A 121896-nucleotide genomic window follows, 5' to 3' on the forward strand; every position below is an offset into this window, starting at 1 on the left:
TGGGGTCCGGTCATCACGCTTCCCAGGGCTCCGGTCTTTGGCGACGCATGTGTCAACCGCACCGGGTTCCCGGTCCGAACTCGGACGGCTCTGGAGCTGTCTGTCCCTAGAACCTGTGCTCCGGTCTTGGGTGAGGCGTGTGCAAGTCGCAGCGAGGTCCGGAGCCGACTTCGGGCGCTTTGAGGACTGTGATTTCCCCGGGGCACTGGATTCTGTCCTCCGGTGGCGGGGGTGCCAGTTGTCCCGTGTTCCGGGGGTCCGAACTCGGGCTGCGTGACGCACGGCCATCCCGCGGCCCTGGACGCTGTTCTTGGGCGACGCATGTGCCAAGCGCACCGGGTTCCCGGTCCGACCTCGGGCGGCGCGGGGCTGGCTGATCCTATAATCTGGGCTCCGGTCTTTGCGATGCGTGTGCTGGACGCACCGGAGACCGTGTGTGACTTCGGGCGGTTCGGGGACGGCGATCCCGAGGCCCGTGTGTCCGGCCTCCGGCGGCGCTGGTGCCGGCTGTCCCGTGGGTCAGAAGTCGGGCGACGTGGGTGCCTGCCGAGCCGTGAAGCGGGAGGCTGCTGCCCACCGGCTCGGGGTCTGGCCGTCCCGGAATCCAGCAGGTTCGGTCTCTTGCGGAGCTGCGAAAGGCCGTCCTGCCCTCCCGGGTAGCTCCTGCCGGAGGCGCGGGATGCGACCGTCCCGAGGTCCTGGGCTGCGGTCCTGGGCGACGCGTGTGCTAGCCGCAGCGGGGTCCGGGTCCGACTTTGGCTTTGTCAGGGATGGTGGTCCCGGGCTCCAGGTGTCCGGCCTCGGGCGGCGCGGTCGGCTGTCCCGTGTCCCGGGAATCAGAACTCGGGCGGGTTGGGGGCCAACTGTGCCGTGAAGCGGGAGGCTGCTGTCTGCCGGCTCGGGGTCTGGCCGTGCCGGAGACAGGGGGTTCGGTCCCGTGCGAAGCTGCGGCCGGCCGACCAGCGCTCCCCGTTTCTCTATCCCAGGGCACGGGATCTGACCCTCGCAAGCCTCTGGGCTCCGTTGTCGGGAGACGCTTGTGCTAGTCGCACCGGTGTGGCCGGCCGTCCCGATTCTCTGGGATCCGGTCTTGGGCGACGCTTGGGAGCCCAGAAGCTCTTGGGAGCCCAGCTGCTAGGGACAGCCGGCCCCGCGCCGCCTGAGGCGGGACACCTGGACAGCGGGACCGCCGTCCCCGAGAAGCCGAGGTCGGCCCCGGACCCCGCTGAGTCTAGCACAAGACCGGTGCCCAGGGTTTCGGGACGGCCGGCCACCGAACCGCACGGGACCGAAAGCCCGCTCTCTGGGAAGCCGGCGGACGCCAGCCCCCCGCTTCACTGCACGGCCGGCCCCCATGCCCCCTGAATTCGGATCCCCGGGACACACGATAGCCGGCCCCCGCTATCCGACAGCCCCTGAATCGCCGTCCCCGAACCGTCCGATGTCGGACCCGGTACCCGGTGCTGCTTGCAAATGCGTCGCACAAGACCGGAGCACAGGGGCTCAGAAGAGCCAGCTCCCGCCCTGACGGAGGCCGGACTCCCGGGCTATGTCCACGTCTCTTCAATACTTTTAAGGATCGGGTCTCTTACCACTTCCCCGGGCAGCCTGTTCTAATAGCAAAGCACCCCTTCCATGAAGAAATGCTTATTCAGTATCGAGCTAGCCAGTGCTGGTAAACAGAGGTGTTTCTCCCTAGGGGTAGGGCTTGGCATTTCCCTCTCCTGAACTTCAAAAGGTTCCTGCCTGCCCCTATCTGCAGCCTGTCAAGGTTCCTCTGAACGCGCAGCCCCCCATACAAGCGCCTTTTCCACAGAAGCCACCGACCACCCGCCGCCTCGCCCCCTCCCAATTCGGCCTGCCCCAGGGCGCCACCGACCACCAACCTCCTTGCAGCACCACGCCTCAGCATCCCGAGCTATCTCGACAGCTTCCACCCATCGGGAGGTCCCAGTTGTAATAAATGACCGAGTCCCAAATAGGCTTACAATTAATGTTTATGATTTATTAAAGGAATAGAGGTAAGCAAACAGCGCTGGGTGCGCCAGGAGTCTCTGCTCCACCAAGACACACACACTTTTATTCCCACAACCTTGATGCCCTTACCCTGAAATCCTTATTCCCCTTAAACCTAACAACTCTAACCACAACCCTAACCCTTATTATCAACCCCCTAACGCTAATGACACTGACCTTAATCCAAACCCCAAACTGCCCCTAACCCCAGACAACCAACAACGAAACACACACACACAAAGATGGAAACTACAAAAAAGGCAAAACCCACGATACAGGCCCCAAATCACAAATACGCAACCAAAATGCTAAAGAAAAGCCCCAGATGCAGGCCCCAAATGCTACTGCTAGGCCTCAAAAGCTCAAGATGCATCCCAAAGCAAAAATGCAGACCCCAAACGTTACAGAAAAGCCCCCAAACCCAGGCTGCACAAGTCTACAAGCAGGCCCCAACCACACCCAGATGCAGACCCCAACTGCCCACAAGCAGCTCCTACCCCCCCCCCCCCCCCCAAGAACTGGACTCCACCCAGACACTGGCCCAAGACCCGGGCCCGCCCCCCGCCACCCCCCCTACCCTCCCCCCCGACACAGGTGTACAAGCAGCTCACAACCCGCCCCTTCAGAGACCGGTCCCACTCCCCCACCCCCCCCAAGACATGGGATGTGGAGGTGTACAACCAACTCCCAACTCCCTCCCCCTCAAAGGGAGGCCCCAAAGACCCCCAAATGGAGGCTCCTAGAGTGAACAAGCACCTCCCAACTCCCCCAGGCACAGGCCCACCCCCCCCCCCAAACACAGGCCACAAAGGTGTATAAACAGCCCAGACCCCCCTCCAAGACCATGGCCCCTATAGTGTACAAGCAGCTCCCAACCACCCACAGATGCAGGCCCCAACCCTTCTCAAAAGGGAAGCACCTGGAATGCATGAGTAACTCCCAACCCCCCTAAACATAGGTCCAAAAGTGCACAAGCAGCTCCCAACCCCCCTCAAATACAGACCCCAAAAGTGTACAAGTAGCTCCCCCCACAGAGACAGGACCCAAAGGTGTACAACCAGTTCCCAACACCCCTGAGACACAGGCCCCAACCCCCCCCCAGACACAGCGACCCAAATTCTACAAGCAGCTCCCAACCCCTGCCAGGCAGGCCCCTACCCTATACAAGCAGCTCCCAACCCTCCCCCCCCCCCCCCCCGAGGGAGGCCCCCAAGCCCCCCACAAACACAGGACCCTACAGTGTACAGGCAGCTCCCAGCCACCCCCAGATGCTGGCCCCAAAGTTGTACAAACAGCTCCCAGCCATCCTGCAGAAACAGATTCCTACATTGTACAAGCAGTTCCCAGCCCGCTAGACATAGGCCCTGACCCCCCACAGATGCAGGCCCCAAAGGTGTACAAGCAGCTCCCACCCCTCCCCCAGACGCAGGTCCCAAGCCCCCCCCCCAAACACAGGCCCCTACAACTAGCACCCAACCCCCTACCCCCGATGCCAGGCCCAAAGGTGTAGAAGCAGCTCCAAACCTCCTCCCTCAACCCAGGCTCCAACAGTGTACAAGCACCTCCCAACCAACCCTACCCTTCCCCCCCCCCCCCTCCCCGCCCCTGACACAGGCTCCAAAGGAATACAAAGAGCTCCCACCCCTCCCCCAGATGCTGGTCTCAACCCCCCCCCCCCCCAGAAGCAGGCCCCAAAGGTGTACAGTTAGCTCCCAACCCCTTCAATGCTGGCCCCAAGGGTCTACAAGCAGCTCCCCCCCCAGACACAGACCCCAAAAGCCTAATCACAGGCCCTGAACTCTAGAGGCAGGCTCCAAAACCCAGGACAAAGCCCCACTGGTTCGAGACAGGGCCCAAATCCCAGACACAGGCCCCAAACGCTAAACATATGCCAAAAAAAGTATTAGTGCTGGTGCCAAATGTTACAGACAGGCCCCAAAGCCCGAGATGCTCAAGGCTGAGACGTAACTTGGCTTTCTGAATTACTGGAAAGCAGCTTTCATTCTCAGATAATTGTGTGCAGGCTAGATAGGATGGGGTTTCAGGCACCTCTTCACCTGAGGAAACACACTGCCATCAGGCAACGCTGTGCCAGACAAGCTTGTTCTGCTAGAACACCCTACTCAGATGCACTGTGCCATTCAAGTGAACTGCTTTCATGCAAATATAAGGACTGATGTTACAACCCACCTTGCCTGTGGCACCTGATGAACAGAAGAGTAAGCCACCGCAGCGCTTCAAAACCATCCCTGCACGTGCCGGTCCTTGTCTCTCTCTGGCCTTATCTCATATCCTTATCCACTTCTGTGGAGAGCCTGCCACGGCACCTGCAAAGCAAGACGGACAGTTTCATAGTCACCTTGTGCTACTTGGTCGTTCTGCTCCAACCCAGCTCATGACCAGCCCCTCTTCTTACACAGCTCTTCAGAGTGCAGTTTGCTCCTTTGAGCCTGTGCGAGACACCTGTGAAAGAAAAAGAAACGCATAGGCCGATGCAGCATCCAAAGACACAGCACAACTAGGTAAGTTACTCTCATCTGCTCCCTTACCTCTGCCGCTTACCAGCCCCCGAGGCAGATGCTTCAATCTACCCTCTTCAAACAGCTCCAACACCTCTAAAAGACAAAGAGGGGATGCTTAGAGGAACAGTGAGACCTACAACACAACAACTGCTACATCTGTTCCTCACTCACCTTGTCAGAGGCAGCTCTGCGTGTGACGTCCCAGGTTGTACACTGCGTTACCTAACACTTACCGTAACCCTTACCCTAACCCTTCTCACCCTTACCATTACCCAAATCCTTACCTTTACTTTTTCCTCACCCTTACTCTTTCCTTTAACCATAACCTTACCCTTACCCTATTCCTTACTCCAACCCTTCCCTTTACCTTCCCCTTCCTCTTACACTTAACCTAACCCTTACCCTTCCGCTTCCCCTAAAACATATCCTAACACTTTCCCTTACCCTTACACTTACCCTAACCCTTACTATTACCCTTACAATTACTCTTGCCCTAATCCTTGCTTGCAACCTTACACTTATCCTAACCCTTACCCGTACCCTTACTCAAACCCTTACTCTAACCCTTAACCTGACCCGTACCCGTACCCTTACCCTTACCCTTACCCTTACCCTTACCCTTACCCTTACCCTTATCCATATCCTTACTCTTACCCTTACCCTAACCCTTACCCTTACACTTACCGTTACCATTAACCTTACCCTTACCCTAACACTTACCCTTACCCTACCCCTTACACTTATCCTTATCCATAAAACTTATCCTTAAACTAACACTTAACCTTAACCTAACCCTAACCCTAAATCTTACCCCAACCCTTATGCTGACCCTTACATTAACCCTAACCCTTACCCTAAACCTTACTCTTACTCTTAACCTTAACCTTACTTTTAACCTTAACCTAATACTTACCGTTTCTTATCCGTCACCCTAACCCTAAAATTAACCCTAACCATTACCCTAACACGTACCCTTACACTAAACCTAACCCAAAACCTTACTCTATCCCTTACCCTGACCCGTAGCCTTACGCTTACCCTTACGCTTACACTTACCCTAAACCTTACACTTACCATATAACATACGCTAACACATACTTGTACCCTTAACCTTACCGTTACCCTTACACTTACCCTTACTCTATCCGTTACCCTTATGCTTATCCTTAACATAAACCTTACGCTTAACCTTACCCTTACCATAAGCCATACAACAGCAGTTACGCTTACACTTACCCTAGCAATTACTTGTACAATTACCCTTACCCTTACCCTTAACCTTACCCTTAACATAAGCCTCAACCTTAAACCTTACAGTAAACCTTACCCTTTCTGCTACACTTACCCTTAGCCTAAATTAACCCTTACACTTACCCTTTGCCTAACCCTCACCCTTACCATTACCCATACCCTTATTCTTACCCTTACCCTAACCCTTACCTTTACACTTACGGTTACCATTAACCTTACCCTTACCCTAACACTTATCCTTAACCTAACCCTTACTTTAAACCTTACCCCAACCCTTACCCTGACCCTTACATTAACCCTAACTCTTACCCTAAACCTTACACTTTCTCTTAACCTTAACCTTACCCTTAACATTAACCTAATACTTACGCATACGATTTCCTGACTTTAACCCTAAAACTAACCCTAACCATTACCCTAACACTTAACCTTACCCTAACCCTAACCCTAACCCTTACTCTAACCCTTACCCTGACCCGTACCCTTACACTTACCCTTACCCTTATACTTACCCTAATTCTTAAACATACCATAACCCATACCCTAACACATATTTGTACCCTTAACCTTACCGTTACCCTTAACCTTACCCTTACCCTTACTCTATCCGTTACCCTTACGCTTACCCTTAACATAAACTTTACCCTTGACCTTACCCTTACCATAAGCCATACAATAACACTTACATGTACACTTACGCTTACACTTACCCTAGCAATTACTCGTACAATTACCCTTACCCTTACCCTTAACCTAAGCCTAAACCTGAAACCTTACAGTAAACCTTACCCTTTCTGCTACACTTACCCTTAGCCTAAATCTAAACCTTACACTTACCCTTACTGTAACCCTCACCATTACCATTACCAATACCGTTATTCTTACCCTAACCCTTATCCTTACACTTACTGTTACCTTTAACATTACCCTTGTCCTAACACTTACACTTATCCTAATCCATACCCTTACCCTTACCCTAATCCTTACCCTTAACCTAACCCTAACCCTAAACCTTACCCCAGCCCTTACCCTAACCCTAACCCTAACCCTAACCCGAACCTGAACCCAAACCCGAAACCTAACCCGAACCCGAACCCGAACCCTAACCCCAACCCTAACCCTAACCCAAACCCAAACCCTAAACCTAACCCGAACCCGAACCCGAACCCTAACCCTAACCCTAAACCAACCCTAACCCTAATCCTAACCCTAACCCAACCCTAACCCTAACCCTAACCCTAACCCTAACCCTAACCTGAACTCGAACCCTAACCCTAACCCTAACCCTAACCTGAACTCGAACCCTAACCCTAACCCTAAACCAACCCTAACCCCTAATCCGAACCCTCACCCTAACCCTAACCCTAACCTGAACCCGAATCCGAACCCTAACCCAAACCCTTAACTGACCCTAAAACTAACCCTAACCCTAAACTGAACCCGAATCCGAACCCTCACCCTAACCCTAAACCAACCCTAACCCTAACCCTAACCCTAACCCTAAAACTAACCCTAACCCTAAATCTTACCCCAGCCCTTACCCTGACCCTTACATTAACCCTAACCCTTACTCTAAAACTTACACTTAACTTTAACCTTAGCTGTAACCTAATACTTACTCTTACGTTTCCCTCACCCTAACCCTAAAATTAACCCTAAACATTACCCTAACACTTATCCTTACCCTAAACCTTACTCTAACCCTTACAATGACCCGTACCCTTACACATACCCTTACCCTTACTCTTATTCTACCCTTACCTTTACCATAGCCCATACCCTAACACATACTTCTACCCTTAACCTTACTGTTACCCTTACTCTATCTGTTACTCTTACGCTTACCCTTAACATAAACCTTACTCTTAACCTTACCCTTACCATAAGCCATAGAACAACACTTACATGTTCACTTACGTTTACACTTATACTAGCAATTACTCGTACAATTACCCTTACCCTTACCCTTACCCTTACCCTTACCCTTACCCTTACCCTTACCCTTACCCTTACCCTTACCCTTACCCTTACCAAACCATTACCCTTACCCTTAACCTAACCCTCAACCTTACTCTTATCCTAACACTTACCCTTACTGTAACCCTTACCCTTTCTGCTACACTTACCCTTTGCCTAATTCTAAACCTTACCCTAACCCTCACCCTTGCCCTTATCATTATGCTTACTTTAACCCTTAACCTAAACCTTACCCCAACCCTTACCCTGACCCTTACATTAATCCTAGCCTTAACTTAAACCTTACACTTACTCTTAACCTTAACCTTAGCTGTAACCTAATACTTACTCTTACGTTTCCCTCACCCTAACCCTAAAATTAACCCTAACCATTACCCTAACACTTACCCTTACCCTAACCCTTACAATGACCTGTACCCTTACACATACCCTTGCCCTTACTCTTAACCTAACCCTTACCCTTATCATAACCCATAGCCTAACACATACTTCTACATGTACCCTTACCCTTACCCTTAACCTAAGCCTAAACGTTAACCTTAACCTTATCGTAACACTTACACTTACCGTAACCATTTCCCTTTCTGCTACACTTACCCTTAGCCTAAATCTAAACCTTACACTTACCCATACCCTAACCCTCAACCTTACCATTACCCATACCCTTACTCTTACCCTTACCCTATCCCTTACACTTATCCTTATATATACAACTTACCCTTTCCCTAACCCTTACCCTTAACCTAACCCTAAACCTTACCTGAACCCTTACCCTGACCCTTACATTAACCCTTACTCTTACCCTAAACCTTACACTTACTCTTAACATTAACCTTACCCTTAACCTTAACCTAATCCTTACCCTTACCCTCACCATAATCCTAAAATTAACCCTAAACATTACCCCAACACTTACCCCTACCCTAACCCCAACCCAAACCCGAACCCTAAACCTAACCCGAACCCGAACCCGAACCCTAACCCTAAACCAACCCTAACCCTAATCCTAACCCTAACCCAACCCTAACCCTAAACCAACACTAACCCTAATTCTAACCCTAATTCTAACCCTAACCCTAACCTGAACCCTAACCCGAACCCGAACACTAACCCTCACCCTAACCCTAACCCTAACCTGAACCCTAACCCGAACACTAACCCTATCCCTAACCCTAACCTGAACCCTAACCTGAACCCTAACCCTAAACTGAACCCTAAACTGAACCCGAATCCGAAACCTCACCCTAACCCTAACCTTAACCTGAACCCGAACCCTAACCCTAACCCTAAACCAACCCTAACCCCTAATCCGAACCCTCACCCTAACCCTAACCCTAACCTGAACCCGAATCCGAACCCTAACCCTAACCCTAACCCTAACCCTAACCCTTAACTGACCCTAAAACTAACCCTAACCCTAAACTGAACCCGAATCTGAACCCTCAACCTAACCCTAAACCAACCCTAACCCTAAAACTAACCCTAACCCTAAACTGAACCGGAATCCGAACCCTAACCCTAACCTTAAACCAACCCTAACCCTAACCCTAACCTGAACCCTAACCCTAACCCTAACCTGAACCCTAACCCTAACCTGAACCCTAACCCTAAGACCCTAACCCTAAGACCCTAACCCTAAACCTAACCCTAACCCTAACCCTAACACTAACCCAACCCTAACCCTAAACCAACCCTAACCCTAATCCTAACCGTATCCTAACTCTAAACCTAACCCTAACCCTAACACTAACCCAACCCTAACCCTAACCCTAATCCAAACCCTAACCCTAACCCGAACCCAACCCTAACCCAACCCTAACCCTTACCCTAACCGGAACCTGAACCCTAACCCTAACCCTGTAGGCTGTGGTCTTTATCAGCACTGGCATATTTACCTACCTGAAGTCCCCCTCCATCTCCTTCCCATCCATGGATCTTGTTGTGGCAGTTCTGTACTCAGTGGTACCTCCAGTAGTGAATGCCCTCATCTACAGCATGAGGAACCAGGAGCTCAAGGATGCAGTAAAGAAACTCTTTGGAAACCTGCTTTTTTGGAATCAAAAATGACTGTGAGTTCCCTGATTATTTCAGGAACTGCAAAGGAAAAATAATTGTTCCATTTCTCTAAAATATTTTCTTCAAATTATTTCTTTTGATTTAAATAATGTTATCCTTAACCTGCTACCTGATTTTTTTTATTTAAAATACCCAATCTTCTAATTACCTAAAGAAGCAGGCTTACCATGTAGAGAAACACACAGAAAAAGAAAAACTAAAACAAAAACAAACATCAGAACCACATTATCAGTTACCATCTCTTCCCATCTCCTCTGGAGCTGGGGGAGCAGCCCCAGCACGCAGGAGGGGCTCTGGACCAGGAGCCCTGTTGTCACATGGAGGTTGGATCAGGGCTGCTGCTTCCCTGGAGCCAGGGCCATGGCCAGCAGCAGAACGTGGCCTTTTCAGTGCTACTCTCTTTTGGTCTCCACATTTTTTTCCTTTTATTTGGATAAGCCATCAGATCTCGTGTACCTTGGTGACAGTCCTGTTGTCTCTACAGTGGCATCCCTGGGGCTGCAGGAAGCAGCAAGTACAGTGCAGCCCTGGGTCACAGCTGGCCTCCCTGCTAGCACCACAGTAACAAGAGGGCCTTGCTCAGGGCAAACCCAGAAGCCCAGACGCCTCTTCCAAAGCTGCTGCCAGGAACACAGCCAAGGGGCTGAGATCATCTTAGATCATTTTCAGCATCCACATTTTTTTCTCATGAATCAAGACTCCACGCTTTCATTTTACCCAGAACAAGCAGTAATAAACTGGGTATGTTTTGACTCATGATTGGAAACTAAGTCTGCGTTTATATTCACTACTTTTTATCAGCCTGTTCTTTTTAATAACATGCATCTGTTTTTGGGCTGCTGCTGATGTTCGCTATCAACACCCCCTCCTTAGCCAGCTTAGAGAGACAGCTTCCAGCCAATTTCAGCCTGAGCCTGGAGGATGAGTTTCTCTACGATGAATTCATGGAAGCTGTGCCCAGTGCCCACTACTCAGTCTCAGCTGGCTGCAGCACAGCTCCTCAGCTCCTGAGCAAGGACAGTTTAAGCAGTCATCACCACCATTAGGCATGTTTCATTTTGCAGCAGCAGGACATCAGATTCACCAGTGGGTGGGGGCACGTTATGTTGACAGTTATTTGGAACTTCCCTGCATTTCTTTTGTGGCTCATTTTCTAGTTTCTTTCACTCGTCAAGAGAAAGTTTGAAATGAACTCTAGGTAAATATACTTGTTTTTTGAGCTAGAGACACAACAGAGTTTTCCGGTGTTCATGAAGGATGAAGTTCCCCCACACAGAGAGCAGACTCAAAGCCTTCATGTGGGTTACATACCATTTGTGTGGCAGAAATTGAGCCCAGGTACAGCTGAGAGGGTCAGCTTTGTGCTGGCTTTCTGCAAAGTTGTGGGTCTTATGCACTGAGCCTTTTTAGAGGAACCTCACAGAATCACAAAATCGTAGAATAGCCTGTTGTAAGGGTCCCACAAGGATCACTGGGTCCAACTCCTGGCTCCACACAGGAACACCCAAAAATCAGACCTCTGATCATAGCTGAGAAAAAAACATATGTATGAGAATGTTGTCCAAGCACTTCCTGAACTCTGGTAGGCTCAGTGCCATGACCACATCCCTGGGGAGCCTGTCTCAGTGCCCAACCACCCTCTGGGTGCAGAACCTTTCCCTAACATCCAGCCTGACCCTCCCCTGTCCCAGCTCCATGCCATTCCCTTAGGTCCTGTCGCTGTCCCCAGAGAGCAGAACTCTGCACCTGCCCCTCTGCTCCCCTCAGGCCACCATGAGGTCTCCCCTCAGCCTGCTCTGCTCAGGGCTGAACAATGTGACCTCATACATCTTCCCATCTAGACCTTTCACTTCCTTTGGTCATTCTTTAAGATTTTTATGTTCTCCTTACATTGTGGTGCCCAAAACTACTCACAGTGCTTGAGGTGAGGCCACACCAGTGCAGAGCAGGGGGTACACAATTGTTTAGTCTGGACTCCCCCCTCGTGAACCCACTTTGTCTGAGACTAATGACTGCATTATCTTTCAGGAATTTTTCAATAACTCCCAGAAAAATCTTCTCCATAATAACCCCCACTCATACAGAATAGTGCATTCAAAAATTCTTGGTAAAAGGCAAGATAACTATTTAATGCTAGCAATTTAGGTAGTCCTGGCAAATTGGGTGAAACCCTGCAGTGAATTTTTAGATGTATTTCCTAGGCTTGTCTCCGTTCCTAAGCTTTCACAGATTTTGGAGCCAATCTTCTCTTTCTGGGGCATCTCCACAGCAGAACCTCTCAGGTGATTCAGGCCATGGGAACATGAGCCAGGAAGGCCCCTGGGCACCATGAGGATCAGTTTTACCAAATGAGTGTGAGAAGTGCTACCCTCTTTTAAGTTGAACCATGAACGACTACCACTGCTCTACCCCTGTGAAGGACAGGCCCTAGGCTACTTTCTTAGGCACTTGTCCTGAGGAAGTGCCTTATACTGTGAGAGGCCCAGTTCCTCTGCCGCCCCTCCCCGTGGGTTTCAGTGGGCAGCCACCAGCTTTGTTGTTTATCTGTCTCCGCTGACGCATTTTGCTTATCACTGCAGAACCTGCCTGCCGCGCTAAAGCCGCCGCGACCACAAGGCCCAGCATAGCATGCACAGTCATTTCCTTCCTGCATCCCCTGCAGCAAAGGGGAGCCATGGCTGCCTGCTTACATGGGGCCAGCACAGGCCCCATGCAACCACCCTTGCACCCCTGGAGCTCTGCCCCAAACCTGGCCGGGGTGCCAGTCCTTGCTGGCCATGTGTGTGTGTGCTGCAGGGGTGCCTTCCAGCCTGCCAGCTGGTTGTTTTTTACGCTGCTCCCCTCCTACGCCGCAGCCTGTTGGGGCCACCTGTTTCTTTCATATCCTTGTCCTGTTTTCATGCACCGATACAAGGGAGGAGACTGGTGGAGGTTTGGCAGCCCTTAAGTCTTCTCTCTTTCTCTTTCATGCCTGGGAAGGGATAGAGGAATGGCTCTCAGTGTGGTCAATGCTTCGTGAGTATGCCAGTTGTAATACACAATAAATGTTTGTTCATTGTCTTTTGTATTATAAAACAAGGAGTTCGTTTGAGGAGCAGGAGTTGCAAAAGCTCCCTGCTGAAGTAAGATGTATAATACTTGGCTAGACACTATGAAAATTCTTTTGCTTAATGTAACAAAAAAGAGAACCCCCTCCCCTTCTCTCCTTCTGCATCTCAGTTGCCTCTTTTGTTCAAAGACACTGCTGCAAAGTTCATGTAACCATCTCCTGATAAGTTGCTAAACTAGTGTATCAACATCCTGCATTCCTGTCTCACGCTGGGCCAACATGACCAAATAAAAAAAAAGAAGTTGAACCACAACGCGGAGGAAGACTACGGCCTTCATCTTCACGACCACCAGAGGGACAGAGACGACCCCCTAGCAACAGTGCGCGCAGTCGCAGAATATACCAGGATGTGCTGCGTAATCCCAGAATTACCAAGATATAAAAAGGGACCCTGGCGGGGGTGAGGTGCGCGCCGTTGGTGGAGCCGAGACTCCCCGGCCGCCCAGCGCTGTTTTGCTTGTTGTTGCTTACTCAATAAATTCCTTTCTGTTATTAATGCAATGCTCTCTGAAAATTAATTAAGGGGGCAACTTATAACAAATTTGGTGCCGTGACTCGGATGAAGGCAATCTGATTGAAAGACCTTCGGAGGGGGCGCCCCGCTGATTTCAGCGGCCTTCGCTAGGACTGCTTTCATTCAAATCCTTCACCGACGAACCCTAAATTCGGCAGCAAGCAAATAAAGCCGGCAACCCCTAGTAATCTTTGTGCACGAAGACCGAACGAAGACTCAGGAGTGAGTAAGTATAGGCCGGTGATCCGTTCGGTTGGGGTTGGGTATCCTGGAGCGTGTCGCTGTGAGACGTCCAATTGCGGACGAAGCGAGTGCGGACCCCTCGGTAGTGCGGTTCCCACATCCCGCGAGGGACTGGGCCACGAAAAGGGGGAAGCAATTTGTGTGTGTGTGTGAAGGCGCTCCAGAAGATGGGACAGAAGAAGAGTAAGCCTTCTGGTCCCATGGGCGGGGTAACGTCTGATGTTAGGTTACCCCGGGATTAATGATTAAAAATTGGGAGGATTCCCCTTTTAGGCGGGGAAGGAATAAAGTAAAAATGATACATTATTGTGTTGAAGTTTGGGGTGGTAAACAGATTTGAGGAGACCACCTTTACTGGCCTGTATTTGGGTCCTTTGAAGATTGGGTTTGCCAGGCCCTAAATATTTATGTAAACTCAAAAGAACCTTTTAGTTTGGAAGAAAGTGAATATGCACATTTGTGGATCAGCTCGGAAACTCGAGCCAATTTATATCCTCTAAAAGATAAAGGAGGGGATGGGAGGCACAAGATAAACCGAGAATTAGAGATTCCAGCCCCACTGCCTCCCTATATTCCACCACCCCCACCTGCAGCCCCTCCAACTCCCGGGCTTCCTAATCTGCAACCCCGGGGAGACTCTGATAGCAACTCTGATTCTAGCACTCAGGGACCAGTGACTAGGAATATGTGGCAGTCCCCATTAACTCCGGGGACGTCTGAGATTTTAAGAAAGAGACAGGAGGAGGGTAAGTGATATTTAATGGCAACTGGCATAATGTTTGCAGCTGCTGAGGAATAATTCTAACTGGAATAATAACTGTACATTGTATATTGTATATATAAAAGCCCGGGCATTTTTGTTAAGGTGTTCTTTTATACATATGTTAATATGTAAATATAAGAACTGCCATTGAGGTGTATGTCTAAGGGAACAAAATTTGCCCAGGCATATTATCGGCTCATCAGGTTTAAATGTCCCCAGTGTAATTGTCTACAGGCAGTTAATTTACAGTGGTCTGATTTTACTTGTGTATCTCTATATATTGTGGATTTTGGAGGGATTGGGATTGACTAGTAAAGAGCTTCTAGGAAAACGGTGGAATATTAACCACTGTAGATTACAATAGGAAAAGTTCAAAGCAAAGAAATCCCGAGGAAAAGCCTCCTAGGATGTATACTAACACATTGGAGGGATATAGTGGGGTGAGAGGGTACAGAAAGTAAAAGAACTCTTATCAAATATTGTAATCAGTGGTGGCCACTTTATAAACTAGAGGATGGAGTGGAGTGGCCCCAAAATGGAACTACTAATTATAACACCATATTGCAGTCAATGTTTTTGTGGAGAGAAGGAAAACAGGATGAAATGTTGTATATTGATGTTGTTTCAGCATCTTGGAGGGAAAAGGTATGGAATTAAGTTGGCCCCTGACTGAGCCTTTGATGTCGGCATTAGAAAAGTAAAGGCTAGAGAAAGATAAAGGAAGTGTTAAAAGGTTTGTGGAAAGTGTTAAAGGTATTTGAAGTTGAATGAGCAGGAAAAGGTGATGTAGGTATTATCTAAGTAACAGTCTAGAAGTTTTGGTATATTTGCATATTTGTTGTGGTGTTTGTTCAGTTTCCCAAGCATCAGGGAGGGGGGAACAGCCTGCTCCACCAGGGGCCTCTCCAGCGGCCGCAGGGGGGCTTCGGCTCCAGCGCCTGGAGCGCCTCCTCCCCCTCCTTCTGCACTGACTTTGGTGTCTTCGGGGGGGTTTCTCGCTCTCCCAGCTGCTGTTGAGCAGCAGGTTTTTGTTTGTTTGTTTGTTTGTTTTCGTGGATGTGCTCTCACAGAGGCACAGACTATGTTGCTATGGCTTGGCTCTGGGCAGCAGTGGGCCCCTTTAGGGCCAGATGAAATTGTCCCTTATCTACCACGGGGAGGTTTCTGTTTTTGTTTTGTTTTGTTTTTCACGGGGGCTGCCACTGCAGTTTCCCACCCCCACACCCCTCACACACCCTCAAACCTTGCCATCAAACCCAATACACTGGAGCAGCTAAGTCATTACTGACTTGTAAAGTATCAGGGATTAAATTAACTAATGAAACCCTAAATGTGATGGGGGTAGAAGGGAGTGGGATAACAGTGCCACTTTTGGGGAATACCAAGCTGAGACCAGGGGATAAAATGATCACTGGGCAATTATTGTATGTATCCAAGGCGGAAACTAACTTGTTGGGAAGGGATTTGATGATTAAATTGGGCATTCAACTAGTAAATTGTTAGACTGGAATAACAGTGTTATTAATGGAGTGCTCTCAGGCCCTGAGAGCAAACGTATATTCACCTCTGACTGGAAAGACCCTGAAATGGGGGCGGAAGCAACAATATAGGTGGACAATTTTACCTCAGGGGTTTAAAGGGCCACCTATCTATTTGGATAAATTCTAAAAAAGATTTTGGAGCAATTACAACCTCCCAAGGAGGTATTAATGTTATAAATATGTGGATCATTTTAAGGAAAATCGATACTCCCTGATGGGAGAGAAATGCTGAATAAAGTGATAATGAGGCAAATATTAACTGTTTTACATCAGAAGAGTCATTGGGAGGTGCAAGCAATGTGTGATGTTGTTCTAAGAAAGCATGTCTGTGTAGGAATATATACTTTAGGGAAGCACACATGCAGAGGATGTACTACTATATGTCAAAGGGTAAATAAAAAGGTCTTCTGTAACCTATCTAGAGGGGGACGGGAGCCAGGGCTTTGACCTTTCCAAAGTATACAGGTAGATTTTACTGAGTTACTTGTTTGTCCTAATCGACCACGTGACTGAATGGGTGTAAAGCTTTACTGCAAGGATTAAAGCAGGCCTTAGAGATTGAGTGGGATTTTCACAGCCCCTGGCACCCCTCCTCTTCTGGAAAGGTAGAGCAAATGAATGGTGAAATTAAGAAACAACTAACAAAACTTGTGCTGGAAACTAAGGCTTCTTGGGTAAAATGCTTACCTCTTGCACTGTTACACATATGGACACAGCCCAGAACTGGTATAGGAATTTCTCCTTTTGAAATGCTATATGGTATGCCCTATGACTCGGAATTGCCACTTGATCACTCTCAATTCTAATTAAGACTTGGAAAGAGACTTCTTTAACACCACGATGGGGAAGGCCCCTATGTTGTTTTGCTTACCACAGAAACGGCTATTCGAACTGCGGAGAAAGGATGGACGCATGCCGGCCGAGTGAAAGGACCAATCCGGGAACGTAAATGGGAGGCAGCTCCAGGCCCTGACGACTTGAAGCTGACGCTAAGACGGACTCGATAAGTATTGTGTATTATCTGTGTATCGTGGGAAGGGGAGGAGGCCCTGTTTCGAAGGCTCCCTAGTAGGTTCCCCTGAAGAACACTGCTGCTGCCAAGAAGAACCGATACCTTGTAGTTCGCTACAACCGAACTGACAAGCGAGGCAGAGAAGTGAAAACGGTGGGGGACTGAGGGGCCGACAATTTAGATGGGCTCCGACCACCTCCTACAATACATGGGAGTCAGTATCATCGTTTTGGTCAGCTATGGGTCTGCGCATCCCCACCAGCCTTTTAAACGGAGCTTAATCAGATGGGAGGATCAATTCATCATCCAGCAAACAACAACAGCGGGTGCTCCCAGTTTCCGCATCACATTATGTGACCTGGTGTCAGTGCAGCCATGCTTTAACCTATCAGGATTTTATTTCTGCCCAAGTTCTAACCCAGGAAAGGGGTACTGTAATTATCCAAACGCATATTATTGTGCATACTGGGGGTGTGAAACCATTGCTACGGACTGGACACTCGGGGCTGGTCGGAATAAATTCTTACAAGTGGGATATGGGCCGCAAGGTTGTAACTGACAAGTGAATCCCCGTTACAGGTGGCAAGGGCATGGTATAGGGTATACAGGAACCTTCCATGGAAATAAAGAAATTTGCAAGGTTCTATATATAAATATAACAAACTTGGACGATACTAACTGGGTACTAGGAAAATGTCAGATTTTACGAACACAGAACAGATAGGGGAGGACTCATACCAGTAAAAAGGAGGATGCTGATAGGCCCCAGGCAGTAGGAACAAATGAGGTATTGTCAGAAAATGTCCAGGGAATCCAGCCTGTGGAAAATACTACAGTGCCAACCCTCGGCAGCCCTACAAGCTCAGGTAAAGCTGAGAATGATAACATAGTTGAGAATAACATATGGGGGGGGGTCATGAATGCCAGCTACCAATTATTAAACAAAACAAGCCCAAATGTAACAAAACACTGTTGATTATGTTTTAGTATAAGGCCTTCATATTATGATGCTATCAGGGATCCTGAGGAGCCCACCCGCACAAACAAGAACAGCCCTCTACAATGCAGTTGGGGAAAAGACATAAGGGTAACACTAACACAAGTCACTGGAGGTGGTAGGTGTGTGGGCACGGTTCCTAGTGGGAAGTGTCATCTATGTAATACCATGGAGAATGGAAAACAATCAACCGAGTGGCTAATCCCAGCCAACAACGCTAGGTGGGTTTGTTCATGAGTGGGCGTAACTCTTTGTCTATCACTAAAACTCTTTAATGCGTCTCGTGATTTTTGTATACAGGTGATAATTATACCAAGGATTCTATACCACCCTGAGGATTGTATGTATACCCAGCACACAGTGGCAAGTTATCATCTGGAAAGACTGGAACCATTCACGGCTCTAACTTTGGCCACCCTAATAATCCTGGGAGGAGCTAGAGTGGGGACCAGGGTAGCCTCTTTGGTTAAACAAAATCAAGAATTTACTTCCTTACATGTTGCTGTGGACGAGGACCTGACCCAAACTGAACAATCCATCTCGGCCCTGGAAAATCTATCAGGTCACTTCAGAGGTAGTGTTACAAAATCGTAGGGGATTAGATTTGGTATTTTTCAACAGGACGTGCTGTTTGCAGCCCTGAAAGAGGAATGCTGTGTATGCTGATCATACTGGAGTGGTAAGAGATACAATGGCAAGACCCAGGGAAGGGTTGGAAAAAAGGAAACAGGAGAATGAAGCTCGACAGAGCTGGTACGAATCTTGGTTTAATTATTCACCTTGGCTTACTACTTTATTATCAACAATAGCAGGACCTTTGTTGTTATTAATAATAGCACTAACTTTTGGACCATGTATTTTTAATAAATTGATTGCGATTGTAAAGGGACGTTTAGAAGCGGCACATCTAATGCTCATACATGCCAAATACGAGCCAATAAGTACCAACGAAGGAATCGAGGAAACATTAGTTCTTAATAGCCAGGCATTGCAGAGCTTCCATGAACAAAATGAGTAACTAAAAGAAAAAGGAGGGATTGTAATACACAATAAATGTTTGTTCATTGTCTTTTGTATTATAAAACAAGGAGTTCCGTTTGAGGAGCAGGAGTTGCAAAAGCTCCCTGCTGAAGTAAGATGTATAATACTTGGCTAGACACTATGAAAATTCTTTTGCTTAATGTAACAAAAAAGAGAACCCCCTCCCCTTCTCTCCTTCTGCATCTCAGTTGCCTCTTTTGTTCAAAGACACTGCTGCAAAGTTCATGTAACCATCTCCTGATAAGTTGCTAAACTAGTGTATCAACATCCTGCATTCCTGTCTCACGCTGGGCCAACATGACCAAATAAAAAAAAAGAAGTTGAACCACAACGCGGAGGAAGACTACGGCCTTCATCTTCACGACCACCAGAGGGACAGAGACGACCCCCTAGCAACAGTGCGCGCAGTCGCAGAATATACCAGGATGTGCTGCGTAATCCCAGAATTACCAAGATATAAAAAGGGACCCTGGCGGGGGTGAGGTGCGCGCCGTTGGTGGAGCCGAGACTCCCCGGCCGCCCAGCGCTGTTTTGCTTGTTGTTGCTTACTCAATAAATTCCTTTCTGTTATTAATGCAATGCTCTCTGAAAATTAATTAAGGGGGCAACTTATAACACCAGTGATGGGGAATCCGGAGCTCTGAAGAGACCAGGGCATCAGAGCTGATTTATGAACAAGGCCAGGCCTGAATGCAGTAATACCCTGCCTCTGGCAGGCTATGCCAGAGGCTCAGACACCATAACAAACCTCCTGGGCCTCAGGTTCGTCTCCCACCCTGAGATCCCCCAGTGCTGCAGGGGTCTTCAGCCTGCTCCTGCCACACCGGGCCTCCCCTTGCAAGCTCCTCAGCTGGGATGGCAGCCCACAGAGGTGCAGGCTGTGCCTCACAGGCTGGTTTAGGTTACATCTATTGATCACCTAGTTGTGGTTAGGTGAGATCCATATTGTGTCCTGCTGGGATCATAAATGCCGGGGCTTTCTCTCCATACATAGCAATGGCCAGTCCTTCAGGCCATGGTCCGTACCATGAGCATATCTCAATTCATGTACTAAGTGCAATTTCTTTACAAAATTTACCAGGGATTCAGCAAAAGCATCTATTATTTAATTTATTTTTTGTTTAAGGCTAAGATGAAGAGATTTACTTTTTATCAGGCAGGGAAGTGAAGCATGTTTCTAAAGCAACTGCAAGCAACTCATTGCATCCTCCTACTCGTCTAACATTTCTTCCTACTCCTCTAGCTTTCACTGCCAAGACTGCTTAAGACTTCACTGTGGTTAGCACATCCTGGACTTTGCAGCAGGGAAGCTCAGATGCAGCTGGTACCCTGGAACATTTAGAGCATACACATGAGGGGGCAGACTTCTGGTGCTTTGGCAAATCCAGGTCCAACATCTACCTCTCACAGAGATCTCACGGATCTCAGCATCTCACATCTGTCTTCTTTATGTAACCTCTCACCCAAATTATATCCAGGCTGACAGTAAAACTCACAGATATAAGCCAGGAAAAATATGAATCAACATTTATTGACGATATGTACAGAAGAGGTACAACAGTTACGATCTTACAATTGGTCACTTTTAAGAGGGGGAAGGAGTATCAGGAGCAGGCAGTGCACAGTCCCACAGCATGTGATTCACACTGAAACATCGTAGGAGGACTCACCGAGAAGGATACTTCCCATGCTTTAAGGCCTAATTTTGATCTTTTTCCACTTACGGGGGATGAACATACATATTTATGAGAACCAGGCTCAGGTTCCCTGGGCATGATCCAGATTTTTTTTTCTTGCTGTCTCAAAATCTTTCAGAACCACCTTCAGTTTTTGCCCACAAAAAAAAAGTAATTTTCTTACAGATTATAGCCCTGATTTCAGAATAATTTTGCCACTGAATACGTATGTCTGTTTTATTATCTATTTTATGATAAGACATACTTCTTGTATATAACAGGCATCCTGGACATCAACTACAGTAGCTTGAGAAGCACTTAGCTTTACACTTAATTTCCAGTAGCTATCAATATCCTCTTCTAACAATGTCAGAAGCCCATGAGTCTGTGCATTTTCCTTACAGTCTGTTCCTACCAAGGGGACACAGCAGGGGCTGGTGCTCCAGAGAGGACAGGCAGACCCTTGCTGCCCGCAGCATGCAGCATGCTGCGCAAGTAGCAGACAGGGTATCCAGCATAAGGCAGCTAGATTGATTTCCCCCTTGCTCATTGTGCTAATTTAAGCAGTGACTTACTGAACTTCTGGTGGTAGAGTCCCATCGCATCAGACAAACAAGACATAAAACAAAACATAAACTAATCATTCTGTGCGTGCATTAATTTTTAGTGTCATAACAAATGTACTCATGAGGAACACATCTATGCTGGCATCACTTTCGCTCACTGCCAGGGACGCACACCCATGCAGGTACTAGCACGTACCATGCTGGTTAGAGACCTGAAAACTAAAACCAATGTATTTACAGTAACTTGACTGAATACATTATTCTGAATGTTATCAGAACAGGATAGCGCATGATTGAAAGATAAAGCAGTTACTAAACTACGTAATTGACTCAGTTGAATGGCCAGAAGGAAAACAAACTCAGACAAAAGAACAAAATCCAAAAGTAGAACAGGATTTTAAAAGATGGCCTAATTTTATGCTATGGTTCAATACACACCAACGAGTAAAATTAAATTAAAGCACCACTACCCATACTGTATACACCATTTCACTGAAATTACACATTGATCTACACTGTGTACAGAGAGGCACTGGACATCATGCTTCAACAAAATGTCAAAACTGGTATAAATAAGGTTTTACAAATATTAGTGACTCACTTAACTCTATTCTACCTGCAGTTCCTATTAAGATAATACCTGGTAAAACTGATTTAAAATACAAGAAAGAGATTAAAATACAAGGGTACATCAACACACTTCCTACATGTATATCTACCAGAAATTTAGTCTCCAAAACCTCAGCACAATAACACACACCACAGATTTCTGAATAGGTGAAGAGATGCCCAGTTATCAGTCACACTGGGATAGCAATATTTGCTGTTCAATATTTTATTCATTTTTAATAACGATCAAGGAACTTGTTGACCATAAGGGAACCTTTCTGTGATGTAGGTGTTATTAATATTTATATTAAGTCATGTTTATTCCTCTCCAAACAGTACTTTGTTCATTAAATAAAATTATTGTAGCCATGGCCTTAATGCCAACAGGTATTTGCCTAATGGGAACAGACGACCATAAAAGAGAAGCAACCTTTACTTGTCCTGGTCAAAAAAATAGTGTTTGATCTCTTTAAAATACATAAGAATGCAGGAGGTATTTGTACAGATGCTACCCAATTGCAGTGGTCCCATGGTGGTTCTGTTGGTCCCCTTTCAAGAAGGCAAAGTTTGGTGGCCAAGTCATGAAGTCTTTCTGCAGGCTAAACTCAAGTACATTACATTATAGGAAGATGGACTAGGTAACTGACAACCTATGTTTTGCCTACCCAGATCTCCAATTTTCTTTCATCAGCAGTCTGAGTGAGTCAATTACACATGATCAGGTCCTAAGAAAGAACTGCAAGACTTGGCAAAGGTAATACCAGGAAAAATGACAAAAATGAGGGGCAATTGCCCAAGACAGTCAATCTAGAAGATTGTTCAGGTTATTATAACATTGTTCTGTAATGAACTGCAGCATTTCAATTTAATATCAAACAAGATCGGGGGAAAAAATGAGGGAGGCACCCCTTCTGCAGTGTACCGTAACGGGGGTCCTGATGTAGGCATGAGGAACTGCAGAGCCTGCATCAGGTTTAGGGAAGAGCCACAGCCTCTGTGTCTGCCAGGAAGAAAGATTAATGGCTTTGGAAAGAATACGGATTTAATACATTGTTTGGGGTAAATTGTGAACAAGAACATAACACTTTAAAAAGTAACATGGTGAAGCTGAACACTTTGTTTACAGCTGGCTGCCTTCTCTGGCAGTTCAGCGTTGTAATTCCTCCTCTCCCCCCAAAATAAAATAAATAAATAAATAAATCCTTATTTTACAGGTATTCAGATAAATATTTGGGAAAATATTTTTCCTTAAAAGTCATTGATAGCATTGGAGAAAAGAAAATCACTCTGTTCAGAGAGGGCTTTCTGGCGGGAGCAGGAGCCTCCACACAATGTTATGCAGGAATGCAAGCAGAGTGATTGCCGAGGTGAACTGGCCCAGTGGACCATAAACCTACTCTAATGACTAGTATGAAAAATATCTTATTATTATCGTGTCCTTAGAAGTCACAGTAACAAAAACAAGGATAGTCTTCTGGCTCATAACAGACTAATATTACAGTACATTTTTTTATAAAGTGCCCTTATTTACCCTTCTGTAAATGAACTCAAATGCAGCAATAAAAATAGATGAATGGAACTAATGAAAAGAGAAACAGTTATACCATTAAGTCTCCAGAAAAGCATTTCTCTGAGCCTGATGCTAAAGCTCAGAGCTTTCTTAAACTTATTTAAAGAAGTGGATGTCAGAGGTGAGTTTTTTTTTTTTTTTTTTAGGGATTTGTGCGATTGCTGCTGTGTTGCTACAACAAGTCTGCAACAACACAAGAGGTGAGGAAGCAAAGAAAAATGAGGCAGTTGCCAGAACAAATTTGTTCAAGCACTGCTGCTGCAGCTTCTCAGATGAGCAGTCTGCTCTTCTGAGTGTTGACTACCAGAATTGCAATGAACCTGGTAGTGCTGGAAAACAAATCAGAAATCCATATTACTCACATCTTACTCACACATCTTAGAGTGGCACAATGTTTGTAATTCCACGTGCTTTGAGAAAGAAATGGAGGTTAGCTGTATCTCACGGACAGAACAGAAAAAGAAAAAAAAAAAAAAGAAATAAAAACTTAATGACAGCAATCCTTATTTTTGTGTTGAGTTTTAAATTCATTGCTGGATTTGTACAGCATAGAAACAACTAGGCCAAACAACAAGAAGCATCTTGGCAAAAACCTTGAGGGTGTGAGAATCACCTTCATTTTAAGCAGCAGACAAAGACTACTGACTCAGACAGGATTTTGAAACACCTTATTACTTAGCAGAGACAGGAAGAGATCTGACCTTTCCTGACACTTTCGTGACTCCCCTGGATTTCAGTGGGACTTTCGTGTAGCCAGAGCATTGCTGGCCCAGGCTTCACTACAGCAAACATAGCTTTTCAAAGATGTAATGAGTTTCTCACTGATTCAAACGGAGGGCATGCATATCAGCATGGTTCACATGGCTTGTCCCCTACCTATCTGAAGCATCTTCCTGTGTAAGAACCACATGTGCATCTTACAGTGGCACAGCCTTTGTTTTCTGAGGGAAGCAGTGAAGAAGAAAACTCAGTAGGAAAGTGCTCCACCTCTTCTTTAGCTTCAGCATGCAGTGTGCTTTAGTTTCAATGAACAGGTAACACGAGAATGCCGACCTAGCTTCAGCAGTGAATGCACAAAGTAAATACATATGTACTTAATTAGTCATGCAGTTAACTGAGTCTTTGCCTGGTTTAGACTTTTCCATGTGCCAGAGTGCTTCCAATAATGTAAAGGGCAAAGGGTATCACAGCTGCACAGACAACGGTGGGGGGACAGGCAGAGCAGCACATGAGGTGAACATAAGAAAGAAACGTTAATTCCTCCAGGAACTGCACAGAAAGCAAATCGCTTTCTACTCTGCTTTTCCTTTAACTTTGCCACCCCAGTCCTGGAAACAAGCACAAAATGTTTGCCACATGCAAATGAATGCAGCAACATTCCTAGTGAAACTAAAAAGAGACTAGTCAGTGAACAGCCCTGCCTGCTGAAACGTGAACTTGTATTAGCTGAAGTGGCCAGGCCCTGGGTTAGTTTCTGTTTATTTAGTTAAGTAGCAACCCGGCCTCATGTGGAATGAGAAAATCGAGAAATGCAAGCCAAGAGTGAGTTACATTTTCCCAGTGAAATTGAAAGCTTTTTGATGGTTGAATACAGTGATGTGCTGGAGTAACAGTATATTAAATATTCAGCCAGGCTAAAAGCAGAGGCGTTTACCAAAAACAACATTTCTCGTTCTCCCACATCCACATTTAAGTCGAGAAATGCCTCCGTAATTATCTTTTGAAACTTCCCTGAGTTACTGTATCTACAGGATTACCATTTGAAAATCACAGTCTGCTATTTCAGTCCTATCAAAAGGCCCAAATATATTTTCTGTTGTGTGGGTGGAGTTTTTCTAGCATCTCATTCCTTCCTCCCCTAGTCTCCATCTGAAGAATCACTCTCCAAAGGACAGCACGTCCCAGGCGGGTAAGCGTATCATAAGTGTTTCTCAATATATAATTTTGTGCAGGTGCAATTGTTATCCAAAATGTGGACAAAAATCACAGGATGTTGCCATGGGGTGGTGACACGGTACTGCCATAGGAAACACAAGGCCATGTAACTATAGGAAGTGTAAGATTGTTGCCATGCCAAGCATGGAGTTCTGTTGCCATGGAAACCACAGTTTTGTGTTGCCATGGCAACCATGGGGTTGTGTTGCCATGGCAACCATGGGGTCCTGTTTCCATACTAGCCATGGGGTTGTGTTGCCATGGTAACTATGTGGTTGTGTTGCCATGGCAACAATGGTGTGTTACCCTGGTGTGGTGACACCTTAGTGCCATAGGCAACACAAGGCCATGTTACTATAGGAAGTATAGGATTGTTGCCATGGCAACCATGGGGATGTGTTGCCATGGCAACCATGGGGTTTTGTTGCCATGGTAACAATGGGGTTGTGTTGCCATGGCAACCATGGGGTTGTTTTGCAATGGGAATCATGGGGTTGTGCTATATGGTGGTGACACTGTAGTGCCATAGGCAACACAAGGCCATGTTACTATAGGAAGTGTAAGATTGTTGCCATCGCAACCATGGGGTTGTGTTTCCATGGTAGCCATGTGGTTGTGTTGCCATGGCGACCATGGGGTGTTGCCATGGGGTGGTTGCACCTTAGTGCCATAGGCAAAACAAGGCCATGTTACTAGAGGAAGTGTAAGATTGTTGCCATGGCAACCATGGGGATCTCTTGCCGTGGCAACCATGGGGTTGTGTTGCTATGGTAACCATATGTTTGTGTTGCCATGGTAACCATGGGGTTGTGTGGCAATGGTAACCATGGTTTTGTGTTGCCATTTTAACCATAGGGTTGTGTTGCCATGGCATCCATTGAGTTCTGTTGCCATGGCAACCATGGGTTTTTGTGTTACCATGGCAATTATTGGTTTGTGTTTCCATGGCAACCATGGGGTTCTGCTGCCATGGTAACCATGGGGTTCTGTTGCCATGGCAACCATGGGGTTGTGTTCCCATGGTAACCATGCGGTTGTGTTGCCATGGCAACCATGGGGTTCTGTTGCCAACGCAACCATGAGGTTGCGTTGCCATGGCAACCATGGGGTGTTTCATGGGGTGGTGACACCATAGTGCCATAGGCAACACAGGACCATATTACTACAGGAAGTGTAGGATTGTTGCCATGCCAACCATGGGGTTCTGTTGCCATGGCAACCATGGGGTTCTGTTGCCATGGCAACAATGGGGTTCTGTTGCCATGGTAACCATGGGGTTCTGTTGCTACGGCAAACATAGGGTGTTGCAATGGGGTGGTGACACCATAGTGCCATAGGCAACACAAGCCCATTTTACTATATCAAGTGTAAGATTGTTACAATGGTAACCTTGGGGTTCTGTTGCAATGGCAACCATGGTTTTGTGTTGCGATTTTAACCATGGGGTTGTGTTGCCATGGCAACCATGGGTTGTATTGCCATGGGTTGGTGAAACCGTAGTGCCATAGGTAACACAAGGCCATGTTATGATAGGTAGTGTAAGATTGTTGTCATGGCAACCATGTTGTTCTGTTTCCATGGTAACGATGGGGTACTGTTGCCATGGCAACCATGGGGTTGTGTTGCCAAGGCAAACATGGGGTTCTGTTGCCATGGCAACCATGGTTTTGTGTTGCCATGGCAATTATTGGGTTGTGTTGCAATGGCAAGCATGGGGTTCTCTTGCCATGGCAACCATGGTTTTGTGTTGCCATAGCAACCATGGGGTTGTGTTGCCATGGCAACCATGTTGCTCTGTTGCCATGGAAACCATGGGGTTTTGTTGCCATGGTAACCATGGGGTGTTGCAATGGGGTGGTGACACCGTAGTGCCTTAGGGAACACAAAGCCATGTTACTATAGGAAGTGTAGGATTGTTGCCATGGCAACTATGGGGTTGTGCTGCCATGGCAAACATGGGGTAGTTTTGCCATGGGAATCGTGGGGTTGTGCCATATGGTGGTGACACCATAGTGCCATAGGCAACACAAGCCCATGTTACTATATGAAGTGTAAGATTGTTACCATGGTAACTTTGGGGTTCTATTGCCATGGTAACCATGTTTTTGTGTTGCCATGGCAATTATTGGATTGTGTTGCCATGGCAAATATGGGGTTCTGTTGCCATGGCAACCATGGTTTTGTGTTTCCATGGCAATTATTGGGTTGTGTTGCAATGGCAAGCATGGGGTTCTCTTGCCATGGCAACCATGGTTTTGTGTTGCCATGGCAACCATGGGGTTGTGTTGCCATGGCAACCATGTTGCTCTGTTGCCATGGCAACAATGGGGTTCTGTTGCCATGGTAACCATGTTTTTCTGTTGCCATGGCAATTATTGGGTTGTGTTGCCATGGCAACCATGGGGTTGTGTTGCCATGGTAACCATGTTTTTGTGTTGCCATGGAAATCATGTATTTGTGTTGTCATGGAACCATGGGGTTCTGTTGCCATGGTAAACGTGGGGTTGTGTTGCCATGCCAACATTAGGGTTGTGATTGCCATGGCAACCATGGGGTGTTGCCATGTGGTGTTGACACGGTAGTGCCATAGGGAACACAAGGCTATGTTACTATAGGAAGTGTAGGATTGTTGCCATGGCAACAATGGAATTGTGTTGCCATGGTAACCATGGGGTTGTGTCCATGGTAACCATGGGTTCTGTTGCCATAGGCAACCATGTTTTTTTTTGCCATGGCAACCATGGGGTTGTGTTGCCATGGCAACAATGGGGTTGTGTTGCCATGGCAACCACGTGGTTGTTTTCCCATGGGAATCATGGGGTTGTGCCATATGGTGGTGACACCATAGTGCCATAGGCAACACAAGCACATGTTACTATATTAAGTGTAAGATTGTTAACATGTTAACTTTGGGGTTCTGTTGCAATGGCAACCGTGGTTTTGTGTTGCCATTTCAACCATGGGGTTGTGTTGCCATGGCAACCATTGGGTTGTGTTGCCATAGCAACCATGGATTGTATTGCCATGGCAACTATGGGCTGTTGCCACGGGTTGGTGAAACCGTAGTGCCATAGGTAACACAAGGCCATATCGTAACAAGGTTACGATAAGTAGTGTAAGATTGTTGTCATGGCAACCATGTTGTTCTGTTGCCATGGTAACGATGGGGTACTGTTGCCATGGCAACCATGGGGTTCTGTTGTCATGGTAACCATGTTTTTGTGTTGCCATGGCAATTATTGGGTTGTGCTGCCATGGCAACGATGGGGTGGTGCCATGTGGTGGAGACACCTTAGTGCCATAGGCAACACAAGGCCATGTAACTATAGGAAGTGTAACATTGTTCCCATGCTAACCATTGTGTTCTGTTGCCATGTCAACCATGGGGTTCTGTTGCCATGGTATCCATGTTTTCGTGTTGCTATGGCAACCATGGGCTTGTGTTACCATGGCAACCATGGCGTTGTGTTTCCATGGTAACCATGGAGTTGTGTTGGCATGGCAACCATGGGCTTGTGTTGCCATGGCAACCATGGGGTTGTCTTGCCATGGCAACCACGGGGTTCTTTTTGCATGGTAAACATGGTGTTGTGTTGCCATGGAAACCATGGGGTTGTGTTGCTATGGCAACACAAGTGTTGTGTTTTCAAGGTAACCATGGGGTTGTGTTGCCATGGTAACCATGGGGTTGTGTTGCTATGCCAACCATGGTGTTGTGTTGTCAAGGCAACAACGTGGTTGTGTTGCCATGGCAACCATAGGCTTGTGTTGCCAAGGTAACCATGGGGTTCTGTTGCCATGGCAACCATGGGTTTGTGTTTCCATGGCAACCATGGGGTTGTGTTGCCATGGCAACCATGGCGTGTTGCCATGGGGTGTTGACACCGTAGTGCCATAGCCAACACAAGGCCATGTTACTATAGGAAGTGTAAGATTGTTGCCATGGCAACCATGGGGTTGTATTGCTATGGTAACCATGGGGTTCTGTTGCCATGGCAACCATGGGTTTGTGTTTCCATGGCAACCATGGTGTTGTGTAGCAAGGGACACCATGGGGTGTTGCCATGGCAACCATGGGGTTGTGTTGCCATGGTAAAAATACGGTTGTGTTGCCATGGCAACCATCTGGTTTTGTTGCCATGGCAACCATGGAGTTCTGTTGCCATGGTAACCATGGGGTTCTGTTGCCATGGCAACCATGGGGTTCTGATGCCATGGTAACCATGGGGTTGTGTTGCCATGGCAAACATAGGGCAAACATGGCAAAACTCGATGTTACTGCTTTCACACCTCCTACAACCATTCATCAAATGGTTTATGAAACTAACATTTTGGTGTGCCACAATACTGCAGCAAATATGTTTGGAAGTGTCTGGGTTAGCATACTGGCTGCAGAAGCTCCCAACAGGAAACATGGAAGACAACAGGAAGGACTGTCCAGTAGCAAGGTTTTGGAAATGCTGGACCCACAGTAGAAATGTGTCTTTCTCCCCCTCCTCCCAGACATGAATAAAAGCTTTTGGTTAACACTGACAATCCCAACATGATATAGCAGCGCTATCAGCAATGGTAGACGTGTTCATAGTATTGCTCCTTTTGTTACCTGTAAACACAACACACACTGATGAGTGTTTGGTTTAGGAGTTAAAGCACCACTCGAGTGCTGTTCAAGCATCAGCCAACTGTTCTCACAAGCAGGCTGCAGCTTTGTGCATAGGAAGCTGCAAAATCTCTTCTGTCTCCCATTTTAGTTGGCTTTCTGCCAAAAAGCATTTCAGAACATTAAGAACAGGGTTCAGTAACAACTTGATCCACAACTGCAAAGGTAAATATCACTGGATTTCCCCCAGTGTCAAGACGAGCTGTAATTCAAGATTATGCACTGGCTCTCAGCGTACTTAGGTTTAGGCTTGGGTTTAGAGCCCTCCATGGAGGCACCCTGATCCAGAGGGCACACACCACATGCTAGGCTGACATCACTGTCAGGAACAACATGGAATGGTCCTGTACTTTCTAAAGGAGAAAATAAATTACGAAGGGAAATGCAGAAAGTCAGCCCAGCAGAAGTGAAAAACGACAGCTGGTGGCAGTGAAACACAGCAGAGAAATAAAGTACCAGACAAGAATTTCATTGGAAAGGAAAGATCTTTAGGCAGCTAGATAGCAACAAAGAATGCCTCAGAGCAAAGGGGCTTGGAAAAAGCAGAGCAAGGTGTGTATAAGGGTAGTAGAAAGTGAAACAGGGCCAACACGCAAAGAAAACATTACACTGGGAACAATGACTAGGCCATCCTGGGCAGATCAGAATCTTCCCAAACAACCTGAGGGTCTACTTCTTTGCATTTCAGACAAAACAAAACAAAACAAAACAAGAAACACTTCCAAAAAGGTACAGATGCTACCCCTACCAACCACCCATATTCCCTCCCCACCATCCCTCACCTACCAGTAATTCCAGGTCATTAGCACCAAGGTCCAACTGTTCTAACTTGACAAGGAATGAGAGTGAACTGCAAGATACAGGGAATAGAAAGGGGAAAAGAGAGGAAGAGGAAGAGGAAGAGGAAGAGGAAGAGAGAATGAGAGAGAGAGAGAGAGAGAAAGGAAGGAAGGAAGGAAGGAAGGAAGGAAGGAAGGAAGGAAGGAAGGAAGGAAGGAAGGAAGGAAGGAAGGAAGGAAGGAAGGAAGGAAGGAAGGAAGGAAGGAAGGAAGGAAGGAAGGAAGGAAGGAAGAGAGGAAGAAGGAAGGAAAGGAAAGGAAAGGAAAGGAAAGGAAAGGAAAGGAAAGGAAAGGAAAGGAAAGGAAAGGAAAGGAAAGGAAAGGAAAGGAAAGGAAAGGAAAGGAAAGGAAAGGAAAGGAAAGGAAAACTAATAATACTGTGTACAAACAAGTGATGTACAATGCACCCGCTGACTGATGCCCAGGCTATCCCTAAGCAGCCAGACCCCCCACCCCGTCCAGCCCCCCATATAATTGTTCAGCATGATGCCATATGGTGTGGATTAGCCCTTTGGCCAATTTGGGTCAGCTGTCCTGGGTTTGTCCCCTCCCAGCTTCTTCTTCACCCCAGCCTGCCTGCTGGCAGGACGGAGCAAGAACCTGAGAAGTCCTTGGCTTAGTGTAAGAACTGCTCTGCAACAATTAAAACATCAGGGTGATACCAACGTTAGTCTCATACTAAATCCCAAACACAGCTCTGTAACCTGCCCTGATACTGACATCAGGCTGACGGGCCTGTAATTCCCTGCAAAGTCCTTCCAGCCCTTCCTGTTGCCTGGAGGCACGTCTGCCAGCCTGCAGTCCACTGGGGCCTCCCTCATCACAGTGGGCAGCAGAAGAGACCTGCTGCGCTCCTCCCTTGCCACGGGAGCCCCACGGCTCCCACTGTCCCCCCAGGCCACAGTGAGCTCCACAGCCCTTCCAAGGAGGCAGGAGCAGCTGGTGCAGCAAGGCTGCCTCTGCCCTCCGCAAGCAACCTCAGGGCCCCATATACAACAGCCTGGCAGCATGGCTCTTACCCTCCAAACCGTCACACAGGTAGTCATTGTGGGCTTACATATGATGTTACAAGCACCCTGAAGTCCATAGCACTAATATCTACCTCTCTGTGAATATAACAGGCCATCAAATTATGGTCCCTTCATTTCGTATTTCATGTTAACAGTTAATATGTCACTCAGTAGTCATGTAACTTATTTCTCTTGAGACCTAAGACAATATTAAATTACATCTCATGCTTCTTCTATATTTGTCAAGGTGGGTGATTTATGGACTAATGAACACATTTCATGTGAACTTTTACAATATTCACCTAGTTTCATTTCCATACTCAATATGATGTTCATGAAGGTGCATGACTACAGGATTGCTTTTCTCCAGTTAATTAGAATTCAGAGCATTTCTCTAGGTTAAAAGCAAAGAGTATGCAGCCACTTATGTTAAAATTGTTGCCCTGATTTTCACTGCTAGTGATTTCAAATTCTTTTCAGGCCAATTGGTCTGCTTTTCACATTACTTAGCTTTCATCATCCCTTTGCACTTCATTTATAACATATTCATTTTTTATATATCAGAATCCTACTCACTGCACTTTAGAAAACAGTCTTCCTAGCAGGGGAGAAGGAACAGAGGTCTATGAAATAGGATATAGCTAATGATGTAATTAGCAGTATACCAAGCTAGTACCAGACCCAAAGGATTATAAATTTTATAAATGTTTATAAATCTAGTTATCTGATTAATTTTATATTTTGGCTTTTGGTTTTGGTTGGATGGTTTATTGGTTGGTTTGGTTTGGTTTGGCTTGGCTTGGTTTTGTTGTTGTTTTGTTTTGTTTTTGAGAAAGCCTGAGAAAGTCATAATTTTGATGAGGCTGAAACTCATGAGTGGTATATGGATAACTTTTCAGCCCAGGGAGGTTTGCATCTCTTTTTCCAGTGAGCTATTCATTCAAGAATAGCTCTAGAATAGTTGAGCTATTGATCAGCATCCAGGTGATTTTTTATATTGTTTTTGCAGATGTGGAGGGATGAGGCATGTGCTACAGGGTAATGGATGCAGTGGAGTTCTCTGTAAAGGTGATCTAGTGTATAGTGTTGGAGAGAAGGCACTACAGTTGGTGACTACATGAAAATAGTTTTTGCTTGTTTGGAAGCTCTCTACAGGTACCTCAAAGGAGGCTGTAGCAAGGTGGGGGTTGGTCTGTTCTCCCACGTGCCTGGTGACAGGACGAGGGGGAATGGGCTAAAGTTGCACCAGGGGAGTTTTAGGTTGGATCTTAGGAAGAACTTCTTTACTGAAAGGGTTGCTAGACATTGGAACAGGCTGCCCAGGGAAGTGGTGGAGTCACCATCCCTGGAAGTCTTGAAAAGACGTTTAGATGTAGAGCTTAGGGATATGGTTTAGTGGGAACTGTTAGTGTTAGGTCAGAGGTTGGACTCGATGATCTTGAAGTCTCTTCCAACCTAGAAATTCTGTGATTCTGTGTGATTCTGTGAAGATGCAAAGCAGGGCATGAAGTGGAATGTCAGCACCAGAGCCTACCTGAGCAAGTTAAGTGATGACCACCATGTTGAAACAGAGGTTATTTATTTGAGGGACTGGTGTGGCAGTTTTAAGTATTTCCCGTTTGGGTATTACAGGTGATGCCCAGTCCTCAGTGTGGGAGAATTATCCTTGGGGCACGTGAATGGTTTGGGTAAAGGAGTGGGAGAGAGGAATCGCGGGAGGTAGATGCAGAGAATAGTCAGACTTGCTAGTGTCTCTGATAAGCACTGGCCTTGGGCAAGGTGGGAGTTGAGCAGCCTGCTTCCACTTCTCTCTTATACAGATGTTGTGGATGGAGGTCTGTAGGCTTGGTATGAGAGGCTACTGAGGGACGGTGTCTTGCCATATGAGGATGGTCCTTATCTGGCAGCAGAAGAGAATCTTGAAGGCCATGGTGCCTGGAGTGAAACCTTTCATTTGATTATTTGTAAAATGAATCTTAATGAAATACATGCTAAACATACATATCTTTACTATTTGACTCTCCGCACAAATCATGCTAGACATCACTCCAGGGAAGGGAACAGATAATGTAAGGATATAAAGGAAATGGTTTTAGTGTTAGGAAAAAGCATTGGTGTTAGCATTAGTTGATAAAGTGAGAGGAATGTCATAAAAGAGCTGGGGGGAGAAAAGAGATTGGAAAGCTGGAAGAGGTAGGTGAAAGGCTGGGCTCCTTCGTCTCCACCAAGACAGGGATGCCTTGTTGGTAAGCTCTGCACCTTCATCTTTTGGAGAGGAATACCTGAGATAGCATTTTGCTAGCACTGTTATCAGATATGAGCGCTATTGCAGAAAGGGTGTTTATCAAAAACAATTCCAAATCTCATATAGAAAATAGAATCATAGAATCATCCAGGTTGGAAAACGCCTCTAAGATCATCTAGTCCAGTCCCATCTGTCACCTTATTAGAAGTTTTCAACTTTGTGAAACTGTCTCAGTGAAAGTTGTTGGCAGGGCTCTTAAACAGGCAAGTGTTTGACTTTGATAGGCACCTTTCAATGTGACACAGATCCTACTCCCACTCCACCTAGGTCTCCCACAAAAAGTTATTTACAACAGAAGCCATTTTATATCTCATGGTATATCTCTACTTCCTTTGGCAGTGTGAGAAAAATCTCAATTAATTTTCTTCAGACAGGATCTTCTGCAAAGCTATTTTATTTGTGATTGGAATGGCGGAAGTCCTGTCAATTAAGAGTGCATTTTAGTAAACAAATCATAACCTTTTATTCCCTATTACCCGACGCCTGATCACCTCCCCTGTTTCCTCATTGACTGAGTACTACAGGTTCACAAGCTACTCAACACTCCTCTATAGCATATATGTACGATTTTCCTTTTTCTTTTTTTTTTTTTTTTTTTTCTCCAACCCTTTAATTTCTCCTTTCTTATGTTTTGAGAATTTGTGATCTTTGTTTTACTATTCTCACACTGCTCATCCTATTTTTCTCAAGCTTCTACCTTGTTCTGGAACAGTGAGGGGCCTTCTACTGTCCACTTACCTACTTTGCATTTCTCCTTGTTATGACTCCACAACTACCTTTGAATACAGAAAACTAGTTCTCTACTGCAAAAACACAACTTAGTTTCTCACAGCAGCCTTTTCACACACTCACTCACAACGGAAGTCTGTACTCTCTCTGTCTCCAAATCCTAACCCTAACTCTGAACTTTCTGTGAAACAAAACAATTTGTGGACTTTGACTGATTCCAAAGTGCTGCCCATACAGCAGGGCCCCACGTGCCCCAAGGCTCCAAGAGCCCTGCTGGCATATCATAGTGGGACTGGCTCTGGTCTGCACTCAGCTCACAACCACAAGATGTGTGCTGCTGTGTCCCCAACCCCAAAGGCACATCCTTTGAAAGTCCCTTCACAGTCACACTAACAATGGGAGTCTGTGTTTTCTCTCTCTCCAAACCCTAAGCCTAACTCTAGACAGTGCCCACGTCCAACACACACCGCACACAGCACTTCCATGAAATGCTGCTTGCAGTGGAAGCAATTTATTTAGTAGCCCTTGATTTCCTTTGGCAGCCTTTTAATGAAATTGCTCACAATGGGAGTCTGGACTTTCTCTGTCTCTCTCTAAACCCTAACCCTAGCCCTAGACATTGCCTAGATCCAAGAAACATTTCACCTAGTGCTCCCAAGAAAAATTGCTCGCAACAGAACCTTTTGGTAGCCCTCCACTTGCTTTGGCAGCACTCTCACAACTTCAGTCACAAGGGGAGTCTGTGCTTCCTTTCTTTCCAAACATAAGGACAGGGCTAAGACAGCTCCCAGGTCAAACATTCGTCCTAGCAAGAGCTCCCATGAAAAAGTGTTCCCATCTGAAGCATTTGGTAGCCCTCAACTTCCTTTGGCAGCCCTTTCACAACCTTAGTCCTAGAGAGAGTTTGACCTTTCTCTCTCAAAACCTTAATCCTAACCCTAGGCAGTGCCCTAGTCAACACCCTCTTCCAATACCCACCCCACCTAGGCTCCCATAAAATAGTGCTCACAACAGAAACCTCTTGATAGTCCTTGACCTTCTTTGGCAGAATTTTCACAAACCCACTCAAAAAGGGAATCTAGCTTAGAGCTTGGGGATATGATTTAGCGGAGGACTGTTAGTGTTAGCTCAGAGGTTGGACTCGATGATCTTGAGGTCTCTTCCAACCTAGAAATTCTGCGATTCTGTAAATATTAATTTGGAGAAGTTTTAGCATCTTCCCCATCTCAGTAGCACATATGAAGCAAGGAGTGTTGCCTACATATTCATTCTTAATCCATCGCTCTCTAATTTCTAATCCCATGTTTCACAACGAGGAGCAGCCCAATGATCAAGCACAGCAAGGACCTGGGCCAGCACCCCGGAGCCCATGTGGGCACGCCTCGGGACGGAGCAGCCCACCTGACCCTGCGGGGACTCTGGAACGCCCCCCCACCGTGGCCCTCCCCTCCTCTGCTCGCTCTGCACTATGGCAGCTTCCACCGTCCCAAACTGCCCATGCTGTCTCTCTCCAGGTGCCCACACAGGTTCCGAGGGAGCCTTCAGACCGCCTCCCTGGTAAGGCAGCTTGTGCTGACGGGCCTGCTTCAGTGCCCCGCGTCTCTTGCTGGGGGAGCAAGCTCTCCTTTTCTGAGAAGAACTTGCTTCTTATTTCCAACCTGAACCTTCCCTGGCAAGGCCTGACAACCACCACCATAAGAGAACAGATGTTTTACTAAGACACACTGAGAAAAGCAGGGATGGAAAGTCAGTTGTCGGGGTGGGAGTCTTCTTCCTGAGAGGAGTCCATTCTCCTGTCCACGTTGGCTTTCATGCGAGCTGCCAGGCGGGAGAACCTCCGTCCTGCTGATGTGCCCTCCAGGCTGTAGAGGTGCCCCAGTAAGGAGAGGCAGCGGGTCTGCTGAAGCATCCAGGCTAGCTTCTTCCTCCTGACACACAAGAGAAACTGCTGAGCCCAGAGGCGCGGCTGTAGAGCACCAAACCAGACTGGGCAGGGGAAAGTGGGGTGGCAGCTGAGACACGTACACCTCCTCAGAGGAAGGGAGCTGGTGCTGGAAGGGCTGCCGGCACGGAAGTGGGCAAATGAAGAAGTGCTGCCAGGGACAGCCAACCGCTACAGAGGGTGTGCTGGCACTACAGCACGGGGGGGGGGGGGGGAAGTGATGCCAGGCACCAGCAGGAGAAGGACTATCGCAACTCTGAGCCTTCTCCTCATCACACCCTCCCCCCCCCAACCTTAACCCAACCCCATCCCATCCCTTGAGGTCACTGCCTTCCTTCCCCTGTTAAGCCCGTCCTCCCTGTTCACATCTCTTCTCTGTTCCCAGCCACCCCAGCCTCATCCGAAACGTGCCAGCAGGTGCATCCCTCGGCACAAGCTGCTTTCTACGCAAAGGCCCAGGGACTGCACAGGGGGGCAGTGTGAGGCTGCACTGGCCCCTGTTTGACCCACATGTCGTGCCTTAATGCCTCGGTCCTGCTAATGAGCTATGGCACAGCTTAGGCGTGGCCTGAAGTCCAGGCAGGCCTGGGCTTGAATGCCTGGCACCAGAATACTCTTCCTTTCCCACGCTCTCCCTTCTGCTGCTTACCGAGCCTCTAGCGGAAGAGAGGGTGTTCTTCTGTTTGTGGCACAAAGAGCACCCTGAAACCTTTCCCACAGAGACTTGACAAAGGCTCCGGCGCGTGTCTGAGGGAATCGCTTTTTCAGAAGGCTCAGCGCCTGCCTGGTTGTTTTCTTGGCCAGCCCCACGCGTCCTAGATTACAGCAGACCTGCACAGGAAGAGGAAGCCATGCAGACATGGACCGCTTTCCCAAGCCTCTCCTCCTGCAGAGGCTGCAGAAATGTATAAGGGGCTGGCCATAGCAGGGACACCCCCTGCAAGAAGGGCGTCACCCTGCCGCTTTACCTCCGCTTTGAGGCTGAAGAAGGTCGCCTCCTCAAAGCAGTCTAACACAGTTGCTGTCTTCCCCATGGAGTTCCTCAGGACCTCCGCTTCGTTGAGCTTCATAAGGGCCTTTGAGCAAGCACACAGGCAGCAGGTGAGCATCGGTGCAGAGCCCCCAGCTAGCTCCACCCTTCCCTCTTGCCTCCTGTGGCACCTGCCTTAGGAGGGCCCGCATCTCCCCATGTGATCCCTGCCCTAGCACAGTGCCCCGTGGGCTCAGAGCTCAGGCACCAAGGGAGCCTTCAGACTGCCTCCCAGGTACTGCAGCTTGTGCTGACGGGCCTGCTTCAGTGCCCCGCGTCTCTTGCTGTGGGAGAGGCAAAGCGCAGGAAACAGTCCGGCTCTGCCCCCACTGTTTCTTTTGGGAGGCCCCTCAGCGGGCGTGTCCTGTTGCAGTGGACTCCAGGTGCAATGCGTGCTGGCAAGCAGGGTCACTCACCATGTAGCTGTTGGAGACGTGCAGGTAGGCAGCCGCACACTCCAGCAGGTAGTAGAAGGCTCGGGAAGCATTGCCTGTTGCCACATAGTGGCGAGCCAAAGGCATAAGCACTGATTCAATGACGGCTTCGCATTTGCAGGAACACTCGCCACCATCCTTCTCTTTGGTCCTGCTGGGCTGCACACTTGTCCATTTGCCCTCTGGTGGAAACTGCTCTGACGCTCTGGTCAGAGGCAGGTTGCCAGGAAAAGAAGAGAGCAAAGAGCAGATGAGCATCACCTGAGATGACCCTGCTCTCCCTACGGGTAGCAACAAACCCCTATTTCCTGCTGTCTCATCCCAGCTCCCACCCCACAGCCAGCCTCCTCCTCCCAAAGCTGGAGTCCCAGCCAGCAGCCAAATGGCAGAGCTCCATCTGTCTCCTCTGGAGCTCGCTCGTTTCCACAATCATCAGAACCTTGTCTCCTCACCTGAACTCCTCCTCCGAGAAAGTCTGCTGCGGCTGCAGGGCATTTGCACTACCTGGGAAGAAGAGAGCGTGTCAAGGGACTCCCCACATAGCCCGGGCTAAGAGCTGCAGGCTTGCAAGGGTCCTGTCGAGCAGACCCAGGGCACAAGAGCTGCGGTGATCGTCCTTGTCCCCTGGCTTATCCCTGGTGTTGGGGACCCGGTGGGCCCCAGCCTGCATGGGCCTGGACTTCCAGGGGGAGGGGGCTCCGCTGCACGGCACACAGCCTACCTTCAGGGGTGTGAGTCCTGTCCTTCTTCAGGTGTTCTCCAGCGAGCACCAAGGCCTCCCAGCTGTGCCAGTCATCCTCGTCAGCAGAGCCCTGGCAGTTTTCCCCATCCTGGGGACTGGGGACGGCGAAGCGATGGAAGGCTACAAAGTCCCCTCCGTGGCAGCTCCAGCATTTGTGCGCGTGCTTCTCCAGGAAGGCAGCACACTTGCGCTGTGTGCTGGCCCTCTGTCTCTTGGGCCACAGCTCGTAGGCTGCCTCCCGCAGCAGCGGGGCACAGAAGGCCAGAACGCCAGCCTGCTGCTCCGTGGTCTCCTTGCTTGTAGACGGCCTCTCCACCCCTGCAAGGCAATGGATGGTGGCCTCAGCCAGAGTGGTAGAGACATTCCCAACAGCCGCTGGGAATTTCCCTCTGCACAAAGCTGGTGGGGGAAGGCCTCCTTCAGCTACAGCGCTCCTGGGTCTACGTTACTGCCACCACTTACCGCTCCCTGCCTGCTGAGAGGTGGCCGGCCCCTCTCGAGCATCTTGGATGTCTCTGGGCACCCCTGTGTCCTTCAGCCACTTAAGGATGTTGTCGCTCACCAGCATGTCCAACAAATAATTCATCTGCTGCCTGGTGCAACTGGGAAGGATGTGAGCCAGCAGCTGGGTGGTAAACACTGGCCCTATGATGGCTGCAAACTTCAAAACCATCTGCTTCTGCAGCGTGATCCGGTCCAGCTCAGCCAGTGCAATCTCTGTCAAGAAGAAGCAAATCGTCTCTCTCTTTTGTGTCCCGGAGCCTGAGCTTGGAGAGGCTGGACAGTTCCACCACAGGAAACAGGGTAGACTTTGGCCTCTCTTCCTCAGGGTGGCACCTGGTGGGCAATTGGAGCCCAGGGGAATGTCTTCAAGATGGCTCCACTCCTCTTGCAACCACAGGCCACAAGGCCCAGGGATAAGAGCTCCTCCACCACGGATGGGGAGGGCACGATCCTGCGGGTACATGCGACCCGTGATGCGACCTACCGGAGCTGAACTAGGCTGATGCCCAGCAGCGCACACAGAGAGCAGAGAGCGCTTTCACCACCTCAGAGCTGGACTTGGAGCTCCCCACAACTGCTGTGGGCCTCACAGCCAGCCCACAGCCCGGAGGGGGACATCTGTGTCCTTAAGCACAGAGCTCTGTCTGCTCAGACCAGAGTCGCCTTCCTGGCAGGGCCCCCCAGGCTGAGAGGGTGCTTCTGCAGCATGCTGATGCCCAGCCCCTCTCTCACATGCACCCCAGGAAAGGACCCCAGCACAGCCGCGAACTCAGCCCCTCACCTTTCAAGGCAGCCGGCAGCACGGTGGTCTCCAGGCTGACATCTGCTCTGACGGTGCAGACCCTGCCACTGTTATTCCCAGCACTGGAGCTTGAGGTGGCTGAGACAATGGGTGAAGCCTCGACTGCAGAAGCTGGGAAGAGAGAGAGAGAGAGCATGAACAAGGTGGGGCAAGTCCAACCTGTCACGGTTGGGTGCGCTTCATGGCCCGCACCGAATGCGGTCAGTGAGCAGGGCAAACCGGTTTCCACTGCAATGGTTTTGTCTGCATTGCCCTTGCAACTCTTTTTCTGCCTTTGGACCAGCTGCCCAGCTGTACTGAACGAATATCCCGCAACAGAACGCAGCGGTTGCTACCTTTGACAGCGCTCCCTCCCACAGCCAGGGAAATTGCCAGTGATAATCCAAAAGGCAAAGCCCATGCAGGCTGTCCCCAGGGCAACAGCACTCTGCTTGGCGTTGCTCTTGCCATTACTGCTCTTGCGTTACTGCCAAGCTCCTCAGTTCCCAGCACCTTTGCGGGCATTTCTGGTTTTGGATTACACTTTCCCAGGTCTGACCCTCTCCTGCAGAAGGGCTTTCTTCTCGAGGGAGCTGGTGGCTTGCCAAGGTGACAGCAAGGTGTGCAGGAGCCCACACCTCAGCCAGATCAAGTTCTGTCCTGCTGCCAGATCGGACTCTGCCCAGACTCACTGGAAAGCCACAGGACACGGTCGTGTGTGTGTGTGTGTGTGGGGGGGTGACGTGCAACAGCATCTAGCCAGTCCGCAACAAGAGTGCTTACCGATCAAGCCCTCCCAGTTGTCCTCTACTATTTTGTCCTGCCTCCCAGTGCTGAACAAGAGCATGTTGTTGCGACGCAGGCAGCGCAGCAGTTCCTCACAGTAATATGGGATGCCAGAGCTTCTTTGGATCAGGAACCTGGGCAGGAGCAGACCCAGCAGTGACCAACACCAGGGAAGTATGGTGCAACACAGTTCTGATGGGTGGGTGGCGAGTCACTCAGGCCTCACAGGGTAACCAGCCTCTTTGTCACAGCTACGTCTCACTTCAGAAGGGGGCGGTCCTCCCACTGGCTTGGGCGTTTGGGACCCCTGACCCTACACTGTTTGCTGGAGTCCATGGGGAAATGGTCGTGGGCAATGTCCAAAGCACAACACAGCAAGCCTGATCTTCCCTGTCCTCAGGAGCCCAGATCTGCTCTGGCAGCTGGCTGGACCCCTGCTCCTGGGAATCCCTACTGCAGCCTGGCTACATTGGTCAAAGCCTTTTTCACACCTCAGCCACGCTGAGGCTTGGGTACCCATCTCCCTCTGCTCTCCTCTCTCCTCTTCTCTCCCTTTTCCTCCCTGCCTTGCCCTCCCTCCTCTGCAACAGCAAAGGGCTGTCACTGCCCACGTGCTGCGTCCTGGGAGCTGCCTATTTTTAGCTCACACCTGCTGTGGTGAGTCTTAAGGAGAAACCCAGGTCCTTGCTGGAGTCAAGGATGCTGCCAGAAGGCCCCGTGCTTCCTTTCCTGCGGGGCGACTTCCTTCCGTGGCAGCATAGGTCCAACCCCTCCGGAAGAGCTCCGTGGCCTGCAACATACCTTGCTAGATCCCTGGGGACGCTGACCACTCCAAGGTCCTGGCAGACTTTCTGCACCACAGCTGCAGGTTTCAGCTCTTCCAGATGAAGACAGCTGATTCTCTGGGACGTTGTGCTGTCTGCTGCAGCTTTGAAAAAGCTCTCCGTTCTCTCGTGGCCAGGAGCTAAGCTCATCACCATAAAGAGCGTGACGCTTTGGAGCACGGGCCACATGACAGTCCAGGAGGCAGGGTCGATGAAGTGGGCGTTGTCGATGACAAATATGCCAAATTCTCCTCCAAGGGTCTGAAAAAAGCAGATGGATCTGTGTGGAGTCTGGCGGATTCTCAAGCATCCTCTAGGGGAGGAGATGCAGCCTCTCTCTCCGGAGACGGAGAATACTCAGAAGTCTCTCCCCAGCCGCTTCCCTCTTCAGAAGCTTACTGGCTTTTCATTTCTGCGAGACTTTAAGGCCTCCTGGAACATCACTTGCCCTTCTGAAGAAGGGAGCTTGGGCAAAGGAATGCAGAAGGCGTCAATCCTCCTCCAGGGCACATACCCTCCAACTTAACAGGAGGCAAGCTACGACGAGGCATATGGGGAGGGTGTGAGAGGGGCTTCTGGGAGGAGGGGCTCCTGGGCCCTGAAGGGCGGTGACCCTGGCACATCGTCCTGCTGCCCACTCAGGCTGTTCTGATGTGGAGCCTGCAGCGGGCAGGGTTGTTTTCTTTCTCTGACCCAGGTAGAAGGAGGAACGCTCACCTTCCGTAGCACTTTCCTACAAGTCTTCTGCAACTCCCTTTTCCTTTGAAGGTCATGCATCTTGCAAACCTCGTCTGAGATGGCAAACTGGACAGGAAAGCAGAGTCAGAAAGAAACATCATCCTGGGACCAGGCATGCCTATCCACCAAGCTAGACGGCAGAGCAAAGCGCCTCTGCTTTTGCATGAGGTCAGCGCAAGCCTCTCTTCACTGGCCTTTCCAGGGCGCTGACCAAGACACCTGGCACATGCACAGGACATGAAGTCACCACAGACAAGGAGCCTCCCTGGACCCAGGAATCAGAACGGGGTGCTATGAGCACTGCAACTCCCAGCCCAGCAGAACACCCAAACAACCACCAGACTACCTCAGGAGGCCTCCCTCTCGCTCTCACCTTGACGAGGAAAATGTTGTTGAGGAGGCAGTAACTGCTCTCTTCTATCGCCCCTTGGAGCTTGGCCTGCAGGGTGCGCTGCCGGTCCTCGCACGTTTCACCCGCCTGCAGTCCCAGGGCCCTGGCCACCAGCATACAGACGGCAGAGAAGGGCTGCCTCATGTTGGCCTTGGTCAGTTCCATGGTGACAACCCTGCGGTGCAAAAGCAAAAGGCAGTTGAGCTGCAGAAAAGGCCCCCAGTAGCCCACGCCTGCCTAGACAGGAGAGTTAGAGACTCACGCTGCCTGGTTCTTACTGCAAAGGAACGCAGGGTACACAGTCCCGGGGGTGTGGGCGGAGGGCCAGGCACAGGGCAGAGGCATCGCAGTCTTCCACGAACGTCAGGGGACGGGCATGGGAAGGGTCTCAAAAAACCCACTTACCTGTGCCCAGTGGCCTGGCCCAGAAAGGCCAGCTCAGTAAGTAAGCGGCTCTTTCCAGAGCCCAGAATGCCTGTGTACGCCAGGATGCGCGGCTGTCCCAAAGTCTCATAGGCCTTCAAGCTGCGTTCAAAGAGGTCAATCTCCATCTCCCGACCTGTGAAGACCAACCAGGAAACAAGCTGTTGCAGCATGCTGAAAAGCAGGGCAGCATTCCCTTTTGCTGGCACGGCGGCTTCCCTCCACCACGTCAGCAAGCCTGCCTACACCCAGGCCTCCTTCCAAGCCCCTCATCTCAGAGCCGCCTGCCTGCTGGCCACACGGCGCAGCTCCTAGGAGCTCTTTCCCCTCCGCTTCTCCTCCCACAGGCAATGAGATTCAGCCAGCTGGACGCAGCTCCCCACACTGATCCAGCCCAAGACTGGAGGGCACACTTTGAGGCACTGCAGGCAGCTGCGCCCAAAAGGCATGCCAAACATCTCACTGCACCCTGAGCCCCAGAGCTCTTGCCAGCACCCTGTAGCTAAGGTGGCATCTTCGGGCCTGTTGTGGTTTTGGCTGCGATACAGCTCCTTGTCTTCACAGGAGCTTGGAGTGTGCTGTGATGTGGTGGACTTGCCACCAAAGGAACGCCGAGAACACACTGAACTCTTGCCGAGCAGTGCTGGCACAGTGTCAAGGCCTCTGCAGTTTCTCATGCTGCCCCACCAGCCAGCAGGCTAGAGGAGGGAGGAAGGGAGTGAGCGGCTGTGTGGGGCTCAGCTGCCTACCGGGGTTAACCTCCAGCAAGGTGCACTGCTTTGGGCAAAGGGAAGCAGCTGGGGTTCTGAAGAGCGAGGACTTCTCTACCTACCCAGCAAGGGGCCATAGTCCGACCTCTTCTTGGTAAGACCAATGTCAAAGATGCTAGAAGCGGGAGAAGACAAAACATGAGTTTCACTTAGTTGTTCAGAAGCCAGGGAATATAGAGCCTGCTGTGTTAGGGGAGGAGACCCGCCGCAGGTAACTGCTTTTCTTTCCAGCAGCATGCTGTCCGGAGCATGCTCCCCGGCCAACGTTCGAGTGGACATGCCAGGACAGCTTCAAGCACGAAGAAGGCCAGCAGCCATGGCGGGACAGCAGAAGGTGTTGGGAGTCCCTCGCCAGAGGCCAAAACCAAAGAAAGCCCAGATGCGGCAAAGAAGCCAGGGTGTGCTGTTGGCTAGTAGACTGCTCTGCCACCCTGGACAAGCAAAAGAAGCCTCTTGGAAAGGAGGACCTGTGTCACTTAGTGGCTCAGGACACCAAGCACCTGGCACCTTTGGCTCAAGTCTTTTGATAGTTTTCAAGAGACAGCAACGTTAACATCCAAAAGGTCCTCCAACCCTGGCCCGGAGGGACAGCTGAGAACTGAGCAGGCAGACAGGAGGAAGAGTGGCCCAGTGGCCCACCTTTCCCCAAGGCGACATGACTGACCCAAAGCTTCCTGCGCAGAAGGAGCTGGGAAAAAATTCCTCCTTGCATCAGAATGACCTCTGCCTTAGCCTTGCACATAGTGGAGCAAACACAGGGCAGGGAGGGAGCCCAGCGGAAAGCCGCTTGGACAAAGCCTGCATGGCTAGCGTGCGTCTCCAAAGCCAGGACAACCTTCTGCACCCCACTGGCGTCACTCGCAGCTCTCTTAGCAGCAGGAGACACAAGGGCAGAAAGGCACAAAGCAGACCCATGCCAGGCCTTTGGATCTTCTTGGCCACAGGGAAGGGATGTCTGTGGGAGGCCAGGCTGGTCTCTTGCTGCACAGCTCCTCTTTACTGGTCAAGGTTGCACCCTTGGCTTCCCCTTGTGGCCCCATCCAGATGGCTCAGAAGACACTCACCACTTGTCGGTGATCCCCACATATTGATAGATAGCGCCGGGATCTGTAACACCTTTCAACTTTGTCTTCGGCAACTCCTTGAAGAGGTAACTGGGCAGGCGAGAGGCCTTGTAGGTGTCTTCATCACAGGACACCAGCCTGGGGTAGTGCACCATCAAGCGGGCACCCAAATTCACCTTATGGCCAATCACTGCCATGGAGAGAGAACACATTGACATGGTTAGGAAAGCAGCCTTGCCCCACCCTTTAAGGCCAAGGGCTACTTCCCCTTGTTGTCCATAGGTGCATGCCTAGTGCACTGCACCAATGAGCACACACAGCAAAGATCTTTTAATTAATTCATTATATAAATATATATATATATTATAATTAAATATTTTATTATATAACTCTGCAGAGTCAGGTGCTTGGCGATCTTCCGCAAAGCCAGCACACCTCTGACTTGAATCACCGTTACTTGTACACAGCAAACTTGTGAAAGCTATCTCTTTGGGTACTTCTGATTGGCTATTACAGCTCACCTAACTTATGTCTCCTGAGTTTGCACATTACAGAGAAAGAGTGGGGGCTGGGGAAGTGGGGACACATCAAATCCCACATTAGCATACGTTAGCATTTTGATGGGTACGATTTTTAATACGTTTATGACCCTTAATGAGCAAAAGGTTACTACAGATTAGTCTGGAGCTGTTGTTCTCCTCCTTGTTTTCACCTTTTGTCCCTTATCTCCCTTGCTGCTGCTAGCTCAAGGCTACCTGTCTCTCTGTTCCCTTATTCTCTCACCTAAAAGACTATACAAGCTATAGAAATACTACACAAGCTACAGGACTCTCTATATTCTTCAAGGTTTCCTTGTTTTTCCCAGCTTTGGGACTACACCCTCAGGCACAGGTCAACCCCGCAGCAGGGCAAGCTGACCCAGCGGGAACCGCAAGTCTCTGAGCCCATTCTCCCACCTCAGGTCGAGACCTGTGACATCTGGGCCGCTCTCGGCAGGCTGTAGCATATGTGCTTGCCCCAGCCTTCCCATCTCTTCATGACTGATGTGTGTGTGACAGGTGTGCTTAAGCACACCCACGCCAGCCTCCCACTCTTCAGACTAAGGTGCGGTACCTGTATGTTCAGCTCTCTCCGGATGGCCACAGAGGCCGTAGAACATCGTCCCGCTGGTGACCCCAATAGACATTGCCCTGGCACACAGGGAGAGAAGTGCAAATTCAGTGGTGCCCCAGGCGCAGTCCTGCTCACCCCGCTCTGCCACTTCCCACGTCTCCCCTTGGCACCAACCAGGGACACCTGCTGTCCCACAGCCGGTGTGTGCCTCGGGGACTTGGAGAGCTCGGGGCACCACACACAAGGGACATGGGGAGGGTGCACGCAAGACGGCTTGGACCCTTCCCCTGAGGCCCGATGGCTGTGACCTGCAGCAGGCCACAGCCCCTCTCACTAGTGGAGGAAAGCAGGTGCTACCCACAGAGCACCTACAATGCCAGCGACTTTGAGATTAGGCCAGAGCCCTGTTCCTGGCAGGCTGTGCTTGGAGGGACTGCGCCTGGCTGCCGTGAGCTAAGCCCAGGGGCCACCTGCTGCCTCTCAGGGTGCTGCCTCAATCCTGCCAGGGACAAAGGAGGCCAAGCCAGGAGGCCACGTCTCTTGCTGGTCAGCCCCCTTGCGCTGTCCCAGGCAGCACGCATGCCCTGCAACACCGCCACACACTCACTCAAGTTTCCTCAATGATCTGGAGCACGTGCTGAAGATCTGAAGAGCGCTGTCCAAGGCACGGGTGCTCTCGTCACGCAGCTTTGCTCCAGACATTCCAAACACACAGAGGAATGTACAGCCCTGCAGAGGACAGATGCAACACATCTGGTTACAGTGCCTATGGCCAGCAGCTAATGCCGTTTCATTGCAGTCGCCAGGGAGACCAGTAGAGCTGCAGGTCAACACAAAGCCACAGAGGACTGATCCCACCAGCAAGGCAGAGCTGCTCCTCAGTCCCTCTCCACTAAACAGACACAGGCCACCCTCTGGGGGTGGGATTGCTCCCCCACGCTCACCTTATCAAACAGAAGGCTTTTGTTGATTTCACCCTTGTGAGGACTGATGATTGTTGAAATCATCCTGTTGGCATCACGGAGGCCCCTCTGAAGATCCAGTAACCTGGCCTCTGCAGAAAACTGCAGCTGGATAAAGAGGCTGGTGACTGGCCGTAGCTCAGACCACAGGTGCAGCGGCATATCCACGTCCAGCTGGAAGTGAAGAGCACGACAGCTTTGCCAGCCTGTTCTCCCGGCGGTTCCTCTGGGCCTGTGCCACGTACCGAGGGAGAGCAGGCATGTTGGCAATACCAGGTACTACTGGAGGAAGGGTAAGTCCCCTGCTCGGTGCCAATCGCAGGCCAGCCTGCGGCAGGCAGGTCATAGCAGAGTCATAGCACAAACGACAGAGGGGAATGTTCCAGCAACACTGCATCTTGTGGCAAGTACGGATGCGAGGGGCGACCCTCTGGCACGTCCCAGGGACTTGAGCAGACTCGCCCCCTTGTCCTCGCCTCGTGCCCACAGCACATCCAGAGCAAGAGTCATGGAAAAGACAGAGGCAAGTCCACCTCCTGCCACCCGTGCCTCTTTGAGGAGCAGCACAAAATGGGCAGTTGCCTGGCACGTGCAGCACCAGTAAGCCTGCCATCAGGTCCCCTGGGTTCCCGCCCCAGGGTGCTTTTTCTTCCATTTGTCTGTTTTCACGAGAGCTCCACCCATGCAATGCACACCTTCTTCTGCCCTCCCAAAATGCAGCCTCCAGCAGCAGTGGCCTTACCTTCCTGAGAGGAGCTGCTGGTATGTACTTCTGCATCTCTGCTGCCACTTTAGGACCATTGGACACGAGAAAAGCTGGCCTTAGGTGCCCTAAGGGAAGCAAACGCAGGCCTTCACTGGCAGGACGGGACTACAAGGGGGTTGAAAGACGGGGCTGGCACTGGGCAAAGCAGAGCAAAGATTCTTTGGCGTTTCCTCCTGCTCCCCTCTGCAGCTGCTTGGCCAGAGCCATCCCCTGGAAGGAGGGGATGGCAGCGACAGCCTCAGCTGAAGCACAGGAGGGACAAAGGCACGAATGCTGACTGAAAGGTGGAAGAGGGCAGGGGGAGTTCCTCCCTGGAACTCTGAAGCAGGCAGGCCCCATTTTTCCAGCCAGTCTCAGAACACGGTGAAGCAGGGACTCACCTATCCTTTCCAAACGCTGCATCTTTGCGTGTTGCTCAAACTGGCCTGCAGCATCTTGGCATTCTGACCCAGACATGTGCTCCATCCTCTGAACCTGCAGACACGCAGAACAAAAGTACTGCCACTGGCCTCCCCAAGGAGCCCCGGGAGACACAGCCCGCCCCTCCACTCTCACTTTCCAGAGAAGGGCAGAACCTCTTGGTGCAGCAAGCCCACCTCTCTGGATTTTCAGCTGGGACAGAAGTGCCTCCTCAGAAGGACCAGAGCCACGCAGGCATCACCCAAGCATGCCCCAGCTCTCCAGGACAGCTGCGCGACCCACGGGGGACATTGCTGGTGGGGCCCACACCCTTCCTGTGCTTCCCTCGGCCAGTCACACCAAGCAAGCACTACCCAGAGCTACCCCTGAGGTGGAAGGGCAACTGCTTCAGCTCTCTACCAACCCTTACAGCTACAACTCTCTCCACGTCCAGCGCCTCAGCCTTCTGGCACCTGCCTCCTTCCCTCTCAGGTGCAGGTCTTCAGAGAGGCTCTAGAGGCCAACCCGTCCACGTACCTTCAGAACCCGTTTGCCACCAAGAAGCCTGGTCTGGATCTTTTCCTGCTCACACAGCTTCCAGCAGGTGGGCGAGACAATCACTTCACTTTTAACCGCAAGGTTTTGGGCGTTCATAACTTCCTCCAGGGCCTGGCTGCAGATGAAGTACTGCTGATGGTACCCGTCTCCAGCAGCCAGTACGGTCATTTGCCCTGCGGAGATCCCTGGGGAGAGAGCAAGAAGCAGCATTGACACCGGGGAGCAGAAGCAGTCAGCAGCACTGGAGAGTGCCAGGGCTGTGCACGTGGCACAGCTGACCCTGCAGCGCCCATACCTATCTTCAGGTGGAGCTTCTGACCCACGTGTGTGTCACGACTGCCATGCTTCTTCTGGATTTGTTGGCAACACTGCAGCACCAGGCTGATGGTCTGAGGCAGCTGAGCTTCTGATGCTCTCCACAGCACCAGCACAGCATCCCCTGGGGAAAGTGAGGGGAAGGGGAAGGCTCTCCTGAGGGACAGCAGCAAGTGGCCAGCCAGCGTGCAGAGGAGGACGGGCTTGTGGGAGGGCATCCTCCTGAAGGACAGCACCCTGGCCACAGGGACCCCTCCCCTCTGCCAGACCAGCCACAGCACCAGCCAGGGCAGCAAGGCAAGAGGGTGGGTGGCGGGGGGACCCTCTGCCCAGCACTCCTCCACAGCTGCAGCAGCCCAGGGACACCACCGGAGGGATTGCTGCGTGGCCAGAGAGCTGCTCCATCAGGCCAGAGCACAGAGCAAGCGGCTCCCGCGGGAAACACTGCACAGCAGCAGGACATGGAAGCAGCCTCCTCTTAAGGACATACCTCCAAACTTCAGGATGTCTCCTCCAAAATCCAGCACAACTGTGGAGAAAGAAGGGAAGGCAGAGTTATGGGGCACCTTCTTCCGGAATCCGTGGGGCAAGCCACCTGTAGCCACAGCCCTGGCCCCTGTACAGCGAGTTGGGAGGCCACACAAGCACAGTACGGTGCAAGCTGGAAGGCACCTCTGGAGAGTATCTGCTCCAGTCCCGCACCCCGTCTCCACTCAAGCCGAGCCACTCAGAGCCACCTGCCCGGGGCCACGTCCAGACGCCTGGTGAAGATCTCTGAGCGGGGACACTTGCAAATGCTGCCAAAGTGGTGGCCACCACATGCTCACGGTCAGAGACGTCCCCCGGGATAAGGGGCTCAGGAGGGCCACACACAGATGTCAGTGCGAGCCTCCCTAGGTCACTGGCACGCTGGCACTCACTGGATGCCCCCAGCCTGCCTGCGGTCCTAATGGCACCAAAGCGGTGTTCCATCGTGGAACTGGAACGGTCTCTCTGCAAGCACAGAGACAGATGCTGAGAAAGCAGGTGTCCCCTTGCTCATACAATCAGAGAATGATCTAGGCTGGAAAAGGCCTTCAAGATCATCAAGTCCGACCATCCACCTAGCCTACTGAGTCCCCATCACTAAACCATCTACCTTAGTGCCATGTCCACACATCTCTTAAATAGCTGCAGGGACTGGGGCTCCATCGCTTAACTGGGCAGGCTGCTCCAGTGCTCAACCACAACCTCCTTGAAGAAATTCTTCCCAGTACCCAACCCAAGCACAGCCTGCCCCAAATCGAGAGCCTTTCCTCATGGCCTCTCTCTTGTCACCTGAGAAAAGAGACCGACTGCCTCTGCGCTGCAGCCTCCTTGCAGGGAGGTGGGAAGCGCAATGAGGTCTCCCCTCAGCCTCCTCTTCTCCAGACTAAACAACCACAATGCCCTCAGCTGCTCCTCGTAACTCTTGTTTTCTAGACCCTTCAGCAGCTTTGATGATCTTCTCTGTACACACGCAAGCAACTCAGACATCCTTCTCGTGGTCAGGGGCCCCGAATTGAATGCAATATTCGAGGTGTGGGCTCACCACTGCCGTGTCCAAGAGCTATCACTTCCCTAGCCCTGCTGGCCACACTAGTTCTCATGCAGGCCAGAATGCCATCGGCCTTTCTAGAGACCTGGGCACGCTGCTTGCACATGTTCAGCTGGCCGCCAAGCAGCAACCCCACATCCTTTTCTACTGGGCACATTTCCAGCCACCCTTCCCCCAGGCCTATGTGGCTGCATTAGGTTGCTGTGTGCCAAGCGCAGGACCCACCACTTAGCCTGGTTCAGTGGCATGCGACTGGACTTGGCCCAGCCTACCTCAGCAAAGCCTTCCCACCCTCAAGCCAGTCAACCGTCCCGCCTAACTTGGAATTGTCTGCAAACTTACTGATGGAGGGTGCATTCAATCCCCTCCTCCCTCCTGGTCACTGATGAAAATGTTAAACAAAAAAGGCCCTGGTAGAGTGCCCTGGAGAAGGCCACTGGTGTCCAGACACCAACTGGATTGAACCTGGATTGAACTCCGCTTGCTAGGACTCCTTAAGCCCAGCCGTCCAGCCACTTCTTTACCCAGCAAACAGTATGTCTGCCCAAGCCCTGAGCAGCCAGTCTCTCTGGGAGAATACTGTGGGCAGCAGTGTCAAACGCTTTATAAAAAGCCAGGCAGACAATGACCAGAGCCTCTCCCTCCTCTACCAAGTGGGTCACCTTGTCGTAGGAGATCAGGGTAGTCAGGAGGCACCTAGCCTTCAAAATCCCACGCCAGCTGCTTCTGATCCCTCCATTGGAGGCATGTGCCATGTCACAGCACTCAGGATCACCTGCTCCGTAACCTGCCCTGATACTGACATCAGGCTGACGGGCCTGTAATTCCCTGCAAAGTCCTTCCAGCCCTTCCTGTTGCCTGGAGGCACGTCTGCCAGCCTGCAGTCCACTGGGGCCTCCCTCATCACAGTGGGCAGCAGAAGAGACCTGCTGCGCTCCTCCCTTGCCACGGGAGCCCCACGGCTCCCACTGTCCCCCCAGGCCACAGTGAGCTCCACAGCCCTTCCAAGGAGGCAGGAGCAGCTGGTGCAGCAAGGCTGCCTCTGCCCTCCGCAAGCAACCTCAGGGCCCCATATACAACAGCCTGGCAGCATGGCTCTTACCCTCCAAAACGTCGCTCATGTAGTCATTGAGTGTTTGTGCCAGCTCGTCAGCACCTCTGTCTGTGCCGCTCTGCTGGACACACTTCTCTGACAAAGAAGTGAAACCTGCAGGAAGAACAGGCAGAAATCAGGACATGTCTACGTGGGCCACAGGGCCTGGCAGCCAGTCCCATGCTGCCAAGCCTAAGCGCCTGTCAGTCGCTGCATCGCAAGAGAAGCCAATCCGTGCTCTCTTTAGCCATCACAGCAGGAGTCCTCAAGAGCGACAAGATAGCTGTGCCATCTACGGGCCAGGGCCCCCGAGGGCCTGGTGTGTCCCAATGGCTCGTTTCCGGGGAGGCTCTACCATGCCCAACCCACCTGAAAAATCCGCTAAGAACAGCACTCCCATGATAAGCCTGGGGATCTGTCTGTCCCAGGTGAAGTCCTCAGAAAGAAGATCGGGGAGGAGCACGCTCCTGTTCTCCATCTCAGAGTACGGGTACTTCCCCTCCCAGGCAGATGCTATGGTCAGTGCCCTGTGGTACCGGGGTACCTCAGCAGAAGACAACCATGCCCAGCTGGGAGGGAGGAGATGAAGACCCCTCAGCACCGGACGATGCAGTGAGCCTGGGGCCTTCTTGAAGGACAGTTTGGTCTCTGCCACCATGGGTCATCACAATCACCTGGTTGGTAGGTGATGACCTGGTTCATAGGTCATCGCTTAGTGGCTGCCCTCCAGCAACACGGTGGGCTAACAGTGCCATCCTCCATAGATCAATGCCTGCTGAGCAGCAGCCGCTGTGACCCCGTACAAATGTATAGAGCTACTTCTTCCAATGAGGTTATTAAAAAAAAAGGAAAAAAAGTACAAATAGGATTAAGACTGGAAGAGGGTAAAGAACATTCATATATTCATGACAACATTCACCACCAGAACCTTCCAGAATGGTTGCTCAGTTCTTCTGTTCTGGGGGGGTGGTTAGGGGCTGGTGGCAGGGAATGCAGGCTGCTGGTCAGTTAAGTCAGCGGACCACTGACACAACCAGAATGAAGAATGCTAACACATAAATAAAATTCAGAAATTATTCTATTCTGGCTAGAAAAGTTGTTTCATGTTGCTCCATCCATCCAAGAGGAAAGGTTGAAAACAACAGTGGCAACGTGAAGTTTAAAAGAAGAAGAGATAAGGAGTGAAGGATGGAGGATGAGGATGGTAACATAAGCAGCAAACGGTGGTTAGTAATTAACCTCTTAGAAGATCACTAGAAAAGAGATATTTAAGTAGGAGATTTGTTTTGTTTTGAAAACACTGGCTTGTGCTTTTAAGGGTCACCGATTACCTGAACTGTTTGCAAGGTCACTGCTTGAAAACTGGAAAACTTGTTCAATAAAATTAACAATTCTGTATTTTGAAAATGGTATGGTTTAAATATTGAACTTCATAAATGTTCTAATTTGTGTATTGCATTTATGAATCCAGTAGTTTTTAACTGAAAACAACCAAATGTTTTAATTAAGGTTTAATAGGAAATAAATGCATTTCAACTTTCCAAACTCGTTTTTCAGCAATTTTAGCCTACTGTAATTCCAATTACTTGATTCAAATCATGCTTCAGTCTGGTGTAACAACAAAATCAAGTTTAACTTTCATTATTCCATTATTGCCTAACATTTTCCCAGAGTAAACGTAATTTAGATGGATATAAAGGACACCGCATGTAACCAGCACAAAAACAGTCACTTCATTTTAAATGTGCATAAAAAAAAAAAAAAAAACAACAAACCACACAGAAACCCAAACACATGAATGGTTAACTTTTTGTTCCCTTTTTCTCAGACAAAACCTTTGTCTTACTTCGGAGAGCAATGTCTTGATATCTGAAGGAGCTCCCTCCTTGAAGTCATCCATTCCTAGAGTCAAAACGATCAGTAATTCATCTACTCACAAGCATCTTTTCTGCTCTGCTTCCACAAATTATGTCTCATCTCAGAGCAGAGCCATGCTACTCTACCATGTTATTATACCTTCAGCTGGGATTTACATGGCTGGGATTGGTGTGCTTTTAGACCAGCAAAGATCATTCAATACATTCGTTTGACCTCCTGCGTGCTACAAACCACAGAGTTTCACCTCAACATTCCCACATCAATACTGCAGCTCCCAGTTCAGCTATTTTATGGTTTATGATTATATATATTGTAACTATATATAGTTACAATTCCAAGGACAGCTTGCAACATAATTATTCAATTCAAATTACAAATAGGTTCTCGGGCCCCCATACTACCTCATTCAAGTTCCAGGTAGCTGGTCCATAATGCTGTATGATTCTTTCAGGAGGCCATTCATTCTCTCCCCATTCTTGGGCACTACACCCAGCTAAGGAAGCATCAATAGATCGTTTTACTCTATTCAGATAAAAACAAACAAACAAAAAACTCTTTTCAGCTGGAATTAGCTCAAACCTTTCTTTACATAGAAAGAAAAATCTAGGAGCGTAACAGAATGACACCAGGCAGAATGACAACTCCCAGAGGGAAGCCCTACAGTGACAGCGAGCCAGAACAGATGATCTGTGGCCACCCCAGGGACAGACTCAAATGCCATGACCTGCGACTGAAAGTGACCGCCAGAACTGGGATGATGGACGCATAGAATGCTTGCCTTTAAGACAAGAGACCGGAAGGATGGGCAGTGCAAACCCCTTAAGAATAACGCTTCGGAAATGAATTCCCAAGCCTGAGCTCCTGGTGAAGCCCAGATGACTTCCACAACAGCGACAATGGAAACAGACACAATCTGAAACCAAAAATGCACAACACCCAAAACGCATCTGCTCTTTAAGCTGTGACTGCAAGACAAGAAGTGCTTGGATCAGCCCTATGATCACAGAATCACAGAATTGATGACGAAACAAGCATTTAGGACCTTTAGTGTGGCTACCAAGTTGCCCATCTAATCTGTCCAGTGGAAGAAGGCGATGAGGATATCAAAACCTGAGGAGCGCGTAACACATAATGATCATATCAGGAAACATTCGATACAAAATAAAAGTTACACGCACGGAAGAAGTGATCCCTTTAAGCTCCTACTGCAAGACAAGAGGTGCTCAGCTCCCAGTTGAACATCAGCGTTATTCCGATGAGGTCAAGTGTTCAATACCCTCAGGATGGCTTCCCCAGGGCCTGCCGAGCACCAAGAGCAACAGCACAGCACAGACAACAAGCTGGGACTGCCCTGCCTGGCACGTGTTCACGCTGTACGTGACAGAACTCCCCACACATCATCTCTGCCTGACCTGATCAATCCTGAAAGGCCCCATCCGCTGCAATGACTTACAAGCACAGACCCTTGCCCTATGGGTCCATTCACAACCCCAACTCAAACATAGCACTTGCCCCCCCAGCTTAGCTTGGGAATGCTGGGAGGCAGGTTCCATCCTCATCAAGGAACACAAAGGCTAGCCAGGACACTGCTTCAAGCCTAAGGCTCCTCTTCACCTGCAGAAATAAAGTGCCATCAGGCACCAGCACGCCAGCCAAACTTCTTCCAGGGAAGCACCCTCCTCAGAAACAAAACAGTAGTCAACTGACCTGCTCTGCTACTGAAATCAGATAGACACCCCCTAGACAACTCCCTGCCTCCCCCTGCCAACACCCGAGATTTGCCCCTGAACTTAATTCTCAGGGCTCAGAATCCATCCTCAATGTGGACCACAGAGACCAGCTAGGATGTTCCCAGTACCTTCTTCATCCCTGGAAAAGAGGAGTCACCCAGAGGTGGACCAATAGACTACCAAACCAAAAACAATGCCCGTTTTCCAACTTTTCTCCACTCACCTTCCCAACCCACACCCAGCGCTTCCATTCACTGTGCCAAGCCAAGCCCGCGGGGCTTAGATCAAGGAGAAAGAACAGACAAACGTGACAATCCATAAAACGGTCTATACCCACTCCTCTTCTTTCATCCCCTACCGCAAGAGCCAAGAAGCCCCAGACCCGTGTTCCCCAGCCCAGTATCACCGCTTCGCCCACCTAACACCCCAAAGAGATGCACCTCCAGCATTTCAGGAACTAGAACTGCTGACGTCTGGCGCGCCTCAGAAACGTGGCAGGAGACGTACTCTGCTGTCGCAAGGTAGTTTGCCCAACAGGCAAAGCAGACTAACACAGTCCACTGACCAACTCAGGGCCCACACTGCTGTCCACTCACCCTCGTGCTTCGTTCAAGTTTCCGTGCCCATGCCCTGGGCTACAAGAAACAAAGAGAGAAGGTCGTGCCCACGATGGACACGCAAACAGTACAGCTTCTTGCAGAGGACTCAAACACAGAGACCAGAGCCAGAAAAAAAAAACACACCCTCGAGTCCACAAATGCCAAAAAGCCATGAATGCACAGCAGTCCCAGCAGGGGTAATTACAGATTTATCCTTTACAGATGAAAACGGTGACCCTGCTCAGCCTCTTCGTACTACTGCGCTTATGCAGTCGAGCCCCTTGCAATGCTTGCTGAAGCTCTTTGTGAATCCTCTGGACAGTGACACAAATGGCTTGATATATCTAAAGATTGAAATGTAACGCCAAAAAAAGGAACCGTACCCCATGATTTCCCAAAAAGAAATTAGCCAGCAACCCCTCCTAAGCATTCCTCTTCTAAGTGAATTCCAAGCTCTTAAAATCTAGAAGGCTGCAAGTTCTAAAGACTCAACAGCCAGCAAAACCACAGGCAAAAGCTGCAGAAATATAACAAACTGTCCCTAACCCTGAACAAGATTACACCTTACATGCCTACTGCTGCTGGTTTCAGATACATGCTTACACAGGGAGCTTTGACAATACCTTTCTCCTAAACCCTGCTCCCTCACTTTGCCACCAAGGTTGTAACTTTGATAATATTTGACATACAGGCAAAGACTCACAGTAAGCCCCGTAATCCTGCAAAAATCCTGAGGGACCCAGAACCACTAAGCAAACACACAAACTAACATTATTGTCCTATCCATGAACATGCCATAACAATGACTCACCTGAGAAAGAACTGCATGCAATAAAGGCACCTAGTACTATATCAGTTGCTTTACTCTACCAGATCCTACTAGTTGCTACCTTAAAAAGATGTGCGTACCGCTCTCTACTTGGAAACGTATCAGTCCGTAGACTCTGACCCACCTAAAAAGCCCTGCAACTGACTGAAGGAAAAACAAAGCACTTACCCCAAAGAGCAGCCCAGGCAGAAGGAGCTCTCTGATGGCATACCTGGGGCTCATATACCGTTTGGCCGCGCCCAGCACCCAAGCCCAATCACCTGGGAAAGGGAAGGGGCAAAGCACAAGAAACTAGAAAGAGAGCAGAGAAGAAAAAAAAAAAACAAAAACAGGCAAACAGCATGGTGTCAGTGCCTAGCTATTCAGAAAGAGGCAGACCGCTGCCAGACTGCCAGAGAACAATCCTACAATACTGAGAGCACAAGTGATAAAGTGAAAAGTAAATGTCTGACGTACATAAACATAGCTCTCCTGGTAAGTTGATCACGCCTTGATTTTTACAATTATGAGCTCTAACTCACAACATGCCGTAATATTTCTCAGGCTGCACTGGCTTTATGCTGCAAGGTTTTGTTGAGGGGAGCTGCAGGGGCGCCCTCTGTGAGCATAGCCCAGCAGCTGCCCCATGTCAGCTCAGAGCCAGCTCCAGCTGGCTTCACAAGGGACCCACCACTGGCCAGAGCTAGGCCATGAACGACTTTGGTTGGGTTTCTGGGACAGTGTGTTTTTTGCCCCCTTCTTAGGGCAAGAAAAACACTGCATTGCCGCAGTTGGGAAAGAGGAGTGAGCAACCAAGAGAGAATGAATCCTGCAGCCACCCATGTCAGTGAAGAAGGAGTGGCAGAAACAAAACATCCTGGACTGACCACAGCCTCCATTCCTTTTTCCCCCTGTGCTGCTTGCGGGGAGGAGGTAGAAGCAGGTGCATGACAGGAAGGTGGTTTTAGGATGCTTTTAGTTCTCACTGCTTGTCTGGTAGTAATTGGCAATAAATTAATCTTTCCGATGATTATTTTGTCCATGATGGTAATTGAAGAGCAACCTCCCCTTCCTTGCCTCAACCCATGAGCTTGACATCGTCTTTTCTCCCCCCTGTTGTGGAGGGGGAGTGAGAGAACGGCTGTGTGGTGCTTGGCTACCTGTTGGTGTTAAACCACGACAGCATCATATATAGTCACTGCTAAGTAACAATCAAGGGAAAAAATTAGAATAAATCAGATTTGCAGGAAGAGATTGGAACACACTACTTCTCCTCACTGCATAAATGCACCTTTTGCCTTGATCTTGAATGCTGCGGGCAACCCTGCTCTAGTCCACCAAACAGGTTCCAGAAGAAATGGAAAAAACACGGGGAGATACAAACAGCACAGAACAGCTTTCATTTAAGTAATGAAAATGTAAACTAGGATTCTTGCACTTGAGGAAGTCCTAATTGAAGGTACACATGATTCAGGTGTATAAAACTGAGTGCCAGGGAGAAAGTAAACAGAAGTTAATGGTTTGTTGTCTCTCTTGTTTAAATAAAATAAAATAAAATAAAATAAAAAATAGAGAACATCACATTAAACTCACAAGTTTTAAAAACCTTCTTAAATATACCTGGAAAAACAATTTTGCTGTGGAACTCTGCCACATGAGGTGCAGTTACTGAAGCTTAAATGAGCTCAAAAACTGACCAAATCCAGGTGCAAAAGATGTCTGTCTCAGGTGATTATACCCAAATCTGTAGCAAGTGGGAGACTAATGAAAGAGGATCAGTAAATAGTTCCCTTTTCTTACATACCTCTGAAAGCACCTGGCACAGGTTGCCTCAGTAATAATATTTGTAACATTGGAATGGACTGCCCAGGGAAGTAGAGCCCCCGTCCCTCAAGGTTATTTAGGAGATGTGTGGATGTGGCACTAAGGGACATGGTTTAGTGATGGGACTCAGTAGGCCAGGCAGATGGTTGGGCTTGATGATCTTGCAGGCCTTCTCCAGCCTAGATCATTTTATGATTATAAAATAAAATCAAATCATTAATGCCAGTTAAAACAAACACTAATGCCAAGAATTGCAGCTCCTCCATCAACAAGAACGCTTGGCAGTATTAAATACCACCATCAGTGCTTTCAGATTCCTCCTCTGCCCCTTCCCAGCCTCAAACGCAAAAGAAAAGGCAAATGGCACAAGGCAAACTGCAGCCTAATGGCTACACAAAATACACTTTTCCCAAAATAAAGCAGAACACAAACTTACTACACTCTTATCAGAAAAGCACCCATGTTAGGGAAAAAAATAAATCTTCATTCTGACCAACCTGATATTATTTACACAATCTTCATGAGCTTCAGAGAGAATTTTGATGTGCTTTGAAGATATTGGGTCAAAAAGCAGCACTTCAGTCTGTTCACAAGCAACAGTCAACACAGACCTGAAGAGAAGCAGAGCAAAACAGAAACATTTGCCTTTGGTAAAAGAACACAACACTTGTGCACACTCAACTAATCTTCAATCCCTTCATTCATAGAAACACAGCTTTGTAATTATTTAGCTTGGCTTTCTCTTCACATTGCACAGAACCTACAACAGTGTTGTAAGTGACTGCTCTCAGACATCACATTACTAACCAAAAGAAAAGTGAGTTCTCTGACGAAAGGTGTTTTCTGAATGCGGTAGTATTGTTACCATCAACAGAAGTGATAGTCAAGGACATCAAAAGCAAGGCACTGGCACCAGTCTAACTTTGGTGTTAGCAGAGACTCGGCTGGGAGAGCAGAGAGGCTGTTATCCATGTTGTCAAATTAATCTTAAAAAAAAACAGCCATTGAATCAGGCTGCAGTTACTAGAATAAGGACATTCAAAAGTCTGGAGCAAGACTTACTATCTTGTTGTATCAACTAATTCATTTTCTGGGAACAGGACAACTGTTATGAACTGCAATATGAGGGACTTACTTTACTCAGTCTAAAACAAACAAAAAAAAATCCTTTTCTTCTGCATATAAGACCTCCATTTATCCACCCACAGCTTGTCATGGAGATGAAAATCAAAGACCTTTTCCACATTACGCATTATTTATGAATGAGATCAGAAAAGTTTGCAGTAAGTTCAGAGGCCCCATATAGGCATTGAAAACATCACCTGATTTCAATTTTGGCAGGTTGTCTAGTTTTCCATTAGCCTGTTCTAAGTTATCGATATTTATTTCTGTCGTATACATGGAAAGTCTGATTTTAAATACAGTAACACCACAGCAACAGTGAAGTTTGTCTTGAAAATTAATGAGCTAAATTAGTGAAGGCGACCTCCACAAAAGCTGTGATGTTCCCCCAGCTCAGCAACAACTCCGACCAGTTACAGGAAGGGGGCAGAGTACCCCAGCAGTCCTTGGCCAGCAAAGCAAGAGCATGAACAGCAGCACCCCATGGGGAGGCCAGATCTAGCTGAAACTGCACGGCCAGTCCACAGGGTCAGATCCTTGCCCGCCTCCTGGAGTAGTATTTTGAGGAGCCAGAATCCAACAGCACGTGCAAGCAACGGGAGCACAGCACAGCTCACCACAGTTGGCTCTGCTGAGGGAGGCTAAAAAGGAATCAGAAGTCACCAAGGCACAGAGGTGTTCTGGTCAGCACAGGTCAGAGCAGGTCTGCAACGAACCGTCTGACAATTAGGCAAGCGTAAACAAGGCTTAGGCTGCTTCACCTGATATTAAGGTAACTGAGGTCCAGCGCCAGTTTATGCCCAACACCACTTGTGGCACACTGGGACAGGGAAGATGTCCCTGCGTAACCACACCCTTTTGGCTGGATTTGGCTTTGGACAAGAAAGATCTCTGCTTTAGCTACAGGGCAGCCTCTCAAGCACCAGATACAGGGGGCAAGAAGAATGCAGAATTGCACCTTGTGCCAGAGTCCTGCACAAATAACCTTAAATCGTAGTGCAGTGGTACAACTACTGCAGGTGAAACTGCTGACACTGCTATAGGAAACCTCTGTGTGGGTATTTTTCATATCACATCGCCGTGGCTAAGCCAGAACTTTCTCAGCTAACTGCTTTACCCTGCAGAGCGGTGATGGTAGAACCTCGCATTGTGGGAAGTCTGCGCACAACCTGCTGAGGATCTACAGAAGACGTTGGCTTCCATCAAGACAGTCTCTCAGGACTAGTTTTGATAATTGTGGGAGCTTAACTTTACCTTCTCTGAGTAACAGAGGGGTCGATAAGGAGGCAAATTGTGGCACTACAGCGCCATCATGGCAAAACTGCCGCGAGGTCAGGTGCTCAAGGGAACTGGAACGCGGCTCCAATTAAAACTGGCTGAGCACAGAAGAAGGGACTGGCTATCGCCGGTGAGGCGGATTTCTCATAGGTGCGTCTGCACACCGAGGACGCCACCGAGGTCACCGTGTGAGGTGATCTCAGTCCCTCTCCATGCCAAGGAAACGCAGCGTGAAAGCCCCCCGCCAGGCGGGATCCCGCAGAGCTCCTGGGATGGGCCGGCTCCCCCCAGCCGGACCCCGAGGCCTTTGCCCCTTCCTGCAGCAGCTGCCCCGGCTCTGCCCCCCCGCCCCGCAGGCCCCGGCGCGGCCCCTACCCGTCGGGCGAGTACTCGAGGTTGAAGACGGCGCCGTGCGTGCGGGTGCTGAGGTACACGGAGTCTGCGGGCTGGATGGAGCCGTACAGCGCCGTCATGGCGCGGAAGCTGTCCCGCGCCGGGTCCACGGCGGCGCTGCGGCCCAGGCAGCGCCCGCGCAGCCACCCGAACAGCCCGGGGCCGGCCGCCGGCGGCTCCATGGCGCCCAGCGGCGGTGGCGGGGGGGGGGGGCCGGGCCCGGAGGGGGCCGCGGCGCTGCGGGGCGGCTCCGGCTCCGGCTCCGCGCTCATCCCGCGCCGCGCCGCGCCCGCCGCCCCCCGCCCCGCACCGCGCCTGCGCCGCGCCCCCTCCCCGCGTGACGCGCGCCCCCCAGTGACGAGGCCGGGAGGCGGGGCGGGGGCCGGGCGCGCTCATGTTGTCGGGGCCGCCCGGCCGCGGCCCAGCGCGTGGAACTCGGCGTTGGGGCGCAGCGCCAGGCAGTGCGCCAGCCGGTTGGCCATGGCGAAGAAGGCGGCGACGGCGCCGATGTCCCATGCGTCCTCGCGGTCGAAGCCGTGCGCCGCCAGCCTGGCGAAGCGCTGCTCCGTGATGCTGTCGGCCCGGCAGACGGCGAGCGCGAACTCCAGCATCGCCCGCTCGCGGGCGCCCAGCTCGGCCAGCTCCCAGTTGACGGCCACCTGCGGGGCGCAGCGCGTCAGGCAGGCAGGCAGGCACCCGCCCCACTGCCCCTTCGCCCTGCAGGTGCTCGAGGGGACGCCTGCCACCCTGAGGATGCTGCCCCCCCCAAAAAAAACGGAAGGGCCATGCGGAGGAGGTGCAGCACGTCCTGCTGACACCACGCTCACCTGGTCTGCCAGCTCTGGCTGCTTGGAGTATATCCGGTGAAGCGCTCCATGTGCAATCACGCAGTAGGGACACCTATTCGCAGCACTGGTAGCCATGATTATGAGCTCTTTGTCTGCCTTGCTGAGTTGCCCTAAGGGGAAAGCAAAAGATTTGGGAGGCTTTCTTATCAAAAATATCCACCACAGTACCATTGAGGCAACAGGGAGGCGAGGGCTCTGCGTGCTGGCTGCATGCAGCACAGCCCTGCAGACAGACCTCCAGAGAGCACGCAGGGAAATGCCGCAGCCAGTCCCTAGCGGCCATCCAGGCCACCAGCTAACCTCGACTGCTGCTTCTGACGCAGCTACTGAGGATGAGGGACACGACAGGGTAATAAGGATTGTACATGATACGAGAATTCAGAGAACAATGACTTTTTTTGTCAGGCAGAACGCTCAGCCAGTACTTTTCTGTACCTGTCTCTGCAGCACGTGGCTCAGGGCAGGGGGTGATCTGTTCTTTCCCTGACACATACGTTATTGCTTCTTTTACAGGAAAGGGCAGCGTTCTAGAATTTGCTAGGTAGGCTTAAACAAGTAAACAACTTTTGAAGTTAGAGAGAAGAAAGCAGACAGGAGCAATGAGATACCCTAGGACTGCGGCTTTGAGAACTTCTAGGAACCACAGCTTCGTCAGTGTCTAGCCCTGTGCCTTCTCCAAAGAAGCTCTGAAGAAGATGGCTGTACTTTGTTAGAATCAACACTAATCATTTTGACAAACAGCTTCACAACAGGACTGTGCACAGGACTGGAGTAACTTACCCGGCTATCAGCACTCTCATTCTTTGCCCTTTTTATCACATAATTAGAAACTGAGTATTTTGAAACCACACTTCACAGTGAAGGCCAAGGTCCCTCTTCCTCTCCACAAAACCTATGCTTTACTGTACCTTGCAAATACTTCCATAAAACAAGTGTCTTGCAAGAAAGAGTGTGAAAGATGCTAATAAAACCTCTTGGATGAAGAGGAATCAGAAGAGGACTTCTTGCTCTGAAATGGGGTAGTGCCAGAAGGTGGCAACTCTGTGATACTTCCAGAGAGATGCTGAAAAGAAAAGGGAATGACGCAAGATAGTACTAGCATCCTGAGCCAAACAGGATGGAAGCGTGGGAATGAGAAGGGAAAAAATATGACTCTTGTATAGTTGGCAGCATGGCTTCACTCCAGCAGCACCCCCAGAGAAGAAAGCTTCATGCATAGACTGTATGTATGACTGGGTGATCCGTAAGGTTCCACTCCTTGCTGTCCACAAAGACCCTGCCTGCAAACCCTCATCTCCTCTAAGCAAGAGTCTAACTCATGACAGCGTATTTTACACAATCCTGATCTTCCTTATGCACCTGTACAACAAAAACAATGAGAACAGGCACCTCAGTGGCCCACAGCACAGGAAACAGGAGGGGGGATGAAGCAGTCCTCAAACTCTGTTTTCTCAAGGTTTAGAAAGCTGCGCAACGTTCCCTACATGAAGCCCAGCCCGAGCTGCACTGCAGCAACCAGCCCTCCATTACCTTCTACTCCGAGGACACCCAAATCTCCCAGACTGTATGGAAGCAGCATCGGCTTCTTCCTGCTTCTACTGGATATGTTCAACAACATGGGTTTGGAAATCCACGGCAGTGTGTCAGGGCCCACAGAGTACATCCTCTCTCACACAAATTTTCTGTACGGCTGATGGCCAGTTCATTGGGAAGAACTGTTGTGAATAAAGAGCCGCAGGAAGCCTCAGCAAGGACCTTGGAATATCTCCCTTTACCTGGAAGCTGTTTTTATGCTGCGCCCTTAACTATAGCTCCCATCTGACCTACGTGGCAGCTGCAGTGTCTGGACACGTAACCGTGCTGATCTGGAACTTGACGCAGACACAGACCAGCTTTCTGCCTCGATCTTGGATCCACCTCATCTCTATGGCTATGTCTGGGGAATCTGGACTCTTGGCAGACTCTGGTCACCGCTGGCAGACCTACTCTGTTCACCTCGCTCAGGTAGTGAGACACTGTAGCACTGTCCATGTGCCTCTGCCTGTGCTCTACTCATGCTCTACTCCTGACACCTATTCCCATAGGCAGCCACCTCTCCTTTTCTGTTGAGACACAGAGCATGGTGTAGCAAAGTAGCTCAGTGTGGCTTCAGAGCTGCTTTTTAACCACAGGATTAAGTATGAAGATTTACACAACATGAGAAAGCCATAAGTACCTACACAATTCTTAACTCTGACAGTTGTTATTATGAGGTGAGACAAGGCTGGTGAGGGAATAAAACTGACAATGTCAGAAATGCTGCTTCTAGGACTTTTTACATCTATAAAGAGAAGGGCAGTTTTGAGGTGGTTGTATGGTTTACCTGTCTCCTTGTTCATAATGACATTGTAATAAGCAAAAAAAGCTCTGAACTCGTCAGGTGGGTGAGACAAGGCTTTGAAGACATTGGGCAGAAATCCAGTCTGTTCAAGGAAAAAGATAAACCAGTCAAGAACTGTAACTTAACAGAGAACAGCAGGCCACATTAAGCTTAGAGAATAATTAATTAGCACAGCAGTACTGAGCAATCTCCACAGACCCAATCTCTTTGTGCTTTGCACCCATTTATACATGACTAAAAATGTAATGACGTTGTCCTTAACTAAGTGTTGCTGCAGTTTCATAGCAGGGCTGATTGCCTTGCTCACTTCAGACACACCAGTATTGCCTTGGGGCAATATGACAAACTCCTTTTCAAAGAGAAACATTATCATCTGTTTCATCTCCCTGCTCAGAAGCGACAATGCCCCTTTGACTATCCTACAGCTCCTGGAGCTCTCCTCATTCCTTCAAGTTTACTAGACACAAGACAGAGCCAGTCCAGCCCAAACAGCACGGTGTAGGAGGTACAGGCACACTGAGTATAACATGCTGGCACAGTGACGTTCCTCTGCTTCTTTCTCCATTCTCTCCCGGGTAATTGGCGATGCACAGCACATCTCTTTGATGGCATGCCATTCACAGAGAATCACTTGCTACCTCCTACAGGCAAGAGAAGCTCTTACAGCGCCCACCTGTTCCAGCAGCCAGCATTTATCAGTATGGGATTTCAATTGCCCCTCAGTGCCTGGCTGCCAGACATGGCGAGATCCCTCTGCAGTTTTACTCACTCGTTTTTTTGTTGTGATTGCAGTAATCGTCTGTAGACTCTACCAGCGTATGGGCTGCTGTTCTTCAGGGTGTTTATGTAGAGCAGCTCATAGTGTAGCTCAGGTGTGCTACACTATGAGCTGCTGGTGTGCTGAATCTTTGCTACAAAGCAAAGATTCAGCAGACTCACCGGACAGGAAGGGATGGACCAGCTTTCCTGTGAGAGGAAGGTCTTGGAAAAGAGAAGTCTCAGAAGAGCTGTGGCTTGTGCAATGTTTCAGCATCAGTGAAGCATGTGCAACGTTCGCTCTCCGCAGCAGTAGGGAAGGAAACTCTCGTCCTCCATACTCTCAGCTGTGTGTTAGGCTTACTGTTCTGTTGTGCCAGTATGCCAAATGTGGTTCCCCATGTAGCGTTGGGTAAAAAAAGTCAAAGCACAGCAGCAGAAGTACCCTCTTAGCCTTTTCATGCTATCATCAAAACAGCTGCCACCACTTTTTTTTTTCTCCAATTCAAACAAATATATATATATATATATATATAATATATATATATATATTTGTAGCAGTGTTTCAATTGAATGCAGATGCTATCCCCAGAAAACATGCCAACATTCCTGCTTCCACCCTACACAACCCAGTCTGACACACTAGCCTCAGGGAACCAGGAAGACATACAGTGTTTACCCTGCAGAATTACCAGTAAAACCCCCATCCTATAGATTGGAAAGAGCTTTGGAAGAAGTGCAGCTCACCTCAGTCTTGTATCAGGATTGTGTTACATCAAAGTGTACGGGAACTGGTCTCTTACAATGTATTACCTACTCAAAGTTTGGATGCTTTCCACTGATGTAATTTTACAATAAAACTTCTTACCTTCCTTTCTACTTCCTCCATGAGCTCCACAATATCGTATGGCATGTCCTTCTTATTTGGCACTGGGTATCGTCCAATAGGTTTGGCAGAGCTATCTTCTGTGGTGCTGTATGCATGGCACAGGGCTGCCATGCGGGGCCTTCTCTTTAGTCCCCCAGCGGCTAGGAAAGGCAGATGCTGGTGAAAAAGGAGAGAGGAAAATTTATTATTTGGATGGACATTTATCGTGTTGGGAGCCTGGGAAGGGAGGGTTTTTCCTCAGCTATGACAGGACTGAAGGGCACCTCTGTCTCTGTAAATCACTCTGTGCTGTTAGCAGGCAGCTGGCACACTGGAAAAGAGAACCCAAGCCTCACTCTTGGCTTTAGCACTACACTGCTGAGTGGACATCAGATGAACATGACATCCCCTCACCTCCTTCCTACACATTCGTCTCAGATGGCAGGCTAGCGCTGCTGTTCTGCATAGTCCTCACTATTCATGGATCACCCCATCTGCTCCAGTGCTGAACCTGAGGCATCTCACAAGTTAAAATGTTTTCTCCACTGCTCTTCATACAACATCACGTAAACATCCAGCAGTAGACCTAACAGATCTTCAGTAGCGGGCAGCACTATGAATAAATTGAAGACTTTTTCTTTTCTGATCCACCTTTTTTACACCAGTCAAAGCAGCCTCACCTCCTGCAGGCCAGTAAAGTGGCACCAGATTCAGGCCTTTTCGTGGCCTTTAGTAAACAGCATTGTCATACCAAGACCATTGGAAAGAGTTTGGTACTGACAGGACTGTGTGTCACACTTTGAAATACCGCACTAATGCAGTAAGGTGTTGTGATCATGCAGTGTTTGGTAGAGAAGCTATAGGCATTTCTAGGTTATGGGTCTTGGTAGCTCTTCAGCTGTGTCTCAAAGCGCTTCACTCCAGCAGCTCTAATTTACAGCTGAGGAAAGTTGCATTCAAGAGGGGTGACTCCCGCTGGGTGAGCCTTAGGTCGGTGGTGAAGGTGTGGGAACAGCACCAAGGTGTCTTGACTCCCTGTACAGAGCGTACTGTGAGCAGTCTCCACAGCTCTTCATCACTCACCACAGCAATATCCAAACTCCCAAGGAACGCCGTGTAATTACCAGTCATTCCAACAGCATTCCCCACAAATTTGGGGTGAAAATTAAACCTGTTAGATCATGCACACTCCAAGTGTTCGTTTTTGGCATGGGTGTAGCTGAGTTCCAAACTGAACTGTCAGTCCCCTCCTACAGCATGAGTGAGTCACCGTGATAACCAGGGTCATGTCTGCTTGCTGCTGTGAAGGATGACTCCAAAGCAGCTGCACCAGGATGCATCTATGCAGCACGGATGAAAATGAGCAGTACACTGCAGCAAGTAACTAATGAAAGGAAAACCATCTCAGAATGTGACTGCTGAGGCTAAACAGAAAAATAAAAATGGAATACGACAAGCAACTTTAGGGCTGCTGAAAGCAAGGTCTCCGAGTACGTAAAGATCAGCCACCCACACTGTTCGCAACCAAAGCCAGTCAGCACGCACCGCTACGAAGGCCGGACTGCTTTTCCCTCTAATAGCGGAAGGGAAAAGTGCCCGGCTCCGAGGAAGCCGTGCGTGTGAAACGGCACAGCCTGAGGAAGGGCTGGCAGGCGGTGACCGACACATTCACCCGCAGTTTGCAACGCCGAAAGAAAAGGAAAAGCTATCAGGGGGCTCCAGCCGCGCGGCCCAAGGGCACAGGCCTCCGCCACGGGCGGCCTTCCCCTGCCGGGCGCTCCCGGCCTGCGGCTGCACGGCTGCCTCCCGGCCCCCGGGACCGCGGCCCACGGCTGCCCCGGCGCCGTGGGGCCGGGGCCGGGACCGGGACCGGGACCGGGCCGGGGCCGGGGCCGGGGCCCGGGCCGCTCCCCCCGCCCTGGCGCAGCGGGAGCCGGAGCCCAGGCCGCGGGCGTCGCCCCGGCCCCGGCCCCCGCCCGCCGGCCCGGTGGTGCCCCGCGGGGCCGCTCCGTGCCGGGCCGTGCCGGGCCGGGCCCGCTCCCCTACTCACGGGCAGGGGCAGGCAGCCGCGGCGCAGCGCCAGGCCGCGCAGCAGGAGCAGGGAGCCGCTCATGGCGCCTCTGCCCCTCAGCGGCCGCCCAGGCCCAGGCGAGGCGGAGGCGGCGGGGCCGGCCCAGGGAGGCGGGGCGGGACCGGGACCGGGACAGGGACCGGGCTCCCCCTGCCCCCTGCCCCGCGGCCCGCTGCCGGGTCCCACGTGGCAGTTGCCTGACAGCCCCCTCCCAGCGGGTAATAAATAAATGAATAAATAAGTAAATAGATAAACAAACAAATCAGCACTCCCAGCGGGTAATAAATAAATAAATAAATGAATGAACGAAAAAAAGAAAAATAAATGAATGAATGAATGAATCAGCACGTGCCCATACGGGTAGGTGGAAACTCTCTGGCAGGGTTGTGCCTCTCTCTGCGTGACCCCATCACAGGGGCAGCCGCCCCCTACAGCTACAGCGCTGTTCAGGTGCTTTAGAAACCTCTCCAAGCGCAGCAAGGCGACCCGGGACCCCGGCCAGGCCGGGGGGGGGGCTCAGGCAAGGCTCCGCGGCCCGGAGCCTCTGCGTGAAAGCAGCTCCCGAGAGCCGGGGCCGGCCGCCCCCCGCTCCGCCCCGCTCCGCCCAGCACGGGCAGCCCCGGAGCGGAGCGGAGCGGAGCGGGTGGGAGCGGCGCCGATGGAGGGCGGCGGCGGCGGCGAGGCGGGGGAGGCGGCGGCGCTCCGCGAGGCGATGCGGCTGCTGCGCATCGAGCCGGCGGCCGCGGGGCCGAGCGCGGCGGGGGCGGGCGGAGCGGCGCCGTGCTCGGTAGGTGCCGGGGCCGGGGCCGGGGCCCGGTGGGCGCCGGTCGGCCGCGGGCGCTGAGCCGTGTGGCCGCCCCGCAGAGGAACGTCCTGCGGAAGCGGAGGCGCTGGGAGCGGGTGCTGGCGGCGCGGAGGAGGCGGCGGCGGCAGGAGAGGGAGCGGAGCCGGGCGCGGCGGGACGGGGGCCGAGGTGAGCGGCGCGGGGCCGGGGGAGGGCGGCGGGGGGGCGGCTGTGTCGCGGCGCAGCCCCTTGAGGTCTCTCGGCTCTGTCCCGCAGGGGCCGCCCGCCGGCACAGCAAGGCCCTGGCGGAGCAGCGGCTGCTGGAGGCGCGGGCGTCGGGGCCCCGGCTCTGCGTGGACCTCGGCATGGCCGGCCGCATGTCGCTGAAGGTACGGGGCCGCCGCCCGCCGCCCCTCGGCCCTGCGCGGCTGCGCCCGCGGGGAGGGTCCCGCGAGGAAGCGGCTCCGGGGCGGCAGCAGCGGGAGGGGGCGCGGCGGGACGGGGCGTACAGCCAGGGTGCGGACACGCCGGAGGCTCTCCTGGGCTGAGCGCCGCGGGGGACGCGGGACCCCCCTGCTGTTGGCCACGTCTCCACCTCGAGGCCTGTTGCTCTCCAGCACAGGCTGCCTGGGCGCTTGGCAGCCAGGGCTTCAGCGAGATCTGCAGGCAATGGAGCTGCGCTCCCTGCACCTTCCCTTAGCAGCCGCCCAGCGTCGTGCATGGCGAACACAGCCGTCGCGCTCCTGGCCCTGAGGTTTGTGGGTCACTCGTTAATGTGGTGCTCGTTATCTCTTGGAAGGAAACCAGCCGCCTTGCTTCTCAGATCAGGAGGCTCTACGGGGCCAACAGACAGGCCGAGAAGCCGTTCTGGCTCTACCTGACGGAGTTTGTCGTGGGCTCGTTGATCTATGAGGAATGCTTTCGCATGAATGACGGCTTCTCCAATTACTTGGTAAGGGTTTCTGTCTACGGTGCTTTTGAGGCCTAGAAGGAAAGGCTGCCCTATTCCAGTGGCTTGTGTTCCTGTCTAATGGCACCCTACAGCCATGCCCTGTGCAGGTCAGTGGTGGGCTGACCTGGCCTTCTGTACCAAGCTCAGTGGGACTTATGGATGTGACCTACACATGCAGGTTATGGTAGTGACATTGAGCTGTGTGTTGTGCAGCACACCCGGGGTCGTGTGTTGTAACAGTGAGGGGAGAAAATCACGTGAGACAGAGATTCCTGAATCTTTCAAGAATTAAAATCTCACTTGAAATGAGGAAGTTGTTTCTCTCTCTTTCTCAAACCATGTCTAGAGATTTTGATGAAAATTTAATGGATCTTGACGTACTCAATCAGTGCCCATGTAGAATTTTTTTTTTTTTTCAGTTAAAAAAAGAAAAACAAAACAAAACATATTTGTAGGGGTTTAGACGCCTAAAAGCAGTGGCATCACTTTCAATATGCTTCTTTCTGTCTGGAAGCTTGTGTCAGCTGAACTTAGGACTAATGGGCTTCTCTTACTGTGTTGCATTTTCCAGATGGATACTACTCAAGAAAGTTACCTGGACCTGTTTCCTTTAGATGCAATTGTTTATCTCACTCCTGACTCTGAGAATGGTAAATATTTTATTTGCTTTAAGCACAGGTAACCAAGGCATAGGATTGATCTATTTTTTTTAAGCTTTTATTTTAGGAATATTTCATGCATCGTATTCCAAGCATTCGTTGTCTCAAGCTGCATGAGATATCCTGTGTCCTTAGATCTTATGCTCAGTCTACTCCAATTTCAATCTGTTTTGGCACAGGATGAAGTTCTAAAGCAATGCCGCTGTGATTTGCAGCAAACCTAACCTAAAACTCTGTGTAGACACCTGCAGTTTGTTATACTACCGAGTAGAAAAGTGGAGATGCAGTGGCAGTTTTGGATGCATTACAAATATCCCCTTTTTGTTTAATTTGGTGCTGAGTTCATTTTCTCCTCTCCCTCCATTTCTACCTGGCCCCATGTTCATGGAGACACAGATCCCTTTCTCGTTCTATGGAAGAAAGCAGCTCTGGTAAAGAATCTGATTAGGGTGTGTGTGTGTGTGTGTGTGTGTGTGTGTGTTTGTTTGGTAGGTGACCCTGACAGTGGGAAGCTAACTGCAGAGCAGATTAGGATCACACTCACCACATCAGCCTTGTGCCAGAATAGAAGTTATGAAAAGGAGCAAAGCACTGCTTATAGAGCTGCATCCCTGGCAGTCTGTGCTTTCGGTCTACGTGTGCTCTCCCCTTTTCACGCTGCCTGCAGGTTCAGGCAGACACTTCTGTCTTAGAAGCCTTGGCTTCCTGCACAGTCTGAGGGTGAAAGGTGACTGGCCACAGCTTTCTCGTGTAAGTTGGGCCTTGCCTGGAGAATGGTGTAGCGCATGACTTTAGTGTTTTAGGTGATGAGCATGTACTTATCTTGTTTCTAGTCCTTGAAGATATTGATCCAAAAAAAGTGTACATCCTTGGAGGCCTGGTGGATGAAAGTATTCACAAGGTGGGTAGTAGCCTGTTGGAATCTGAAAGTCTTGTCTGCCCTACATTCTACTGAGCAGACATCCGAGTTGCAGCACCCAGTGCTGCTGCTGCCCTGATTTGAGACATCACTATTGTGCCACCATCCGTTTTTCTCACAGAACTTCAAGGTTCTGCCTGGATCCAGCACCAGGCAGAGACCAGAACAGTCTGAGTGAAATGAACTCCAATACAGTTTCCAGCTTCATAGCTGCTTGTCCTCAAAATGATGTTCATGCTATAGATGTTTGTGCACATTGGGTACCTTGTTCCTGTTCCCCTTGCAGAAGCTGACTCTGCGAAGGGCACAAGAGCAATCCTTGCAGACAGCCCGCCTCCCAATTCGTGAGTACATGATAAAAGCTGTAAACACCAAGAACTACCACTCGGAGACACTAGCAATTAATCAAGGTGAGGGGCTGAGCCATGTCCTGTCATGTGCCTGGGTGGGTAAAGTTTACAGGCTCTGAGAGAGCATTTAAAATGAGCGGTGAGGGAAACTGGTAGCAGACTTCTCTTTTGCTAGGCCTTGTCCCTAGTGTTTCAGTTTTAAAAGTCTCACACTTCTCTGTATCAGCCCATTCTCAGGGAGCAGGACTGCACCATTCAGCTTTGCACAATTCAATGTGAGGAGGCTGCCCTTGCTAGAAGTCACTCAAGCTCCTAGGCAAGGGAGGACAGGCCAGTGTCAGCCTGAATCAAGGCAAGTTGCTTTGGTTGTCAAAGCCTATGCTTTTCCTAGTCAGAGCTTCCCCATCATCATCAAAATAGGTACGTCGCTTGCTCTCAGATAAGCTACCTTAGACATTTGCTCGTAAGATTTGAAGTGAAAAGGAGCACAAGCCCTATGCTAATCTACTCTGGCATCATCTATTCTCAGTTCCTAATGTTTTGCAGCCAGTGGAATATGTAGTATGGCTTGCCATGGATAAGCGTATCAGAGCATGGTACATGTCTCTGTTCCTAACAGTCTTTGATGTCTTGTCAACTTACTACAAGACCCGAAGTTGGCCAGATGCCTTGAAAGCTGGAGTTTCTTCTGGAAAAGGCTACGTGCTTCCAGATGCAGAGAAGTAACTGGAGATACCTCAGCATGACAATGCACAAGAAAACTCTTTTATTTTATGATGTTAAGGAGTTCTGCAGGGAAGAGCAGCAAACTTCAGATTTCAAGCAGAGCCACTAGCATGAACATGTGTAGAAAAAACAGCTCTGCTTAAATTTATTTGCATACAGACTTCGTCAAGAGTGACACATTCTGCCTCAACAGTACAATGCTGGAAATTACTTTTCATCCTGAAATGAAAAACAAAAGCCAGTTGAGCCTTGGCATCAACAAAGAACTGACAGGAATTCAGTTTAACAAGCATCTGCGAATGAAAATAGAGAATCTGTGACTCTTAAACCTGCAGCTGTTCTAAGACAGGGAGGAGAGCTTAACGGTTACTTCTTTCACCTTGATTAAATAGGAAGAATTACAGAGCACATTGTTGAATAAAAGTCCTTCCCAAAGAAAAAGGCAATGCTGTTCTAATTGGGGAACATGGGATGGGAAGAGATTCTGCAATGATTAAAGTTCACAGGTACACCATGTGCTATTTTCTTCATACCTCTTGTACTGAAGAGTTGGTGTGTTGTTGAAGCCTGTAGGTAATTCTGTGCATGCTGCTCACAACCTAAAATAAAATGTTTAAAGTCACATTGCATCCTTAAAGCTACTGCTGTGTTACAATTACCCGTCATCCTGCACTAATGTGTGACGTTTACTAACTCTGATGTTCCTCTTGAAAACGGTATCTGGGATTTGACTGCGCTCTGCGCAGAACCATGACACATTTTATGTCCTGAGCAGAGAGCATTTTTGATGCACACAAGATAAAGTTATCAAAGTCATTGTTGCTTTAAAAACAAACAAGAACACCCACTGTCAATGACTGAAGCTGTTGATAGGCAGTAGTTGTTGATCCCCATATAGGCTGAATTTGTCTTTGCAGGTGCCTGTTGCTTTATTGTAGCCTGTGGGCTCTTTCTGTTTGTAGTCATACTGCACTGCTCATCAGTTGTTAGTGCATAGTTAGGTGTCACTGCACCCTGCTAAAGCAGCAAGTCTGCACTTTGGCTTAAGTATAAGAGATTTTTGTCTTACTTATTCATCCCCTGAGATTGTTAGGCAGCAGCACACACACTAACTAAAACAACCTGCCAGCGATAACTGTCACAAAATCCTGCTTCAGTGAATATTCAGCTATCCTCCCCCCGTGGCTGAAGGCACTTTAGCCTCTGCAGCCAGGAAAGCAGATGGCCCTCGAGCAGCTTGCCTAGCTTTCTGCCTGTAGGTGCACAGTGAGAGGCAGCACCTGCACTGGAGTCAGTGTAGGGCTGCTAAAGGCTGCCAGATTCCTATGGGTGTTTTTCAGCATCTCCATGGCATGGGAGGTCCCTTAGGACTGCTACAGCATCCATGTAGTACCCACCTGCCAGCACCCTCAGCTGCCTCCATCTCCTACACTAGGGTTCAGCTGCAAGGACTTGTCCTTTACTTCAGAATCATGGGGCAGTCCTGACCACCCGCTTCCTGGGCACATGAGGAGATGGGGTGACCTTGTGTGGAACAAGGCAGCTGGGAGTCTACCTGCTCCCCTTTGCTGCCTTAGGCAGGCCCCTCCATTCTGAGCACACTCATCTGCAGGGACTGTTGGAAGCACCACCCCTGCAAACAAATTCCTAAAGTCAGAAAACAGCACTCGGGGACCTTTTGCTGCCTTCTTTATCACTGGAAACCTGAGGATGTGCCTCCAGCACTGGAAGGCACACTGATTGACTACGCAACTTAGAGAACGTTTACATGCTAACAGCTCATACGTAGCTAGGGATACCTAGCACATAATGCAAGATGAGCTATTGATAAGAAAGTTGGGAAAAGGGGCTTGCCTTCTCCAAGGGAGGCCAACATCATGGCTCATCTCAATGGCTGTCAGGTTGGTACTTCAGTCTTAGGACTTCCTTTTTCGGAAGACAGGGATTCTTAAACAGCTGATATATCATAGCGAGGGGGGGCAAAGGGAAGAAGATGCTGATTAGGGACTTTCTTTAGCATCAGCAAATGGGAACAGAAGATATGGCTGACCCGCAGAAACCATGTCAAAAGGAGAGGATATGGTGTATCCCCAGCCTGGGAAAACCTTCTCTACCCCCTTTGCAAAAGCAGTCAAACAGCACATATATATATATATATTTTTTCCCCCCCCGAAGTGTTTTCAATCACAAGCTCAGCCACAGAGACTGGACTAAGCCGCCTGGGTTTCTTTGTCAGACCAGGGTGGACGTCGATCTCACTCAACTTCAGAGCCTGCTTGGTCATCTCCCTGCCTGGCATGTTTGTAAGGACGGAGGAAAGGCAGACAAAAGGCTCTCTCCGCAGGTGACAGAAGAAGACTACGACACCACCCTGAGACTAGCCATCTGCAAAGCATTCGGGAGGTAAGGGACAAACCCCAGGCTAGATACATAAGTTACTGAAGTGCTCTATGAGTTTGCATATTACACAGTGCTTGTGTACACAGAATTACACAAAGCTTGGCTAGAGCGGGGCATGCCCTTCCCCATGGCCACCCTTGAACTGGGCAGTTGCCAATGCGCATAGACATGCCCTTCCATGACTATTTGCTGAGCTCGGGGTCTAAACATCCAAGGCAGGAGAGCCTGGTATTGCATGGAGGGAACACATCTGAGCTCCTCTCCACTCACCGCATCCATCTGCCACCAACTGGCCTGTCAAAACAGTGGGGGCACCCTGAACTGCTGCATGAGGCAAAACATGGCAGCAGTGGGGGCTGTGTGCTGGCGAGTGAGGAGCTTGGTGCCCAGGTCTGGGCAGCCTTGCCTGTGAAGCTGCTGGTGAACAGCCTGCACAAACTGGTGATAGGTGCCTACCACATCCACAAGTGCGGCCCTGAGCTCCTGCTGCCTCTGCCTGCACAGCTGGCAGTGTGTCACCTGGAAGCAGGCCACTGCCAGCTGAACAAGGTGCCCAAATGTCACCCTCAAAGCATCCTGCAGATCTTCAAGTGGCCGCTCTATTTTCAGAAGCTCCTTGCAACTGGACAGCAGGTCCTGGGAGGCTAAGCCAAGGGCACCCTTGCTCTCAGCACCCTGCTCAGCACATCGGTCTTGCAGGTGGGTTGCTTGGTTCCCTGAGAGGTTTCCCACAACCTCCTTGAGCTCTGTAGTGTAGGCCAGGAAGCAGGAGAAGTCTGCGGGGCTCATCTGTGCTTGGTCATTCAGCTGGCTGAGGGCTTGGACATGAGGGTCCCACACAGCCTTGTCCCTAGCGATGGTCACAGGGTAACTGTCCACAGAGGACCCAGGAAGACTGCGGTTGGTGGATGGTGGGGTGGTGAGGGGCTGCAGAAACAAGCTTCACATAGGAATGGTGGTTTCCTGCTCTCCTTCTTCATCAGGCCTGTGAAAGCAGCTGACATAGGATAGCTGACAGCTGCACTTGTCCATTCCAAATTGTGGTGGAGACGTCTTCATCATGGAAAATCCCCAAAATCTGGTCATGATAGGTCCAGAAAGTGCCTGCTCATCCTTCTTTTGGTTAAAGCAGAAGAAGGAGTAATTTGAAGTCCTGTGGTCTCCTGCTCTTTTCTCCAATGAGCCCAAGGGAATTGGGCCTGAGGAGATGGAAAGCCCTTGAGAAGGAGTCAGGGGAGAGTCTTTCTCCACTTCTGTAACCTGTTCTCTGGGAGAAATCTGAACAGACCAGGTCTGTTCGTGAGCAACATTTTCTGTGTCTTTTCTGGACTCCCCTTCATCCAGCCCATGTCTGCTTCTCAGCTCTTTCTCAAAGGGTAGTGTAGCTGAGGATATCTGCATCTCCTTTCTGACAACATCAACCTCTAGGCACCTACTGGTCCTCTGAGAGTCCAAAAGCTCTAGTGGAGCATCTATTCTCTTCTGAGATGGGCTGGGTGATGTTAGGTCTGATCTCGCACCAAATGAGAGCCAGGAGAGGCGAGTTACAACCCCTGAGGTGCTGCTGCAATCTGTTAACAGCTGGGTTGCATCTGGGAAGCCCATGTGATTTTTACTGAGCACTTTCTGTAAGGCTTCCTTGTTTATTTCTTGTCTGTTTTTTGCCTGCAATGAGGCATGGTCACTCTCATAGTCAGCACAGCCATCAAGGTTAGCTTTTCCTTCCTCACAGGGAGCCAGGACAGGCTTCTCCCATGCAGCTTGCTCCCCAGCAACAGGAAGCAGATCCTGGTCCCGTGTCACCCCATGGGGAATGGCCATGCTGGCAACACAGCATGAAGACGGCAGAGTACATTCATTAGCAGGGCAAGTCACCTCTTGGACCTGGAACAGAGGGACATTGCCAGCCTCATGCTTGACTTCCATCATCTCACCCTCCCCTCCCAGTGCTGCTTGGGCCAGCCAATCTCCGATGCTCACACAACTCTCAGCACTTGGCCACCCAGTATTTACCTCCATTGTGGGACTTCCCTGGACAACTCTGCTTTGTTCCCTGGGAAGGTACACGGGTTCCTCCAGGAACAAGAAAGGTGGGTATACAGCACGTGCTGGACAAAGGTCATCCACAGGTATGGCAATGCCTGCACTCTCCTCCCTGTGGTCACCCTGCAGGCGGACAGCTGAAATGGAAGAAACCACCAAATCAGTCACTGACTTTGTTTCCATGGTGTCAGGTTCCATTTCCATCATGTCAGAGGATGGGTTTGTGCTAGCCGTGTCTCTCTGGGCCTGGGTGGCAGCAGGAAGTCCTGATTCTGCATCTTTCTCAAAGTTCTCTGGGGATGGTGGATCTGGGGGCTGAGCAAGCAGTGGTGGTGTGGGTGGCCAAGTGCAGTAGCTCTGCAGGGAGTCTGGTAAAGCCAGTGGGAAAGTGACCTGTGAGGTATAATTGGTTTTCAGAAAAGATCTCCTCTTCCTCAGGCTCTTGGCATATGTCAGCTGCTTCTCCTTTCCATTCTTCTCTCTTGCTGTCTGCCTTGTCATTAGGTTTTCCCCCAGGCTGTAACACCTTGGTTTCTTTAGGATGCAGGAGTTGTCTATACCTTCCTGGGACATTATCTTGTAGGCTGCTGGCAAGGAAAGAGGATGCAAGTCAGAAAATGGCCCCAGGCAGCAGGATACAGATACACCTATGTAGCGGGCCAAAAAGCTTTTAACTCAAGTCCTACAATTGCAGACATAAGGGTTTGGCAACAGAGCCTGCTTCCTAAGTGCCAAAGGAAAGCCTCTCTTATTGCACTGACTTGGACCAAGCTACATCAAGAAAAATTTATTTGGACCTATGGCTATAAAAACTGAAGTAGAGGATCAGTTATGAAAGGAGCTGGATAGATAATCTCTCCCCTCGCTTACTGAAGTCGCTTGGTCTGACTGTAAATTTGGTGATATAAGCAGTACGCTAGAGTATTACCTACAGGAGCAGATTTATTAACACTGAAGAGAAGCCTCAGAAATTCCCAGCCTGGATATTTAGACCATAAAGACACACAGAGATGACAGCTTTGTGCCTGAACATTGTATTGTCACCATGCAAGAACTCAAAAGCCAACACTATTTTAACTACATAAAATGAATTCTTAAGTTCAGTTAGTGCTAGCAGAGCTGGTTAATTCAGAAAACAAGAACCCTCTCCTTGGTGAAAAAATACAATTACAGAGAGCTGTTGCTCAGCCGTAAGTCTACCCTCCCCATTTACATAGCGTGCCTCTAACCCCAGAATTTGTTTTGATCTCAGGGGTGCATGGAGCAATGAGCTGTTTTACTGCTTCCAGCTTTCCCAAAACTTGAAGAATAGCAGAGTGAAGGTAGTGCCTGACAGGAATATCTGTCATCAAGGTGTCTGCAAGTGCAAAGGCATATATCTTTCTTGCATTCTGTTTCTGGAACTCGTTACCTTTCCATCACCAAAGACTCAGCCTATACAGAAGGATGCACAGAACTTACTCCTGCAGCATGATGGCTTCAAGATCAGCCAGAGCCATACTTTGGTATTCTGGAATTCCTCCAGAAACCTGGGGACTTCCCAGAATGCCAAACTCATTTGAAAACCAATTTTTTTTCAGATTGAGTGCTTAGATGTGATGACAAACCTCTCTGCCAAGCTGCTGTTCTGACCTCTATATGCACGTTCACTGACAGCTTTGTAAAGTATTCTTTGATGAAGAGTGGCTTGCAGAGAACGGGTGTTCAAAGGTCTTACAACAGTCTTGGGAAAACTCTGAACAGCTGAAGGATGCTCTTTCCCAGAAGACTGACATGGCAAACAGGCATCACCCTAGCTTAGGAGAAGGAAGGTGAGGACAGGAGGTGACCTGCAGTGGAGTGGGTACAGGTTTACCTGCCAGGGTGTCCAGGGGGCTGAGGCTGTCTGCAGCATCATAGAACTCTTCCTCAGAGCTGGTGTCACCAAAGCCTGGGGGTGGCTCCAAAACGAGATCACTCGCTTCTGCTACCTGCTCTGCTCCACAGCGTGCCTCTTCTTGGGCTGACACATCTTTCCAAGGCCTTCTTCCAGGGCTGTGACTGATGTTGCTCTTCTCTACACTGCCTGCAGGGGATACGCTGCAACACAGGCTGTAATAGCCCATGGCATTTCTCTCAGATAGCTTGGTCCCTAGCATAGACACACCTATGTCCACTCCTCTCTCCTCCCAGGGGCTGTGCTCACATCCATGCTCCTCTGCTTCTGGTACCTGCAAGAAACAGAAGAAGTCCCTGCCTTTTGCCCTGCTGGAGCCTTCTGCAGCACAAACAGGAAAGAAACTCTCATCTGAGTTGTTCATTTCGTGTACAGTTGGTGTGTAGAAGTGGAAGAACTCTGGCCTGGAGGAAGAGCAAGCTTCCAACTCATCTTCCTCCAGTGCATCCATTGAGTCACTTGAGCCGCTTGTCTTAAACCCTCGGCTCTCTGTTTTGGCTGAATCTGAAGCCTCAGATGTACTGTCTGTTGTGTTGCCACCTGCATCGTGTTGGTCACTTCCTCCAGCCTGGGGCTTTGTGCTGCTGTCCTTCTCTCGGCTGTGAAGCTCTCCCAGCTCCTTCTCGCACGCACGAGGGGTGCTGCCGTATGCTGTGGGCATGCCCAAGCAATGCTCTGAGGAGGAATCCAGTTCCCAGGAGTCTTCAGAATCACTGCAGGTTCGAGATTCGTATCCTGTGATTTAAACACATCTGTCAGCCTGTCCTTTGCAGTGGCAAAGAGGAACAACCAGAAAAGGGTTTACAAACTTGGTCACAGAGTAGGGATTCAAAGCCCAGAGAACTCTGCCTTCAGGTCCTCATCAGTAAACAATGTAAAGATGCAATCTGACCTGCAGGATCATAACCCATAAGTGGAGGCTTGGTCCTTCCTGCCTGCTTTGTCTGCTTTTACTGCAGCACAGTAACACCAAAGGGAGCTGCAGAAAAGCAGCCAGGCAACACGTTGCCTAAAGCCTCTGCCTGCAAACCCTATTAGACTGAAGTTATCCTTACAGGAGACAGGACAGCATGGCAAACAGACTCTCCTTCTCCTGGTCAGCAGATGCTGGCCAGAGGGTAAATTGTTCTGGAGGCTGGTAAAAGCACAAGTGCTCAGTAACAGGTTCAATAGCAGAAACCGCCTCCACTTCTTGGAAATAGATGATAATCATTGCTTCTTTCCCCCTGCCCAACATGTCTGGGGTTCAAGGAAAAATGGCAGTGACACTAAGGCTGATAGTCTCAACATTTTGTAGATGTCACTGTTCATTCCCAGGCTACTGTTCTAGCATGACACTGTTCTTAAGAGGGAATAACACCATCAATACTGCTGGATGACCCACCCACTTTCTCCCCATTCTTTGGCAAATTAACCTTCTTCAGCTGAGACACGGTGCGGTTGCTGTCTTTTCTCTCCCCAAGTAAATATGGAGGCATTCGCATCCACGAACAGTCTGTAGTAGCCAATGATGAGGCAAACAAGATCTTTTGCACTGTTTGATTCCAGCAGCAGAGTCAGCATCTTTTTTTTTTTTTTTTCCAGTAAGGGAACAGAAAACAACAACGTTAGAACAGGCAAACATCACCTGTACCACAGTCTGCAGGAACATGCGGCACACTGAAAAGACATTTCTTCTCCCCCATATGGCCATAATTGTACAGCATTCTGTTTCTGTATGAAACACAGAGAAAGAAGAGAAATAATTTTTGTTGGGTTTTCTTTGATAGGTCTCGCTGATAAAGCACAGCAAGAATAGTAACTTTTCTTCACTCATTTGGTATTCTTCCTAGAATAGACTCAGAAGGAGAGCTCATAAGCCTTTTGTACTAATGATACCATCAGCTTAATGTCAGATTTAATTAAAAAAAAAAAAAAAAAAAAAAAAGACAGTGTGCATGACTCCCCCCTTTTTCTCTGTCCCTGATGCAGTCACATGCTGGCTACCACAAGAGCACCACTTACCTTCAGATCCTGTAGGTAGATTTTTACCATGCTCACTTTCTCAGACTCCTCTGTAAGCTCCACCCTGCTGATGTTTGCAAACTCTGCCAGACTTGTTATGATGTTTAGCTTGCTATTGATAATCTGGCTCACCCCATACTTGGCACCCACCAGCAATGCAACGTATGATTCTCTGTCCTGTAGCTGTAGGGAGAGAGGTTGAATCTTTAGCTGAAATCTAAGCAGGAACCCATTTGCCTGTGCTGGGCAGGGACTCCTCAGCCACCCATTCTTTTGTGGTATCTTTTAACACTGGACTCCCTTTACAACTGGACTCTAGCCAGCTGCAAAGGGAGCCCCTTGTTACTTACAGGCCGTCAGGTCACCTGCTCCTGGCCGTTCTCTTCTCTGACTTGGGGACCGCAAGTTTCCCTGTGCCCCCAAGGCAGGTGGCCCCAGAGGTGCACCAGGCATCTAACAGATCCAAAGAGGTGGTCAGCAGCAGCTTGCTATCAGAAGTGTCACCTGGCTGGCTGTGCCAGATAGACCTAGTAAGACCTACTGGAGCTGGCCAGAAACTTCAAGAAGGCGTTTTTTGGACCCACCTATACTGCTCAGCACTCCATGAACTGTTTGTGGTCCATCATTCATTACAGATCCACATGGGGAGAGGCAATTAGCCAAGAAACCTCTTGCCTGAACAGAATTCTTTTTTACAGAAAGGTTTAAGATTGGCCAAAATATTTTCATAACAGTTGTTTTTTGAAACATGCTCAGATCTTAATCTTTGAATACCTTTTGACATTCAAAACATGGACAGATTTCATCTGATGGGCCAGTCACAAACTTCAATTAGGAAACTATGCATAATTATCAGGTAACTGTTTTGTTATTGACTTCAGTGGAGCTATGCTGAGTTACCCTTGCAGACACCCTGGCCAATATTTACCAAGAGGTCCCAAGGAGGGGAAGAGTGGTATTATACTAGAGCTCATTGAAACAGCATCAGCAGAGCCAATATTACATTTTCTACAAGCATCAAAGCAAAGACATGGAAGAAGGCTCAGCTGCTAGTCTTATGTCAACAGTGTAGAACAATATTTAAATATTCTTGCTTTAGATAGGGTTTGCTTTGGTTTAGAGCTGATCTTGTTCACCGGTGGAAAAAAAGGGTAAAACTACTCCTTGTGTCCTGGATTTCCAGTTATTGTCCAAGTATACTGCACGGAAGATGCACAGAGGAGGCACTGAGACAGCATATCAAACCCCAGTTACATTGATAAATAGCACTCGTACCATCAGGGTGGCATTAAAGATCTTCCCATTGTACATCTTCAGGTCACTCAGGATTTGTAGGTAGTTCAGACGCACTTGGACTGCTGCGAGCATATGCTTCATTTTGCAAGACAAGAAACATTGTTTAGAAACATGACGGAGAATAAGATTCGTCAGCTAGCCTATTGGCTAGAAGACATTCTTTTCATACAGGACACAGTATTTGACCAACACATAAAGCTTGCTTTCCATATGCAATAAATCTGAATAGGACCATACTATATTACCACAATTACCATCTGACAACTGCACAAGCAAACTGCATCACAACACACTATATGGGGAAATTAGGGTGCATATGCTGCAGAGATTACAAAATGAAAATACAAGGGGAGAAAAAAAAAAACCACAACAAGCAGTCACATAGAGAAGAGACCCACACAGGAAAGACATGCCCTCTTTGGCCTTGAGAAATGCTTCCAGTATTCCAGGAGGCACCTCAAACCCAGGCCACGCATACTACCTTCTGCCGAGGGTCCAGCAGGATCTGGTTCCGCTTCATATGGTAGCTGATGGCTTTCTTGATATCCTTCCCTCTCATGTTTCGAAGCAGAGTTGGTGAGATGAAGTTTTCAATTCCCCAGTCTCTCCTGACAGAAAGACAGGAAGGGGAACAAAAGAGGTCCCAACTGTGCTGTCCCACAGCAACAAGAGAACATGCTGAATGGCAGCCAGCTGATGGGGCTGGAGGAACATGTGGTCTCATGTAAAACGCCTGTTTTTCCACTGTTACGCAGGTAACAATCTAAAAGGTCAGTAAGCATATTGGTCTTGTCTGTCCTTGCTACGCGCAGGATGAAAACTGTCTTTACTTCGGTTACAAGATTACCATGTTTCAACATCTCTGGTCCCCTACACCTAAAAATTTGGCACATCTGTTTTGCTGAAAGGTTTACTCAACTGAAGAATTAAATATCCATCAACTAAGAACGGCATACTTGTCTGTACTTGCTTCTCACTCTCCACTGACTGCATGTGGTCGAGTATGTCTGGCTGTACACAGGGAATTAGTGGCACTGTATAGGGTGGTTTTGGCTCTGTGGTGCAGTTACAGCACAAATGCCAGTTACTTAATGATTGACCCACGACAATTTCTTAAAGCAGGGCTGGTCTTCAGGGAAAGTTTGATTTAACATCACTGGCAGGCAGCACAGCACACCTGCTGGTTTTTCTGTAGTTTTCCGGATCTTATTATTTCGCATAAGGACTGAAATTAGGTATTTCTGGGAAAGTTCTGGTGGGTGAATGGATGTAAAGTACTGACTGTGAAAAGTTGGTGATAATTCTCTCTCCAAATTACAGCTTGTGTATTTCAGTATACTGGCAGAAGCAGCCTTAGTAAGCACAATTAAGCAGGAGATTTGCAATTTGATTTCCCTCCTGAACCAGAATCTCTGCCTGGTTAGGGAGATGCTCAGATGTTATCATACCCATACTATTTAGGCAACTCAGCAGGTTAAAGACAGGGAGGCTCAGGAAGCTAGCTACCTTGCGTTAAAACACCAGGCAAAATGAACGGAGTGTAGTCTCCTTGGGTCAGAAACAGTCTCCTAACCGGAACTAAACACTAGGCAAACATAGAGATGATGACACTATTTTTTCCAGGCTTACTCACAACGTAACACAGAAATTTTCGAACTTACTCAATGTATTTCAAGGATACTTTCTGTGGGTGAGCACAAGCATAGATTCTCTCTTGTATGTGTAGAGCAGCCAGACGTAACGCCACACTGCATTTCATTTCCACAGCAAACCTTTCCTGAAGCACATCGCTGCAGCTCTGGAACAAACTCAGCTCAGTTAGCATGATGTCACTATTACAAAGCTCAAAAAGAAGTCAGGATAAGACCTCCTATATGACTAGTATGGGCCAAATAGAGGAAGTCACCCAGCTCATTTCATTGTCATTCTGTTAAAAAGCCAAGCTCGCAAACTGATTTAAGAATTTACTGCAAGTTCAGTACAAATGCTTTATTCTTATATGCTCTGCATTTCATATTCACGTAACTGAACTGGCTTAAAGCATGCTTCAGCATCAAGAAGAAATGAGTACTGGATGGGAAAAGATCCAGAATTATGAAATGCCTCAATTTCACCTGCAGGTAAAGATATTCGAAGGCAACTGGGTCTTCCTGCAGGAGGTCTAAGGGATCCTTTGGGACAAAGCAAATTCTGAAGAGGCACCGGTAGTCGTGGGATTCTCTTTTTTGGACCACCTGCAATGGACAAACAGCATCATGCCAGAACAACTGGTGCAGTCCCTCCATACATGCATACTGAGCACCTGGCTCATATGAACTCACAGAAATCATTCAAAGCACTGGCAAGTGGGATGGCTGCAGATCAGCCACTGTCCTTAGCAAACACAGGGAGATGCTTCTGTATTTATATCTTAGATTCTTTTTCTGGTTTTCGCTTCTTCCTGTGGTAGTGCCCAAACAGCATTTGATAGAACTTTATTAGTATCTACTGATCTCATATTTGTAGCATAAGCATGACAGAGGTTTCAAGGCCATATGAAAATTGCAAAGGGGCAGGTTTCTCTGCTTTAAAGTTTAGTCTTCAGATACAGCAGCCCAAAGCAGACACTTGGATCATCATCATAATTTCACTACAATGTAAAATCCCTGGGTTATATATTAGCATATTTAATTCTGGGCAAATCCAGTAAAAGTTAATCAACAAAATCTACACAGAAATTCTCAGACACATGCTTAAGGGATAGATGGTATTAGCTACCAAACCTCTCTGCATTACAGTGGATCACCAACCAGCAAAGCGTCATGTTCATACTGTTGACTCACAAGTAGACTCATTCTCCCACATAAGATTAGCTCAGAATTACTAACAGAGCTAGCAACATATTTGTTTCCTTGCTAGGAGCTTGATCAAAGTTGTTGTTTGGCTGGGTTAACTCTCTTTGTCTATCAAGGAAACTGCAAATGGCTCAATACACAGCTATTTTAAGACAATTTCAACTGATCCTCTGCGTTGATGGGCCTGTCTGATAGGTGGCACAAAACATACTTGTTCCCTGATTGCTCTACGTAATCCAAGCCCTATCAGCCTGTGGGTATTGCTTTGCAAGTTCTCTAAAGGGAGCAAGGCACTTCTGAAAGCTCTGTTTCTCAGGGGGCTCTGGCTAATGCAGTGGTAACACATGCAAAAAGCAGAGAGAAGAGGGAAGCATCTCTCTCTGGAGATGGGGCAAAGCCCATTCTCTTGTGACACCTGCGGAGTTGGGCCTTCTCTGCACCTCACTAGCTACAACTCACTGGTATCAGTGCCCCCTAGCACGGCTGTGGGGCCACGCAAGGGGTTCTCCACACCTGCTCAATGAGCTCCTCCTCATGCAGCAAGTGGACCTTTGCTGCATTGTACTGCTCCTCCAGGGTGAGGGCGAAGTGTGCAATGCTCCGGATAGAGAGCTTCTCCTTCAAGGTGAGAACAATATCCTGGGAAGGGAAGGCACATGGATGGTCAAATAATTATAGTTGTTGATCAATACTAACACACTCAGGGTAGATGATTCCAGTCAGCCTCTGGAAGCTGTGTGGGAAAGCAATGAAAAGGCAGCGGCCAAACCCAAGAGTCTCCACAGCCAAGAACAAGCTTGCTGCAGCAACACAGCAGCAGATTTTTTAGTGGTGTTTCACAGTAAACCAGTGCCTTCCTTTCTTCACTGACAACTTCTGAACACAATGATCTAGACCACAGAGGTCTCAAGGTTAGAGAAAGCCTGTAAGTTCATCAGAAGTGGAGGTACAGATGATGACAGACTCTCTGTGATGCCACACGCAAGCTTGGTGGTTAGCTGCTGTGCTATCTCAGCAGGACAGCCAAGCAACAAAAGCGTACATCGGCCAGGCAGGACAGTGTTCAGTGCCACCCATGTCCACTGATGCTATCCAGCGGGCAATGAAGGGAGCCAAAGGAACTGCAGGGGAAGCATGGGAAGAACAGATGAAGGCAGGAAAACACATTATTTTTAGTAGGTCAGGACGTCAAGGGAGGGAAACTGCAGCTTGCTAAGAGTGCAGTAAGATGCAAATCTTCAAGATGTGGTAGACATCAAATTAATTTCCTAGAATTGCATTGCCTGGGCTGCTTCATGTCCAAAGTTTTTGCATTACAGTTTTTAAGTTTGGTGGTTTTGAACACTTTGTCACCTTCAGTTCGATTGTTTGCTGTTAACCATTCTAGCTTTCTAGAACTCTACAATACTTTTTGAAGAAAGTGAAAAGAATTGGTGAAAAACATTTTTCTCCACCAAACCCCAAGAATTTGAAACCATAATCATTAGTGAAAATCTTACCAAATTTGATGTAATATTTCAGTTATATGAAGAGTTCTGTTGGAATACTAAGCATCATGGAAATAAATGGGTTTTTGGCAAACAGAAAACATTATGAAAGGCTTGACTAAGTACAAACTGAAACAGAACTCCTTCAATGCATTCAGTTCTCATGGGGTGAGCATAAATATTTGACTTGTATCAGTTTTATGCAAGGATCTCTAACACAACAAAGGAACTTTAGAAAACAATTATTTCAGGAAGTATTTTACACATTTGAGTGTTACTGTGAGGATGCTGGTGAGGGTTTCACTCAACTCCGGTACAGAAAAGGTTGTTCCAGGTTAGAGGTGAGAAACTCAAGTCAAACATGAGGAGCTAATCCATCTTTTAGAAATAAATCCCTTGCAGGTGTACATTCAAATCCTTTTTCAACTCATGCCCCACCTCCTCACTGCCTCCTTGTTTTATTACACTTTTTTCTTTTTATTTGCTCAGCAAATGATTCTCACAAGGTTTGCAGGGACTTCACTGCATGAGTAGACCACAACAGTTTTGTGAAGTTGGGATGAAGCAGACAATAAAATTCTTCTTCAAGAAAATTTTCATTGCATTACAAATAAATTCTCCTTGCTTTGCCCTGAATATTCTTCCAGCCCAATTATCTCTAGTCTGGTCATCACATATCTTTCCACAGTGACTGCACTGCTGCACTGCTGCAGGATAATACTTAACACTTAAAAGAAATTACGGCCTGCTATCAATGTCAACGAGCCAAGTTCATTAACTCCAACAGAAACAGTGAGCAACACTGCAGATCAGGCCAGAAAAAAAATCAGTTTTTAGGCCTCAATCTAAATAAGACAATTATGGAAAGTGTTGTATTAATGGCTTTAGAATCTGGTGCCTTGTACTTTGAAGAGAATAATGGTTAACTCATCTGTGATGCTTCCAAGCACAACTAATCCTAGGGAGGTGGTGCTGCTTTTCATCTCAAGGGGTTCATTGGTTTTCAAGTCCCTGCAGGGAAGATGTTTTCACCAATGCAGAAATGAGGCTGCAACATGGACGTGGGCTTCAAATAACAAGGCAAAAGTGCACTTGCTGAGCTCACACAATACCCACACCTGGACTCCACTCTCCACGTCCCAGACCAGGAAACTTTTTCTCCTTCTCAGGTATGCACATCATCAGTGCTGTATTAAACAACCTTCTCCTCTGCATTTGGTCATGTGGCTTCCTAGGAAAGCAAAGTTTGTGTGGACAGCTGGTGATCTGTCAGTCCTCCAAGCAAGCTGTCTTCTTGCACAACTTCAACCACACTTAACAAAGTTGTAGTGGTCTCCTAGCCAAGCTCCTGTAAGTTCTGTGAAAACCAGTTGCTGAGAAGAAAAAGAACCAAAGTAACGCTTCCCCTTCAGGAAGGACAAGGAAAATCCAGCTTGATCAGCAGCAGTTGACAATCCAATTGGCACCAGCTGGCCAGTGCAACTAAGAGGTTGCAAGTTCCACTACACACACTGTTGCAACTGGACTGAATAGAGGTGGTGGGAATGAAGACAGATAACCAAGTTACCTTTACGGTAGTGCTTGTCTCAAACCTGAAAGCTTTTGTCTGCCCATTTTCCAAGTATACCTTGAGAACGTTTGGCATACAAAGAAGAGAATTCCCCTGCAGAACATCAACAAAAAAGAAAACAGTAATTAATCATTAGACATTATGCCTCTGGGCACCAGGCTGCTCTGCCTGACACAATACATCCTAGTATAAACCATAGAATGGTCTGGGTTGAAAGAGACCTTTATAGACCACCTAGATCCAATCCATCTGCCACAGGGAGGGGCACCTTCTGCTAGATCAGGTTGCTCAAAGCCCCATCCAAGCCGGCCCTGAACATCTCCAGGGACGGGGCTTCCACAACTTCTCCGGGTAACCTGTTTCAGTGCCTCACTGCCCTCACAGCAGAAAATTTTTTCCTTACGTCTAATCTAAATCAACCCTCTTTTAGTTTAAAACTGTTACCCCCTTGTCTTATTACTACAGGCCTTGGTAAAAAGCCTCTCTTTATCTTTCTTATAAACCCCCATTGAAAATATTGAAAGGCTGTAATAAGGTCTCCTAAGATCCTTCTCCACACTGAACAACCCTCTCAGCTTTTCTTCACACGAGAGGTGTTCCAGCCCTCTGATCATTTTTGTGATCCTCCACTGGACCTATGTTAGCAGGTCTGTGTCTTGCTTCCTGGGCTGAACACAGCACTCCAGGCAGGGTCTCATGAGACCATTGAAGAGGGTGAGAATCACCTCCCTCGATGCCATGCTTCTGTTTATGTAGGTGTGCTGGGTCTGGCTGGGATGGAGCTACCTTTCCTGCAGCAAACCACACAGTGCTGTGCTCTGCACGTGCAGTTAGAACAGCGTTGGTATCACACTAGTGTTTTTTCTATTGCTGAGCAGTGCTGGCTGGACTCCCTCCAAACCCCACAGAGCCACCCTGCTGGGGGTGGGCAAGAGGTGGGAAGGGACACCACCAGGGCAGCTGACCTAAACAAAAGGGATATTCCATACCATACAGTGTCACACTCAGCAATAAAAGGTAGGGAAGGGGAACGAGATGGGGGGATCTCGTTATGAAGACATCTCTCCTTGCAAACAACTGTTACGCTTATTAGGGCCCTGCATCACAGTCTGTGACCGAACATCGCTTACTGATGGAAAGTAGATTTTTTTTTTCTTCTCTCTCTGCTTCCACACAGCCTTTGCTTGTTTTTTTCCCCTCTTCCTTTTCCTTTTAATTAAATTATCCTTATCTCAACCTGTGACTTGTTTTTTCTTTTTTCTTTCCAGCATACCTTCTTCTTGCTTTTCTTTTGAGTTATGGTGGATTTGGGCTGCCCAGACAGGTAAAACCACCAGAGTGGATATTAGGATATGACTAGATTTTTGCAGGCACACACTGCCAGCTCATATATAATTTTTCATCCACTAATATCCTCATATACTTCTCCATAGGGCTGCATTCATCATCCAGTCTGTTCTGATTGGTGATTGCCCCAATTCAGGTGCAGCACCTTGCACTTGGCCCTTCTGAACTTCATGAGGTTCACATGGCTCCACTCCTCAAGCCTATCAAATGAAAATCTTTCTCTACTTTTACAACTGTCTTTTATGGCACCACTTATTCTGTAAGTATGTTCCCAGGACAGAGCAAGGGAAGGAGAGCCTAACAAATACCTTTGCCAGGTATCTCCGGCTAGTTCAACAGCTGCACATGGCCCAGATATGCCCACTGTCTGGTTCCCACATAGCATAGGAAGACCTGACAGATACAGAAAAGCTGAGAGCTATCCTCCCGCCTTATCAGAGAAGGAGAAATGGCTGTCAGAAAAGACATCTTCCTGTTACTGGGCACTAACCTCCCACTCTGACACTTTCCTCCCACTGGCAGCAGCCATGCCTTCAGCTCGAGACATACTTAAATCATCCATGCTACCAAAAAAGCACCTCCCTTGAATGCTCTGTGAAAGAACTGGGAACATATTATATTCTTTCTGGAGCTGTCTAGAGTTCTTCCTTTAGTAGAGGTTATTTGCACCTTCCTTCTTGTTTTTAGCCTTGTTCTTGTTCTTCTTCCGTCCTGAGAAAGCTTACTCCTCCATCCTTGGACTTGACGTTCAGCACATCTTTATGTTCTCGAAGCAGCATATTCCTCCAATTTTAAAGCAGTTCATTCTACTTCTCACGACATTCCCAAGGTTGAAAATGGCATTTTGAAGATGACCTCTCTTATGTTTCATTTGCTGTGCAACACCTTATAAATCTCACAACCTTAATTGCTTTTGATAGTGAGTCCATATGCCATGTAAGTACCACAAGTAAGAATATAAAGACACTTCTGAATTTTGTTCCTTGTTTCTCCACTGCCTGTTTTGTTGGGTTCAAACAACTTACAGTCACCACTGAGAAAAATGAGCAAACATTGCCACTGCTCCTGAGCACAAGCTCTAACTCTTTCATGCTAAGTAACATGAACACATCACATTTTTGACAGCCTTTGCTTCCTCCAACAATTTCAGAAAAGTTGTGCTGGTTTACACCTAATCCAATATTTTTCTAGTAGCTCCACATATTGTCATATGAATATCACCTTGTGCAGCCAGAACTTGAAATCTATATATAAATTCTCATCTACAATTTAAGTATCATCACTTTCCTGGTCAGATCCAATTAGCTGACCAGAATATCCAGATGGGATTTCTCTCCTTTCATGCAGGCTCTGATAGACTACTACAAATTCATTCTGAAAGCCTCACCTATTGCTTAAGCCTGTACCCCTCATGTTTTGTCTGGTACAAGCTTGATTTACTCCAGATTACAGCTAGGCCCACAGGTTCTAGTAATGCATTGACTGATGCTGACTTCATGATCCTGAGGGACCTGACTCTTGCATATCATTCAGCTGTATGGAAATACGTACTGCGCTCGTAACATAAAATGGAGGCTGGGTAGTGCTGAGGCTCATCAACAATTTATGTTTCTAAACATAATTGTTATGTTTCAGGTTTCAACTGCAAAAGGCAGCTTCTGGGTTCCTTCCAATTGCCATAGAGATAATTTAGTCATCAGCATTAATGCTCCATTAAGATCATAAGAGCGGTGTATTTACTGAAACAGGAGTCTGCAGTTTTTCAGGGCCACGATACATTTGGCCAGGGCCAGGAGGAGATAACCCAGGTACTTTGGCAGAAAAAGAACCAGCACTGACAGCAGGATTCACCTCTTATCTTTAGGGTTAGGATTTGTCATGCCCAAACTTTAGTCTAGGTTTACTACGGAGAGAATGGCAATTCAAGAGATGACTAGTACATCCCTTGGTGGCAGTGTCACAGCTGTCTAATGCTTGCATAAAGTTTACTTAAACTTTAAGTGGCAAAAGGATAGAAGTAGCACATGCAGATATTTTTCATTAGCCCTAATAAGAAAATGAAAGATAAAGCCTTCTGGAGATGCCAGCACTTCACCGAGGAGCACAGGAAACAAGGTGGGACCAAATGCCTGGATGAAAATCCAAGTCAGACAAGCACAGTGAAGGTACAGCCACTCTGTGGGTCCTGGCCATGTTGACCCAGCCCAGCATGGGACCCATTTCTTCTCAGCACACAGTGCTCACAGTGCCCGTGTGCAGCCATACCCCACTGACCTGTGTGTGTCCATTCACCAGCACTTCCTCTGCAAAACGTACTTTCACAGGGTTTGTTTTCAGCCTTGCCCTCTTCTCTGCAGTGAGGAACGATGACTTAGGCCCACCCTGAAAAGATAACAGCACTCAGTTGGCAGCTTGGCCTGTTGTACCCATGCACAGAAGGAGCAGCCCACAGTATAGTCATGGGTGCAATCACAGCCAATGCTGCTTCCACCACACCACCTCGCACCTACAGAAGCGGGAGACGTTAGGAGCCTCTCATCTTCCTGCACAATCCAGGCATGCTGCAGGATTTCAGACCTATCTGGGCAGTCACTGAGCCCAAACCCAGCTGCCCAATAACAAGTGGACAAACATGCAACACATACTGTGCACAACCAATTTCGCTACATATTTGTACAGTTACTGTGTTTAAGCATCTGCCCAGCTCTTGCAACGAAACCAGGATCCTGCAGAAAACCTGTTAACCCAACAGCTGGCTTGTGATGGGTATCAACACAGGATACCATAAACTGTCACACACAGAGTGCTTGAAGTCATAGACGAAAACTCTTCTATCAGCATATCACATGAACACAGCAGTGTATGTAGCACTGATGCAATTTCTAGAGCATACTGACCTATTGCAAGTGTTTTAAGAAAACTGCAAGGCTAAAAAGACAACTTGATGTCATCGTGCTGCTGTCACATAACCACAATTTCACCATGACACTTTCACAAGAGATAACATGAGCTTAGGAACCGGAACCACTAGGTTTTTGTACCAATAGGTCCCTCCTCTTGTAAACCACGATATTCCCTACAGAGATGCCAACAGCTGATCAGAGACAGCATCTCTTAGTATCCACCCAAACAGCTTCCAGGTGGAGCACTTATCACAGTCTCAGCAGAGGCACAAATGCCTCCCAGCCTGCCACAGAATCATCTTATTCCAAGCGCATTTGGCAAGGACAGAGGAAGAGAGGTGGGCAGGAGTCTCTGTGCCCTGCCAGCAAGTCCTTCTAGAGACTGCCAGGGCACAGAGAGCATCATGCCCATCAGCTACTCCCAGGAAAGCCTGGACCATCCTGTCTGGCATGGCCAGAGCAGCCACGTCAGAGGGTCTGATAGCCATCAGTGAGAGTTGTTACCTCTCAGCTCTAAGCACAGCTGCCTTCAGAGTGGGGCAAGAGCCAACCCCAAACCCAAGAGATAAGCTGTGGCTGTACTTGGAGGTGTCCTTAAAGTGACCTGCAAAGGAAAAGACAAAAATGGATTTGTGTCCCATTTGCTTCTAAAGCAATGCATAAAGGCCTGTGAAGGGTTTTTCCAAATCTCATAAAGGGTTTTTCTAATCTCTTTTTCTCTGAAAAGCAGTTGCATTTCCCCTTGCTGGCTGACATTCAAGTCTTGTACATCTCTCATTTATCTTTTATCTCCAAAGCTAGACCAAGCATTGGCAAGACTTACTGATGTACTGGACATGGGAAATCAAATTAATAAAAGACAGGAAGCCACCACTCATGGGATTTGCCTAACACTTTTCTGTTACTTTGGCTTTGTGCACATCTGTTCAATGCCAACACCTAGGAGACTTTGTGCAGGAAAAAGGTATTTAGGAGGCTTTGTCTTTAGTGCATTTTCACTGAACTGTCAAGAAACCTCATTAACCTTAAGCCTGAGAGCTCCAGCAACAATTCTGAAGGAAACCAAACATTTTTCTTTTTTCAAAGAACGGAGCTAAATTTAAAAGTCCAAACAATCAAACGAAAATAACTTCCCAAAATGCTTTGCTAGAGGGAAAAAAAAATTATCTCCTACAGGCCGCTGTCATACATCAAAAGAAGCCAAAAAGCACACAAACCCAATTTTGTCCTTGCTTTGCAGCTCAGCTTTTACCCACTTTGAAATCTATGTTGGCACACAATTTATGCTGGCAGTACACCCCTGCTGGTGATTTTTACACTGTAGGAATGGGCAACCAGCACTAAAGTTTGTACTAAAACTTGGCTTCTCTTCCCAAAGTAGGATCAACACCCAGGTCCCAGACCTTCCTAGAGATAGATCAGGGAAGCACAACCCAGCCGGCACAAGCAGGCTTGCTTGCTCAGGAGAGAGATGGAAGAGTAAAGAGCAGGGGAGGAATTTATAGGCCAGCCCTTTGCTCAGCTCAGTCACAGGGCCTGCTGAACTATCAAGGGGAAATCCTCAGGTGATTAGTACTGAATCCTCAGGTGATTCAGTACTGAATAGGCAGGCAGAGCCCAGAGAAAAAGGGATAAACATTTTCCCACAGTCAGAAGGAGTGCTAGAAAGCACCCGAGGCTTGAGAAAAACTCAAGAGCTTTAAAGGAGCACTGAGGGTGAGGGCAGGGTGGTGGTGGGGGATTCCACAGCCTCAGCATTTGCCTTACAAGTCCTGGAGTGTAGAAGGCTTCCTGACCCCTCTGGGGCCAAGACAGCTGTGGCACGTGGGTAGCACCCATGCTGCTCCTGGCAGGCTGGCACGAGACATGGCATGCTGGGTGAGATGCCTGTGGCCTTGGGGGAGGCCTCCCCATGGCCATGCCCTCCTGGCTCACAGGCGGCTGATGCAGAACCATGGCCAGGCACCTCCTGAGCCCTTCTCAGGATGCCTCTAGCTCCAAATCACTCACTGAGCCCCCCGCATGGGGCAGATTCTGTGGGGGCTCTTGCCCCCTGACCAGGGGAGCTGTGAGGCATTACCACTGATTATCGCTAGAAGCTCTTCAAAAGGCACAGGTGTGCACAGTAGTTCCTTGCAGCTCCCTCACAGCTTCGGCCAAGCCCATGCATCCTGCAAGCCACCCCATCTGCCCCACCTTCCCAGGGCTGCCCAGGATGGGAAGCACAGCTGCTGAGAGTGCTTGAGAAGCCATTTACCGACGTGCTGCGCAGGACGGTTAGGAAGAGCTCGTCACCAGCCTCCCTGTAACAGAGACAGATGCAATCAGCCAGGGTCAGCAGCTGCTCGTACCGTTGTAAACCCTGGTGAAAGTGGGTTCCCACACTTCCACTCTTTGCCCCCGTCCCCTTGTCCGGACAGGGTGAACAGGACCATACCTGATCATGTCAGCCACCCGTTCAATGGACATGTCCTCTACCATGGTGGAGTTTATCCGGAGGAGCTGGTCACCTGGCAGCAGCTTCCCATCAGCAGTGCTCCCTGTGGACAATTGGCACATTGTTAGTCATGGACTGGCAGACCTCCTTCCCGGGGGATGCACACTGAGCTCTCCTCTTCCCACCCACCACCCGCTTGCCTCAGCAACTCCCTCTGTGTGGCAAAATAAAAAGGGGCCAAGAGGCTTGGGGCCCTGATGTGAGCTGGTACACTCAGCCTGTATTCACACCACCTAGCCTGGGCTGCTCTCTGGCCACCAAACCTCTTAGCAACCCTCTTGTGCGTGCCTTGTCCATTGTCACAGTGCATTATACAGCACTCACAGGCACTGTGTGCCTTGGGCATAGTGGGGATGTTCATAGGATCTTGGGAGGCCACAGGATGACTGAGAGGGATCACCAGACTGCCTGCTACACCTCTCCCTGGGAGAGAGAGGCTACGCTCCTGGCATAATGATGGCCCTTGGCCACCCAGGAGAGCATGGAGGTCTTTTCAACCACACTGGTTGCTGGGAAGACCCACAAAGAGGTTTTCTGAAGACTAACAGCCACAGGACCCAAGAGGCTACAGAGCAGGCAGACTTCTGGTCTGAAGAACAGAATTGTGCAGGCAGCCCCTGGCTCCATTACCACAAGCCTACTGGTCAAGGTATTTTATTTCTCAACCAGACAGGTTTGCCCACATAGCACACTAGCACCCAGCACCCTGGCACACAGAAAAACACAGAACACAAAGACAAAGGGTTGGAATTAAACACAGGACTTTTAGCCATGGCCAAGACTTAAAAGGACAAGTTTCTCTGTGTCTGTTTTATTAAAACACTGATGCTTTCAGATTAGGAAAAAAGAAGAGCCTAACAAAAACCACTCCATCTACACTTTTTACCCTTGAATATTCAGCTAATTTAGTCACAGGTTTCACATGGGGGGATGTCACAGCCTACATAGCCTGCTGGAGTCAGAGCCCAGACCACTCTTCAGCTACCTTTCCCACACCATCTACCTGTCCAGCTTGGGCAGTTTTTCCTCTGGCTGTCAGACTGTTACCAATGGGGGTACAAAGCAAGATTTTTGTGTATCTATTAGGAAAAACAAACAAGCAAACAAACAAACAACAAAAAACACCTTAGAAGCAGAGTTATGTCCCTTCTTATGGGGAAGAGTTGATTTGCTCGACCTAAGCAGAACTCCAGCTAGACTGCCTGTATCTAGCAGTGATCCTCTCTCTATTACAGGGCATTAAGCCCAGACAGCATTTTCGGCAACAGGATCTCACTGCAGAGTAAGAACTGTAAGATTAGATAAAATTCTTCCTTGGCATTTCAAATTCAACTCCAAAAAGAACTTTTCTTTCAAACAGCTTTTTGTGTCTCTCAAGATCAGCTGTGTCTGAGTGCAACCAAACAATTCATGGTGAAGCTGGCACTGTTTTAGATTTCCTCTGTGCTGTGAGAAATCAGACTCAATCAGTTCAAGCACTCTGCATGTCACGGGCACACAGGCTTTCTCTCTTCAGAGATCAAGGTTCACGTGCTAACCATAGGCATCTGGCAGAAGTTTATCACAAAGGCTATTTGGGACAGCTCAGGCTTCTCACACATATGCTTGTAGGGAGAAGAAAATGGTGCTTACCTGCAGTGACAGATGCAATTGTAAGAGGAAGGTTTGGGCAAATCTCAAAGCCATAGTGATGGAGGACCAAGTCTTTGTACACCGTGACAGTGAGCCTGACATGGCTGGCAGGCTGGCCTCTGCCATCCGTGGTGGCATTTGTCACAGGCAGTCTGCCACTGTGAGACAAGAAATTGGTGATTAATTAAGATATAGTCAGAAAAAATGTTATCAAAGGGGCTTAGATTCCACAACCCCCCGATTTCAATGGGCTGCACAAATATACATAGAGGTCAGAACTCTTTTGGGTACCCATGGGAGTCTCCATGGTGGGCAGGCCAGCAGTGCTCCCCTGGGCTCCAGGGAAGTGTGAAGATAACAGGCCAGCAGTACCAGGCAGTTGCAGCCACAACTCTTTCAGCCACCTCAGTCCAGTGGTTGCACGGAAGGAGAAATCCAGGTGAGCCCCACAGCAAGCCCTGACCTCCATGGGTCCAAGCAACACCTTCACCCAGCAATGTGGTGAGAGAATTTGCAGCTCTCAGCTCCTGCCAGGATTCCATCCAGTTTAATTTTGATTCACAGACCTTAGAAAAGCAAAGCAGATACGGGCCACGATCTCTTGCAAATGCAACACTGCCTTGTCCTTAAGACCTGGGCCAATGGCAAGACACAAGAGTTACAAGCCCATCTTCAAGAGAAGCACATTTCACATTGAACAGTATTGTGTTTCTGTAGGTATGGTTCACAAAATAGGAATGGGTGAAAGAAGGAACATTTGGCCCACTTGAAAATGAGGGAGATGCTTGAAAACACTGCTTATTTCTATGGAATGCAGTATGCATATTTTAAAGGAACTGTAACACTGAGCGAGAACTGCGACCTATGACTCTCCACGTTCACTGGAAACAAGCTTGTGCTGTCTCTGATCAAAGCTGATCAACAAATACAATGTTTACCTGGACGCACCATCCCGGGAGCGATGAAGCCATTTCGCTACCATTTGCTCTATTCGACATGCTTTACGTGTCTGGATTAAGTTAGTCTCCAAATCTTCCATTTATCTGAAAGTGATAGAAATCACAGGAAAAAAAAAATCATAAAAGATAGAAAAGTCTGAACAGTGCCTAGAAGATTTAACACCACCAACTCACAACTCCTGTTTCCCGTGCCTGCACTTTTGTTTTGTCCAGAGTGGTGGTTATACTGCATTAAATTCTCATAGCAGAGAACAACCTAGTAGTCTCTGCAGTCCTTTCTCAAGGTATCTGGATCCTGCAATTTGTTCTCTCAGAAAGGGAAAACTGAGCTTTCTTATGACTATGGGAAATGCCTGGGATCTCCAATTAATGTGGTCCTGCCCAGGACCACATCCAGATGGTTTTAAATATCTCCAAAAAGGGAGACTCTAAACCCCTCCGGGCATCCAGTGCTACTACTGCTCAGTTGAAAAGTGCTTCCTGATGTTCACTGGGAACCTCCCGTGTTTCAGATTGTGCCCACTGCCTCTTGTCCTGGCACTGGGCAGCACTGAAAAAGATTCTGGCTCCATCTTTGCACCCTCCATTCAGGTATTTATACATATTGAGATTTCCTCTCAGGCACTCTGTTTTCCAGCCTGAACAGTTTCAGCTCTCTCAGCCTTTCCTCATAAGACAGACGCTCCATTTCCTTTATTGTTTTCATGACCCTTTGCTGGATATTCTCCAGCAGCTCCATGAATGCCCTGGGGAACACAGAACTGGACACAGCGCACTAGGTGTGGCCTCTCAAGTGCTGGAGAGACGGGAAGGATCACCTTCCTCGACCTGCTTGGCAATACTTTCTTTCTCTAATGTAGCCAAGAGTACAGGTGGCCTTCTTTACAGTGAAGGCTCATTGCTGGCTCATGTTCAACTTGGCGTCCACCAGGCCCCCTAAGCATTTTCTGCCAGGTTGCTTTCCAGCTGGGTGGCCCCCAGCATGTCCTGGTGCCCAGAGCTGGTTTTCTCCAGGGGCAGAACTTGGCACTTCCCCTTATTGAACTCTGGGAGGCTCCTAACCCAACAGCACATTTCTCCAGCCTGTAAAGGTCCCTCTGAATGGCAGCATGACCCTCTAGCCTATCAGCAACTCCTCCTGGTTTTGTCATCTGCAAACTTGCTGAGGGTACACTCTGCCCCATCATCCAGATCATTAATGACAACACTAAAACAGGACTGGACCCAGTATTGACCCCTAGTATACAGCGCTAGTTACTGGCTTCCAACGTGAACTTCCAACTCTGGGCCCAGCCATTCAGCCAGTTTTTGATTCACGTCACTGTCTGCCCATCTTACCTGTACATCAGCAGCTTCTCTATGAGGTTCTCATGGGGGGCAGTGTCAAAAGCCTTAAAAAGTCCAGGTAGATAATGCCCACTGCTTTCCCCTCATCCATCAGGTTGGTCATTTCATCATAGAAGCTTATCATATTAATGAAGCATGACTTCCCCAATGTGTATCCATGCTCGCTCCTGCTGATGATTTTCTTGTCCTTCAAGAATTGACCCTTGACTGCCTTCGGAAGGCAGATAACTAGTATATCACCTCATTGTGAGGGGTTTCCTGGGATTAATATAACCACAGAAATTAAACGTAGAGCAGTAAGGAAGCAGAAAACTGAGTGGCCAGTGCAAGCTTCTGCACATAGCTCACAAACTTAAATTGAGTTCATAAATGATCTCAAATGAATTTCTCTAAATGAAGTCCATAAACTTAAACCTGTCTCTGGTAAAACTGATCTAGAGTACTGATGTCTACTAATGCTAGAACTCTGAACATATGTGGTTCCAGAAATAATCAGTGAAGTGAATGGCTCATTCTGGATCTTCTAATTAAAAGTTCTAGTTAAGCAATATGAAAATGGTCACTCAGCCAACCTGTTCCTTGTGCTTATACCTCCTACTGTGAAACCTATGGGATGGGGTGTGACACAAGCAACGTGGTGAAAAAGTGCATCTACCAGGGTAGTAAGGAATGACTCCCAACCCTCCAAAATAGGTTCTGTGAAAAAGGTTAGGCAGTCAAAGACCCAAATGAAGTGCTGTTATACACAAATGCACACAGTATGTGGTAACAAACAAGAGGAGCTGATAGCCACTGCCCAGCTAGAAAACTGCAATTTGATTGCTGTCACAGAAACTTGATGGCATGAATCAAATGACTGCAGTGCAGCAAGCAATGGCTATAAACCATTCAGAAGGGATAGGCAAGGAAGGAAAGGTATGGGAAATGCCCTATGCAAAAAATGGAACTGGCTGCACAGAGAACAGCAACGCACAGATTGAGAGCTTATGGATGAAAAACAGAGACTAAGCCAACAAAGGAAAATTTGTGGTTTATATCTACTACAGGCCACTCAATCAAGGAGAGGATGCTGAGAGGAGTTCTTTCTTCAGCAACAGTAAATATCATGCTCACAGGCCCTGACCCTGCTAGGGGACTTCAACCAACCTGATATCTGCTGGAAAAGTGGCACACCAAACTGCAAGCAGTCAAGGAGACTATTGTAGTGTGTTGAGAATAACTTCTTAGTACAGATGATGGGAAGACCAACAAGAAGAGAGATGTTGCCAGACCTGTTATTCACCAATGTGGAAGAATTTACGGGACAGCTCAAGACTGCAGGTAGCCTGGCCTGTAGTGAACATGCCCTGGCAGAATTCTCAATCTTGAGCGATACAGGATAGGCAAAAAGTAGAGTTAACACCCTAAACCTCAGAAAGACAAACTTTAGGCTGTTTAGGGGACTAGTTCATGGGATCTCTTGGGAAACTGCCCTAAGAGATGAAAGGGAGAATGAGAGCTGGGAGATATTTAAAGACATTTTTCTTCGGGCACAAGAGCTCTCAATCCTGACATGCAAGAAGTCAGGCAGGGAAGACAGGAGACCAGTTTAGCTAAGTCAAAACCTCTTAGCCAAACTCAAAGCAAAAACAAAGTGCAGAGGCAGGAGATACACATGCTGGAAAGATTATAGAGAGATGGCCTGAGAACACTGGAAGTGTACCAGGAACCACAAGGCACAGATGGAGCAGAACTTGGCCAAAGATGTGAAAAAATAATCCAAAGGTTTCTTCAAGTACACAGGACAACAAAGATAGATAAAAAACTGTGCACCCCACAATGAGTGGTACAGGAGACCTGCCTACAATCAACATGGAGAACTCAACTTCTTTGCCTCAATCTTCACCAGCAAGCTACATCACCCAAGTTGCAAAATCCAAATACAGGTACTTGGAGAATGACATAATGCTGATGCGCCAGGGGAGTTTTAGGTTGGATCTTAGGAAGAACTTCTTTACTGAAAGGGTTGTTAGACATTGGAACAGGCTGCCCAGGGAAGTGGTGGAGTCACCATCCCTGGAAGTCTTGAAAAGACGTTTAGATAGACGTTTAGATAGTCTTTAATAGACGTTTAGAGCTTAGGGATATGGTTTAGTGGGAACTGTTAGTGTTAGGTCAGAGGTTGGACTCGATGATCTTGAGGTCTCTTCCAACCTAGAAATTCTGTGATTCTCAACATTTTTGGAGATGACATCAAGTTGTGTAATGCAGTTGACATGCTGTACAAAGGGATAGCATCCAGAGGGACCTTGGCAAGCTTAAGAGGTGGGCCCGTGCAAACATGAGGTTCACCAAGGTCAAGTGCAAGGTCCTGTGCCTGGGTTGGGACAATCCCAAACATGAATACAGACTTGGTTACAAGTGGATCTTGCAACCCATGAAGCCAGCTACATCCTGGGCTGCATTAAAAGCAGCATGGCCTGCAGGGTGAAGAAGGTGATTCTCCCCTTCTGCTCTTCTCTCGGGAGACCCCGCCTGGAGCCCTGCATCCAGCTTTGGTGCCCCCAGCACAAGAAGGACAGAAACTTGTTAGAGCAGGTCCATAGGAGGGCCACAAGAATTATCTCTGATCGTCCAAAGGGCTGCTCTCATCCTCTAATCTTCCGATGGCTGGAACACCTCTCCTACAAAGACCGGCTGAGAGAGCTCGGGTTGCTCAGCCTAGAGAATAGAAGGCTCTGGAGAAAACTTACACAAGCCTTCCAGTACCTAAAGGGGTAAAGACAGGGAGGGACTCTTTAGCTGGTAGTGTAGTGACAATGGGCAATGGTTTTAAACTCAAAGAACGTAGATTTAGATTAGATATTAGGAATAAATTCTTTAATACGAGGGTGGTGACATATTTGAACAGGTTGCCCAGAGAAGTCGTGGATGCCCTATCCCTGGAAGTGTTTAAGGCCAGGTTGGATGGGACTTTGAACAAACTGGTCTAATGGAAGGTGTCAAGTGGAAGGTGTACTTGCTCACAGCAGGGGGACTGGAACTAGATGATCTTTAAGGTCCCTTTCAATCCAAAGCATTCTGTGATTGTTTTAGTCCTACTGAAATGAAGAACTGTGGCACTGAGATCCTCTGGCTCAGATTTATTTAACTCATTATGACTTTAATTGCACCTAAAAACGTTTAAAAAAAAAAATGCTGTTTCTTTCGAAGATGTGAAGGTCAGGTCAGCTTCCAGACCCCTAAACATAATCTGCCAGTCTACCTCTGCTCTACAAAGCCGGCTCATTAGTAATTTTAATATCATACCTTCCAAGTTACAGAAAGCCTGTAGCCACCATTCTCATTACTTGTTCAAATGCTGTAAAGAACTGTGGGCTGCAGGTGGACCAAATGCAAAATGAATCAGAAAATATGTTTGCATCTACAAAAAGTTATAAATAATATCAACACTTCGTATTTCAAATATTGACAAAGAAACAATCACCTTTCACACTGTCTTCCACTCAATCTGCAAGATTTGTAAGTCCTCAGCTCTTGATCTTCTGCTCAGACAGTAAACTCAGCACATCAGGGATATTCTTTGTTATGCTGAGATGACAGCAGCTGCTGATCCATGGCAGAAGCTCTGCTGCAAGAGAAACATTAGTAAGTGAATATCAGAATAACAAGATATAAAAGAGATGCTTGGAAGCTGACAGAAATGAGGCATGAGACATTTTGTCTGAACACAAGCTGGATCTCTATTCCTCTTCACATTTTCCACTCACTACATTCTTCCTAACAATGATGAAAGGATGGGACCAATATTTGTTGATTTCTCTTTTGCTTCCCCGGAAGCTGTTTTGGCCCCTTTCACTACCCAACCACATAGCAATGGACAGAAAAGAGGGTCATAAAATTCAACCCTTCATTTCTTTCATGAGCATTTTTTTGGCTGCTCTTTCTTATGCAGCACAATCAAAAAGTGATTCTAGCCACACTGCTCCTACACCTGCCTCTGAACAGCATCTTTGAGCTGAAATGAGCATCCTTGCAATCAAACAGTACTTTCTGAAGGAAGAAATAGATTATTGGATAGGAAATCTGGCCTCTTTCCAGATGGGTGACTGGGAAATAATCATAGCACAAGTACAAGCATAGCAGTTCTGCAGCCAGGAAGACATAAATCGGACATTTCAAGCCAAGGCCTAATCATTCATCATCTACACTTAACATCATTCTTTCAGTCAAAATATTTCACCTTCTCTGTCTGTAGGCAGCCCTAGACACTGTTACACGTGTGTCACAGTGTGGCCGCTCCGTCCTCTATCCCTGCCCCTTATATTTTTCTTCTTTGCAGAAAGGACAGACTTTCCCTTCCATACTTGTGCTGCCCTTCATAAAAAAAGGATTTCTGGAGGAAGTCTGAGTCCACATGACAAGGACAAAAATCTTGAAGAATGAACACAAACGCTCAGAAACCCTTGATGGAATATAAAAGAAGAAAAAAAAAATCACTCTTCTTCCTGTAAAACATAACGTTTGAGATAGGCATCTTAAAAGAGAATGCTTTGGCAGTTATTTCCTTATAGCAGTGCAAAACTCAGTGCAGTAGGGTTTGTTTTCTTTCTCAGGGTATCCCCTGGGCATGCAGGCACCTACACGTGCTGTGTGTGAAAATGTTATCCATCCCTTTGCATGTACAAACCAAGCTTGTGTGACTGGCACCTCCTCTTTGTTTCAAAACATCCCCAGAAAAGCTCTCACCGGAGTCTTTTTCCCACTTGCACCTGCCATTTTGAAACGTTTTTGGATCAAGTCCTCAAACACATCATGGAACTGCTTGACTGGACCAGAATCATGATACCAAAAGATCCTTAAACTTTGTTAGAGGAAAACAAGACTTTGAGGAAAGCAAAGAACTGCACAAACAGAAACAGTTGAAATAACCTGTCGTAAAACATCTCTAGATGTGTTCCAGCCTTACTGCCACTGACCTGAATCACAGGTCTTCTAGAAACATCATTCTCAGTGATGACTACAATACAATCAAAATAGCGCACCCTTTCCTTCCCCAGTTCAATAACATATACTGACAAAGAGCTTCTTCGACCTCCCAAGAGGGAGGCTTAAAGAGCTTCTTTAAGGCTTCTTCAACCTCCCAACCTCAGGCCAGCTTCCTAGTCACTCTGCAACAATGCTTGCAGGCAGAGATTATCATGGAAGTACATAGTTCAGGCACCTAAGCTCCAGCTAATACTGTGCAGCCCTGACATGAAACCTTGCCATGCTGAGCTGAACTGTATGACCATGGAAGACACTGAAACCTTGCCTCTGGCCACCCTAGCATGCCATGGACCAAATACTAGCAGCAACCTCCACAGCAGCTGGGGTGTTGAAAATACAGGCAAATAAGATTTAATGTCAGTCACTGCCATGATCCAAAGCATAAATACAGCGCTTTGTGTTGGTTCTGTCTATTTTTCATTTAAATCAAATCTCTCTTTTTGTGCATGATCAAAACCTGAATACTAGGTTAGATCTTTAAAAAAAAGCTGTATGTTGTCCCTCAGGAGCAGCTCAAAGTTCCTAAAATAACCTCTTGTCCTCTTCCCAATTGTCCTTTATGGGGCTGTTGAGTCTCACAGAAGGTGCAAGACTGCTCCATTCATTGAAGCTAATTAGGCCTCAGCATCTTTTCATATCCTTTGAATCACAGAATCACAGAATTTCTAGGTTGGAAGAGACCTCAAGATCATCGAGTCCAACCTCTGACCTAACGCTAGCAGTCCCCACTAAACCATATCCCTAAGCTCTACATCTAAACGTCTTTTCAAGACTTCCAGGGATGGTGACTCCACCACTTCCCTGGGCAGCCTGTTCCAATGCCTCACAACCCTTTCAGTAAAGAAGTTCTTCCTAACATCTAACCTAAAACTCCCCTGGCTCAACTTTAGCCCATTCCCCCTCGTCCTGTCACCAGGCACGTGGGAGAACAGGCCAACCCCCACCTCACTACAGCCTCCTTTAAGGTATCTGTAAAGAGCAATAAGGTCGCCCCTGAGCCTCCTCTTCTCCAGGCTGAACAAGCCCAGCTCCCTCAGCCGCTCCTCGTAGGACTTGTTCTCCAGGCCCCTCACCAGCTTCGTCGCCCTTCTCTGCACCCGCTCAAGCACCTCCATGTCCTTCTTGTAGCGAGGGGCCCAAAACTGAACACAGTACTCGAGGTGTGGCCTCACCAGAGCCGAGTACAGGGGGACGATCACCTCCCTAGCCCTGCTGGTCACACTGTTCCTGATACAAGCCAGGATGCCGTTGGCCTTCTTGGCCACCTGAGCACACTGCTGGCTCATATTCAGCCAACTATCCACCATCACTCCCAGGTCCTTCTCTGCCTGGCAGCTCTCCAACCATTCCTCTTCCAGCCTGTAGCTCTGCTTGGGGTTATTGCGCCCCAGGTGCAGGACCCGGCACTTGGCCTTGTTGAACTTCATGCAGTTGACCTCAGCCCATTGGTGCAGCCTATCCAGATCCTCCTGCAGAGCTTTCCTACCCTCAAGCAGATCGACACATGTGCATAGCTTGGTGTCATCTGCAAGCTTACTGAGGGTGCACTCAATGCCCTCGTCCAGATCATCGATGAAGATATTAAAGAGGACTGGCCCCAGCACCGAGCCCTTTGATGGACGGCTAACTTCCTGATCAGATCTCTTGGTCTTCAACGTAATCCTAATGATGTTGAACTTCAGTAGCTCCCCTGGAAAAGGAGCAGAGGTGTCTCTGCCTTGCATGCAGTGCTATGGGGGTACTGTGCTCTACAGCAGTGAAAGCCACTAGAGAATGAGCTGTGAAAAAACATGACACGGCTGTGCACTTCAAGATGTCTTCTGCTTTTGCCTTCTCGTGGCAGAGACACAGCAATATAAACAAGTCCACAGTCCTGCTGGTATCCAAACTGCAGCTATTCCTGCTAAAAAGGCTTGTGCAGGAGAATTTTACCTCCAATGTAGCTGGCAACTGATCCTCAGACAGTGCAGTTTGGAGACAAAGTGGAGCTGCTCCCTGCACAGGCTACCCAAACTCGTTAAGGCCTGCTATTCCCTAGAGACCAGTCACCTTCTACGTGCTGCCATCACAAGCTCTAAGCAGAAACTGCAGCAGCAGAGTGTTTTCTTGTGCAACGTGGCTGATCTTGGTTTGGAGAACAGCCCAGAAACACTCTAGCTTACACTCAGCCTCTCTGCTGTCAGGAAGTGTCAGAAAGCCCCAGTTTTTCCACCTGCTTTCAGAGATCAAAAGGACAGTGAAAAAAGGGTTCAGCTCAGGTGCTCTTTGAGGTCATCCCCAGGCAATGAACACGTCTGACTCTGGAGGAAGGCTGGGCTCCTACAGGACAGTTTGGGATCCCTCAGGCAAGGGATGGCTCTGCACTCTTGACAGTGTAAGCAGGTGTGGAACCAGGCAGATGCAGGTTCAAGAGAACAGGCAGGTTCTCACACAGCCAAACTCATGTCTCTGTGACCTGCCAGGGTCATGGAGTGGGTCCTCTATGGGGTAGAGAGGTGTCAGTGAAACTAGTCACGTCTGTCCTCGATTCTTAAACCCTTCTTCTCCTGCATGTGCCATCAGAGAGCAAGCCCATTCCTTGCTTTCCAGGCAGACAGTAGAAAACTAAGCTAATTCCTGACAAATGTAGTCATTGTGAGCCTGAACTGCATCAGAAGACACTTTTGGGAGGACTGGCTGTCTCTGCAGCAAAGCTTTTGAAGGTCAGCCAGTCCTGACAAGTCACTGGGACAAAACAGTATTTTACAGACATTCCACATAATAGCTTCTAAAGATGTTCTCTGAGATGTGGTCAGAGGAGATAGCTGGTCCAAAGGACCAGGATTAAACCTGCAAGGGCAACCTGCACTCCCATCAGAACATGAGAAAGCCCCAGCCAGGAGGATGATACTAGAGCCCCCTCCCCAGAACATTGTCTCCATAGCACCTGCCAATAAGGGCTTTCCTCTTCTTTGGAGACATTTTACCCACAGCACTGACCCTGCAGTGCTGCTGAGATGCACACACCAAGGATTCAAGCTGTGCCATGAGGCAGGACAAGCTGGATGGCACATGAACACAGAGGAAAAGCACATGCCTGCAGCTACAGCCCAGCAGCCAGCACTCACCCACTACCTCCCAGGTCCCACATCTCCTGGGACTCTCCTCAGGCTCGCTCCCATGCTAACATAGCAGATACTGACAGGGCAGGCCTCATTCCTCCTCCAGTGGACACGACTTTTACAGAAATCAAAGACTGTTACATCCCCATCACAGCTCCCTTCTTCCAACTCTGTAGTGAGGCAGGTGAAGATTTGAGGAAAAATAAACAGGAGCATACAGGCTGGGGCAAGCTATGCTGCTTTCGTTATTTGAGTGTGATTGAGCTGTTGCTAACAAGTTTTCCACAATCCCATAGTTAAGTAACATGCCTTTGGAGAAGAAAAAAAAAAAGCATAACAGAGGGGAAAGGAGAGGGGAGAAAGTAAAGAATCACCATGGTCATCCTGTCTCATAAGTCAATTCAGTATGAGGAGTAGCTCTCCCTGAGCATATCTATAACTCTTCCCTGGCTTCCGCTGAAACAAGCTGCATTCACACAGACTTGCCCAGCTCACAGGACAGCCCAAAGAGCCCAAATGCATTGTGGTGTCTCCTGAGGGGCATGGGCCTGCCTGGGGCTCATCCCAAAGAGTCCCTCTCTATGCTCAAAGGACAGGCAGCCACAAACATCCTTTTCTGACAGTCCCCTCACCCATGCAGCAGTGCTGATTCTACTCATGAGGAAAACACCCCCATGACACTGTTCAATATTGCCAGATGTCTCTAATGGGATTTAGACTATCCTCCACACCCTTATGTCAGCTACTTTTCCAGTCACCCTGGGGCTCTCATTATAATCGCTTTGGTACCACAGAACAGCCTGCTCTCTTACAAGGACTTTACAACTGAGCTGATGTCCCCCTGACTGTATGACTGTTCCGAGTGTTTTTCCTCAGCTTCCCCATGTCAAAAAAGCTCATCTGGGACAAAGAAATTGAAAAGCTTTGACTTGGTTAAAAGGGGAAGGAACCTACAGCATCAGTCGGTAGGTCAGCAAGCCCATGGCCTAGCACTGAGGAGCAGGTGACAGTTGCTTTTCTGCTACCAAGAAAGGGATCTAACACAGTCCACGTGACTTACAGCTTTTGTTAGCAAAATGTCCTCCAAGGTCTGTACACACACCCTTTTACCAAGCTGTTTCTAGAAGACCTTAAAAACAACTGGCATTGGGTGTTTGTGTTGGGGTTCTGGGGGAAGGCAGACAACAGTGACTACATGAATTGCTCTTGTGGTCAACCTTCCTCTGAAAGCTGGCAGATGATGCTGATGTGTGCTCTGAACAAGTACAACCCCAGCCTCACTGCTTCCCTACTCAGGGAGATAATAGGCAGAAGAACAAACATTGCAAGAAGAATAGGTCTGCTGCATCACAGGACCCTTCCTCCGACAGTGCAGAAGTGTGGACCACATCCCTCCAGGCTGGTCCTGCAGCACACCAGCAGATCCTACATAGTCTATTGTACAGCCTGTGGTTCACCTGCTACCATGGGTAGCCAAAAAGAGAACCTGTGCTGCTCCAGAAATATATGGTCTTGTTTGCTAAGCAGCACCAAGCAAGTCCAGCAACAACTAATTCCTGCTCCAATGTGAACAAGCCTTCTTCATGTGTTCCAGTAGTCACCATTTCTGATTGCAATGCTTTCAGTGGGGGCAAGCGAGCAAATTCTGGCTCATCAGGTGTTGTCACTAACCACCTTAGAAAAAAGCACCAATACAACTTAGTTTTTTTATATAGCCATCAATGTATCTTGGGCTTCAGGTTTTTGTCTTAACAGAACAAAAGTACTTTTTGCATGAGTGGTACATCACACCTCAAGGAATGAGACACCACCATCAGCCCACCCACAGAGCCAGGACCAGCGTCTGACCCTGTGGGTCAGGCCCTCACTAGCTGAACACGTTACAGTAGCCTAAGGGACTTGTCATTTCTAGTCTGCAGCTAGTAAAGTCATAGTCCTTGACTGGACTCCTCCTCCCACAACATACCATATCCTCCACTTTGAACTGAGGAAAACAAGGCAACATGGTAATGAAGCTCTGAAACATTTCAGGAGGTGCAGTCTGTGTCAGAAACACGATGTGTCCCAGTCATTGCCCTCAAAAAGTGCTTCCAAGTCATAGCATTATTTTCTTCTTGTTTTTCTTCTTGTTTAAAATGAAAAAAAAAAAAAAAAACAATATTCAGCACTGTTTTTTTTTTTGTTTTGTTTTGTTTTGTTTTTAATATCAGGGAGAATTACCACTTGCCTTTCTGACTCTGTAAAACAAACAAACAAAAAACCAACAGCCAAAAAAAAACCAACAACACTACTGCCTTTTAATCTTAATGAAAACCCAGGTTTTCACCTAAAAACAAGTGCTGCCAGGAAAACAAACAAACAAACAAACAAACAAAAAAAACGAACCAGCCAAAAACAACAACAACAAAAAAACCCTGTCCACCTTCTTGAAGTCAAAAGCCTTCACCACAGAAATACCAAGCACTTTGGCAATCCAGGAAAGACAAGAGTTTCTCCTTCAGGCCTTCTTGCTGGTGAACCCTGCCTGATGAATATGCTGCACACAGAAAAGGATTTCCAGGAACATCAGGGATATCTAAAGACACACCACTCATGTTGCCTCTACTTGGATATTCCAAATACCCCTGGAAATCCTATGGTCTTTCTATTTTCCACAGTGCTGGTCAGCAACGATCAGGTTTTCCTCAGACTCACTCTGGCTCACCCAGACCACAGCATCTTCACAGGTGCCTGTCACTTGGGACAGAGCTTCTCAGGGCCCCAGATTCACCTTTCAGTTGCTCTTCACAGGGGAACCCGCCTTGCAACATAGAATCATAGAATATCCCGAGTTGGAAGGGACCCATAAGGATCATCAAGTCCAACTCCTGGCACCACACAGGTCTACCCAAAAACTCAGACCATATGACTAAGAGCACAGTCCAATCGCTCCTTATACTCCAACAGGCTTGGTGCAGTGATTACTTCCATGGGGAGTCTGTTCCAGTGTGTGACCACCCTCTTGGTGAAGAACCTCTTCCTGACGTCCAGCCTAAACTTCCCCTGCCTTACCTTAACACCATTCCCGCAGATGATTACGGAGAATAGGTGAGTGCCTGCCTCTGCACTCCCCCTCGCTAGGAAGTTGTACACTGTGATGAGGTCCCCCCACAGCCTCCTCGTCTCCAGGAGGAACAGGCCAAGCGACCTCAGACACTCTTCATACATCTTCCCCTCTAGTCCCTTCACCATCTTCCTCGTCCTCCTCTGGAGGCTCTCCAACAGTTTTGCATCCTTTTTGTACTGTGGTGCCCAGAACTGCACACAGTGCTCGAGGTGAGGCGGGACTAGCACAGAGTAGAGTGGGACAATCACCTCCCTCAACCAACTAGTGATGCCGTGCTTGATACACCCCAGGATACGGTTGGCCTTCCTGGCTGCCAGGGCACACTGCTGGCTCATATTCAACTTGCTGTCAGCCACAACCCCCAGATCCCTTTCTGTGGGGCTGCTCTCCAGTGTCTCATCGCCCAGTCTGTACATATAGCCAGGGTTGCCCCATCCTGGGTGCAGGAGGACCCGGCACTTGCTTTTGTTAAGCTTCATGTGGTTGATGATCGCCCAGCCCTCCAATCTGTCCAGATCTCTCTGGACAGAGATGATTAGCAGATGTGTCCAGTGGAGCAGCATGACCTGGGGACGAGTTGACCATGGAGGAGAGGAATGTTATGAGACCGCTCAGCCTGCACACACACCGTACACTGGCAGAGGTACAGACTCAGCCCTGCTAAGGTCCTGTGCAAGGTGGCTCCATGCCCCACCCCAGAGGAGGAACTTATTGCAGCAGAACAGAGGAACGGACGCAGCAGCTATTGACAAGCTGAAAGATGAATCTGAAGGTCCAAATGAGCCATGCCCTCCACAGGAATTACCTAGAGTAGCCACTGCCCAAGAGGCCCAGAAGAACCACTGCCATTTGGAATCTTTAAGCAAAATCCAAGTAATGCTTGGCAAGATCTGAGGAGGCAGGAGCACTTCTTGCGGTTTGCCTGAGAACAGGCACAAACAGCAAGCTGACAGCGTGCTACCAGATAGTCGTTAACACAGTCCCTCTCATTAGCCTGACCACACTTACTACTGGTGCCCAGAAGCTGTTACTGAACACAAGCTGTTGGCTGCTGTGCAGCTCAGCCAACCTGCAGGGCCGTGCCAGCTGTTGGCTTTCTGTCAGCAGTCATTTGCAGTAGTTTGGACTATACCATTACACCTTCATACTGCTTTGGTTTAAGAACTTTCTGCAGACCTAAGAGGATTCAAGTCCAAATTAGTTTCAAAATACAAGGTTCTAGGCATAGTATGGAAAGAGTTTAGGCACTGAATAACAACATTAGCAAAGACCTCACATTCCTGCCTTGCGCACAGATTCAGAACAGAAGAAGAGAGTAGTAAGAATAGTGCCATGGGCCACTACACACAAACCAAAGAAAATTATACATATTTTTGAGCAAGGGGAGAAAGGAGAAAAATCAATGCCTCTCTTCCTGAATAACTTTCACTTCTAGAACTAGACTTGTGTGGAAGTGTGTGAACAGTGTGAACAGCAGGGTTAACAGTGTGACCAGCAGGGCTAGGGAGGTGATCGTCCCCCTGTACTCAGCTCTGGTGAGGCCGCACCTCGAGTACTGTGTTCAGTTTTGGGCCCCTCGCTACAAGAAGGACATGGAGGTGCTTGAGCGGGTGCAGAGAAGGGCGACGAAGCTGGTGAGGGGCCTGGAGAACAAGTCCTACGAGGAGCGGCTGAGGGAGCTGGGCTTGTTCAGCCTGGAGAAGAGGAGGCTCAGGGGCGACCTTATTGCTCTTTACAGATACCTTAAAGGAGGCTGTAGTGAGGTGGGGGTTGGCCTGTTCTCCCACGTGCCTGGTGACAGGACGAGGGGGAATGGGCTAAAGTTGCACCAGGGGAGTTTTACGTTGGATGTTAGGAAGAACTTCTTTACCGAAAGGGTTGTTAGACACTGGAACAGGCTGCCCAGAGAAGTGGTGGAGTCACCATCCCTGGAAGTCTTTAAAAGATGTTTAGACTGATTAAGGAGGTATTGGGGAGGCAAGGACAATCCCCAGACATGGACTGTATATCTCGAAACAAGACACTGAAACTCATGATAAGGAAGCGGCAGACGGACAGAGAAACAAACGTAAGGACTATAAATCTCAAAACTGGACATTGGAATTCATTATAAAGATACAACAAACGGAAGAATTAGCAACAACCAGCTCTTGCAATTAAGAAACCTGCCAATTCAGCAGATTCCTGACCAAAGGTGAAAAGTACACTGTGAGGAAGACTCGGGGTCTTCCTCCCAAAGACCCCTGCCCACATCCCAAAGACCCCTGCCCACAGTTCTTGGAAGGCTCTACGCAGGCGCAAGGTGCCAAAAGGCTAATTAGCATGAGAAGCGAGGGAAGGCGGGGATAGGTAATGCATATGTATAGGTGCTTGTAGAATATTGATAGATTGATTGTATAAATTCAAGACTGCTTTCCGCTTTAGGTATGCATGATAGGTGGAGAGATCCCCCGTGCATCCAGCGCTGCAATAAAGAATATACCACTTAAAGGAATTTCGGCTTCGATCTTTGAATCAAGACGTAGAGCTTAGGGATATGGTTTAGTGGGGACTGTTAGCGTTAGGTCAGAGGTTGGACTCGATGATCTTGAGGTCTCTTCCAACCTAGAAATTCTGTGATTCTATGAAGACTTTGATCCCTTCAGTTATATTTCTCTGGACAAGAACTACCAGCATATAAGGAAATGTTCCCCTTTAATTTCACACAATCACAGAATTGCTCAGGTTGGAAAGGATGTTGGAGGTCATCCAGTCCAACCCTCCTGCCCAGTAGGCTCACCTATAGCACATTGCACAGGATGGCATCTAGATGGGTTTTGAATATCTCCAGAGAAGGAGACTCCACAACCCCTCTGGGCAACCTGTTCCAGTGCTCTGTCACCCTCACAGTATATTCAGCTGGAACTTGCTCTGTTTCAGTTTATGCCCATTGCCTCTCGCCCTGTTGCTGGGCACATCTGAAAAGAAACTGACTCCATCCTCTCCACACCCTCCCCTCAGATATTTATATAGATATTGATGAGGTCTCCCCTTGGTATCCTCTGTTCCAGGCTAAACAGGCCCAGTTCTCTCAGCCTGTCCTTGTGTGACAGGTGCTCCCGTCCTCTAATCATCTTAGCAGCCCTCATCCAAACCCACTCCGGTACTTCTATGTCCCTCTGGTACTGAGGAGCCCAGAACTGGGCACAATACTCCACGTGTGGCCTCAATAGGGCCAACCAGCTGGGGAGGATCACCTCCCTTGAGCTGCTGGCAACACTCTTCCAAATGCAGCACCTGCAATTTGCACAGCATGGAGGGAAAACACACACACAAAACAATCCTGTTCAGAACTCCACGTACTGGCACTGATCTCCATGTTCTGGTGCAGACCTTGAACCGAGAAACATGCCTCTGAAATTCAGCACTCTGGAGTATTCCCAGTATCTTCCTGTGGTCGCTCATGCAGAAGAAAACTAACCTGATCATACACAAGCTCAGGGCAGGCAATGTAACAGGTTCCTCCACGTCTGGAGGTGGTCTTTACTTGTGCTTGGGGTTTTATCAAGCTTGAGGACTATATGTTGGGAAACAACTTCTGCATAACTTTTCAGTAAATGATATGAAAGGAAGATTAAAGAAAGGAAAACCACACGCACTTAAAGAACACTGACTTGGGAACGTCATGCTGCATACAGAGCCATTCATTTCACAAGCAGCCTAGGAATCCTCTTCAGTTTTAACAGTATCAAGCTCTTTGGAAGCATTACAGCCCAGATGGCTAAGCAGCACTAAACACACTGCTCTATTTGCTGGCAGTTTGCTTAGAGAGTAATTTACTAAAACTTAGATGGGTGAAATCACCTAGGGATGGTTAGATAAATTAGATAGCACTACGCTTGGAAGCATGTGCCATATGCCTGATACCAAAGGCTGCATTATGGAAGCAAAGGAGTCTCTATGGCAAGCTCCACACTTAACTGCAGGCCCAGCTGCAACTGAATGCTTGCAGTTCTGCTGCCCAGCTGCTCTTCCCCACAGCAGCCATAATTGGCACAGAATGCAGCTGAGAGGCTCTGGTGGAAAAGAATTTCACTTGCTATTTCCTGGAAGTTTTCACTGGCTTCTTTCAAGCCTCCTTTTCTTCCAGAGCACTCCTACCCCAATAGTCAATCTGAGAAATCTGAGAACCCATCTCCACACTGCCATCTCTACCATCCCCTTTTGCACAATGGGGCCAGCACCTCTTTTTCAGTTATGCTGAGTCCTTGCAGATGGTCCCAGTGCCTCTTTCCCCGCCTCCCCCCCCGGTCTTCCCACCCAATTCAGTCCCTGAGCTTACTCATCACAGGCAATTCAGAAACAGAGAAATGGACCACAAGTGAAGTGCCTCTCTAGTTGATGTCAGGTAAAATGTACACAGTGAGAAAAGTTCCGCTTTGCAGGCTTCTAGATTTTTTTTTTCCCAGCTTTGATTTTTATCAGGTTGTATGATAGCCTTCTCAACATTTCATTATTTGCCTTGTTACAGATCACCCAATATGGGAGTGGGAACTGCAACAAAGGAAAAATGGAGAAAATGGTTCACTGAGGGCTTCGTATCTCACATCACTACACTTCATCTCCAGTTCTGCAGATTTTTCTGTGTCAATAGGACTGCTCCTCCAGGAGGAGACCCTTATAGCTAACACGCTTCCTGGTATTTCTGGTCTTACAGCCCCTTTAGACCATAGGTCTGATATATATCTCACAAACAGGTAAGTCTGGAACCCAAATCTGCCACGAAGGAGAAACTTCAGATAGTTGCCCATTGCTTTAGTTACAATCGTCTTCAACAAAGCACACAGAGTGTTATCAAAAATACAGAAGGTAGAGATCAGCACATACATCCAGAACAGGTTTCTCAGGTGGAATGTGGCAGGTGTGTTTCAGTGCTTAGATAGCCACCATAAGCACATACAAATGGAGCAAATCCGATCAAAATCCATAGCACCTACCAGACAAACACGCACAGGCTGTCTGATCCTACCTACTGTCCTCTGCAGAGTTCTGATTTCTGCATGTCATCAGACCCACAGAGACCCTGCCTCTGCACAGCAACACCAGTGCCCTTGGTCATGAAGAACCCCTCTGGAAACCAGTTTACCCACCACTCACATGTTAAAGCCACTTTGACTTCAGCTCCCTCAACCTCAGGTAAAATTTCTCTCATAATATTTTCCCATTGCGGTTAAAAAGCCAGTATCATGGACTGAATTCTACAACTGAAAGTCTTCTTTGAGAAGAGGGGAGCATCTATTGCTTCTTCCCATGCAAAGGAAAATTAGCTCACAGCGTTTGGTGTGAGAGTGAGATCAGGCCAGAAACAACTAAACAAGTCACATGCAGACAGCCACTCAACATTCAAGGTCGTTAGCATTTCATTCAGACTGACATAACAGAAAAAGCTGCCATGCAGGCAGGCATGCATTTTTTTGGTTACGAGAGAAGAGCAGGACGCTAGACCACACCCCAGAGCTGCTGTTTTTCTGCTGGACCCGACTCAGAACGGGGCAACCTCTCCCGCTTTGTACTGGGCTGACCACTGCCAGCAAAGCCACCGCCATGGCTCTCGCGCCTCTGCCGGCAGCTTTGGGCCGGACATCTCCGAAGCCAACCGAGCACCAAGATACCAACTCGATACCAAGACCGGGAGAAGCCGCGCTGCCATCGCCCCCCACCCCCGCGCCCCCTGCCTTGCAGCCCAGGACCCCGTGCGCGCACCCCGAGCTGCCCCGACGGCGGCGGCGGCGGAGCCGCGGCTCGGGCGGCGCCGCTGGGAGCGGAGCTCGTTACCTGCTGCGCGGAGGCGAGCGCAGAGCCGCCGGCGACAGCGGGACAGGTGCGGCCTCTGCCCGGGAAGGCGGAGCCGGGGCGGGGGTGGTGGGGGCGGTGGGGGCAGAGGGCACCGCCCCCGGCCCGCCCCGCGCAGGAGGGCACAGCGGGGGTCCCGGCGGCCCTCGGCTCCGCGCCGCCCCCTCCCGTCCCTCTTCGTCGCCGCCGCTGGGCCCTGCTCGGTCCCGCTGCCTGCCCCTTCGGGGGCGGCTGTCCCGCTCTCTCGCACCCCGCAGGTCTCCTCCGCGCAACCTCGCGCTGCCTGCTGCACCTCCGCTATTTCTGAGAGGCTCTTTCTGACTATGCTCCACGTCTCCGAGCAAGTCTCAGGTTTTCTCAGTCTCCGCAATGTCTTGAAGAAGACAAATCCAGAATCCTTACAGAGGTGAATGCGCTGCAACTCTTTGCCCCAGGTAAAAGCAGCAGTGAGACTGGGAATGCGTTCCCCAAAGGCAGACACAAAACACATTTACACAACATACCTAAGTGTCCGTCTGCTCAGGGAGATGAAAACAGATGCATTAAGTACCCATAGAAACACAAACAGCACCAGCGGTCTCATCCTGTTCTCGCTGGATGGTTGGCATGAAGGTCCATTACTGAGAAAATGATATATATATATATATACGTATGCACACATGCATGCAGATATGTGTGTTAGAATTAGAACACTTATATTGGATGGGACCTTCAAAGATCATTGAGTATAGATGACAGACCTCTTTCAGGGCTAGCCTAAAGTTAAAGCAGTTATTGAGGGCACTGTCCAAATGCCTGTTGAATACTGACGTGCAACCAACTCCCTAGGAAGCCTGTTCCAGCATCTGACCGCTCTCATGGGAAAGAAATTTTTTCTGACGTCTGGTCTCAGCCTGCCCTGGCGCAGCTCTGTGCCATTACCGCGTCTCGCCATCAGCTACAGGGAGCAGAGGCAGGCACCTCCCTCTGCACTTCCCCCCTCCTGGAAGTTGCAGAGCGCAAAGTCACCCTTCAGCGGCTTTTTCTCCAAGCTAGAAAACCTGAGTGTGCTAGGAGACAAAGCTGTGCATTTCTAACCTCACCTGCAAGGGAGACCTCCCTCCCTTAGTAGCACCTCTGCCTCTGGTTCCAGCTCCTGCTCACAGGCAGCTTAACCCCTTCTGCACCCAGGCCTCCTTGCCAGGTTGTTCCTGGGTCACAAATCACCAGTTGTACCAGCAACTGTGATCTGAAATTTCCCTTTATGCCCCTTGGTCCTGCTTGCCCTGGTTGCTGGCGCCAGCAGGTGGGAGCCCCTTGCAGCAGCAGCACTGCTCCAGCTGCTGGCACAGCCCCCCTTGCACGCACTGAGCTTCACACAGGCACTGGCACACAGCTGCCCAAGGCTGCCCTGGTCCCCCCTCAACAGCCAGTCCCTCCGGTGGTCTTAAGCCTTGAGACCCGCACCCCCTGGCTCCCCAGCCACATCCCCTCCTTGCCCACTTGCCTGGCTGGATCTCCACTTGTGCTTGCACACTCACGTGCACACCCACACTGCTCCAGGTGCTGCACCACTGACACGTGGGCCCTGTGACCCTGTGCACACATACACTCCAAATAGAGACCCTCCCCCAGGAAAGCAACTAGAAGTGGAGTTCAGCTGGGAGGCAGGACAGGCTGCCCCGATCAGGCAGACGGCATAAGAGGACAAGCATCCTGACCAGCAAACCATTTATATGCTGCTGGCCCTTTTTATCCCATTATCTCTCATTTTTCCCACATTTGTTCACCACAGGCTATCACCATCCCTGCCCTTCCCCACGTTTATTCCTGCCCTGAGCACCATGCAATAAGCCCTCTGCAATCTTGAAATGCTCTTCTCCTGCATGCCATAGCATGTCCCATGTTCCTGGCAGGGACCCTCCTAGGTCCCAAGGGTGCTTGGGCTCTGACTCCCATTGAAGTGTTTTATGCCTGGACCCTGGGGCTGAGGTTCTCCTGAGAAAGCTCTGGGAGGGTCCCGGGTAGGGTACCCCTTCTGCTGAGTTCCTAATTTGAGTTTCCACCTGCCTTTGTGCTCCTCTGAGCTTGTGGAGACAGACCTTTGTTAGGCTGATGGCTCCTGGGAGTAAGTGGCACAAGATACTATTTGGGTTCCTCCCCCACCATTGCCTCTCTGTGCTCCTCTGAGTGTGCAGAGCAGCTTCTATCACATAACACGGTGTGCTGTGCTCTTTCTCCTGATGTGGACAAAGAAAGTGGGTGTAGGGCTGTTTGGTGATTGTCCAGCACTGCACAAATGGGTATACAGGAACCCACATCCACTGTGTCAGCTCTTCCTCTCCATCTCTGACACTAGCCTTCCCTGTAAAAATGTCCTGTTCTGTATTTAAACTCCTCTGCTACTCTCTGCAGCCCTTTATTTAGGATAGGGTTGGACAAGAAAAGAGTTGCCTACTGAAAGGTATTGATTTTTTCTGTTTTGTGCCTTTCTGGTTTTGCTTTTTCATACTCCCTAATTAGCCAGAGTATTTCCGCACTGCGGGTCCTTCTGCCTTTACCTTTGTTCTTTTTTGCTCCCGGCTCAAGAACTGCTCGTCTCCCAAATCAACACCGATTGAAACTATGATTATTTTTCTCTTCTGCTGTTGTAAAAGCTGAATTTGTCTGTCACTGTTCATGACCAGTACTATTTTGTGATTGCTGAACTTAGCCAAAATTACATTTGCTCCTGCCATCTGTAACTAATATAGCATTAAATAGTGCCCTGGAATAGGTTTTGCATCAACTGCTGTTCATGTACCTTTCACGGACAATGGACAAACATACATCTGTACCTATCAGTGCCGATAGATGATGTTTCCAAAGCAATCTACACAGGAAGCAGAATCTTAATTAAAAACAAAATTAAACAATAGTTGTCTTTCATGTCTTTTCATGAAAAGTGGAATCCATTAAAAAGATGAATCAGAGCTCCATGTCAAACTATCAGATGCATTAGGTATCTACCTGTGTACATTGTAGAGCTGAACATGTAGTTTTCCTCTCTCTGAGTATTCCAAGTTTCAGAAGTTTGGGAAACATCTATCTAAAAAGGCATGAGACATTTTATCTCTCAGCAGTATTCTTCCTTGCCTGTGTATTCATCATGTCAGAGCTGATCTATAAAAGCCTTCCATCTGGGGAAACATTGCAAAACCATGTGGAAGCGTCCAAATGGTTGATTCTGAGATGTTCTTCTGAAGAATGCAAGAACAGTTCAGATGTGTGGGGGTTAAACTACATGGCCCACAATTTGGCCTTGAAACTTGTGACTTCCTTCTTACACCTTTGACAATGTATTTCAAAGACAGAAAGCTCAAAAAGGAACCCACACATTTTATATCTGTTGTAAAAGGCAAAAAGGGGAGAGAGTGACAAGAGAGATGCTTCTGCTAATGAAAGTGACCAGAAAACATTCCCAAGTGACCAGAAAACATTTCTCCAGAAGGTTCAGGCTCACTCAAACTGCAGACACACAGCATAATATTCTGTCATTCTTAAGAGTAGCAACTGCTTCTCAAAATCATCCACACAAATGATACAAGTGATGTTCCCTTTCTTGTTCTCCTCAGTATAAAGTGCATTAAACTTTCAGAAGACATCAGAAATAATTTTCAATCATGTCTGGGCAGAACAGGAGGAAAAGCCTTCCCTTGGAGTCCTAGCAGAGCTAGGGTACCCCCTTGGAGCTGTAGTCCCAGGCTAGAATAGGAAAACAGGACTGGCCGAAGGCCTGGGGTGTTGGGAACATCCCTGGGATTCCTGAATCAAGAACCGATGGGTGATTTCAAACTGTCTGACCTCACCTGGGTTGACTAATGCAGATTCCAGCCTGACTGGTCAAATAACACTTCTCTAAGCATTGTCTCTCAGAAAAGAAAACATACTTTGCAGGTGCTTACTTTGGCACCAAAAAGCTCCTTTGCACAAACAAGAAGACCCCCGGACTCAAGGGCTGTCAAAGGATCCCCACTGATACACTCCAAGACAGAAGCCCCTGCCCAGCCCCTTCTGGAAAAGGTAGCTTGGCCTTGTGGGGGGTGGACACCCACCCTACCCTGACCACCCCACAGACCCTGCCAGGAGCATGGGACATGCTATGGCGTGCAGGAGAAGAGCATTTCAAGATTGCAGAGGGCTTATTGCATGGTGCTCAGGGCAGGAATAAACGTGGGGAAGGGCAGGGATGGTGATAGCCTGTGGTGAACAAATGTGGGAAAAATGAGAGATAATGGGATAAAAAGGGCCAGCAGCATATAAATGGTTTGCCGGTCAGGATGCTTGTCCTCTTATGCCGTCTGCCTGATCGGGGCAGCCTGTCCTGCCTCCCAGCTGAACTCCACTTCTAGTTGCTTTCCTGGGGGAGGGAGTGTCCTTTTCATGTGCAGGTGTTTTATGGCATTTCAGAGACAGAAAGAGAAGCAGAATAAAGTTGTTTGGGCCATCTGAGTTTGTAGGAGTGCTGAGGGTGTCTGTCTGTGTTGGTGTGTGTGGCCAGCCATGTACCTAAGTGTGTGCATGCACCTTCTGGTAACACACATTCAGATTTGCTCCTGGCAAATCCTGGAGATGCAGCAAACTTGCCACTCTTGAGCTGCTGGATCCATCATCCCCTGACAGGGAACAGCCAAAGATCATGTCTTTGCTGATGAGGCAGTTGCAGCACTGTGGCAGAGGCACACAAGGGAAGATTGAAGCATTACCACTAGTAGTACCCAGTAGTGGTAATACTGAAGTATTTCCTGAGTATCTGTCCAGGTGTGTTTTTTTCCCCATATTATCCACTTGGTTTACGTAACACAGGACAGTGGGCCTGAATGCTGCTTTATTTGTTGTTACTTGGTCTGCAGGAAAATAACATCTCTCCCACAGTCCTAATGTCACCTAAGGATTCCAGTTTCTTCAGGAGTACCATGTTGAATGTACTCCTGCATGAGAATTTATGCAGTCTCCTTCCTTATGCCTAACAGAGGTCACTGCAAGATAGTATTTTAAGTCTCTTTCTCTGATTAAGCTCCTTACCATTCTGCTTCCCCTTCAGATTAGGAGTTGACAGCACTACTGCAGCAGAGCATTCGAAAGAGTAATGTAATTTCCATTTTGGTCTCTATCATTCAATGCAGTTATCTGTGCCAGAACATCTTCCCCCCTTGTACAGTCACCAAAAGAACCCTGCTTGGCTCTGCTGACTCTCCTGGACCTAAGAAGCAGACATGAGCTGCAATCCATGGCAGAGCTTCTGGCTGGAATTAGTTGAGAGGACAAGATTTCCAGTCCGGTGAATTGAGAAGCAGAGCTTTAACTGTGCATAGTTAGATGCCTATCTTGCAGACTTTGTCTCTTCAGTGACCTGGGGATGGTTTTACCTGCTGCAGATATGAAGAGAGGGACTAAACAGAGGGAACACTGTGCCCCCTCTGGGTGTCTGTTACGATA

At 48.8% G+C, this 121896-nt stretch overlaps 4 protein-coding genes and 1 long non-coding RNA gene across 23 annotated transcripts; 1 reads left to right on the forward strand and 4 right to left on the reverse strand.

The window, feature by feature from the left end:
• Window positions 1-36654: 36654 nt before the first annotated feature.
• On the reverse strand, window positions 36655-43684 carry LOC311427351 (adenylate cyclase type 10-like; the record flags this gene model as incomplete). Its single annotated transcript, XM_084504662.1, has 13 exons — window positions 36655-36889; window positions 37553-37734; window positions 37872-37979; window positions 38350-38572; window positions 38820-38871; window positions 39032-39427; window positions 39572-39826; window positions 40395-40526; window positions 41178-41314; window positions 41982-42265; window positions 42722-42808; window positions 43116-43308; window positions 43539-43684. The coding sequence occupies 13 exons, from the start codon at window positions 43682-43684 to the stop codon at window positions 36709-36711; spliced, it is 2376 nt and encodes a 791-aa protein (XP_084360788.1). The 3' UTR covers window positions 36655-36708.
• Window positions 43685-44380: 696 nt separating this feature from the next.
• Window positions 44381-47209, reverse strand: LOC311427425. The gene is made up of 3 exons (XR_014687351.1): window positions 47111-47209; window positions 45391-46580; window positions 44381-44441 (listed from the first exon to the last, which is right to left on the reverse strand). It is a non-coding gene; the product is annotated as an uncharacterized lncRNA (long non-coding RNA).
• An 11604-nt stretch (window positions 47210-58813) lies between these two features.
• LOC311427667 (uncharacterized protein) lies at window positions 58814-69263 on the reverse strand. The gene is made up of 7 exons (XM_084505208.1): window positions 68707-69263; window positions 66657-66833; window positions 65015-65114; window positions 62632-62762; window positions 61787-62463; window positions 59509-59622; window positions 58814-58948 (listed from the first exon to the last, which is right to left on the reverse strand). The coding sequence occupies exons 1-5, from the start codon at window positions 68767-68769 to the stop codon at window positions 62197-62199; spliced, it is 738 nt and encodes a 245-aa protein (XP_084361334.1). The 5' UTR covers window positions 68770-69263; the 3' UTR covers window positions 58814-58948; window positions 59509-59622; window positions 61787-62196.
• Window positions 69264-69340: 77 nt separating this feature from the next.
• LOC311427665 (tRNA methyltransferase 10 homolog B-like) lies at window positions 69341-73739 on the forward strand. 10 transcript variants are annotated; one of them, XR_014687469.1, is made up of 9 exons: window positions 69354-69514; window positions 69592-69700; window positions 69788-69900; window positions 70311-70463; window positions 71035-71113; window positions 71956-72023; window positions 72328-72451; window positions 72618-72811; window positions 72921-73739. XR_014687469.1 is itself a non-coding variant. In XM_084505196.1 (8 exons), the coding sequence occupies exons 1-8, from the start codon at window positions 69386-69388 to the stop codon at window positions 73115-73117; spliced, it is 1032 nt and encodes a 343-aa protein (XP_084361322.1). In that variant the 5' UTR covers window positions 69341-69385; the 3' UTR covers window positions 73118-73739. The 10 variants fall into 10 exon arrangements, 9 of the variants coding, with proteins under 9 accessions (XP_084361322.1, XP_084361329.1, XP_084361323.1 ...); XM_084505196.1 differs by lacking the exon at window positions 71956-72023 and having other exon boundaries at window positions 69341-69514; window positions 72328-72385; XM_084505203.1 differs by lacking the exon at window positions 72921-73739 and having other exon boundaries at window positions 69350-69514; window positions 72328-72385; window positions 72618-72805.
• LOC311427664 (FERM and PDZ domain-containing protein 1-like) lies at window positions 73191-116517 on the reverse strand. 10 transcript variants are annotated; one of them, XM_084505188.1, is made up of 18 exons: window positions 116422-116517; window positions 102839-102982; window positions 98005-98109; window positions 97067-97224; window positions 95375-95477; window positions 95195-95240; window positions 92309-92416; window positions 88685-88780; window positions 86144-86269; window positions 84911-85030; window positions 84458-84594; window positions 83278-83404; window positions 82776-82871; window positions 81501-81683; window positions 80912-81059; window positions 79416-80231; window positions 77531-78147; window positions 73191-73716 (listed from the first exon to the last, which is right to left on the reverse strand). In XM_084505188.1, the coding sequence occupies exons 3-18, from the start codon at window positions 98103-98105 to the stop codon at window positions 73645-73647; spliced, it is 3054 nt and encodes a 1017-aa protein (XP_084361314.1). In that variant the 5' UTR covers window positions 98106-98109; window positions 102839-102982; window positions 116422-116517; the 3' UTR covers window positions 73191-73644. The 10 variants fall into 10 exon arrangements, 9 of the variants coding, with proteins under 9 accessions (XP_084361314.1, XP_084361318.1, XP_084361316.1 ...); XM_084505192.1 differs by having other exon boundaries at window positions 73191-77401; XR_014687468.1 differs by having other exon boundaries at window positions 73650-73716; window positions 75974-78147.
• Between the last annotated feature and the right edge of the window lie 5379 nt (window positions 116518-121896).

Source organism: Aythya ferina (assembly GCF_964211825.1).
Source record: "Aythya ferina genome assembly, chromosome: Z".
In the NCBI taxonomy this organism is placed as follows: domain Eukaryota; kingdom Metazoa; phylum Chordata; class Aves; order Anseriformes; family Anatidae; genus Aythya; species Aythya ferina.

Bases quoted from the DNA above. Each gene is read 5' to 3' on its own strand.
- LOC311427665 (XM_084505196.1), top strand. From the start codon at position 69,386: ATGGAGGGCGGCGGCGGCGGCGAGGCGGGGGAGGCGGCGGCGCTCCGC. The intron at 69,701-69,787 runs GTGAGCGGCGCG...TCTGTCCCGCAG, and splicing joins GCGGCGGGACGGGGGCCGAG to GGGCCGCCCGCCGGCACAGC. The intron at 72,386-72,617 runs GTGAGTACATGA...TCTCTGTATCAG, and splicing joins GACAGCCCGCCTCCCAATTC to CCCATTCTCAGGGAGCAGGA.
- LOC311427664 (XM_084505187.1), bottom strand. From the start codon at position 98,105: ATGGAAGATTTGGAGACTAACTTAATCCAGACACGTAAAGCATGTCGA. The intron at 95,478-97,066 runs GTAAGCACCATT...AATTGTCCACAG, and splicing joins AATTGCATCTGTCACTGCAG to GGAGCACTGCTGATGGGAAG. The intron at 84,595-84,910 runs GTGAAATTGAGG...AGTTTGTTCCAG, and splicing joins TCGAATATCTTTACCTGCAG to AGCTGCAGCGATGTGCTTCA.
- LOC311427667 (XM_084505208.1), bottom strand. From the start codon at position 68,769: ATGAGCGGCTCCCTGCTCCTGCTGCGCGGCCTGGCGCTGCGCCGCGGC. The intron at 66,834-68,706 runs GTGAGTAGGGGA...CTTTTTCACCAG, and splicing joins GCGGCTGCCTGCCCCTGCCC to CATCTGCCTTTCCTAGCCGC. The intron at 62,763-65,014 runs GTAAACCATACA...CTTTCCCCTTAG, and splicing joins CATTATGAACAAGGAGACAG to GGCAACTCAGCAAGGCAGAC.